The sequence below is a fragment of the Glandiceps talaboti genome, chromosome 15, assembly GCF_964340395.1.
Source record: "Glandiceps talaboti chromosome 15, keGlaTala1.1, whole genome shotgun sequence".
Lineage (NCBI taxonomy): Eukaryota > Metazoa > Hemichordata > Enteropneusta > Spengelidae > Glandiceps > Glandiceps talaboti.
In genome coordinates this window covers 11,838,987-11,972,150 of record NC_135563.1, presented here as the reverse complement: position 1 = coordinate 11,972,150, position 133,164 = coordinate 11,838,987, and the positions used below count along the sequence as shown (strand labels likewise).

The following is a 133,164-nucleotide window of genomic DNA, read 5'->3' as shown; positions in this document are numbered from 1 at the left end:
TATATAATATATATATAATATGTTGCCAAATTGTATATAAAATATATAAACATATAATCATAATATGTATAGTTTGACCTAATTTTGGTCAACATTGTAAAAGACAACACCAGGCCATCTGTGCATAACGAATGTGTAATCCGCATTCGCTGTAATACTTTAAACTCAATATTGTTGCACTTTCAATAAGTTTCAGTCCCTCTAATCAAAGTGCATGCGTGTCATTTCTATTACCCAAATCATTTTAGTGCATTTGCTCTACATCTTCAAACTCGATCACTATTCGGAAATATTCATACTGGTTGGCGTAATATTCGTCTCATATTTGAGGATGTTTTTTAAGTTCTTATTTATAATAGAAAACATATATGATGAAAGTACAAACCTAATGTGTAATCGGGTTGAAAAATTCGAATTTTGAAAATAATTTATTCTAGTTACGGGTCTAGGCATTCGCATTCACCTAAACAAACAACACAATTGTTCGACTGCAGGTTCGTGAAGTAACATATGGTTCAAACATTCTTTTTAACATAAATGTCACTGTTTGTTATACCTGAAACAATGTTGTGCACTAGGTAACGTAACATAATTGTGAAATTATAACAGTTGTCCGATAGTACAGTGTACGAGAGCTACAGTAAAACTCATTAAATCAAGAAAGTGAACAAGTTAGAATAACCTTCGTTTCCTTGAAATCGAGATTGCTATAGATTTATTGTAGTTAAGTGATGAAACTCATAATTTGAAAATACATGAATCACAGCTTTAAACCTACTCTAGCTGTAACTAGAGTATGATTTTTTCGACCGGGTAATCAACAATACATTCAATGAAAATTGTTAAAATACCTATAATTATATATTGTACATGTCAATTAGAGTCTATTTTATCTATAACCTGTATAGTGATAATTGGAAATCATGACTAATTTGGGAGCAGATTTTTCGATGCGGACCTGAAAATCGTTTTGATTAGTTATATTGATTCAAATATGTTCACCCACGTTGAGATTCAATACTTTGCATGGTGTAAGATTATATTGCAATGAAATCATTTTATCTATAAAAAAATATGTCGAGTAGCAGCTAATGCAGCTTTAAGATGTAACCTAAAAATTAACTTATTTTAAAATGCAACTAAACTGGCTTTTAGGACATTTAGACAGTTATTGTAAAGGTAAGCCAAGGACACTACTATTTGCATCTCGAAAATCAGTTTTAAAAAATGTAATTTTGACAATCTATCTCATACACTTAATTCACAATGAAGCCTGACAAAATAACCACTTTGATACGTAATTTGCTTGAAATCTACATTCCTGTGGTATTGACATATTGTATAAACAAGATGCAGCCAAATAACATTCTAATTTTCATCAAATTGAAAATAAATGATTGTTCAGTCGAGCATGATTAGTTCATGCAACTAAATCACTACAATCGTTCCGTGAGTTGCCTTTTCTTAATAAAGTTGAGGTAAAACGTAATGACTTTTTATTAAACGACCTCTAAGTCAAGTTCTTTCCTAAATTTGGGGTTTGTACTGACTCCATGTAAATTAAAAGCCACATATTCAAAGGTGATTATTCTTGATAACTGTACACATTTATCTCTATAAAAGTCTTCGATTCACCTAGCAACAAACTGAACAAGTCGACTATCCATTAATAAGAGGTTGATATCGTGAAGGCAGAAAGATATATAGAGCTAATACTTCAAGTCTGAAGAATCAATTTTAATCTCACTGTTCCATTAAATACCGCTTTACACATTTCACAAACTGATTTACGCAACACAAACTCATTTCTCCACGGCAAGTAGGTAAATCAGGCAGACTCACTTGATGTCGATCTCTGATTGTAATTTTCAAACTCTTTACACGTAAGCTAAGTAATGAAAATGTAACTTCGGTGGCTTCGCGCGAGCCAAATATCGTATATATGTTTGATGAATATATTTTAGTGAGGTTTTAATGCTTGTGTTACAACCCAACGTCCATTCACTTAATGTATTGTTTGGTATGATGATTTCACTTATGGCGAAGCCGATACAACCCTTATTGTTGTTATTGTTGTACTATTGGGCAGGAAAATTTGTTTCAATACAACAGTTTAGTATAACATCATCACGTTAAAGTAAAGATTTCAGATAGGGAACTGACTTTCATTATTGAAATTGAAATTAAAATGTATTTCCCACAACTGAGATATACATACAAATAACAAGTAAACATGCACATCCAAAAAAGAAAGTTGATTTAAAATTGTAGGTGAGAGACTAGATAATAGTTTAGAGAAAACTAATCGAGCCTAGCCTCGATTCAAGAGTTACGTTAAATGTTAAATGGTATTAAATAGTTACACTTTTCTTGCACAACTGCGATAACATTGAACAGTGAAATAATATCACACATTGGAACTCACGTTCAAAGTCATTGAGAGATGTATACCTGATACCACATGGGCAGTACTGCTGCGATAATAATTCTATGTAGTAAACATATTGTAAGTAGCTTATAATAACAGTATATTCTATGCATTTTATAATTTGCTTATATAGTTACCCTAGAAATGACGTATTTGTAGGCATGCGGAATTAGAGATTTACACCAAGTCAGATAGTGTTTCATGAATGGCAGAAAATCGGCGACTTATCTTTATCATTAATGTCAAGAAAATTGTATGTAAGTGTTATATTAGAAAGATATTTGGTCTATGCTTAAGTGAGAAACAAGTGTGGACAAATTCATGAAGTGACGCGTATGAAGGGAGCAGATGATTATCCTGGCATCGCTGGTCATAAAGATGGCAGTCTTCAATCAGTTTCCATAAAAAGGCATACAATGTAGTCAATTTGTGATATTCCATCACAGTGACTATAAAATCACTCTCCTGCCATATATCTGCTGAAAATCAACCATTATCATATTAACGATTTTTCCGTCGTGAATAACGGAAATCATAAGAGGAATGGGAGATGAAAACGGACAAGTCATTATCGTGCAAGCACTGGCATTAAAACTGACATTAACACTAGTCCAACTCACTGTGTAAATTTGCCAGGCTCTCAGAAAACATTTTGTTTTATTGATGTAGTGTAGACTAAATCAATTTGTTCTGCGATTTGTATTAGAATGGGTCTGTACTCAACCATCATTTAACAACTTTACAAATACCTTGATAAGACACGTACAAGTTGATTACACGTACACGAACTTTTTCTCTTATCATCCGTGTGACGATCATCTCAGCAATCCGCCAATTTTCGACTTGCAGAGAACAAAGACAATTCCGTTTATTGCGAATATTCACTCGATTAATTGAATAGGTGAAATGATCATTTATTTTTATTTCGAAAGTTTAAGGTCCTTTGGATATCCATTGTTCTGTAACCCATTGTTTTGTTAGACATTCACATTGTCTTTTTCTGTCTTGATCTTAACATAGGATATTTAAGAATGAAGTGTAGTAGAATGCATAGTTTTGTACTTGGGTGTACTCCCATATGGATCACATGCACATCATCAAATTACTGATTATTCTTCTGTCACTAGTATCATTATATTTTCCTTCGAATTGACCCATGTCAAATTATTGGCAATACTTCTTATATTTTTTTAAATATTAAATGGACATAACACACGCCACAAAAGTAAACAAACGAACTGTTCATTTGTGTGTAAAACTAGTAGAATGCAAGCAAGACTGATAACAACCTTAGAAAAACTAGAGTAACGGTAGTAGGCTTTCGTTTTTATTCAACATTTGGCGATTCTTTGCAGAAGATGGTAACTTTTTATACTACACGCGTTAGCAGTTGGAATGCTCCACGTCGTAGGTTCGCCCTCACTGACAAGTTTTTTGACATAACAGTCACTACTCTACATGTAAATGAATTTGTGTTCCGTGTTTTGTTGTTACATCCTTTTACCAGCATGTTACACCATGTAAATATGCATATATATCGTTTTAATTTATATAACATAACTATTGGGATTTTTGTTAAAAATACCATGTCCATTCGTCTGCCGGACTCATACCTAACAGCAGACGATTCAATGTTTATACGGTGTAATAATCCCCCAGGAGTTATGATGCACGGCAACGTGTCACTGTAACCATGGCAATCTTAAGGTTAGCGGTGTTTTCATTTAGATCCATTTAGATAAGGGGATATAGTGTCTTTATTCTGTCAATAAAGGGCGACTCTGCACTCGGAAGATAAGACAAGCCACAGAAAGAAAAACAATAGAAATAGGTTTTATTCCACCACAAAAATTAAATCATCGATCACATGCTCACCCTCTGTCGTTAATCAGACTATGTGACCTTGCTGACGTAAAGATTGACCAGTAGGTTCTCCAGTTTGACCCGATTGTTTGCTCCACTGTGATGTGTTAACGTTTATCTGAGTATTTCTAACTTGTACTTACTCAATGAAGTTCAGCTCATCTCTGTAGTATTGCATAACCTTTGAACTTAGATTCTTTCTTTCGTGTCTCGGTAGATCATATGATTTTACTCTGGTTGTTATTTTTCATAAATATTGACTTTTATATATGAGATAGTTCATCAGTCAAACCAACGGATATCTAGATAACACTCATACATATCAAACCAATCACACCCACCTGACGCCATGACCTAGAAGGTATTACCAACAGACTGTGATGTTGTTATCGTGAAGGTAGCCATCTCTTTGTATATCCTCGTCATAATGCGTACTGTGTGCAGCTTTGTAGCTGTTCGAATGATTCAGTAATGTATGAGTTACGAGTACAGGTCATTGTCAGTAGCCGAGATTCATTGATTTAAAACCTTTTCGCTATTTCCCGCCGGATTGCTCACGTTTTTGACATCACAATTTATTGTTCGATAATTACATCAGAACGAATGAATAGTGTTAGTTTGTGAAAATAAGTTAATTATGCACAAGGCAATCACTATCTGTTACGCATTTCCTTTACTTTGCTACCTTCCCTTAGAGCTGCATCCCCATCAACACGTTTGCCGTTCACATCCTGTTCAGAAAATTATGGAGTTTGTGTTCTCGTTATCTGCACATTAACTAAATATTGAATTTCTCAACATGGATCACTGATTGCCACCTAAGTCCACATATTTACCCCAGAGTTGAGAACTAGTGCTATAGGTATAATATGTTGTGCGGGATAGGTTTGTCTATCCCTCATCAATCAGCCAACCAATCGGTGCGTGTGTCAGAATGTCTGCCTACCATAACAGATTATAGCTGCTGTGCACAAAATGACACACTTGGTCAAATCGATGATACATAATATGATGAATGTGCGACATCTCATACCTTTCACGACATATTCCAAAAACAGATATGACACGGTCTCGATTTGTGAAAATTTGCACGCACAAAAACGCCTAGATAGAACAAATTGATAAATGTAGCTGAATCAATCATTGATGTGAAATTCTGTCGTTTTGGGAATACATATTACACAGAATGAGCGTTTGCATTTTAAATTTCAAGGGTATGTAATTTAGTCTTTATGTCCATTTGGTAATCACGCCACTATGCTAGATATCCGAATATCACAACTTATTCAGAGTTTCATGACGACACGTATTTGTAGGTGGTGTACCTAAACGTGAAATCTGTCGGTTTATTTATTTGGACTCTAGTTTTGTAAGACATGTCAGATGAAATTCCTACTTAAGGGTTATATATCATTCAATAGGCGTGTTGTGAGCAAGAGAAACAGATAATATATTGTGGGAGCGTTCAAATAGTAATGCAACACCTCTATTCATACAGTGGTGGCACAGCCGTCAGGTATCAGTAATGCCAAAGCTACAGTCCCAGTGACAACATCCTCTTTTGAATGATTACATATGTTCAGTTAAGCTTTACCTAATTTACCACATTATGGTACATTGGTAGAATGTCTATATCTACAAAGATAACCTGGCCTATTGATGGTTCCTAAACTGTAACATAATTTTAGTATATTTTGTTTTACTAATATAGCTGAATGTGTACCAGTTGGCAATTATTTAACGTTAGTACATATATCAGAAATGAGTGATATGTTTATGACAACTTGAACAAGATCAAGATGTACTAGTCAAGAAATGCTGTTGAAAACATTTCTCCTGGGATTGGAAAGGGCGACTTGGAACTTGGATATATATATATATATATATATATATATATATATATATATATATATATATATATATATATATATATATATATATATATATATATATATATATATATATATATATATATATATATATATATATAAGAGAGAGAGAGAAATATGGAGTTGTAATGTTTTTCTTGTTTTGTAAATCGCACAAACATATTAAATATTGCTGCCAGTGTAACAACGCATTATTCATATTTTGTGTGCTTAGGCATACCTAACCGTATCCTCATATAACGAGGGTATTGTAAGTGAAAGGAAATATGTTTTATGACCAATTTGTGCTTCCTAGATGAAGTCTTTAAACAGACATATACTGTCTTTCCTAATGGTCCTATAAAACGTTATGGAGTATGAAAATCACCCCGACAACATTTTCAAGTATGTGGGCTAGAATCAGATGAGTCAATCTCTCCTTACGTTAATTTACTGTCAGTGAAATAGATAGTATAAATCACCGCCATAAAACTCACATAAGAAATAAAGTGATCACCTGAAAGAGAAATTTTATAATAATCGTACAAATTTAATCAAATGTTCGTAGTCACTGCGGCGTTGTCTCGTCATAAACGTTGCTGTCATTTTCAGAATGCCTATTATTCTCGTCTCGTTAGTCCATTTATTTATAAGAGTCTTTCAACATGCTGTACTAAAATGTAACAATGGATCGCTGCAGACAGTATATAATTTAATCTTACACTATATTCGTATCTCCTTTCAGTTACTTGAGTATATTATTGACCATTGTATTCAATTCTATATTATACAATTCATTTTGCGATTTCTGAAAGTTTAGACATTGAAATGTTGGGCAATGTACACATTATAAGGATATTTTATATAAGTAACGTAACGTTAGAAACTTAATTGGCATCAGTTTGCAATTTCATACATCCTAGAGTTTATATTCGAACTCCGTGTCATAGAATTTTAATACTCATGTTGCATGCTAAATGATTCTTACCTCCACGTTATATTCAAAATATCGTTGCGTGTTTATGCTTGCCTATGTATTGAATTACAGGATATGTTTCTTACGCTGTCTTTTCTTAATGGAATCTTTAAAACTTTGATGTTTTAGTTTGGCATCTTTTAAGTCACAAACTCTGATCTTTAATGATACGGATCATCTTTTATTTGACCTCAACTTCTAAAGGCCATTCAACTTTATCAAAGATAGCTCAACTTGCAGTCGCTTCCTTCAATGAACATATGGACAAAACAATTCGCAGCATCTGTTTTATCATTTCACTGGCCACTCAGGACTGTATGTCATGGAAATTGTCTTTCAATAGCGCTAAGTAATGTAATAACGTGGCATTTGATACAGATTGCTGCTCTTTGTACTGAAGACATAAGGTATAAGGATGGCATCTACTTGAGCCTCCTTGTTCATTTATCGAGTTAGTATCCTTTGTTGAGCAGCAGTATGTGGCATTGTGGCTCATGAGTGTCTGAAGAGGACAACCGTTCATCATTTAGGAAAGGGGAATAAAATTACATTCTACATTAACCCTACAATTACTGAATCTAGTTAGTATCGATCGTTTGTCTACTTTTAGCGTAACTGACGTCTTCTAGTGCTCACAATCGCCGAGTAATTGCTGAGAAGTTTGAGATTAGCATAGATAAGAGTTCTTCTAGACGAACTTTGACGTATAGGAAACTTATGTCGGGCACACTATCTAAGGTGTAGGGGTTATTTAAGTAGCACCTTTTACATCCTTATTGTTTGATAATGATTAAGGTTACAAATTGCGAAGTAGAATGCACATACGAAGGGACCTTGTTTCAAAAACGTAATGATATTAGGTGTCATGTGAATGACCTCTGCTTACAAGTAGTGATATGCCAGGTCTGAGCCAACGCTTTAGACCACCGCAGTGTTATCAGTGGCATTGAACAATTTTACACAACCCATACAGGTAACATGTTTACTTTGCATTTTAAGAACTGTCATCCTCACCCAATCATGCATCAACTCCTCCAATCGTAAACTGTCATACACAGATAATGTGTCAACCATGAGCATGTCTTCATATGATACACCATACAATCATTCTAAACATTTCTTGTGAGAGTCTATAATGATGATTCATTATACTCTAACGAAGAAGAATACTGTAAGGCCTAAAAAAATAATTGTTTGGTTCCGATTACCCGACCACACCTAGTTTTTAACTGCCAACCCTACACTTCTTTTTATGTATTAGAGAAAAAAAATAAAATCGCAAACATTGTGAAGTCTCACGAGAATTAGTGATTGCGGAAACTGACATCAACGTAAAAAGACAATATAAAACTGTTCTTCCAATCTGTAATGGATGTACAGCTGATAGGAAGAAATAAATAACACAGAGACCATCTCATCTGGAAAACAATGGAAAACCTGAACTAGGCACTCACACATGAAAAAAATACATATAACCAAATGAAATAAAAAATCTACCCACCCCAGCTATTCAAAAATTGAGCTTAATCGGAACCACACACATTTGTATTAGTACATAAAAAGAAAATTAAAAAGCTTTCGGCTATATTCAATTTAAATAAGCTAAGATACTTAAAACTTTTAGTTCATCAATAACAACCTCAAGGCCCCTAAATCAAATGTTTTGCCGTAAGATCTTTTTAACGTGTGATTGGCAATTAATAGCATATTTTGATTCAAACCTCTAGCAACCTTCATCAAACCACGAACTGTATAAATTGTACAAAGTAAACGTGGGTACAGAATGACTATATTACCGCTAGTAGCGAAACCAATACCAATCAAAATGTTGTTTCATTGTTACTTCAAAGAACAAAAAAAATGTGTCACTTATTCTGTATAATCATAATATTGTAATCAGGTTAATCCGTTATAGTGAGTGCTTCAGTCAATATAAAATTCACAAAATTTACATGATGTTAAATAGTCAGAATGACATGTATGACCTTTTTCTTTAGAAACGTTTGAACAATAGTGAAGTGCTCGTGTGTATCGCATTGTACGTGAGTTAATTAAACGCCACTCCTAAACTAAAATGTGTCAGCAGAGAAGAAAGCCGTTCATCTTCATAGCAGAGATGTTTAAACAACACTGACATGGTTGTATTAATATACTAATGAAAACGTTTGAAGAAATAGGTCGAATATATTCATTTATGTTATATGACCTTTGATGGGATTACCCAAAAGTGATGTTATTTGTATCTTCGCCAGAAACGTTGTATTTATTAACATGTAGACAATAATTAGTCACATGCTGTGTTTACAGTATTCTGCAAATGGAAATACTTATCATGTGCTATCATTTAAAGCTGGTGTGACCGACACTGAAACGTGTGGGCCTACATTATAAGCTGTTTTAACCACTTCGCATTAGTGCGATGCCATAGCCTTTACACCTCGTCTGCTATAAAACAACTTCAAATGCAGATCGCTGAGTCGATTATTTACGTTATCTTGTGAAATGAAGTGAAGGGTCATAAAACATAACACCGATATTTCTGTATCTAATTGAGTGCATACCATTAGTCCACAGTGTCTCGATTATGTGCTGGGCTTTCTGACATAATGGAATATTCCCGGAAAGTAAAAGTTTGAGATAAAACCATGGAACGAGTACGGCAGTACTTGATCGATCATCGTTGGGGCAGTAGGTTCATGCTTTCACCGGTAAACTCTAGGTGTGGTGTATAAATACTGCGCAATGTTTATGACAGTTAACATATGAGTGAGAGGCAAATATACGTGGTTATTCAACTCTACGCGGTATCTTTAGTTTTGTGATTATATTATCAACAACAATTTTATCGGTTCTGTTTTGATATTCCTTTCCAGAAATACGTCATCTTTTGAGACCCGTGGTCGCTTTTGTAGTGGTATACGGAACAAGAGGATGAAAGATAAGGTAGGCTTAAATTTCCATCTCTATATCATGGGTATTTAATTTCCAACCAAGCGTGCCACGATGAACTATAAGTGAAAAGTGCATTACTTTGATACCAGGGACTCGTCCTTCATCCTTTCAGATTTGCCACGCAAACGGTAGGTGTCTACAATATGGGAAGATTCAGATGTTAAGAAAATTTATAAAATGATTTTTTGATTTACACCCTTTTATGAATTAAATATTCAAAGTTTGTAGGATAATATAATACATGAGATGTCATATTGAGCCTTTATGAGTTAAAAAAAATACAAAATGGTCGATTGAATTCAATTTCGACTCTTCTCATGATACGGCTTTTCCTTTGGACTAGCGACAACAGACTGAACAGTACGCTGCACATCCGTCGACAACTTAATGAATACAGGCCACTCCCTATTTTATCAATCATAGCAGAGATATGTATTTGTTAGATACATTGCTTGAATATAATTCATCGTTTATATCTTTGACTCTGTAACTTAAGTGATATATTGTGTATTAGTGCGGACATTACGATAAACGTGATATTCCTTCCCAACGTATTTTGTTCTATGAATACATCTCTCCGTCGATAAAACACGCCACCTGTGGTGAGAGCAGCCACAAATTACGATTGATTGCCTCCCACTTACATTAGCTGTCTAATGGTATGAGAAAAATACAGTTCTGTACAGGACGCGTGACTAGTAGAAATTTCCTATAACCGCTCATTTAGAGCCTAGCATGGCATTGTTACGATTTTGCGGAAATTTGCTTATTTCTTCGATAAGCATGAAATAAAGCGTTGGTATTGTTATAGCACATGTGTAATCATTCTTCATAGAAATGTCGATGAAGTAATCGGTATAGACAGCTTCCCATTGAGTTTGCTATTGTAATTATAATTGACTGCTATATACAGTATAAGATAATGACTTGATGAATTTCCCCTTTTGCCTGGATGGTTAGTATGTGACTTAAGAGTTAACGGCTATTCGGCGTTGTCATGGTAGGCTAAAACGTAAGAATACCAATAAGAAACGACTATGTATCCATGATAACCATTTCGCTCTATAAGGCGAGGGAGTACGTTAGCTACTCATCAGTCAGCATGTTACTCGTTATGGTTGGAGAGTGTTAATACACGGGGAATCCTGGTAACGCTACCCTCTCGATGGGATACTAAACCAAACTGCTTTTTATACATTGTTATGCTGTACTCATATAGAATGAGCGAAACCTACTAAGTTCAGAAGACTAATTGCAGGTCGTTGATGACGTTAAGGAATCTATCGGATATGCGATGACTCGGGTAATGTTCAATTCACGGCTTCCTACCGTGTTGAATTGGTTTAAGCATACTTGCATTTCAAAACAGCCATGATAACCTAGTAAGATGAAATTTATGACCGTTCCTCACGCTTTGCTGATCACTCTAAAATATAATCCGGAATTTAATTTTGCCGCCTCGGGTCAAATGCCATGGGCAAAATGTTTATCCGTTAACATGTTCATATTATATTATGTCGTCGGCTTACAAATTACCAGTATATATATAGTCAACCTGTCTGTAACACGATTCTCACACAGCGCCTCGCACAGGATACTGATGTGCGTGAATGAACATCTTGTATGGAATCTTTTTTGGTATTGATATGATTTAAGAATCGTTTTTCAAACACACTGTAATGGTTAGATTGTTGGATCGCTTGGCAGAATTTTATTGTCATTAATGCGCTATTTTCTCCACAGCTCTAACACAGGAGAAGAACCGAGCTTCTTTGGATGTTACTGTTCAGAGACATATACTTCGTCTATTTTGGAGTTCGCAGACAATGTCATCCCCAAGGCAAACAACAATTATACCGTGTATCTTAGTGTTTCTATCCTGGTTAGGAGGTAAGTCATGTCTAGATTCATCTAAGATGTATATTTCATCCATTCACGTGTGTCAAAACAATATGTATGGATGTGCACCATTGCGGTTGTTGGGTTAATTTTTGAACTTAAAAGAAAATGCGTACAGTGTTAGTGCAACACCTCCAATTAAGGGGAAACGGATTATCAGTTTTATCACGTTTCTGTGAAGTCAATTTCTATTCGATTATTGTGTTGTTAGTCTTTCAGTTATAATGAAAGTGATTTCATTATTGTCAGTTACATAAAATTCAATAGCTTGAAGCTGACAATAACAGTAAAGTCGACAAAATGTCTTAGAAGACTAAATTGAATGTTGACAAAGCTACATTGGCGTCGATATCGAGGAAACCTGCATCGAATCATTAACAGTATATGGGGCTAAGAAACCTCAATCAAGGGCATGTTTCTTTTTGCTGATGTATCACCATATTCGACCGTTCCTTGTTGATTGAAACAGGGGAGTCACGCAACGTGAAAACAAATTGCTATAACACTGTACATAGGATTGTTTTAATAACAGCCCTAACATATATACAAATCTCAGTGGTACGAGAGGTATGACATTACGATTGTAGTTATTCATTTCAAGCATATAAATCCAATTTGAGTACACTTCGTTTCCTAAAGCGCTGTTTTCAAAGTATCTCCCCGCAGTATATGTAAACTAAATCTCTCCTTAGTAATACGTCTTGTCGACGCCATAGAAAACTAAACCGTCTTGGTATCCTACGGAACAGTCTTGAGGAGTGTATGATTTCACATTGACACATTGTGTACATGTAAACGAAACGTATAAAATCAACTTACAGAAAGAGTAAATTATTCATAGGGAATACAATATCAAATTGTATTGTGCGGGGGGGGGGATCAAAATTTGTCAGAAATGTGTTCGAGAACTCGGGATATTACATGCATAAGAATATTAATTGCAGTGATACAGGGAGAATGTATCATCTAGTTTAATGAAACTGATATCAATGTAACTTTAAACTACTGCAAGCCTTATATTATGTGCAGTATATTATTTCAATCACAATAAAACTACTTTGCTAATTATAAATATAACTAATTTACTAGCTGTTAAGCAATGTAATGATGTACACCTACAGATTCCAATTGAATGCATCCATAATCCGTGGCCTAAAGTAACAGATGTACAAAATTGTAGTTGGGGGTCAACAAATATCAGCCAATGAATTCCAATTTGCGGCTATAGTTTTCAAACTCATTTTTAATTGATACAGTAATCGACTTTGCGGCTCCAAATGAATTAAGCGAGAATTTCTTCTCAACCGTTCGTGAATATTTTGAACATTCCCAGTGAGTCCATCCGTGTTGTACACGATAACGCCTCACGTTGGTTAGAATATATCGTTTGATTTGAGTAGCATACGTACTGAAAATGTAATTATGTGAAACGGTGTGTATTTTAACCATTCTGTAATCTGTAAATTCCGTACTGTTGTTACTAATGTTTAGTTTTGGTAACTAAGTAGTGTAGTTGTAGGTAGATCGGCTGGTTTTTAGCATACATGAACTGAGGTTCAGTTGTGCTATAGGGATCACCCGGCGTCTGTCTGTCTGTCTGTCTGTCTGTCTGTCTCTCTCTCTCTCTCTCTCTCTCTCTCTCTCTCTCTCTCTGTGTGTATGTGTGTATGTGAACAACTTAAAGTCAAAAACTGCTGAATCGATTGCCATGATATTTGGTGGGTCCATTACCTTGGGTGTCTAGTTGGGAAATTGTTCAAATCAAAATGATCGCATCACAGGTGTGATTTGGGTTAAACAATGTGATTTTTGGTCAAAAAACTTAAACTCAGAAACTACTGGGCAGATTAGTGCGAAATTTGGTGGGAAGATTCTTATGGGGTGTAAAGTAAGATTTGTTCATGACATGATGATTCCATCAGTGATACGCAAATTAGGGCTACAAATGTGTCTTTTTGGTTAAAAAATCTATAATTCCAAAACTACTGAGCAGATTGAGATGAAATTTAATGGGAATGCATCTAGGGATGTATGGACGAAGATATATTATTATTAAGCATACAATGATTCCATGAGTGATATGCAAATAAGGTGTAAGAATGTCCATTATTGGTCAAAAAATTATATCTCAAAAAGTGCTTGGTCAATGAGTCTGAAACTTGGCGAGATGTTTCTGAAAGTGTTATTCTGCAGATTTTCTTCAAACATTTTGACAAAATTGGCCCTAGCGACCATGACCACGCCCTTTAGCAACAATTAAATGGCAGTATATTTTGGTCAAATAACAACACCTGGTAGGCAAGTGAGTAAACATTCAAAAAATGTATGCGAATACCCTAGCAACCATGACCACGCCCATAGCAACAGCCAAAACGGTGGTGTCATTCACAAAGATAACAGCGGAGTTTAATAGACAATTGAATAAACATTCAAAAAATGTATGCAAATACCCTAGTAACCATGACCACGCCCATAGCAACAGCCAAACGGTGGTGTATTTCACAAAGATAACAACGGGGTTTAATAGACAATTGAATAAACATTCAAAAAATGTATGTAAATTTGCCTAGCAACAAGACCACACCCATAGCAACAGCCAAATGATCACGTATATTGCAATGACAATATCAGGAATTCATACACAAGTGAACAAAAACATACACAAATGTATGCAAATATATCTAACAACATGACCACGCCCATAGCAACAGCCAAATGATAGCATTTATCGTAAAGATAGCAACATGGTTAGATAGGCAACTGGATAGTTATTCAGCAAATGAACACCTATTGTTAGCATGGACTAGCATATGGATAAACATTTTTAAAAACTGCACAGTTGTGCTACAACGCCATTGGTAGTATTTTTTATTTATCTACTAGTATCTAAACCAAGCATGTGTGTATTTCCATGTACAACTTCGATATATATATAGTATACATCTACTGCGCCAGGCGTAGGTATCGTACTTCAATTGCATTCATCAATCCTTACTTTTCGGTGCGTATTAAGTTATAATTTCTCCTTCAATGTTCCAATGTAAGCTTATCTTTCTTCAAAATTTGTTTATGCTCGTCTGATTTCGAACATGTTTTGAGAAACGATAAAGAACACCTGACAATTCTCATAAGTCTCAGACTTGTAATATATCAGACTACATCTTTGACATACTATTATGTCATAAAAATGAAGCAATGAAATGAAACAAACACGACTCTTATGTATATTTCCGTGGACTCAAATAGTAAATTTCACAAATAGTGCTATAAATATACAGTGTGATGATCACTAGTCATAAGGAATCTGTATGGTTTTTTTTTTAAGTAACGGTATTCGGTACATCCTCCAAATTCGAATGCTGTCGCTGCATGATGTCGCATATATTACGGGTATGTTGGAGATCAAGTGATGGTGCTGAAAGAATAGATACTTTAACAATAAACAGTGATAAGTGCAGATGTTGCAAACGATGGTATCAGTGCGGGGAACAATGTGAACTGTCATTGCTAATCTTAACTGCTGGCTGAACAATGAAAACTATTGAAATTAACAATATTGTGTTGCGTTTTAATAAAAAATACTTGACCCGTCCAACCTAATGTCACAGCAGCCGGCATGCGGATAAGTTGATGACTCTGTATATGGCCACATATAACCCTATGTTTAGCGCTGTGTCGATCTGTTCACCAATAGATACATTTAGATATCCATCGTTCATGCGAGGAAAATAAGATTGATTTTTCTCCTCCCAAATTAGTTTATTTAACTTGCACGAACATACGTTATTTGGTCATTTTCATTTATTTTACTACATACGCAGTTATATTTAAAGCAGTGAATTCAAACGTTTACAGAGAAATCACATATTTAGTACTTAAGGTTGTCTAAGAGAATTTAATTGTCGAAAATTACCTTAATTATCGGGCTTGAAAATCGCTCAAACTGTCAATAATGGATATTCACAGTGACTAACAGCACTTTGTTCACACTGGAACATATTCATTTATACATGGGATATCAACATAACATTAATCCAAGATTTGTTATGTTGCCCTTTCGCGTTTAAAGGTTAAGCCATAGAGTTAAAATTCGAAAATTGATTATTTTTCACCATTTTGTAAGGTCGTCTATATGACTTACTAGAACAAAGATGAATCAACTGCGTGATACCCCGAGGAATAAAGCAATTAAGCTGCTTATGAAAATATGATCGCAAAATAATATCAATGGTCACCCATTGATATGCAATTACATATACATTGACTGTGATAAGCAAAAACTATGTATGACATTCACAGGACTTATCTACCCAGCGGTTTTATAACGAAAAGATGAATTTTCGATTAGTATGTTGACCCAATTACTTTAAACCAGAATATTTTTTCTTACCGAACTCGCAAAATGAAGTGTGTATTATCAGTATAAAACAGATTAGGGTGAGTTTACATGAAAATGCTTTTTATCCATCATAGATAAATGATTTGTGAAATAGCAATCCAACGACCACATCAAGGTTATGTTCAGCGTTGTTATATTTATAAGGTTGTTTACTGATCTGATATAAACGCTGGCTAAAAATATGTCTCATGTTGACTAATTGTTCTCCTGGGCAGTATGTCATAATTGTTAAACCGCCTGTGGGTGTTCTGAATGTCCGCCATCTTGGAATGATAAGAAGTCTTCGACTATCAGTTAAGTGCATTTCTGCACATATTTGGTTGTCCCAAGACACCTGAAGTACCTTGAGGCATCGCGGTAATTCTCTATTTTCCGCTGTTCAATTTCCTGGTGAGTAATTAGAAAATTGGGCCGTACTCGGTTTCTAATAACGGAAACATAATCGACGTGATCATCACTTGACCTACTCCAGCGAATATTATGATACGTTATAATAATTCTTGTTCAAATCGTCTCCTAAAGTCGTATCCTTACCAAAGTCGTGGTATAAGTTGTGTGAATGCCAGTTTCATGATATTTTGCTTGTAATATCACAGTGGGTTGGAACTGAGCAGATCGTATTATACAACTAACTTCGTGTTGGCAATGTGATGGCATATTTAGCAGAATGTCAATCACAATTTTATTTTCGTGATCTGCGCCGCCTCATTGTTTGTATTTCAACCGGTGTCTCTATAGTATGTTGAAATAACTCTTTCTATATACATCACGCACGCGTGATCTGTAGCCATTCGAATATTGCTAACATGTATGTCAGATTTGATGTATTCGAATGGAATGTTCTTCGGTTACTTACTATAACCTTTTAACGTACTGTGCTACGTACGGACTTTGACACTGTTTAAGTCAATTGAATGACATCACCATTTTTTGCATGCGCATACGACGCATGAACCTGTTGGTTCTATTGGTTAGGCACAGCAGTGTCAAAAACAACACCATACTATAATATGTTTGTACTCGAATTTTTCAACGAGTTGGGTTTATCGTTTATTCTTTCATCACATTATATGTCCCCATGCTGAGAATCCAAATATTCGTATTAGACCTTTGACCTTTGTTTATATATGGTATTCTTAGAGTTAGTTTAACAATGAGTCCTCCCATACTTTAAAAGGGCCCGTAGAACTTCCCATGTGATCTAGACATACCATTTTCAATGGAGAAATTTTGAATACGTGCGGCTTTGACTAATATTAATGAACAATTACCACTTTACGGTAATTTCAAATTTTGACATTCACATTCTTAAAATTGTACTAAACTTGGTTAAGGCCATGTATGTCTCTCTTTCACATTACCTATTCGAGTGAGGCATGATGACACTTGCATTTTCAATAAAATAGTGCAGACGGCCTGATTTATGTAGGATGTAATCTCCTATAAAAAATGCTCGGGGCTTTAGTTGCAGATTGCGTGTCTTGATGTATCATGACATGTCTGTAACACATAATTCAAATGTAGTTTTTACAACGTTTTGTCTTCCTCAATCCGTTTGTCATACAATTTATCAATTGACTGTAGGGTCGGCGGTCCATTCTATGTAGGCTGAGTAAAAATTTAAAACAAGAATTTGTTACAGGGAACTTAAATCTAGGCTCACTGTGCTCAACACATGTAACTTCTATTATATTAAACTCGACATAATATAGTAGTTACCATTTAAATGACATTACAATGGTCACAATATTCAGTGTTTTATCCATTATACTGTGTATGAGCATAAAGTAAAGCTCTAGCGCGTTTATAAATGGTCGACACACCATTGTTGACAAATAACTATCGGATGATTTAAACCTTTCTATAAAACAGCTTCTTCTTATTTCAGATATTATTCACAAACTTGTAATGACTTTGTTTCTAGAACTCATAATAATTACAACCTAAAATAGGGTGACAGGCTTTAAAGGGTTAAGTCGTTTGTGTACTGCCAGTGTAGCTACGATGACGTACTATAGTTGTTATTCATCTCATATTTCTCAGGCGATATGTTGAAAATTAGAATACAGGGCTGATTCGTTCAACGGTCCGTTTGATGGAGAATGAATCACCTGGGAACTATGATGATCGTTTATTTGCACGTTTCTGATTTATACTGTCACTGCCTGATCCCTACTCGGTAAAGTAGACGTTTCAAGCCTACAGCTGATAAAACAAAACATATGAGTGGTTTTGATCACAGTTGCAATATTCACTTGCTGTTACGCACACATTGGGATCAATATACAGGGTCCCATGTTAATGTATAAAGTGCATTTGCAGTGTTCAGAGACTATCATATCCCTGCGTACAAAATAAGACTTACAAAAGGTTGCCATAATCATGAAATATGTACTATACTTGTTCACGGATAGTCCTTGAGGACTTGAGATTACTGGTTTTGTTCAGTCTTATCCCAAGCGTAGAAGGGGTTTCACACACAAGATAGTAACACGTTTTCGGGGTCAATGATTATTTTGCAAGTTTGGCAGTATCAAGTTGGGAGTCAGTGCATAGAGAGCACATCTGTGCCTTTAGACGTGGCTATGTGAGAAATGATATTGCCAGAATACATAGAAAACTCTTCCTCTGCAAATATTATCAACTGGATCATGATAGAAACGAGTAAATTAAGCGTACTTACTGTTCTCAATGTTTATGTCGTTACCAACAAATTTACTGGTTTAAGAAGCTATGTGCGCCGCATGTACTGAGTGATACGAAAACATATATAGTCTGGTGTCTTCATTGTTCAAGCATAGTCTTTTTTCCCAAAAAGACTGTACTCAAATAATCTTTCGTCGAAGTAGTCGTGGTCGTAAATACGGATAACTTAGTTGTCTTTGTTAGTTTCAAATGGAAAGTTTATTTGTCAAATTAATTATACTCAGCTCAAAGTCATATCAAGAGACGAGATCAAGCTATACTAATAGGCATGACGATTTAGTTGCCATAGAATGATGCCTTTTAAGAAAATTTCATTTTTACCTATTCCTGTTCCCATGTATTATGCGTTTACCTTACTTTCCATCATAAGATATTAGGACAAGGGATGGGATATATATCATTCAAATTTTGTTCGAAGAGATTGCAAATATTTCTATCAAGTCGCGACATCAAATCTACAGTAATACTAAAATTCATGTATTTCTAATTTGGCCCATTGTCTTCGAAATCTTTTTACTATTTTAGATGTGCATGTCATATGATTTCATCTTTAGAATTCTTCAAATGTTCTGACGTAAACAAATGAAAGAGGAAACTAATTATTTTACCATGTAAATAGTGAATATTTATATGATTATCTAAAAAGCAAAAAAATGTCAAATTTAACAGCTTTCCTAGTATGTGTTTCACAATATAACGTAAAAAATGTGTTATTCTGTCATCGATATAGATAAGTAGATTAATAAAACTCCTTTTTCTCAACTTTATGATATTAAGCTATCCCTTGAATATTGCCTGACCTTTTCCAACATGTCAAAATCAACCTGAAGATATTCTTAAAGTTGATTGTTACCGTAGGTCTTCTTTTCATCAGAATTTTACATCGTAATGATAGCGTGAGGCTATCTATTGCGTGCTGGATGGTTCAGGCAGGCGTGTTCAGATTTTGATTCAATAACAGGCTCGGGCTGCCGAATGGCGGTATATATGTATGGCATTAAAGTTGATCATACAATTATGTGCAATCTTGTTTTACTGAGTTTGAAATTAGGATCATTGTTCGTTTTGAATGAGTTAATATTAACGTAACATTCGTGACATGTTATTTAAAAGTATCCATGAATGCACTATAATGTTCAAAATAGTTCCACTTTTAAATTAACTTTGCACACACTAGCTGTGTTAGAAAAATAGCTAAATAGTGACCTCACAATGTGTATTCCAATTTCGTCCAATAGATTTCAAATCAACTGGCGAATTCTTACTAGTAACTAATAAGAGCCCTGGGTCGTGGTACAAGGGCGTATTATTACTGTTATCACAATTTCATCGATATATTACACTTGCATGGAAAAACAGATAATAAAAGAAACATTTTTTCTAACATCTTAACAATTGAGTATTCGATCATGAATATACATAGTCCCCTTAAGATACACTTTCATGGATAATACAATTAAATTCACGAAACCTGAAACAACTTGGCTCGACAAAAATCTTATTAACAGTGTTACATTTTATCCTCTGGCTCAACACAAATCTTACTCAAACTGGTTCAGCAACTAACGTACTAACATTGCTCCATTTTATCGTGTTGGTTGACAAATATATCTGTTGGCAAGGTTTTAGTTGAACTATAAAATATATTGTAGCACTGTTGGTAAGATATTTGTCGAGCCAGACTTCGTCTTGTATTAATTGTATTTGACCGTATGGTTGAGCTTTGCTCGTTTTTTAAATACTATATTGAATTGACAGAGTAAATGTTTACATCATAAGCACCAAATTAAGAGGTCCATCATTTTACTTAAAACGTTCATGTCTCCAGGATATGTTTCTGCATTGATTTTTAGCTTGAAAGGTCAAAGTTGATATCATTAAACAATGTCTTTAGGCAGTTGGCATAGTTAAGGTCTTTATGCGAGGACACTAATAAACTTGTCAATGAATAAATAAGTTCTCTCTACGACATTCCTGTTTCATTTTGTCCTAAATGTAAAATTCAAATTATTCATTCACTCACTCATTCGTTCATTCCATACATACATACATACATACATACATACATACATACATACATACATACATACATACATACATACATACATAGATTCACTTATTCATCCGTGTCCGTTAACTCATTCATTCATTCATCGATTTATTCGTTCATTCGTTTATCTATTCAACCAACCAAATAATCAATTAATCAATCGATTAATCACTAATCAATCAATCAACCATTCAATCATCCATCATGCATTATATCTATTCCTTCCCTTCTTGATAAAAAAAAATCGCCAATGTATTAGAGATATAGTTGCTTCAAGGTTCGCCTTTGCTTTTGTTTGCTATTACTTCTAGTCGTTCGTTCTTTGTTTTCCATATACCTTAGGACGGCCAAATGTTGTCCTGCATATACACCAATCCAATTAATTCATGCTCACCATCACTTGCCCTATAAGCCGACAACTTTCCGTTACGTATAACAACTTTGTTTAGCGGGATTACTCTGCGATCATTACTTCAGCAAATACATGCTGTTGAAATAGGAAAAGTAATCTAGTGTGTAAATGTTGACTTGTCATTGATGAAGTATGTAACTGGTTTGTCTACGTATTAAGAGTTGCATTAGAAGATTAAAGGAAGCCCATATAAGATATCGATCCATCTCAATTTCATTAACACTGACTCCGGTGACAGCATTCTTTTCTTCGCCAAATTTCACTCTTATTTTCTCATGAAATACAGACAGGTTAATGTAAGACCCTAAGCCAAAACCATTCACAGGTTTGCTTTTTAATCAATTAGTGAACCAGTTCAATATATGCAACCCTCGTCATCAGTCTGTTGTTTTCGTTGCGCTAACGTCAATAGACAACGTCAGGTATGATGTTGGAAGGAAGGAAAATGGCGTATAATGCACATAAGCGTACCACTTTTAACTTCCTGTGTTTCTCCAGCTCTATTCCCAAGAGTGTCCGATACATTGTAAACATGGCGAATGTACCAATAAAGTCCTTGGAATGATAAAGTACGATGGAATGCGTCATTCATTTGAATTTTATGAAGCGTATAAAATGACACGATGCCGTAAAAAATACAAAACGGTGGTATTAATTATTTCTATACAATAAAGTTAACTATAAAAATGTAATTTCCAGTGGAATTTGCATTTACCTATACCATTCGACATAATTATGTGAATATTGCGAGTAAATGGGATTTTTGATCAGAAGTGCTGACGTATAGTTATTCTCATCTTTACTATTTCGCTCATGATGCATAGATGACTTCCTTTGCCATTCACGACTTATGTACTCTACAGTAGTACTGTGTTCCAAAATAATAATGAAACTAATATAAGAGAGAGGGGCTTATTTACATTCTACGGTGTACGAATTATGCTAAGTTCCTGAACAGAAATTTGTTAATGTTCAGTACAAGAAAGAGTGACTTCTTATGTTTCTTCACAAACACCATTATTCGAGTAAAGTCTGCTCCGCCAAGCTGTAAATCGTTATGTTTCGCTAAGTAGCCCCCAACATAACAAGTATAGACGTTTAAATAAGTAATTAGCAAACAGAAAAGAAATTAACGATGTTATCGTCCGTTTTCTGGTATTAAAAGAAAGCATTTCGTTCTTGCTGTATAAATGCCACGTGTATTCAAATCGATCGACGGAGCTAATCAAAGGATCGTTGTTTCGATGAATTCTGCAATTTACTTTGCAACTCGTGGGAAGTAGAATGAGCAAAGCAACTGACACTTATCCCCCAGGATTCAGTGGTTTGACGTTATAATGGATTTCTTGTATATTGAAAATAAACGACGGCCTTATATGCTAACCCTTCCACTTACTCTACGGGTAGACAGTTTTTGCATGTGCTTAGCTTCTTAAGGTGTCTAATCTAAGTACAATAAAATCATCATGGCGGATAATCAACTCACAACAAAGTGAAGGCTTTGATTCCCGCGGTTTCTTTCGACTCAATCCGATGTACTTCCACTTGTTCTTGAATAACGCAATTATAACAATTTGGTACAAAGGTGATCAACTTCGCAAGGCAGCATCATAAACTGTGCTTTCCTTCATCACTTTCTGAGTTGAGACATCAATAGTAAGAGACATATTTTGATAAAAACACCATCAATCAAAGTACCAAAGTGGTTGTCTCTAGTCAATAGTTATCGATCACTCAATCACACATTTTCGATTACAACAGTGACTAAGTCATGAGTAGCTATGCGTTAACCTATCTATCGACTTGGTGAGTCAGATAACGTTTTCCCTCCTGGCACGGCACGTCTCTTATCATAAGAGCTAAGCTGACGTAATATTTCAAGACAAAATTGAATCACAATTTATCGACCAAAGAGTTTCCCGTTTATCAAGCACATACAATAAGTATATCAAACAAGCGCTGGAACTATGGAAACAGTTACATAATTTACAATAACCGTACTATTGCCCTTAAATATCATCACTCGTCTTCGCGCAATGAGATTACCTAATGAAGATATTCAGTTAATTTGTCAACTCCTTTGAAAATTTAACATCATAACGTCATTATTTTACAATCCTATCTATTCAATACAAAGCCATTCTCATTTTTACATAATCTATGCTGTGTTATCGTCTAAATAATGTTATTAGACAAGTAACAACACTCGTATTTCGTCTTCAAAAGTCCACAATGCAATGCAAGAAACATAATACCTTCATGTGATTTACCAAATATAGAACCAAAATAGCAAATGTAAGAAAGTTGCAGTATCGCAAATCCGCCATTAGGAGTTCAAAGCTAATACTTTGCTTATTATCACCTAACATTAAAGCCTGCAAACCGAATGGGTTTATTATTATTTATAAAAGTATACCAAGTGTAACACTACTGTCTAAGTGCCTTCAGAACTATCGGAATTAACCTAATCCATGGCTTGCACAGCTTAACAGCAAAAACAATTACTCTTCAGGTGCTTTCACAGTATGTTAAAACGCCTTGGGCAGGATAGATATGTCCGCTTTGAGCAAGACTATGTTATAACACATTGTTGTGTTATCAGGAGGGACGTTTTGCCCTACGTTCGTACGATTTCAGTAAAATCCTTTGAGTGAAGTCCATTCAATGGGTAATGAACGGTTTCTGGTTTATTTACAGTTTCAATTTTCTTCCTCACCGTTCAAGAGCTCGATAACGGACTCCTTAACGTATATTCACCCCTTCAATTCCATCACATAATAATCCATTAGCATAAAAAGATACTCAGCTGGAATTTGTTCTCCTACATTGACCCGTATTGTTTTTTCGATGAAACTCCATGTTCCCCTTGCAAACGGCGCAATCATCGATCAAATGCAATTACAGCGTCAAACATTTCTTTTTGTTGGAAATGCCACCGTTTGAAATAGTTAGTTCTTGATTAGAAAACCAATTCCTCCTTTCTTTCTTTCTTTCGTTTTCCAATGTCAAAAATCGCAATACAGTGTTCAAAATTAATCACAGTCTAATCACGCGATGCTATCTTGGAACTATACGAAATGATTTTGCAGCACATAACTGAATGTATAATTTAGGTGACTTGTTTGTGAAGTCATTCCCCTGCATATTATAGGCTAATCGCTTCGTCTAAGAACTTTCCAAAAGCATTGTAACCCCTTTTCGGCGACGGGTCTTCCTTTATTCCTCACCCTTTAAAATGCTGCAACTATGCAGATTACCGAGTAATTGCTATTATTGATATACTCCAGTTCAGTTGGTTTTGCCTGAACAACACCCATGATAAAGCTTATATTGATCAACGTTCCTTTCGGTCGAGGAAATTCGAGTCAAGAAGTCTAGGTAACGTCCCTCCCACTGTGAACAATGGCTTTAGGCTTTTCCTAAAGAATGCGAATATAGAGTTCCTTCGTGGGAAGTGAATTAGGAAATCCATAAAACTGATGGATCTTACCTACTTTTGTATTTCATTACGTTCATTGGAAATTGGTTGTCAAGTTTTTGTGCTCCTATCTGCCCTCTGGCTAAACTATGTGATTGACATCTCCTTTGTAGCCTTGCTAGACTTGTTTGCTGAACGGAAACTTTCAATGCCCCGATCACAAATGAATTAAAGGTTTCCTTCATTTGAAAGCCGAGATTCGTATTAATTGATTGTACAAATTGATGGATTAAAAAAGCAATCGTGGATAAATCTCAAGTAGACTTTATCCCTAGTCGTTCAATAAGCAAGAAAAATAAATAGCCCAATTACACAGATGACATTGGGAGGTTCTTACTGTGAAATAAATCGGCTATCAATCGGCATTTCCAGTTCCATACATACGCATTGAAAATTTAATATTCTTAGATTAGATCACGAACCCCTCTACGTGCATTTATGAAGATTTTTCCTTAATATGAATGAATATTGTCGATCTCTGCGATCTCTTACGTGACACTTCGAACGTTCATACCACTCGAAGGTGTAATAATTACAATAAAATTCGTAAATGTCTATTATAGCATCAATTATTAATGTTTTGTGTAAGTAGATATGACGGCCTAGGCTTGCGTTTACGCACATGTTTAGGATAAATGATACAGTAATGTGCTGTTACAGTATTATAACCCTGGGTTTTTATTTATAATATCCTGTGGCTTCAGAATCATTGGAAGTTTGTTTCATCATTTCCGAGTGTTTGGGACTTTGCCGTTTTAGACGGGAAATACAAGATGTTGTTTTGGATAGTAATTATGCTTTCCTGTTTTACAGGGATTGAGTGCAACAGTGACTTACGCCGATTGCTTGAAGACAAGCTTACAAATTACAGTAACCTTGTTCGTCCTGTTTTAGACCTATCAACGCCAACTGAGGTCGACGTAGCTTTATTCTTGAATCTAGTTCTGGATATGGTAAGCTCTTCTGTTGGTATATACAGGAACATACATACATACATACATACATACATACATACATACATACATACATACACACACACACACACGTACGTACGTACGTACGTACATACATACGTACATACACACACAATATGGTGTAACTACTGCAATATTAACACATTACATTTAGACACCATCGATAATGAATAGTTGAAAAACAGGGCTTTCTTAATAAAGGCAGTTTAACTGTCTCAAAACTTTGAAGTATGTTATCAAAATACTTCAGTATCTTTTGAATAATTCATATTCCGTTCACCAGCGCATTGGCATGTTATGACAACTGTAGAATATGGCAGACTTTGGCTGATCTATGACACAGTGAAACGGTAATAAAAATGTATCTACGTGTTTTACCTGCATGTGACGAGGTGTTCACGTTTAACAAAACCCAATTCCATACGGTACAGCTGAATTCAAAATGACGTTAAGAAATGTATTTATTTGGCAATTTATTTTTATAATGTGCGGCATGTGGCAAATGCACTCTTCCTGCTCATGGCCTATAACTCATTTTCCGGTTATTTGATGTAGACACATCAAAGTCTTTGAAGGGTGACGAAATGTAACTTTAATTTCTGATCATCGTAACTGTCTATAAATTGTAAGGAAATTGACAAATAGTAAACGACATTTTCATAGGTTCCTTAACTATTTCTTGCGGCAAATCTGTGAACTCTGTCACCTCCATTTACTATTAAGACTTTCCTGACGATTCTATTGACAAAGTGGTTATGTTTTACTTACTGTGCCTAAAAAAATAGATCATGATTTTTTTACCACAGTGACAAATTTGTTTGCGTTTGGGCACACAATGTACTTGGTGTGAAATCTCCAAAGACTTGGAATGAGTGCGTTCAACATCTGTTTACAATATCATTGCTTAAAGTTTGAAATATAGCTTATTCATTATAATACTAAACGGAGCTTGTTAGGTTTTCAAGCACTGCAGTCGTCCAAGTCACACACACTTGCTCCATGGTCCCCGGCCACGCTACGAAAACCTAGCCAGGAACCAGGGACACTCTGACAAAATTTGGTTTCTGAGCAGAAATTTCCAAGATTTACGAAAGATTTTCCCTTCAACGTAAACCCTGACTGGCATCATACAGAGAAGCCAATAAACTCAACGTTGTTGGTTTAAAGTATCGGTAAGAGTTTACACAGTAATCAAAGTACAACAAAGAGTGTTACTGAGCAGATAAAACCTGACATTCGCTTCGAAAAACCTCAGAACTTAAAATCAAGAAATCTAGCAGAAGTTCTTCCCTCTTTCATTTAGTCAAATGCAACCCTGTGAGCGCCATATTTCCTATATAGGAAAACTGTATATTGCTGTTCATATTTTGCCGTAGGAGGATTACGCATAGCTTTACCTACATTTTGTACGCTGTTAGAGTAGAAAGCGTGCCCGGAACCTTTGCAGTAATCTATGACATATTCATCTCGCTAAGTTTAAGAATGTGACGAAGTAGGTTTGAAAAAGTGTTTAAGTTTGACATTCAATCTGTTTGATCTTAACGGTTGTAGCAGATATGGTTTTCTTGAATTTGATTAATATAATTGTTAAATTAAGAATGTTGGTTGACGACAAAAATGATATTTAGCGACGAAACCCACTGTCACAGTGTTGTGCCATTTCAACATTTAGTGACGTGTGTGTAACATGGTTTGTCCGAGTCCCAGTGGATAACTTTTAGTTCGTTAGAAAATGTATACCCATGAATTAAATGCATCTAGTCATCCACACATTCATAAAACCGTGTTACACATTATCTTTAAGTCTTAGTGGTAATGAGGATGATGAAGGTTTACAGAAAATAGATATCCCTCACTGCATGCGACGTTTCAATTCCTATATGTTAAAGAAAGCAATTGTTACTGGATCTTCATCAACTCGGGATAGGTTTCAGTTATCTGAGATCGACCGAGAATAAGAATTATACTTTTACAAAACATGGCCTGATTTCGCCATCGTGATTGTCAGTAGTAACATATATCTCAGATTAACCGCATTTCAAAGTTTAATATTAATGGGTTAAATACTGAATATAGAGTACTGTCAGTTCGATAATACTGACTTCTAAATGTTTGCGTCTCAACCAGCTGTGCACAGATCAACTCAAAATCCTCTTACGAGTTACAAGTAAAAATTATCTCTTTCTTCATCTAAAATCGTATTTACATTTATACGTTCTGACAACCTTCAGAGGTTACCATGATGACAGTTTCTCATTTTGTCCTATCCTATCAAAGTCCCATAAAGAAGGCGTGGAGAAAACCGGCCATGTGTGGCCCTGGTTAAAATCAAAATATTTGTTTGAGTGTACGTATTACATTTCGCTGTGTCCTTGACTAGTCACCGAATAAATTCGGACCTATCGTAAATATTGTGCAAGCTTAAAGTGGTCATATGGATGAGAATTTGGTATCTATTTTGGATTTTTATTTGATAAAACAGCTTCACTATGTTTTTCTACTTGAAAAAATAATGTAAAATAACATATACCAAGTCCATGTTCATTACTCAATACATTGCAAAGAGATGCAAAAAGTGTAAAATGTTTGTTATTGTACGTACAATAACAAACATTTTATACATTGTTTAATGTTTTGCAGTTTATTGAGATGTGAACATGGACTTGGTATATGTTATTTCACATTATTTTGTCAAGTAGAAAAACATAGTGAAGCTGTTTTATCAAATAAAAATCCAAAATAGATACCAAATTCTCATCCATATGGCCACTTTAATATTGAAATGAGTCGCAGTATCGTATCATCGATGTGGTGGTCTCACATAAAACGACTACTGTAACTCATGAAAAGGATCGCTGAGTAGTCAAATAGTTTTATTCAAGAACCTATAGGGTAATAATGGGGCAGACTGGATTCTGCAAAACACAAGTCGGTTGATATACAGTAAGTTCATTGGGAAATGGTTCCTTTAAATAGTCATCAGAAATCGATTACTTGCCAAAGTTAATTTGGCAGCAGGAATTGTATTAATTCCTGTCTTCAGATAGGCGAGACCCATAACGAATTGTATAACTTCATTTTGACGAAGTCCGAATATTTCCCATGATCTCCACTTCACAGCAATAATTCGTCTTCTTCCTCCATCTTTGTTTGTAAGCTTATGCACGCTATAGTCTTCCATGTTTAAACAAGTCAAACTTTAAACAACACGGTCACGTTTTACGTGTATGAGTAACAGCATTTTTTCAATTCCGTATATGATGTGTTATCAACATTGAACAAAATAAAACACAATAAAGCACTTTGACTAGTTGATTATATTTATCAGAGTAAATGTGCCGATGGTATAAATGTTTATGTCTGCTGATATGATCGACCACGTGACCTGCGTAACAAACACATCAAACGTGACAATTTTGTCGAAATATACCCAAGGGTGTGATTGTAAAGCTTCTTTTTCTACTTTAAAGTCCTACATTTGTCATTTTGATCTCACTTTACAAATAGTATGTTCGGGTGATAGTTGCATTTGTCATGTAGTAAGACAATAATTCATTTTCTCTTTTGAACCCACTTTTCACTTTTCTTCCCTTCAATATAATTGCTAAATTCATTTAGATTTTGATAATAAGAACAAACTTCTACTTCATCTAACTTCTATTTCCTGTATGGATCTATCATTTAATATAGTTAAAGCTAGTTCAAGTTTAAGACAATCTAGTTCTTCCGGGTGTACTGAGTATAAAGTATGATGTATTTGTCAAGAGAAAACATTCATAATTTGATAAATACCAGTCGACAATGTAGTCTCGGATTGGTATTTCCTTTGGTGGTCGAGGTTACCTGTAATGATTTTATTTATTCGATACAACGTCCGTGAACTGTTAAGTTCAAACTAGTTCAGTATATCTAATGTTCCAACGGTTTGACGAGTCTGTATTGGTTGTAATTTTGTAATGACACCTGAGCCGTTCCAATCGCATGCGCAATATTCGCCGGGACAAGTTGTTGCTCGACTCCCAGTGTATATTATATCTAATACAGTAACTGCGTACCGTTCCCCTAACACGTAATTTAAATTAAAAGTCTAGCAAATAAAACTTTACGTCTCCGAGACACAGTTCTGTACTTAAAAATCAAATTTATGGCATTTGATATAGCACTTCCTGCTTTATTCTGTGATCACGAACTACCGGTCCTTCGTTTATCAATTTCATAATCTAGAATCACTGGAAAAAAGAAAGACAGCTGTATGGTTTCCTAGAATTTCTATTTTGATCATCCAAGGATTTCTTGCCAGGCATATGCGACAATCATGGTTGTCACTAGACGGTCGTCTGAGCAAAAAAAAAATCCACCGGAATAGTTAATGACAGAGGCTCCAATAAAGCGAATTCAGCTCTTGTGATATATTGTGGGATATATTTTCGACAAGGTAGTTTTACGACAACTGTTCAATATACAAGCATTCAATATTATGATCGGCTTTTAAATCATGGGTCAAAATTATTCCCCCGTGAGATTTTAATTCTCTAGGAGAAAAAGACATACGCTTAGTTGCGCTGGAAAATATGTTGCTTAATTGCAGATTTAGGAATTTATTCTTGGTATTTTTGAATACATAGAAAGTCAAGCCGACATAACATAAATCAGCAAGCAAGTGCTCGTTCAATAGAAGCGAAAGATGAAATGGTATGTAATATTAATCACCGCCTACGAGTAAAGCGGTAACTCGCCAAAAGGATGAAATGGTGTACTTTTTTCCTGACCCCTATTCATTACATGTTGATATTATTTCAAAACCTTTTTTTGTAAAACCAGGGCACGTCTTACCCATAAAGCATCGCTTGTTCTTATTTAAAGAATATGATAATAAGATGCAAGAGCACGCTCATTGAAAGAAGAAATTGTATTAATATCATGAAAAAGTACTGTAAAAAGTACCGACTAATTACTGTATTGAAACACCCAGGCAAAATAACGAAATAGATTGCGCATGGCAATGTTAATTACTAGTATTAGTTATTAAAGAACAGTGTTAATGCATTTCATTGTTCAGTGAAATCCAGTCTGTCTATTAAAATTTATTTCAAACCATTTCATTAATTTGTTCACTTCCTTCACATAATTGCATTTTAAAGTCTGCATTGTTAATTATTGTGTGTTTTGACAATACCTCCCGTTTTCTACTAAAAGCTTTTTTATGTTTGGAGCAAAAAGGTGTAATTGGGTGCAAGAAAGAATGACTAAACAAAGTACATTCTGAGATTTTGCATTAATTTCTTGCCTGAGAAATTTCTGATAATTAGTTCGATATGTTATGCTCAATCTATCTTGAGTGATAAACACGCCTAGGGTAATTAAGCTTTCAATTTAAATAAGAATTGATTTGAAGAGCGAAAACGTCATCTCAATTTTAGTCTCTTATTCTTAAAGTAGATGTACAAATTGAATGTGACAAAGACGCCAATATTGGAAAACTTGTTTTCTGAGCTATTGATACAGAAAATTGAAACAAGAAACACACCATTATTGCAATCCGAAATCACTAAATTCAGAGGAGTGTCTCGACCACATCTACCACCTGAAAAATCTTTCCGGTATATGATTGCTACATTTTATCGTCTGGTTCGACAAAAACAATCTTACATTGCTACATTTTAACGTCTGGGTCACCAAAAAATCTACATTTTACAGTCTGGTTTGACAAAAATCTGCTCACATTGCTATATTTTATTGTCTGTCTGGTTCAACAAAAAAAGCTGCTCACATTGCTACATTGTATCGTCTCGTTTGACAAAAGTCTGCCTACATTGCTACATTTTATCGTCTGTGTCAAAAATAACATAAATAAATCGTCCTTAATTTATGGTTCATTTCCAACATGTGCTATGACAAAAAACTTACAAATATAGCCATATTTTCTTGGAGTAGTTGACCATTTTTCTTATTAGATCATTTTTCAGGCACGTGGATGGATTTAAATGTACCAATTGTACTTCAATGTTTGTCATGCCAGACGATAAGATGCGGCAATGTTGTTAGATTTTGGTGATTTTCGTGCCAGATTTAGCAATATTAGACAGATTTTTGTCGTGTCAGACAATGAAATATAGCAAATTGAATGATAGGAAAATCTATCGGGACGATAATTTGGTTCAACTTAACTTGCTTCAATTGTTGTTGCTAGTACAACCAACGTCATTATATATAGACAGGGAACATCGCACATCCTTGCAATAGGATGTACATATCCTAGTGCTATTCTAAGCTGTTGCTATATCTTAGTGCTAGGAATAAGAGCACCGTCATGTACCAACTATGTGTCTCACAGCCCCGTTACAGGGTGTATTTTCAACACATCTGCTTCATGGTTGTGAAAAGTATTACGGTTACATGGATGTGGATACCATCTCTGTGCCAAGACCGTTCTGCACATCCCTGTAATATACACAGTTGACTTGTTGTTAACATCCATGTACCAGCTATGTTGAAATCATACCCTGTAGCAGCCCTTCCGTTCAATTCAATCAGCTTTGCCAACACAACTGATACTTGACTGTATAAAATACCCCTGTTACAGCAGTGCTCACATAGCTTGTAGTAAATGGTTGTGAGAAATACCCATGTTACAGCTATGCTCACATAGTTGGTATATGGCTGTGGGGAAAAGTTCTTTTACCAAGAATGTTGTAAAAACTTACGCTATGCTAATTCTCACATCCACGTTACAATGTTGGCATATGAGTTTCACATTCTGTCTATATGTGACTGCAACTCAGGTATGAGAGTTTCCCAGTGTACCTCACTCATTAGATATTGAGTTTACCGATTCAATCGAAAATCAATTTGTGTTTATTTATCACTTAATTATAAACCGATAATTAAAACCTTTCCTGATTAGAATTTTAATTTAAAACGCACATGCCTTTGTAATTATATTCATAAATAGTGCCCATAAATTGAAATTCCAGCTAGATTGTATATTTCGGACGACATCAGAAGCATAGGGTTTCGAAGATAATATGTTCATTTCATGTGTCAATTTACATAGAAAATATTATTGAAACTCCAATAAACGATATTCAATATTCAACAATCCCAATTTACGTATTTAGACACTTTCATCAAATCTTTCCATTATATCCCGGATTATGCTACACTATCAAAATATATGACTGATCTTATAAGTTGGTATATTAGTAGTAATTTAAGTATAGGCACATTAAGTCAGTTGAGCTTATTACGGATTCTGTACCACATTTTACATGATGGACAGAAGACTATTAATGTTAGTCTGAACTTTAATAAAAGCAATATGCATCCAAACGTTAGCAATTTATTAGCTGGAATTGCCAATCACTGATAATAGAAGAAACATAAAAACTCCATTTCGGCTTGGCAGGGGTTTGTATAAAATCTTACCAGTGTGCAATGCCCGTTTGATTTCTATTGCACCAGTTGTTTTTGTTCGTTTCATACCTCTACTGTCTTCCGTACATCAAATTAATTTTCGTAATAACTGGTGAACAAAACCGACCTCAAAAAAAGTTATCACCATTAAATCAGTATAAGGTGACCCTCGACCCTATCAAAACATTGAAAAGATTGCCTGTCGAAATGGTCTTAGATGTAAGCTTATTGCCTAACCTTACAGAGCTTAAAACCCGCTTTACTCTATTGAGCGCGATTTTCATTTCTATACATCAGAGTATTGATTCTTTAATAACGTCATACGTTGACTTTGACGGCTGTAAACATTCACTCATTAACGTAAATCGGTTCGACTATGGACTGTTGTCAATTTAAGGTGAAAACTATTAATTCTGTGTTTTATTTATCAATCAAGCACAATTTGCATATATGTGTATTGCTCATCTGTCACCTTTTATAATGGTGTTAATATTTATAAATTAGCCTCTAAAACTTCTCTTTTTTTCATTTTTCTTTTACCCAGGACGAAAAAAGTCAAACGTTGACGAGTAATACATGGTTAACATTGGTAAGTTAGCTTCATTTGTATTACCTATACCAATTCACGGACGTTCGTTAAAACGGACCCGTAGGCTACAATGATTGAATCTTCCGTCGTTGAAAGTCAAAGCCTACGTAAACGTCTGTGTGAGTTCTACCTCGAAGATATTTCAGCACAGTAGCGACCAATCAATCGTCAAAAGTGGTGTTATCCTAGATAATACTGGAGGCGTCTCCATAAAAGCGGTCTATTGAAATACCATTTCGTGTTTTGTCTTGTCAACACACATACAGTGCTGCTGTTTCTCTACTCTGATTTACAATAGATCTCTTGGATTAATTAAAGCACATTGCTTTAAATAACTACATTTTCCTGTGTATAGAAAAAAAGGTTACTAATACCAAAAACATGTGCTCGTTGTGGTTAGATATGTGATGCATAATGAGATATGAACAAGACTACTGACATCACACACCCACAATTCCCCCACCAGTACATGCATATTTTTTTAACTAATAGTATATTGTAATCTCTGTCCTCACATATTACTGTAGACTTGGTATGACGAATATCTTTGGTGGAATGAGTCAGAATACGGCGATATCCACAACATCAAAGTACCCTCAGACCAACTTTGGCTTCCAGATGTATATTTCTACCAAAAGTAGGTACCGTTATGAATAATATTGCAAGCAAAATATAAACACATACACCTGTGCATTTACATAATTAGCGCTAATATTTGTTGATATTCTGTGCACATTTACTAACTTGAGCTAGTAATACCAGTGTTTTAAATGAAAATAAACAATGCCTGTATGAGTAAACTGTAATATCCCTTCTCAATAATGTGTGTCACTGAATGTTCGGTGAATGATCGGATAGCACCATATGCCGGTCCTATACAGCTACAATATTCAAGATAAGCCAACTTTGTATACTTAGATACCATCCATTGATAATACACCGCGTTTGGTAATCGTATCGGCAGATCTCTACCTGTAACCAGTGAACCTATCTGTATATGCTGTGTGGCGTACAATCTCAATTCATCTGCAACTAGCAGTGGAAACTGCGAACGTATTGAAAAGTGTATTATTATGAAATTTATCTGATGTAAATCTTTAGAGAAAGTGCCCACATTGTTATTTAAACATTTTGAACAGAAAATTTGATATGGTATGTACAAAACAACATCTCGTAAATGTGTTCATACATTTTGATCGTGTTACAACAAAATATTGAGAAATATAGTATGCACAAGCCAAGTTATTGTCTTTGAACACAAAATCTGGATTACAAACCTTTGTTGTTCTACGTCATGACAACCCATGTCCGCGGGGCCGTGTTACTACGGGTCGTTAGATGAAAAGTAAAAGACCTTTAGGTGATGAGTATTTGCTGACTGAATGAAGAACAACATTGAGAGTGATATACTTAGTTATACCTCCTCTAGCATTACGAGGAATTATAAAAGGGGAAAATAGTCGCGTTTTGAAACGATTTGACTTATGTTCCGAGCATAGTGCCAGCAGAACCTCAGCTCACTCGTATTTTCCTTGGCCGAGCGAATAAGATATTAGGGAATAATAAAAAAATATTTGCTAAAAAAGCAGTTGGTGTACAAACTGGAACGGTCTTGTTCGTTATTTTTGTTCATGTTTTAGACTTAATTAAGAATGTGTACTCGCTGAAACGCGTTCAATCGCCAAATCATCACACCCTATTGATATCCCATAAATGTACGACGGATATAAATCATATTTGTGTCTGATTCAAGACTATATACATACAAATATATCGAGCAATATGTCATTCTTTAAAATGTTATAAATTGTGTATCCATTATTTGCAGTGCTGCCAATAAGTATGAAAGTTTCCTGAAAGGCCATTTAGCCGTCGTCTACAGTAGTGGTGAAGTTTTCTGGACAGCCCCGGTCATATTCTGTGGACATTGTAGAATTAATCCAACTTATTTCCCCTTCGATGAACAAAAGTGTACTATGAAATTCGGTACCTGGCAATATGACGGCTTCGAAGTCAGTCTCAACGGCACAGGTGTGTTTTGATGCTGTGAAATTTAACATCTCTAATATGTTGGTATATAGTTGTGTTATAATTAATTTTATTTTTATTACACCTAATGTTTTTCTCTTTGGAAGAAACCCATTATCTTTGACAACTTGCGACCCATGCCTACGAGTATGACCAACTAGTATATGTAAAATTTGTCGGAGGCTACGGAATCGCGTTTTTCCATCTCTCACCGTGATGGGGATATGGTATTCAAATACCAGAACAGCTGATTTATTCTCACTACACGAACATTTCAAATTCATTTCTTAATAATAATTTTCTTTATACAAAGCTTTCATATCGTTCATCCGATAACATACATCATCAAATTATTAGTATAATCTCTCAGTCTCGATACAATATCATTTATCCTTTCTACACAATTTAATATGAACTATTCATAGACTGTTGCACTGATTTGAGGGAATTTTCATTCACTCAGCCCGACAAAATAAAATGATTTGGAGAGATTGAAAGATCTTTTGAAATCTTTGCATGAATATACAATAAAATAACACAGAAAGGCAGTAAGCTGATTCTGTGTATTACTAATTTCAATCGTTGCGTGTAGCGGCTGTACATAACTATTGTAAGACTTGATGCTAATAATAATGATAATAAAATACCAGAATTGGCAAGTTAAATCATATTATCAATTAACTACTTCAGATCGTAAATAACTGTTAGTCAATGTGTGTTGAATTTATGTTAGAGAAAGTTATACAATATGTATAGGACAGTGTGTATGTGTTGGGGGAGTAAATTCATACTTTCGAGGCGGGCTGATTAGTAAGGACAAAACTAGAGAGATGCGTTGATGAGCTCTTTCACAAATGAATAGAGTGGGTGAACCACCTTAAATGTATGCATCACGCCCTGTTTAAACCTCTCAACGCAACGGTTTATCAGCCAATTAAAGCATCTAATCAATCCATCCATCCATCCATTGAGCACTTAATGCGGATCCAATTCCCTGAAAAGATTCTTTTAATCTTGCAAATAAACATCCAATGTCACCTTTTTCACGCTTTCTTAAACAAGGCAATTTACAGCATTAGTCCGAGTCGTTATGAATCTTAAAACTTTCATCTTGTCTTTTTGCAGGGGATACATCGGCCTTTGTGAGTGACGGCGAGTGGGATTTAACAGGTTTATCAGCGGAGAGCCATCGCCAATATTACCCAGATTCACCTGGTATTCCATACACAGATGTTACATATAATATATTCTTCCGACGTCGTTGTTTGTTCTACGTTTTCTACCTTATTATGCCATGCACATTAATTTCTTTGATGACTATTCTGACATTTTTCCTGCCGGCTGAATCGCAGGGGAAAATCAGCCTTGGTGTTACAGTTTTACTCTCACTCACGGTGTTCCTACTACTTGTGGCCGAAGTTATGCCAGCGTCAAACGAAGTACCAGTTATTGGTAAGTCTGTTTCCCTCCGCAACTCCCACTTCTCATGGTCGCAACACTGAACCCAACAGGGATGGCTGTCACTGGACTTCTTGAGAGACAAGGGTTTACAACTTAAAGAACTATCCTGCATAAAAATAAAGATTATTATATACAATCCTGTCCACAGCACCACTGCCATATGAAGCATCAGCAGTTTACAATAATTAAGCAGTCAACCGTATCATACGCTTAAATCCTGACAAGTCTCGAACAATTATAGAATTATGGATACCACATCGATAACAGGGGAAAGTTTCATTTAAATGCAAATGTGTCGAGATCCCTAACGATATTTTTACCATGAAAAAGGGGATTTTCTTCGAATAGATAGCTTTTTTGTACAGAAATGCGAATTGGTAATTCTTATATTAGAATATTAGTGACTCCAGATTACAGAGTAATAAAATGATAACATTCTTGAGTCTGGAGATCCCTACAGACTCTAACATACAAGACAATTGAAATAACTGTGTGATAACTTGCGCACCATTTGCTCTAAAACATTCAGTTTGACAACATACCCACATTAATTCGATATGAATTTGGGGTATAAACGCCATGAAAACATTCAATGCCTTGCTCGAAATATCAATTAGGCGGAATAAATAATCATGTGTTTTCGATAACATGCCCTCGGAAGTAGGGTAGTTAGGTCTTGATTTTGTTTTATTTTATTCATTTAAATGTTTGTATTTTGTCAAACTATTGATTGGCCCCAAAGACAAACGAATTGCTTGTCAGCGTACGATAATTTGATGAATTATGTACAAGTATCACTAGGGAAATAAAAGGGACTTACATGAAGGTCAAGAACCAAGAAGTATTCATCGTTCTAGTCCTCGAAGAGAACTATTAGAACGGGTGCCGTCCGTCCGTAATACGTAAATTCTCAGACATACAATTCCCAATTTCATTCAAAGCTGAAATAATGATAACACATCTCATGCAACATATGTTTGTCACTTTGTTTTGTGACTTATGCAAACTTGTCTGAATCGCGACCATATATATAGTTAAATAGCAATTTTAACTGCATAACTGAAACGTTATCTAACATAGAGACTCCAACCACTCAAGTGTCTACCCCAATATTGTATGGGCTTTCTGATAAAAACTTAAACGTTGACCTTGACTTTGATCTTCAAGGTCAGTTACCAAAATTAAGCCATTTCTTGCATATCACAGACACTTTTTAGTATTTAAATGATGCCAAAACACTATCATTACTGTTAGTGTCCAGTTCAAAGGAATATGGTTGAAATATGCTTGAGGTATCAAATAGTCAATGTCGCATTCTGGCAAAAACCGTTGTGAAGTTGACCTGACCCGGCCATAGTGGCTTTACATGTACAGACACACTGAAGAAGCCAATTATTTTCCTGGATTTAAGTCGTAACTGTCCAAATCTGGCTTATCTATAAGCAAATGAGAAGTACTTCCTGAGGTGCTCTGTGACTGGACTAGACTGGCTATTTTTTCACACAAGTTATTTTAGACTATCACAAAACCCAATTTCCTATGGCAAAATAAACATAATTACGAAAAAAAGTATCATCCTTTGCACGTACACGTTGACCTGGAGCTGTCTTACTGAATCAATTATCAAATTCAAGTTAAGTCTTGCATATTGCAGGTATTTAAATGTGAGCAATATTTTATAAGACCTTGGGCACAGGAAAGTGAGAACAAGGGAGACACACACACATGAATTAATTGTGGGGATCACTTTTTTGACTAATTACAGAGACATTGCATGTAAAAATCATCAATTTCTATAACAACTCTGGAACCATAAGATATAGAAATTTCATTCAAGTGTCTACTCCTATAGCATAAGGTATTACCCTTCTGCTTATATGACCCCTCTGTTGGTATCCTTACATTTAAACTTGGACTTTACCTTAATTACAACAATTTAACAAAACAAATTACGACTAACATAGACGTAGAGTACCTGGGGGGGGGGGACTGTGTCATCTAGAAAGACCAGCTTGCAATGTTTAAACACCGTATTGCTTTGGCCTTTGTAGAGGGGCTGTTTTGAGTGTTTTTGCAACAAATACTTGACAAGTGCTTAAATACTGTAGGTCAGAAGAAGTTAGCTGTAAACATTTCTCTTATTTATTTTCAAATTGTCAATCTGCTGATGGAGTTGTCTTACTCCTTTGACGTATAGTAAACAGATGTGTAATACAAACGCTAAACTCATATCCCCAATGCACCTTAATGAGTACTCACTTCATTGTTACCATACAAATATACATTCACTTTCTTACAGTTCTTACTGTTCAATATTAACTATTTTTTATCTTTCAATTCGTACACAATTTGTAGAATAAACACGGCACCGTGGTCGAGAAAAGATACTGTTTAATACAATATATGTGATCACTTAATGATAACAATTTTAAATAAACATGACGTACATGCACGTATGAAAGTTATCAATCTTACTAGCAAAAAATATAAAAGTCTAAGATTCTACTCCAGAACAATTACAGTTGTCGTCAGAGGCACGTGTGTTGTCAAGTCGATGTCGATATTTCTAAATAACGTTTTTTACAAAGACTTTTAATCCTGAAATAGTACAGTCCCTAGTCGCGTTTAGGTTAAAAAATAAGTACAACACTAAATCTGATCTCAGAAATTTAACAATTATTTTCAAAAATTTACAGCATTGATTGCCATTCTTTGGGTGTTTATTATGAATTCACTAAATATAGCCTGTTCTAATAATGTACACAAGTTTTGCTTGTCCTATTAATATAATGTTCTAGTTCATTCATGAAGATACACTACACTATTTGAGTCTATTCTGAAACACGATATGTTTCCTTTAACGATAGTGGTAGTACATGTACTTATAGCACAACGGAAGATGTTTTTAAATTATATTCATCTTTTCTCCTTTTTTCAGGTCAGTACTATGCAGCAACAATGATACTTATTTCAGTGTCACTCGCAATGAACGTATTGGTTGTGAATCTATATTACCGGGGACCTGATAAAGACAGTCTCCCAGTCCCTAACTGGGCTAAAAGGTACATCGTAGGCTATGTTGGATGGTTTCTGAATGTTAACATTAACCAGGACAGGCCGAAAATGAGCCAGAGTCATCATGACCTCGAGGCTAAAAGAAATGCTGAACTTATACCGTTAACTGCAATGAACGGGATGGATAGTGACTCTTTACAATGTCCAGAATCTCCAATACCAATGTTAAGGCTCAGCTCAGCCTTTCGGAGCAACATGAACAGTAGTCCGAGGATTAACCATACAAATAGGACAAAATATACCTCCAACATATCTTCAAATCCGGAGGACAGAGAAAGCATTACACTCTTGACACAAATTTTACGAGAACTTAGACTCTTGAACAAGCATAGTGAAAAGCAAGTCGAAAAGTTCAAATACCAAAAAGAATGGAAAAGGATTGCAAAGGTTATCGACCGGGTATGTTTACTGCTGTATCTCTGTGGAACAGTTTGTACCGTGCTTGTAATTGTTTGCCAGATACCATGGTAACATGTGTTGCGAAAGGCAACGTGAGGCAGAGTTAAACGGATACGCAATTTATCGTAGGCGGCCTTGCTGAACTGAAACTTATGAATAAACCTATTACAACACAGACAATAGAGTGTATGTTTTCCAAGCAAACAGGATGGTCGTTATATCTGCCACACATTACCTGAACATTCTTTTAGCCTGCCTCCGGAAACTAAACTATGCTTTGGAATGTTGCAATTGTAGAACCATCACAGTAGACTGACTAACAATTGGCGTTTTAAATTCACATTTTCTTCAAATATATTTAGTAAATAATTCTACATCCGTAGAAGAAATGACCAAATTTTCCATCATGTTCCATACTGTTTTACACAATAAAGTACACTTGCCAGCTCCATCAACGTACGTACCAGCCATCAATATTTGATGATGCCCTAAAGAAGTGTGTACACAGAGGGGTCAGCCTTCAAGTTGATTCCTTCAATCCATTGAAAGGAATCGATCGTGCCCTGACGTCAAGAGTAGCACAGAGGAACATAGCTTCGCCTGCACCGAACAGAGTTTTGTATATATGTTCATTACCAAACAGTTGACGACACTGAAATAGAAATAGGGTCGACATGATAAAGCACTTCATTCGTGTTTTCTTAAAGTTTGAATTTGGAAATCGAACACCTAACGATATTCGGTAAGAAACTTCATATCATAACAATAATTGGATTTATTAGATTTCAATAATTAGAGTTTAGGAGAATTAGTGTGACAGGTGCCAAGCATTTCTTCGTACACCATGCACGTGATTTCACATACATTGTTGTGTTAGCATACTGTTATGTCACAATCAGACATCATCTTAAGACTGCACAATTTCTAGCATTTACCTACAACTTAGTCATGTAGTGTTAACAAACAGTACTGAACTTGAAATGTCTTTCCAAGCTAAATTTTGTGTAATATTTTGACGACGGTCAGTGATGTCTTGTCACATTCTTGTCATGTCACCACTGATTTAGCATTTCTCCGACTATAGTATCACCGGCATAACAAAATCGCCATGGGAGTAGTCTCCTTGTCAGTGGCATCTTTACGACACTCGCTTCGAGGGTTTCGAGATATTTAGCGCTCTGTCACATCTGAGAATGTTCTTATAGAGGGTCTTTTACAACCGTTTTAGTGACAAGTGCATTGTAATTTTTTTATGGCTAAGCATGGTTAACACCGTACAACACCTAATTATGCGTGCAGTGTTCAGTTATTTCCATGTGTTGCAGTGTTGTAGTTGCAATATTAAGACAAAAATGATATTTCTATTTTGCTGCAGTGTTGTGTTGTGTTACATTGTCTTCATTTTTGCAAGCTTTGTGCCAAACACCCAGTCACCCATTTCACAAAGCTTATCGAGGCATAATTACAGTAAGCGTGATATTGTATATATTTAATTAATAAATAGACTTGTTCTCATCGTTTATTCAGAATGAAGGTATGCAAATGTAAACGGCTAAAGATAATATGAATATTTAATGAAGTTTGCTTGAGTTGTAAACGATTTTACGTGCGACAGCATGACGACGCACCGAATTTACAAATTCAAAGTAAGAATGATATATTTGAAGGCCAAGATATGAATACACAGTGCATTTATAAAATGACGATTCGGGACCATTTGATTTCATTGTTTAATATATTATAATGATGCGAACTCCAACGAGGGATTCTCCAAAATGGCATGATGTCAAATTTATATACATGAATAATGATTAAAGGGAAGACGTAGGAATACTGAAATGAATATAATTACTGTTACACTGTCATATAAATCTCAATTGTGCATTGCATTAAGATGTAGGGTGAGGTGAGATTTCACAACGTTTAGATGTCCTTGGATGACGAAACAGATGTAGAAATATTCGATTCCACAAATAAAAAATAATCTTGCGCACAATCACTGTTAGAAGTAAATATGGCTATGATACCTCAAAGTTGGTGAAAATTAATGCTTACGTGACATGCATGGCAGGTTTACAAATGGACTATTATCTCGCGATTTCGAGTGGCATTTGTGTGATTTGATGTAATCGGTTCACATTTGTACCGAACATGTGAATGACCAATGTGAGAATGTGATATAAATCAGACCGTACCCTTCTGTCGAATTTATGCAATATTTCTGGTCATGCTGATTACAAACAATATGATGAGTAAACAATCTTTGTATAAAACGAGTGAAAATAGCATTCATGTTTTCAAATCTTTGTATATGGGGAATACTTTATCTCATATACAGATAGAACATCTAAAATACTCAGGGCACTTTGACACTGCAGAGTGCAGTTCACAATTTCCGCCGATTTAAGAATTTCTGTCGCCATTTTCTGCTGTCGAGAGCTGTCTCAATAGGTTTGTATTTTGTGGTAAATGGACGTATTACTATTATATACGTGATTGTCATTTTGTTGAATTCATACGTATGGCCATCGTTGTTGGAGTAAAGATTTAGATCTGTAATATAGCCTTTATTGTTCATACTATGATATGGTAATTTACCATTTATGATTATTACTCTTGTTTGATACCCTGTAGAGACAAAAACTACTTCAGGTGATCCCCTAATTACCACGTATGGCTCATGATTTAAATTTTAAATGCAATCCACAGATACAAAATTGTTTTCTTTAAAGGTATATATTTTCACATTTTGGTGTTAATTATCATTTTGATGGCTTGACAGATTCAGAACTTTTTTTCAGAAAACTAAGAAGAGACACTTCCATACATTAATCGTAAATTTAACTTAGTTATATGACGTCATAACTTACCTGGCTGTACATACGATATAATTATTTGTTGTCATTACGTCATTCTGAGAATAGTTTGTATGGCGCCATTACGCGATATAGAGCAATGAGTTCGTGACCTCCGTGATATGAAATGGGATCGGCACTACGTCTGCGGCCGGATTCATTTAAAAGCTTATGATATACATTTCACTGCGTATTGGCTTGTCTCGTGAGTCAGAAGACATGTTCATATTGAAAATGTTTTGATATACCATGTATTACTATGTACTTATAGGAATATACATTGCTGTCAACCTGTAATCACTTCTTTAAATGTCAGACTTACTCAGTTTACACATTTTGAAAATACACAAGATCTACGCAATAACATGAAATTGTCTTAAAATGATTTGACTTAGAATCTGACATACTACTGCCCATATCAAAATATAGATTACCTAAATATATATGCAGTAAAGCTAAAACTTGGAGTTAGGACATTTTTATTTATCCAAAGCTAATAGCCAGAAGTGTTTTCACTGTGCCTTCTTCACCAGCATATATTTTAGAATGGCTACTAATGATTTTGTTTCGAATAGATAAATCTCCATTACGCTGCATACAGTGGTTAACTCTGAAGTCAGTTTTTATCAGTTCATGTTCTATTTACTTTGACCTTTGACCTGTGAAATATCGTGAAAGTGTAAAGAGTATTAATCACTAAGAAAATAAATTGACAAAATGGTGATAACAGGAAAAATTGCATCATATGGCTTGTGTAATATTTATTGAACTTCGGGTGTGTGTGTGTGTGTGTGGGTTTATTGTTGTTGTTGATTTTTTTGTTCTACATACAAAGAGTATATCGTTGCGTCAGCTACTACGAGAGTGACGTTTTGCGTAATTTATTTGCATACTTTGGTGATCAGAGGAAGTCATGTTGACCCATGTTTTGAATGGTACAACTTATGATTTGTTAAGTTACTTGAGAATTGATCGCACCAAACTTTTTATCAGACACTTTTATCAAATTATCGCACCGATAGCAAGAATTGGGTGACTTTGAGAACATTAAATAGTGTCGACTGTTTTCCATGCAAATGTATATTAATAACTTGTAGCATCACAAAATTTGTTTCACATTGTTTTCAGCTGACGTATACACAATAGTGCCAGATGCATATCATATGCGACACTGGGAAGCAGTAAGCAACGTTACTAATAGCGCAAAATTTCCTTGTTATTGCGAGCATTATGTTGGCGTTGTTTCAGGACCAACAAGTGATATGTATATGTATACATGTAAAATAACTATTTGTTACGCCCTTGTATTACAAAACATTTCATTTATACATACACAAGTTAGTTCTCTTCTTTTACATTTCATATTCGAACAAATCATTTGTACTTCATCTTAACAGTGTGTAACTGCATCTGACAGAACGACTATTTCAATTATACTCAATACGTTCGCCTTAAATACAATGTTCCAATTACAATGCTATTTCATTCATTCTTCTTCATTTTTAGACGTTATGTCACACATTATGCTTGGTGCCATACTTCTTAGATACTACTAGTGCGGACAAGTGTAATAATGGCGCAACTAACACAGATTGGAACCTGTCGAAAATGCCTAATTCCTCAGTCTGTTTATTCAATCACATTACTTAAAATTGCGTTTATACATATCTGTATCTGTATAGTTACGGTGTAGGTCCTGGGTAAGGAATAACACACCGGGGGAGAGTATTTAGTCAGAATGGTTTTTGACACTGACTGCCATTTTAAAGGCGTCACAAGATTTAGCGCACACAGCACTATTGTCCAGATGGTTCCAGTCTACTAGTGTTTTTTACAAAGAATGACTGTTTGTATTGAGCAGTTTTACAATTGTCAATTTCAAAGCACTTTGAGTTGTTAGTAACGCTTTGTTCAACAATGTTAGATGAGATACAGTTCGCAAATTTCCTAGCTTTTATAGATCTTTTAGGTCTTACAGGTTTACATAGTTTCCCTTTAATCTAGGAAGAATAGACAAGCGTTGCGATTACCAGTATTATGCTGTGCTCTGGGATTAGTACAGTGTACAATTATTATTGAGTACTTTAATATAATATAAAAGCCTATAATACTGAAAATAAGTTTTATCGCTTTGCGCCATTGAGGGCGTTCCGAATAGTCGTTGTAATCATGGAGTTTTCAACCTGTGAAGCGCTAATACACTGCACTGTAGTTTGCAAGAGGAACGTCTGTGCTGTTACAGTATTGTACATTGAGGATAAACAACACTACATTCAAAAGTAAAAGCTGTGCTTTGTCTCGCATTCTAATACCCTTAAATGATTCATTTATAAAACACCTTCTTTCGTTAAAGTGTGTGTAGTTTTTTTTATTGATGTGAATCATTTACCAATGGTGAGGAAATTGGTCTTACCCGATATAGGTTTTGTTAATGAATCGTTATCGGACGATACACTTGTCGAATTTCAAGTTGCAAAGTTGTGCGCGCGCAAGTTGATGTAAATACCCGTTACTACTTCCTGTCAAGTTTTTCAAGTAGGAACCATATTGGACTTATCAGAATACCTTAGCGTTCAAACACAAACGATAACAATTGTGTTTAGGACCAGATTGTTTCATAAATGCTACGATTTGGAATAACAATTTCTACCTGTTTGGTGGCAATGTCTGTAGGGGACGCTGGTCGGATGGTTGACATGCAAATTCTAGATTTGTATGCGCTGCACTAGGTTTTGGTTGAATTGTATATAATCATAATTTAATGCAATATATTTAAATTCTGAATCGGTGTATTCTACTGATAAGTCAATTATTATCAACACCTCGAACATCGTGCCTCACAAAAATGCACTTCAAAAACAATTGCGACTATGTGACATAAATGTTGTGATAGGGCACAAATAGCCGATGAGGGCAGCCATGGATAACAAGAAAATGTAGGAGCGTGAGGTTCCGGTTGTGAGGGTTATATACATTCTCGCAAACCATACCATATTTTTCTAATGACGCATAGAAGAAACAATGGTGCATCTTGGCCGGTGTCGTAAAAGACAATGTAGTTTGAGACGATGTGTACGTGTAGGTAGTATTATATTGTTCAAGGTTTGAGCGATTAATATTTTTTAGAAAAGAGAGATTTGACTACAAATCATGACAGACAGTGAGGAAATCGGTCATACACTAAATGCAGAAGGGCACTTCCGCTCTAGAATTTCATGTGCAACTAGATACATATAACGAGACATATCAGCCATCTTTTTGGTAAATTAAAACGTCAATATTCATTGTCCATTTTCCAAATTACAACCCATGAATAACTTGGTGATTCTACAGTTCTTCAATTATTTCGTTAATGAAAGTCTTTGATATTGAAACTGTTGTAAATGTAACATCGGTGAGGATGGGGTTTCTTTTGTACGACCTATTTAAAAGGTTTGGAAACAAAACATTCATCCATACAAAAATTGCGTCTGACTCCTCAAGTGATCTCCATGTTAACCGTTCCTATTCTATTAATTTTTCCCATAGGCTACTCCACACATGCTTGTATGAGGGATGGAATTTATATATAATGTATGCTTGCCACTCTAATACTTCCTTTATTGATTTGTATGTCGAGACCTGGTCGATAAGGTTTTTATGTAATACCTACAATATTCAGTTGAAATAGTCACACGAACGATCAAGTTGTAGTCTGGTAGAAAAAAATTAACGACGCCTTTGATAAACATGACGACTAGGAGACAGATTTGCAACTAATAGTTGGCGTCCGTCAACCAAAGATTTGACAGTGTTTCACGTCCAAACTCTTTACACACACACGCGTGCGCACAAACACCTTAATTTAAATTCCAATCACATAGACAGACGGACGGACGGACGGACGGTCGGACGGACGGACGGACGGACGGACAGACAGACAGACAGACAGACAGACAGACAGACAGACAGACAGACAGACAGACAGACAGACAGACAGACAGACAGACAGACAGACAGACAGACAGACAGACAGACAGACAGACAGACAGACAGACAGACAGACAGACAGAGTGAGTGAGTGAGTGAGTGAGTGAGTGAGTGAGTGAGTGAGTGAGTGAGTGAGTGAGTGAGTGAGTGAGTGAGTGAGTGAGTGAGTGAGTGAGTGAGTGAGTGAGTGAGTGAGTGAGTGAGTGAGTGAGTGAGTGAGTGAGTGAGTGAGTGAGTGAGTGAGTGAGTGAGTGAGTGAGTGAGTCAGTGAGTCAGTGAGTCAGTGAGTCAGTGAGTGAGTGAGTGAGTGAGTGAGTCAGTGAGTGAGTGAGTGAGTCAGTGAGTCAGTCAGTCAGTCAGTCAGTCAGTCAGTGAGTGAGTCAGTGAGTGAGTGAGTCAGTCAGTGAGTGAGTGAGTGAGTCAGTGAGTGAGTGAGTGACAGCGACTGTTTGAACGAACGATTGATTGATTGATTGATTGATTGATTGATTGATTGATTGATTTAATAAATGCATACATGACTGACTGAATTAATGAATGGATGAATGGATGTATCAATCAATCAATCAATTGATTGATCAATCAATCAATCAATCAATCAATTGATTGCTCAATCGGTCGGTCGGTCGGTCGGTCGGTCAGTCAGCCAGCCAATCAATCAATCAATCAATCAATCAATCGTTCACATTTATACCTATGTGTCTGTCAATGAAATGTGTATTGTATAAAAAGCACACCTAGAAATATTTACATTTTCTTAAAAAGTCAAATCTTTACAAGTCATAGAGAAATACTCACACTCGTTGTCATTATACATAATACGAGAGACATTCATTATTTTACTAAGCTTATCGTTTATTGCTTACGAATATATCTGTTATTATTATATGTCATTGTTAGCGTCACTTCTTTGTCGCTTTTGTCGCTGGTCTTTGCAATCACAACAGAAAAAATATAAAACTGATTTGCTACCTGACTGATGCCCGTGTTATAGTACACATTATCAGGGGCATACTGAGAAAAAATATCTTGAATGTCCATTAAGAAGCTATGATTAAATAACGTAAATGCATTTTAATCCCAGACAAGGTTTAGCTGTCAATAAATTGCTTTCTTTTATCATCATGCTTTCTTATAGCAGCGTCTCTAAAAATTCAGAAGACAAACCTATACACGTATGATTTGAATTCGATTTTAAAATCACTACGGAGCAGACCCGAGTGCGCCCTCCACGCTGAGATACCCAATATTAAAGTTTTCGTTATATTAAAAGGTTACATTCAAATAGTATGATACAGAACGTAAAGTGACTATATACAAAGCATAATTCAAAAATGTCTTAATCAGTTTCAACATTTACAATGGTGAGTTGTGTGTTTCGAATACTGAATGGTTTGTTTTTTTTAAGGTGGTTTACCTCTTTATATTAATTCAAAGGCAAGTTGACCTCATTCATCACTGATCCTGTGGGTGAATGAGTCTTGAGTGAAGAATCCACAGAGAATGCTATAAACCGAATGGCGGGAAAATGTTGTCTTATCCGCAAGCAGGTTCAAATGGCTTAGCAGCCAATTAGGAGTAGGAACGCCAGGTGTGACAGGTGTATGGTTGTTGTATTAAAGTCGTTGCATGCACGGTTTGTCGGCAGTCTAGCGGTCTCTAGATCTCTTAGTGTCTGTGCACGTTTATTCAGTTTAACTATTTCTGTTGAAACGCACTCTGAAATCCATCGTGCACAGACAGGTCCAAGACGCCATCGGAAAAAGCAGTGAAACACTAATTTTGGATCTTGAAAAGCTGATGACCGCCACTTTCCTAGGCTTACAGCAAAGCATTGAAAGCAGCCAACGTGAGTTCTCTCAGAGTCAGATATAGTATCCGCTTTGAAAGAACAACGAACCACCAGTATTCACGGAGCTATCAGCACACAGGCATAAATGTATTCATATGGCCGACAAATCCGACCTAGACTGGGTTGGTAGAACAGTACGAAACTCACGAGCTTGTAGATGGTTCTGACGATGAAAGGAAAATTACTCATAAAGACGAAGCCAGAGCAACTAGACGGAAAAAAGAACAGGTGAAAAACGTAACAAAGGAAACTATCATTAGAATCGATAGAGAGAAAAGTGATACCACAGGGACAACGTGTGTTGAGACGACCAAATAAATACAGGGGCTTGGTTCGTCTGTGGCAAATGGAGAAGGAATTGTCCGTCGGAAAACAGTGCCAGTAACCCAGGCAATGGTAACTTCGCCAGTGATAAGCTAAGTAGACATTCCGTCATTGAATCTTTTGAAGTTGCTCGCTTTAGTTCTGTTGCTGCCCTTAGTGTTTGTAGTGTATTCGCATTCGGATGTGACGAGACATTTGCTTTCATTTACTTTAGAACAAACTATACACGCGTGACGTAGTTTCGTATGTCTCGCTTGATCTCTCACTTTCTCACGTAAGTAAATGACGTCACCACACATTTACATATGTCCACATTGTACATGTAAGTGTACTAATGTCAGGCGAGAATTTTTGTATGCCTAAAACAGGTGAATGACATAAATTCAACGACCAGAATATTGAGCATAACGTAAAAGCAAGGAAAACAACATTTCTTAGTTCTACAGTAAGAAACTATATAAAAGGAAGAGAGAAGAAGTATGTGTTAAATTCCTTGTCGATCATGAGTACTCAATCTTACCAAACTAAGCGTTAACTATAGACTCCGAAGTAAACTTCTGTACACTCCAAAATCTATCAGTGACCAATATGTGACCGAATTGCCATGTTAGACAAATCCGTCATCTTCAAATCGAGCATATTGTCTGAACAAAAGTATCAAAACCCTATCGGGTTTCGGGAAAAAAATATTCAAAGCTCCTGATCATCAATGTAAGGACAAGCTTTGCAATAAATGAGGAATGGCAACTTGAACTACATGGACGATACAAGAGTGTAATGCTAAAATAAATATCCTAAAATAAATATCCTTCAAAAAGCCCCCTTAATTAGGTGCAAGATTGGTCGCAAAGTCAAGCTGGTGTTTCACCCTATAATACCGTATATAATTAATGGACATGATATGACACAAGTCGCGTCCTACACATTAACAACTTAGCATTCTGTCAGAATACATAATTTTTAAAATCAAATTAAAGCAAATATTATAGCATGCTTATTATACTAAATTATAAAATCGTATAGCAAACTATAATCGTTAGTATGAAAAAAGAATTCAATATACGATTATGGAATACAGCTTAGTTTAAAAAATATAGATATAAATATCCAAAATTCCATATTGAAAAAGAATCCCTGGAAAATGTTTCATTTTAAAGCAGTCAACCTCGTATTAAACATTATTATTCATTCACTCCTCAAACTGTTATCGGTAACACAACGACGTCAACGTTGTCTTGCAGTTTCACGAGGATTTCTCTTCTTGCAACAGGGAATGTTGTAGACGTGCTCCTCAAACTGTTATCGGTAACACAACGATGTCAACGTTGTCTTGCAGTTTCACGAGGATTTCTCTTCTTGCAACAGGGAATGTTGTAGACGTGCTCCAGATATGTCATCGTATGAATGTCACAGACGCTTGTGTATAGTGTTCTTCGACAAACTCACGTCTTGTGCATATCGTCCAACGAATTATTTTTGTCCAAGGCTACACCGTCTACCGGATGGCGAACGTCAAACTTGAATTCGAGTATTTCCTGAATGCACAACATTCATTTATAAGACTGTTTGGTGTGGTACACCTCTGCATGACAACGAATATACGAACTATTTCCGATAATTTCCGAAGTAGTTGGCGTCATTTTCCACGTTGTTTCTGGCTATGGACGACTCGTCCATCCCCCCCCCCCCGCCATATTTGAGGTACGGTACTCTATAGTTGAAGATACGTTACTCTTACTATCGACTGCTTCTGAATATATGAATTCTCACTCATTATATTGTATTCCCTAATGACATTTTCCGAATATTTTGTACTCTCACCGACAATTTCTAAATGTCACCGACAGTTCCCGAATATATTGTACTCGCATTAATATAAAAAAAAATACCAGTGAGGTGCTGTAACCGATAATTTCCGAATACATGGTATTCTCATCGATATTTTCCGGGGTCTTGTGAATTGTTCAGTGTTTAATAACAAAGTCTGGCAATTTCGTAATAAAGTGATGTTGATATGAATACATACAAGTAGTGAGTTGTTGCCATCAAACCTCTCACAAGTTTATTTGAAAATTCGATTCCATGCATGTATATATATTATATAGTGACAACCCCAACAAGGCACATGACGTGTAATGTCTCTCTATTTCAGGGTCCAGTTCTCCTGGTATCGCTTCATTACGTATTATTCAGTTGAACACAAATTATGAGAATTGTTGAAATACTTCCAAAAAAGTAAATGACAAGAAATAGTCTGTCTAACAATATGGCACACAATCTCCAATCATTCTGCACATGCTCCGTTCGATTCTTTCTTTCATAGTACGATGACACTGTCTTAAATTCGGTCAACAAGTGATGCATGATGGGACACTCTTCATGCGTTTGTATCATACTTTGTGGCGGTTTCTGTTTTCCCGGTCTTAAAGATCCATTTTGTTGTTGACGACCAAAAATGGGGCTACTGTTATTACCCATGCGTCGAACAACGTTACAGATATTTCCGTCAACTTGAACATCAAGAAGTCTTGTCATCTCCACAGTGTTTGCTCTCTCACCCCTTTTCTTTTCCTTCTTTGTAACTCCAAAAAGACGTCCGACGGTTCCGTACACTAGTGAATGTAACCATTTGGGTAAGGGTGTTCCTTCGGGGCTTCGGTAGTGTACATTTAACACAGCTACGGACATCGCCAGCGATAACGTGACTGTGACCATGGTACATGCATAATATTGCCCTGGTGAATAAGATCATACAGTGTGATAAGTACCGTATTACATGATTGAAATGACACTGTGTAAACACCATAGTTTGGTTTATGAGCCATAAAAGATTGCAAAACATAATAACGTTAGCAAATGGACACGACACTGTGGTTATGGAGACCATGGGCGTCTGTCATCACATTTGTTTGTTGTCATTGTTACTATAAAGGTAGATGAAGTGTCTGGTTTGACGTCTGTTTCCTGCTAGTGGTCTTTGACAGTGAGCCTGGAAAACCACTCTCTATAAGCCCATTTTACAATAAAATGATCCGATCGCGAGACATTTATATGCTCTATAGGCTGCCTAAATTTTCACGTGTTCACTTATTGTTATGACGGACGCACACAATTTAAATATGCGATATTAGAAAAAAAATATCAAAGCTATAAATATTAAAATACCAGCATTATTATTAATTATCAATTAGAAGTGATAATGTATCAAAACAGTCCCAAAAGCAATATTTCAAACGGACGTATCTGCAATGTTATAAGGTTACATCAACATTTGCAATTTAATACTAAAGTTAAAAACGAAGGTACATACCTATAACGGGTACAACACTAGCGGGCGGCATTGTTTCCGCAACAAGTAACAAAAACACCGTTAATGACAGAAGCACAGTTATTGCTAGACTTATTTTTTCTCCTGATTCAGGTGGCAAGAAGAAGGTCAGTAAGGTCACACCGGATATCAAACCACACGGCATTATTAGATTAAATACGTAATATAGTGATCTCCTTTTCAAGTGAATGTAAAATGAAACGTCCGTGTATGGTATTCCAGGGGCGTCTGGATAGAATTGAACGTTATTTTCTGCGGTAACACCAGTCATATCCCATTCACCGTCGCTTTTGAATACCGACTGGTCACCTGTTAAAAAGAGAGTAAATCAGTACAATATTGTTTGCTTAAATATCACAATGACTGTGTGAAAATAGGTGGTGGTGGTGGTGGTGGTGGTGGTGGTGGTGGTGGTGGTGGTGGTGGTGGTGGTGGTTGTGGTGGTGGTGGTGGTGGTGGTGGTGGTGGTGGTGGTGGTGGTTTTATACTGATGATGATGATGATGATGATGATGATGATGATGATGATGATGATGATGATGATGAAGATGATGATGATGATGATGAGGATGAGGACGAGGAGGATGATGAGGATGAGGATGAGGATGAGGGAAATGATTATTAATTTTCTACGATATATAGCTTTAGTGTCGTTGACTAAAACCATCACTCTTTAAATCTCTAAAGAAGGACAGGACACTTTAAAGCCCACATTATATAGGTGGACCCCTCTGTAGTTGTATCAAGGGTAAATTGACATTAGAAGAAAAAGAACAAAATGAGAAAGCCAGCTGAGATAAACGATAGGTTTTAGATCGTCGGTTTTCTTTTGATATAGATGACCTGATCGCATCGCACCATGTACCACAGATGCTCTCACCCTCGGTTTTGTTCAACAACCTTCCGAGTGCAGATCACACTCTTACGACAAGACTAGCCGAGTTGTAAACTCTAGTCGTAAATCAAGCCATCGTTAACTCATAACAAAAAACGTATAATATTTAGCATATGAAATGCAATTCATTGTCCTACATACAGAAAAAAAACTTACCGAATACGAAAATAAAGAACTGAAAGACTGATTCTATCGAAAAGCAATAATACGAATTTCGAATACAAAAATACGGTTCCACAACAGATCAAAGTTCGTCAGGTATTCACAATTTAATGAAACCAAATACATTCGTACAATACCTACCTCCCCCAGTTAGATTCACTTCCGTTCCTTCATGTTGCCAAGGACCGAACTTGAGACGACATTCCTGGCTATCAAATGGGAAATAAGTCACATCTATTTGACAGTGGCTTCGCAGAATTATCGGAGAGGCCCACATTACTTCACCACTATTATATATAACTGCAATTTTGTCTTTTAAAAAGTTGAAATAGTGGTCATCAGCACTGGAAAAGAAAATGAATTAAGATCAGAAATGCGATGCTATGTTTGTGAAAAAACGTGCCTATAACATTTGATTGCAATAAGGAGAATCTGGTTATTGGATGCTCAAATTTGCAATTTGATTGTCGCGGAGAAAAATCTGGCCAACTAAAATACTTTTAAACCGAATACATTGCGCCAATGCATCAATCCTCGTCAACTGTACATGTCATGTACTTCAAGAATGATTATCAAAGAACTTTGAAAAAAAGCATTTACTTTTATTTGTAGAACCATATAATGATCGAACTTGGTTTATATTGTATTGTAGGAAAATGTATTCCTAACAAGTGCAACGAATTGGTCTGTAGTGTTACGAGTCTCAGAACTAAATTCATTCCATTCAGGATATTTGGTAATTTTCATTATGAACTCTGATATGATGTCAAAATGCATTTAAACTTTGTGCAATACAGTGACATTCTGTTACGTATATATATAAACAACATAAGTCTTCGACATCTCAACATCGCGTGTTTCGAAAGTGTTTGTACCAGGTACGATTGAAGCGTCAGCAAGTTTAATATGACGTGATGTGTTAATTTTAGAACTTCATCGTATGATTTGATTGTTCTGTAAAAAGTAGGAATATAACATTGCACAACTATTTTATGGTCTTTGAGATATCTAGACAAGGTGATTGGATATTGAATCTCAGGTGATAAGACCTAATACATGTAATACGTCATACTCTAAGAAGAGGGATTTGTGTTTGCTTGAAAAATATTTATAAGTTGGGTTTGTAGCCCATCTAATAGGAAGAACGGAGACGGAGATTGGTCGTGTAATAAAATCAACCACGTCGTTAGCTTGGCTTTCTTTGAAACTAGATATGAATGTTTCGTTGTGAGTTCTATTCTACACACAGTCCAAGGTGGTACCGGTACCACGTAAAATAGATGGATTGGGAAGAAACTAGTTGGTCGGCTAATTCAACGTTATAGTCACGTAACACGAGTCTTATCCATTAATCTTGCTAACACTTCAATCGTACCTGGTTCAAACAATTTCGAAACACGCGAGGTCAGAGATGTCGAATTCGAAGGCTTATGTTGTTACGTAACAGAATGTCACTGTATTGCACAAAGTTTAAATGCATTTTGACTTCATATCAGAGTTCATAATGAAAATTACCAAATATCCTGAATGAAATGAATTTAGCTCTGACACCCGTAACAGCAGTGGGACGACTCAAACAAGAATCGTCAGCGACATCTGTTGAGAGGCGATTTAAAAGAGCGCCAGCAACAGTTGAGAAATAAAAATGTCTAATTCGGGTAATGACAATGTACAACATATCGCGACTGCTCTTTTTGATTTTGGCGAATTTGTGTATTCATCAAACTGAAAGGTATTTCGAGTAAAAAAAAGATAACAACTTTAAAATCTGCTTTCAGAGAACATTATAGATTGAACAGATGCATGAAGATCTAAACTACGGATTAGATCGGCCGAGAGATAATGTTTCCCAGACTTACCGTACGTCGTGATTCGATGCGATACTTTGAACTTAAACTAAGAAATTCATTTTTTTCTTCTGTTTGTACATATTACAACTATTTAACGAATGAGACAAAATATGAACCTTGACACCATTAGCATACTCATTCACCAAGTAGCGTCATCTCCTAGGTGATGATATCTATTGATAATGGTTTTCTTGTCAGATTTGATAAATTATCTCCGGAAGTGATGACAATTACGTCAGAATAGACATCAATAATTTCTCCAAATGGAACACAAGTAAAAACGGTAATATATGTTAGAAAAAGTAGGATTTACTTACTTATCATACAGAACAACGTCTGGCATCCAAATCATATGAGACGGCAGTTTGATGTTATCAATGTCTCCGTAGCTCGACTTATTCCACGTTAAATATTCATCAATCCATCTCTGTTGGAACATAAAAAGGACAGTCTAATTTACGACCGAATTTAGACATCAAAATATACAATATCATGATATGAATTATTCAAAGTATCATTATCATGTATTATTTAGTGCCTTAAATACTCTTTGGATAAGTTGCAATTAAAAGTTGAATTATTCATAACTGATATACCACCAAAATAGTGAGATGTAATTTTCCACAGTTGTGACCTTTGCACGCGTCTTGAATTAGGTAGTAGAAATACTTTATTTTCCTCCGATTATACTATCTTCAAAGCACATCCTAGATCGTTCATTTTTATTTGTACAACCAGGATTTCATTATCCCAAATTTTAATTTATATTAGTATTATTGCACGTTATCATCCTTGTTGGTAATCACACATTGACGTCATCGATGATGACGTCATCAATCATTATCGATTAAGTAGTGTGAGGATTCTTTAAATTATAATGCATACATTTTATAATTAACCCGTCAATCAGTACAGTGTCAATGGATCACTCTTTCTGACATGTTTGTAAGTGCTTAAAAGGCCCGGGTTTTGTCCGCTCAGCGGCTCATCATATTAGCTTAAAGACTAATTCATAATATATTAGCCCCTAGTGTGATGTACACTTGCATCAACTGAATCAGTTATTTCATATAGTTTCAGTTAACGTTAAATCAATTTATTTTTTTGGCTGATGAGGTGTGAAACTAGATTTATATTTAAGCAATATTGCTGTACTGAATATACTGCAGATACTTTGTTCCGAATTCACGATTCTCAGTCATGAACAGTAAGCACAGTTTAATTTCAAGCGTTGTTCCATACACTAGCTATTTTTTTTCTGGAAAAAAACATTATTACACTGTATATTTTGTACTAGTTTACCTTGCAGACACACATGTGAATGTAACGTTTGATATTATAATTTTAGTCAAATTATGCATGACAGTGTGAAAATGGATTTCACCATTAAAAGAGGATTACAGAGAGAACGAAGTTATGTTTTTGTCACAGCTCATCACCTCTTAGAACGTCAGAAATCATGCCATTTGGTACATTCTTAAAAACTGAGCGATGTGTTGTCTGTCTGTCTGTCTGCCTGCCTGCCTGCCTGCCTGCCTGCCTGTCTGTCTGTCTGTCTGTCTGTCTGTCTGTCTGTCTGTCTGTCTGTCTGTCTGTCTGTCTGTCTGTCTGTCTGTCCGTCCGTCCGTCTGTACTGGACGTACGTACGTACGTATGTATGTATGTATGTATGTATGTATGTATGTATGTATGTATGTATGTATGTACAGACGGGATATACATAAATCGTGTAATAAGGAGATGCTATTGCTTCTGGCTTATGCAGTATTGAAGCTGCAGAAGTGTTGGCCGTAATTTGTCACGGATTGGAAATGAACCCTTGCTATCAGTAGCGTTAATTTATCACCTTGAAAAAGCCAACTCAACTTGTCAGTGTGACATTGTACATGTACATAGTCCCTAGTGTCAATTGGCTATATTTAGGTTAAACACCTCTGTCGTTTACTGGTTATGAATAGAAAGAATTCAACCATGGGGTTATAAAGTTATTTGCAGAAATAAATCATTCTCACACGAAATGTGACGATTTAGCCAAGCAAGAGTTGATATTCTAGCCTAAATTGGAGCATAACATCAAATTTCACGTCGAATTGCTTGACTAATTGAGATTGGGAAGTCGAGAATCTGTTGCTATCTGCAAAGCATTAGACAACTATGAATACGTGTTTTTGTTATCAATAGAGCAGAATAATGCTTATTGATTTGGGCTGATTACCCAATTGACATTTATATCTCAGTTTCACGAACAAGTCTGCAGAGAGTTTTAATTTATACCGTTTACCTGTAGGCTTGAAGGACGACCTCTACTACACCATTCCAGCCATTCTAACTGCCATTTTGATTTTTTTATCGAGACAGGTAAACATTTTTAAAAAATGAAATGACATTTAGGATAGCTGCAATAGTGTGGTAGCGTTAGTCCTTCAAGATAACACGTACGGTATAATTTGAATGAAACGGAACAGAAATAACACGGATGGCCTGGACCAGTGCCAAGGGCAAGATTATTACGTGACTTCTGCATGCTGTACGTTAAGTAATGAACAATTAACGATGTAGAGAAGGGATACGGTGTACTAAAACAAAGGCCCTCTAATAGGGATGATCGCACAATCACAATATCACACAAGTTCAATAAACGAACTTCGCTCGTTTAGACCAAGACCCCTAAACGAACGTTCTAAAGTGTGACGTCGTCATGTTCTTCTTGTTTTGATGAAAATTGTAGCTGTTTTATCTCTACGATTAATGCAATGTAAAAACATAGTAAATGCATTAAAATATTACCGGAAATCCGGCACAGTTACTGTATAACATCACATTAGTGGTAAATTTTCATCAATTTATCATCATCTCAATGATAAATGCAGAATATCACCACTGAAAGTGTAAACGCTATCTAATAAAGTTAGTTAGAAGTGCGAAAATGAAGTTCAGGATTCGCAATGACACCCCCCCCCCCCCCCCAACGAACGAAGTATTATTGTATACGCGATACGTTGCCAAGATTATTGTGTAATTGCCATTACACAGCATGGCAAAATAAAGAATGTACGTTATCATGCCATCAAAATTGTCAAGAAAGTTTGATCTACTTCTACTCAATTGTCATTTCTACATCATCTCCTTTTGTTTGTTTGTTTGTTTGTCTGTCTGTCTGTTTGTTTGTTTGTTTGTTTGTTTGTTTGTTTGTTTGCGACAGGTAGCAGTAAAATGATATGCCCAAGATTTGCCAAGCATTCACGAAGAGTGCAAATCGAATGTAAAATTAAATCAAGCGCCGCAAGCACACTTCTCCAACTAGAGAAATATCCTCGCACCAACATATTTCGCGAGGGAAACTGTATGATAAGATAGTTGAAAGGGTTGTCTTTACTCTAAGTTTGGTATTCTCCTCAGGATTAGCAGTGAAAGTGCATGTTCAGGTCTATCGAGCACCGTTACACACCAGTGAACCTTTCAAAGCCCCGTGGCAGTTGTTTCTACACGTGTTGGTTTTTACTAACCCTCAAACAGCTGTAGATAAATGTTGATACACCTGAGATGACATTAGTATTGAAGTATTAATTCTCAGTCACTCCATCGTGGTTCACTAACAAGTATATTTCGTATTCTAATGGCACCAGAACGACTGTTTACATTGTTTTTACAGGTTCACAAGAGAGTTCAAATTTAATAAATTATTTGCACGTATTTTAGATCTCCAGCTAGCACTAAAATGTGTCATCATATTCAACCATGCCTGTGTAGTAATATGGAGATTTCAGATTGCATACAGAAGTCAAGTTTGTATAACGCTCTGGAAAATGTAGCCAATACGCAACATAGTCCATTCAACCACCCCGCCACCCCTATCAGCCCCCCCCCCCCTCACCCCACATAAACACTACAGCCCAGCTTCAGTTTTACTCCAATGCAGTCCTATCAGATTTGTAATTCCAGCATTATCCAAGTCGTAGCGCCCAGGCACAATTCCAAACTGGGCACGTAATTTATCCCCCCCCCCCTCAGACTGGCATCATTATCAGTACCGTAGCCTGAGGGGGCAAGGGGGGCAGCTGCCCCCCCCCCCCTGAGATTTTGGAAAAAAGAAAGAAAAGCGATGTTTTTAAAATTGTTATTTATTTACGATTCCTAGCATGCGCGATTTAAATTGATGGTTCACCATTGACTGTACACTGACTCCTCGCTAATATGTATCTTATATCTCTATTGTACGCTGGCTTAACTTTGACTACTAAAAATTGTAACTTTTTACAGCAAATTAAAAGAAGTGTGCACATGCACTGTGTATTTTCCTCGAGTAACAGTACAGTCTTGAAAGTCTCTTTCATTTGAAGATAGCAAGTCGCAATTATAATGTCAGCGAGTGAACTAAAAAAACGGAAAAAAGTCGTTCAACGTGAGGTTGCCTGCTATGCTGCATGCAGTGACCCCGAAGATGCGCTCGATCTTACATTAAAATATTCCATACTGATAAAACGGCAGATCTCTTTTTGGAATATTTGGTGGCCCCGAAAAACTATTAAACTAGGTACTCAGTTTAAGATCCACTCTTTGAAGATCCAGTTTCAATAATTGTGTTCAACGTTGTATTTGGTTAAAATGTTTGATATAATTATCTCATTGCACACTGACACTACTGTTATTCCGTAATCCATTTTGAAGCGTTGCTATGGAAAGAATGGCCCTGGTTTTGTAAACAGAGCTGTACTTTCGACATCAAAATCCAAACTTCCATTTCCATTATAATGATGATGACAAGCTGTGAATCCACTGAGTTCACCTTAGGTTCCAACATAAACGCGGCCATAAAAGTTTTAGGAGTCCGGTAAAGAAAATGATTATTTTGTTCAGTTGTGTTACTTTTGAGAAAGCACCATCCATTTTTTCGGCAACTACTTTGAAGGATACGACATTAGGCCAGAAAAAAAAGAAAAAGCTGTTCAACCTGGTGATGGGCAATATATCCTTATGCGGGCTTTGCATTTTTTTCAAAATTAAGGATATTTCAATAGTTCATGTAACAACACACATTTGAGTCTATTCCAAATTATATAATATCTTATACAGTGGTTTACTTGGCTCTGATGATGCATACAAGCATGAATTGAGATTAAATTAAGCTGTTGCATATCCAATGTGCACTAAAACGAATTGAACAAAAGTTTACGACCGTTATAGTGGGCTGATCAGTCATTGGGCCATCAAAAGTTTGAAACTTTTGAAATGTTTCGCTTTTGAATTTTTTGCAAGAGATATAGTATCAAGATGACTGAATAAGTTCTATCTAAACTCGACCTGAAATATTTTGCTAACGTTATGGTTTGTATTATCCTTGTCAAACATTGTGAAAAAATGAAATCAACCAACCTACCCAATGTATGGGTTAGGTTACCCGTTGACCAGCATTTTTTTTCTGGCCTTACATATGATATTTAATTGCGTCAGTTAAAATAGATATTATGTAAATGACATGCAAATTTATGTAAATTAGCACTTTACTAAATTCTAAATGTATGATTGCACCAAGACGTAGTGCTGCCCCCCTCCCCCTTGGCAATTTGGTCAGGCTACGGCACTGCTTATCATGCACCAGGACAAAGACCACTCTTCAAGTATAGTATTGATAATCGTTAATGCCAGTATCAAATGCAATTGCAATTTGAATGCCTTATTCAAAATTGACGATCATTATGCATGCAGACAATATTCTTCTGCGCGGATCATTATATAAAACACTCAGCCATGAAGTGCAACGGATGGACTATTTATCACGTGTGAATCACGAGTGCGTGACGAAACAACCAACATCTTATCTGTAATGACCATAAAACATCTATATAACCATAGATCTCTCCCCTCTCTATGATATAAGAGATTTCGACATTATGTTGTCATTATGGACCTTGCTGCACGTAAAATAGTGAACGAACCAACCCATGCGAACCGTCATTAGAGGGAATGTGATGCGATTTCTTGTCAAGCATTATATAGTTAAGACTTCGTTCGAATTCATGATCCAAGAAACAGCTTTTGATATTCTCCATTAAGATTGAAAGTTAAGTATTGACCTCTTTGTATGTAAAGAGGCGAATGATCCGACAAACAACAAACATATGGCGAAGGATATAAACAAAAGAAGCTATAATATTAAAAGTAAGGAACAGTCCAATACAATTTTACAATTTAATTTATACTCTGGGTTGGGTCATTCTGATTGCAGCTCGGAAAATGTAGATCAATAAACACATTTGAATACCCATAGCGATAGAATTTCTTCTGAATACTTTAACGCTATGATCATCAGCCACCAAGGGTAGTGGTGAAATTTGTTACATTATCATACAAGTTTATTTCTGAGAGTACTGCTGCAGTAGGTCTTAGGTTTCAGAGTTGACATACACTATATTTCATGAACGATACACTAATATATGTCATAACTTATCTCCAGAAAGAAATACATTGGTCATATTTCAAACCGATATGAAAATGCCATTACATTATAATGAAAGCAGATTGTTGTTGTTGTTGTTGGTGGTGGTGGTGGTGGTGGTGGTTGTGGCGTCGGCGGCGGCGGCGGCGGCGGCGGCGGCGGTGATGTGGGTGTGGTGGCATTAAGAAGGTGATGGTGGTCATGGTAACAGTGTGGCAACGATTTAAAACATTTCAGTGGAAAAGTGGTTTACTTACCAAGGTTAACCAAGCATTTACTTTTAGTATCTGCCGCTTTTCATCCTGGAAAGAAGTAAACACAAAAACATCGTTCTTTACGATACGAGCGTTTGAAAATAGAAAATACGATTGTAATGAAAAAAGTCATCCAAACTATAAATCTAATACTTATATCTAGGCTTTGCACTATACACAATTATATTATATTATATTATATATATATATATATATATATATATATATATATATATATATATATATATATATATATATATATATATATATATATATATATATATATATATATATATATATATATATATTACTCGGTGAGTATCAATCTGCTAAGACAGTGCTCTATACCGCAGTGGCAGAGCGTAATAGTTGTGGTAGTACTGGAACTCTGGTTTCTACTAGTAGTTGTCTGAGTTGTCTGATGATCGCACAATGCGTGAAACTCCGAGTTACAACCAAGAAAGAGTTCCAGTACTACCAAAACTATATATATATATATATATATATATATATATATATATATATATATATATATATATATATATATATATATATATATATATATATATATATATATATATATATATATCCATATGAATGTAAGCGTCTCGCTGGAGAGTAGAGTGCTCGCGCTCGATGCAAATATTAGTAGCAGAGCATTACATACTTAATTCAAAAGAATAAGGATGCACTTTGAATTAAGTATATGTATATGGTACTGTTACCCCCCCCCCCCTTCCCTCTGTGTTACAATGCTTCACACCTGTTTCCAAAATTCACGATTATAAAACACGCTTTAGTAAAGCCAGCAGTGTATATATCAAACCAGCTCACAATAAATATGATGCTCTTCGCAAATGCATTCACAAGGTTGGAAATCGTTAGCTGAACATGTAAAGCAGGCTAAAACTTTTGAAATACTTCAAAGACAATTACAGACACATTTCTCCTGCCTAGCAGTTATTTTATTGATCTGGGGCTATAATGTTTACGTCCGAATGGTATGGACAGTCTGGAAAAATGTAAATGAAACATTAAATCGAACAATCATCCATTATCCGGGTTGTATACATTGACAGTCCTAGGACTGGGTGTTTGCAAATATACATAATGAAGGTCACATGATTTCGTGACAGCGCTAATAAAAAAAAATTTTTAAAGACTTTACAGAAATTAAAGAACGTTTCAATTTCGATGCTTCGATGTGACTTGGTGTTAGATAACAATTGGTATGGGAATACTCTAATCGTTTCTAGTCTCTTCTAGTTCTTACAGTTCTTGATTGAATTACATATCACTTATGTCGGCAAAACGACTTGTCTGACGTCGTTCAAACATGTATATATATATATATATATATATATATATATATATATATATATATATATATATATATATATGTGTGTGTGTGTGTGTGTGTGTGTGTGTGTGTGTGTGTGTGTGTGTGTGTGTGTGTTTATGAATATCCTTGAAACATTTAGAATTTATGGTACTAAAAAGGGCGCCTTTCAAAGAACCAATGTCGATAATACTTTGTGAATGGAGAGTTCCCGGCCTTCTTTTGCATTATTGACAAGAAACACGTTTAACCTCTAGTCTGTTTTTGGCAAGCTTATCAACTCACTAAAACCTCAACTAAAAGATAAATATTATACGGCAGATTTTTCTTTAAAAAAATCTTCGTCCCATCTGTTAATATACATAATACGTCTTTCCAACTTTCTGTACGGAAGATATAAATCCACAATAAGACACACTCCCCCTATTTTAATGAAATGCAATTTCGTGATATCCATTATGACAATCAGTATCTGAAAGTTCCCGAGATCATAAACTCGATTCCGTGAGTTTTGAGGCATGAGTTCAACTCCAATCCTTGAAAGGAGACGCATTGGTAATAGACCTGTTCATATTTTGACTCTTATGGTGCAGGAGTCGTCTGATTCAATCACGTACGGCGTCTCGTGGTCCAACGCACCTTAAACTTAGTAATCAACAAGGGACTTCTTAACCGAAAACTTTCTCTTAGTGAGAGAATGAATTCTCTTGTGAACGAATTCGAACTTAGGCTCCATGCAAATAAAGCTATTTTCAAATTGGCGGGCGGAAAATGGAATGAGAACATAAGCGCTTGCAAAGTGATCAAGCAGTGTTTGTCAACAAACAAAAGACCTGCACATGCGTATCAGGCGATCGTTGAACTTTTAATGTACAACATACATGCAGCTCTGTATTCCCAGGGGAATCGGAGTCCAAAATATAGAATAATATGAGTCATTTGCACACACTGGATAGGAAATACAGGGAAGGAACACTTCAATATGTGGGTTTTAGAACTGTGTTTTTATACCCATCATAGGATAAGTCTTTGCGCTTTATCATAGTCACTTAAAACACAAAGTAGACATCTGCGCAATATTATATCAGCAGAGTTCACCTTTTCAGTCATAGAAAAAGCGAATATCCAAGGGGAAGGGGGCTTGTAAACAGATACACGACACGTGCTATACATCATGGCAGATGATTATTTGCGTGAATTATGTGACTGTCCCGTGCTCCAAGCTCTTGACCCAAACAACCCCCATGTATTAATTATAGTGTCATCCTAAAGCGTTCTACTCGGAGCAAATCCGCTAAACCAAAACACAGAATGGGATGAACCATATCAACCCTTCACTGCTGGACACATGCATCGATATTGATAATTTACATTTTTATCTGCGAGGAAGAAGTACATTTTCTTTCAATTATTTTTCCACATAATATTGAGTTGATATTGAAAACGTACAGCATGTGATAGTGTGCATTCGATACCTGATATATAATTGGCGTTTTGGGGATTAAGATGCTGCTTGCGTACTTAATCTGTTCGTAGCTATTCGGTCACACGGGTTAGTAAGGGTAAGAATGCTGAATTCTAGTGTATGATTTAATTATTAGTCATCAAACTCTCCGTTGTGTGGAAGGTGCTGGGTTCAGTGTTCGTGTTTTACAGGACACGGGGTAAATTGACGGAAGAAACTACGACTGGATAGAAGCTTCGAAATTATGTGTTGCTCAGTCAATTAATCGAGCCAAGGCGTGTCATATTAAGCAATTGGGGAAAAAGAAATATTACCAAATTAAACGCGTTAACTATATTCCAAATATTTGTCGCAGTTGGACCGCAGCGAATGAAGATGTACGCTTGTTTGACCCCGTGGTATTTTGTTCAATCTATAGAGATCTAATGGGAAGTAGACAAAAACGGAAATTAGTGTCGGCTATACCGGGTCCACTGTGATCTTTTGTTAGTGATATGTAGATCGATGGCATTTCAAACACGTTCTTCCCGCAAGGTGTCAGCATCTGTTAATTAATGAGACTGTGTACGGAAATGCAGTATTTATTTAAAATTAGCCTCTGTCCATCACGACCGTACATAGTAGAAACACTAATTATAGCAGTGTACTAAATTCTATGTCAGCTGTACTTTCTTCATAATCGCATCCGATCGCAAACTTCTTTTCTAGCTGTTGTCATTCCACTGCCATCTATCAAAACAAACCCCATTAAATCAAGCATTCAGACTAATGTAAAAACTGTTGTTCGTCATAGATTGCAAAAAATGATTCAAGTTTCGTCTCATCAAACACCGTTATAAGACGCCGTGTGCCTCAATAGACTAATGTAGTATTTGTTAATGACTGACTTCAGTTACAGGGCTAGGTTTTACGTAGCATGGTACCCCAAGCAGGCGCGCGCGCGCGTGGGAATCAGACGACTGTTGCATGCGCAGAAAATCTGTTCGTAAATGTTTGGATTAGCTATATTAACAACAGACTAGAAACACTTCAGAGAAAAAGTTATGAATATATAACTTTTGAAGAAAACAAAAACCCAAGACATGAAATCGACTTTATTACCTCGTAACTAGGCTGGCAGTTGCAAAATATAAATCACAGAATTGAGAAAAACGACGTGACAGAAAAGTGATATACGTCGATATATGAAACTGGTCGGTAAGTTTTATGCGTGTGCACTCCGACTACGATGAATACATACATTATAAGTGTATATGTGTGATATATATACATTGTTATGAATTTGGCTTAGTCATAACTCACATAAAATACGTCATACACATATTTTATTTACGACAAATATTATTACTGTAGGTTTTACGAGTCTCATGTCATTTTAATGTACATACCAGGGACTCTCATATCAAGTTTTTTTTTGTTTACATAGTAATGATAACATTACATTCCATAACATTTAGGGAGTAAAAAAGGTCACCTGCTGGAAAACTAGATTTGTTCTTCTGTTTTATTCAAAATAAACATATTCATCAGCACAATTGCTACTGCGGAATACTGGTTTTCGGCTTACTAACATAGTCATAGACAAAAACTTACTTCTATATCGTTGTTCAATTTGGTGGATCACAGAAGACCGTTTTTGTGGTGTCTCTGTCGTACTGGTATTTAAACGTCACTCTGTAAGCAATATTGTGTAAACATAGGAAGTCCTCAAACTGTAACCTATACTATTATGGAAGTCAACAGAAACGCCACCACATTATAATCACAATTTAACCAACGTCCATTCAATACCTTATATCAACATATTCCAAGCATAATTTTGGTTTGCATATCTCTATATATAGTTAGCTGAAAGCTTGGGTTGAACTGTCTCAATTTTTGTTTTAAAAGCTGCATATGTAATATGGATATCAAATTACCTCGCACATCTCAAGTTTATATATATATATATATATATATATATATATATATATATATATATATATATATATATATATATATATATATATATATATATATATATATATATATATATATATATTGATTGCAAAGTGTATATAGCCAATATCTTAGTCAATAGTTACATTTCAAGTTTTTCACATGGGCAAACTTTTCTGTCCTTAAAAAATAAGTAACATTACAATTAGTCTTGCCAAAGTATACCACGTCCATAAAATTGACAATTTGGTTTACATTTCAGAGAGAGGAATAGAATAACCTTCATTGACAATTGAATCCATTGCTATTCATTTTAAGTGGATTCCAGCTAAATTCTCCAAGGCATCGAGTAATCGTCCCGACGCCTCCATCTGCTTAATGTTTGCTTTTTGCCCTGATTGATTGCTGACTTTGGTCAATTCGTACGTCTCTGAGGGCCATGCTAAAAGAACGACTACCATTTCAGAAACGCTATTATACTTCCGACTTCTAAGATGTGCCATGAGATCAACGAAAGGAAACATTTCTAAAGTTCATAGAATTATCTTTATAGATCTTCCGTCGTTATTTCGGTCAAAGATTATATCTGATTTATAGTAAGGACAAGTTATAGTAAATCAAAAAGAACAACTTAGACGAGATATAGGATCTGAACGTAAAATGTTTCGTTTCAATTCTTTTTTGGTGCACACAATTCCATGTGAAGTACTATATTTTACATTGGGCGATTTTTTTTATGTTAGAGCAGAAACAGACGAATAGCAATGTTACTGACACACACACACATCTTGTATAGACTTTGGCACCTGCTTTAATACTGGTATGCTGTTATTTTCCGATGGCATAGTTTAAATGGTGATACAGAGCTACGCGTCGTACATGTAATGATATGACACCTATGTATTTAGCAACATCAGCTTGAGTACTAACAATTTACATTGACAATATCAACGGTAGATTCAATTATTGTCACGACATATTAATTAGTTGTTGCGCAAGTATACCACTTCATTGAACGTGACTCTACCATGAAACAAATAGCTTCAATAGCAATACCAATTAGAAGTTTTTAAATTGTCATCCCCCAGCAATTAATTGTCTATTAATTGGTCATTCGTTTGAAGTTTCATCGCTCGACAGTTGGACGCGTGTGCTTACATACTCAACTGTGGGTATGCGTAAGTTCAACGATATCGGTTACACATGTTTATTTTACATTACAAGTCTTGTCAAAGTGCTCGTTTTAATACAAAAACATACAACCGTTGTCTTTAGTAACATGGATTGGAGGGGGGGGGGTGGAATCATGATTTTTTTCGCAACAATGGGCATATCGTTCCAAAGATTTTTGAAGCAAAATAAAAGTTAGTTGAAAGACAATATTCTTAGATAAAGCACTGGTTGAGCGCATTCCCCCCCCCCCCAATGAATCACAATTTTAAGTTATTACTATACTACTAATAGATAAAATAGACATCTAATTACCGCGTTATGATACTAGCGAGTTGCAGGTGTGACGCATACATATATGACATGTGACCAACGCTTCAGTCATTGAAGTCGTGTTATCACGCTTTCGACTTTAAAATTGGTACTAGTATTTGTTTTCTAGCTCTGGCATTATACAAATATTCAAAATAGCTGCTATAGGATATATAAGATTAATTTCAACCTCAGCAATGTGGCATTAAACTGTCATTACCATGCAACGTAAACTGTATTGTCCGATGGTATATTTTGTTACTGCATTTCTGTTCAGCACTAGGATAATTTCAGCTCAGAGACTTGTTTCTTGAAATAAACTTACGTAATTACGTATTCCAATTCATTTAGTTTTACATGTATTACAACGTTATCACCCAACAACAACTTTTCCACCACTAGACGGTGCAATGATTGCTGATTATCTGTGTTATACTGCAAAGCCTTACTCTGTACACCTTCACTAACAACAAAAAGAAAATACCAAAGAATATACCACAAAATAAACACATGTAACATAAAATACTAACACTGCACTAAACAAAGACAACAGGGTGACGTCATAACTAATGTGACGTCACCCACATATCATTAGTTTCTATTAGAATTCGTATGAGTCGATTGACTATGCCTTCAAGATGTCGTTCGCCAGAACAGCCCAGACAATTGAACTTAAGCTTTTAGCACAGAAAGTTGTGCTAAATCCAATTGGTGCATATACACAAATCTATATGTTATCCCCGCCTACCCTGTGTGACGTGTATGAGCTTTATTAGTAGCAAGTAAGCATAATTTACATTAAAATACCAGACATGTATAAAAAGTAAACATTTGAACAAAATAGCAAATTACAATAATGTAAGTCAATATGTGATCAACACGATTTCATGTTGTAAACATTACTACAACTATTTCAAATATTTGCAAACCAATAGACTGTGCTGCCGAGTATATATCTGAGAATGGATAGTAAAGTCGCTGCACTAGGGACATTTCTGGCTTCCCTCTTTCAATCTACTTCTGTCACTTATTCTATATAATTTCCATAGACTTTCTAGTGCAGTGCACTTACATTTGACAGTTAATGACTATTCAAACTCAAAGTAGCAATTATGAACACACTGGACATGTCTCATGGCTGCAAGTGTAATCAATGCACGCGTGCCATTCACGATATTTAGTTGAGTTTTAGCAATATTCATAATTATGCTTATGTACTTCACGCAATTGATCTATTTCTAGTACCAAGCAAATAGACGTAAAATATCGCAATGAAAATAAGTTATAACCATATTATCAATGCATTTCTGCTTCTAGTCCATAATTGTTGTTAATTGTTTGAAAGCATTTATGAAATCTGAATACATGCTTGGTAAGTTGAAAATTGCAATTTACCATTTTTGTCTGTAAGAAATCTGGTTTAAAGAAGTTTGGTAATGTCTTATTTTGCTATGTGACGGGCTAAAGGTTTCACTATAATTATTGCTTGAGAAAGCCCTGCTTATTTATCCCTAAAATAGATATGTGATATGTTAAGACATAGGTTGCCCATTAAATAATGTTGCCTTAGGACGATTGACTCTTTTGAAATTATAGCTTATGCATTCTATGTCATTTATAAGTAATATGGTCGATTCATTTTCCTATTCAGATCTGTGAACTTAAAGTCATTAGTGTGGCTCTTAGGGATTACAGTTATAATTTCTCTTTTCAAGGATATACAATTATATTATAATAATTGTATATATGATTAATTCTTACCTCATTTACACTTAACCAAAATGTATACGAACTTACGTTTCATGCTTACAAATTGTAAACTTCCAGCCAAAGTATTATTTGATTGCTACAGCCAAGGTCATTGTTTCTAGGCATTGTGTCTTGTTCAGCCTCGCTCCCTTGGCTAATCGAGATACAGAGATCGTAAGCTGGACATACACTGGATGAACTCACACACGGTTAGGATTTGAAGTTGCTTGGCTCGTGGTTTAATACTTCGAGTTTAGCTAAATTATGACTGACTTCTTCAGGTGTGTTCTCACCTGGAAAACTTTGGCTTTTTCCATGATACTATAGAAAACAAATACTGCTGCAGAAATGACGCCACGAAGATACCAGTGGAATGGAAAAGATAGTTGTATGATAGAATGATATTTTTTTCTCCATCTAATTAAACAATTACTATGGTTGTAGTTATGGTTGTTAGGGATTCGATGCTTATTTTCCAAGTATTTCCTTTTTTCGTTTATCTGACAATTAGAAAGCTCTGACGTCCTATGACGTTTTTAAAGGCAAGACATATATCATATTTACTTTTAACTCGCAGCAATCTTGTCGAATGTCAAAATGTATAAGCCCTTGGGAGGTTTTGAGTCTGGTCTTTATAATTATCGACACAGTAATTTTATCATAGATTTTTAAAAGCAAATATGATTTATTTGTTCAACTGTACGAAACTCGGTAGGCGTCAAAGCTCTCTCGTTCATTGTTATCCATGCAACCGTTTTACAAGCTGGGAGTTTAGTTCCACTCGCCAATTTTGAAATGGGTTATTATCTCAAAACTATAGAGTATTTCCTTGCTCATATGATTGGACCATTACAAAATAAGAGAAATGGAAACGTTTAAAATACAATTATTAGGTTTCTTTTATGGAGCATTGCACGACTTTGTCGATTTGATTTTACCACGGGGTAAATATTCTATCCCCTGTTATATTGCCTCAGCATGAAAACATGTTTCATATCGACATCAATAATAAGGTACAGAGTGTGCTTTCACTCACTAAACTTGTCTATTTGCTGTTTATCAGCAAGTAATCTAGTTCACTGTCAAAGTACTTACCATTTCGACAACCTGAGCGAGAAAGAAATCGACGTGAACGTTGGTAACAGTGTTCGAGTTTTTAACTGGTCTCACCAAAGCACTATATTCTTTTAACACATCATCTATTAATCGATAGTGGTGGCTACTGCATAAAACATCTGAAATTAAAAGAAATGGGATTTATTTTTAAAAAAATATAGCAAGAAATATGAATAAATAACTCGAACATTTCATCATTAACCTCTGATATTTTGTCGATGCGGTGCAGAGTTTTATTATACTAACGTGAATTTATTACTCATTGACAATACTAACATTACTGTTACATTCAAAATCTACATCTAGTCTGGCTCGCACGTGTGACCTGTTGAATGACTTCAACTTGTTTCATGTGAACACTGATGAAACAATCTGCTTCAAGTACGTCAAGACATGTTGGGAAGATTCAATTATTCGTGCTAAGCTGCTAAGTATGCGTAGTACAGACCACAGAATGATGTCGATTTAATATAAATATATGATGCCACGTGGTATGTTATTGGTGATGACTGTACCATTATTAGTGTCTGAAAGGGTGATCTTAGCACAATGAGATGATTACCGGTCACAAAACAAATACGTGCCTTGGAGGGAAAGTAGTCAAATCCCCTTGTAAGGCTTCGAGGAATTATGTTCTGCCTTCAGAATAGTTCTGTATTAAATTGGTATAACCCGAGGCTACACCTAATTTGGTCGACTTATGCGTATATATTGGTTACAGGGCAATATTATATGCTCATTACCACGTAATGGTGGTACTGTCTGAGCGTGTACATTTTGATTGTCAATTTATACGGAGGAATAAAAGGAGTTAAAACAAAACCTCCTCAATTCTATGGCTGATTGATTGATTTAGTTTTTCTACCTTTGTATTTTGTCAAATTTCATTTTTGTTCAATAGGTATTCCAGTTGTAAGTGCTGTACTGGTTTTTTTTGGGGGGGTTTTTATTGGTTTTTTGTTTTTGTTTTTTTAAACTCTTCCCCATTCCTAGATTATTGTTTTCTTTGTTGCTTTGTTTTCCTATCAAATTGTATTTTTTGGAGTTATTTCTTAATGTATGAGGTATTAGAGTATGCACCTATTTTGTTCTACACGTATAACATTTTTGCAACTCTACATATCTTCATTGTATAAAATGGTTTATTTATTTTCATATAATTTGTTTGGGCCATGGAGGAAGATTAGTTCTGCTGAACTATATTTCATGGTCCCCACCAATTATACTTAGTTAGATTTATGAAATGTAAATACTTATTATTATGGTGAAAATAAATTATTATTATTATTATTATTATTATTATTATTATTATTATTATTATACAGAGAACCATGTAATCATAGATTTATGGAGAACCATCCAAAACAACCACTTTGAATTTATTAAAATATCATCCTGTGGCAGATGACGATGGAACGTACAAATCCGCCATCCTGACCATCCGGAATTATGCATTATGGGAAACACGATGATGAACATGAAGCTATCACCGTTACAAGTAATCTTGTCAAAATTTTCGCTTTCATAAATAATATAGTCTTGGTTTACTCTGACCCTCGCATCATTGTTACTCTGTCGAACACCACAGATTGGGATAATCTCAAGGTCCTTTGCCCCTTCGCATGCACACTTCGGATTGCAAGTGACCCAGCCTCGTTCTTGTATTATGTAAATAACATCCTGAAAGAATAGAAAATCGACTGTTCCGCAAAAAATAATACACACGTTGAATTTTAAGCTTTACAGTTTTGCTCACTGTTTATCCATTTCCTCACATTTTGTCAAATATTAAACTGTGTGAACTGTTAGGTTACATTCGACTTTTCTGAAGAGCTTGTGAATTAGAGGACGTCAATTTTTTTTTCTCAAAATTTCACGATTAGAGATAAAACTGTTCGAGTTAGGGTTATATTTAAATAATCCACATTTTGAACTTTAAAGTAACGTAGGGATATGTCTAAATCGATTTCACCATATCAAGCCATCTCTTCACAAAACAGGCTTTGGCGTCGTGACCGAAACTTGTAATATGATCCCTACAATTCTAAAATTGAATTTATGCAAACACATAAGGAATCACTTTGTGTTGCCGACAGCAATCAGATATATGGTAAATCTGGAATGAAATATTTCTGAAGCAGGTATCGTTTGCACAATTACTGTGTACTCGATATAATAGTAGTTTGTTTTAATGATATATATTATTAGGATGACAAATGTCCATGCTATATACAGAAAAAAATGTGTAGATAAACTGAACAAGTGACAACATAAATGAGTCTGACAACGGTTGACTTGGTACGACTTGCTGATCTAGTTAGTCAGGCAATACAGTTTAATATTACTCTGTTTTGCTGCTGTTGTTTTGTTAGTGGTAGATTTCATGAAATAGTTTTTATCTCGGCATGTTTTATTCCGTTTACCTCAGTTGCAATGAGTAATCTTAGGAACATTGTTGAGAAGCGAACAATTCAGCCCGACATCAAAAAAAACAAGCGACAATATACGAAGGTAATTTAAAAGAAATCATATCGAACCTATTCCACCATCAGACTACTTGAAGTCACTTTAGACCTTTAAGGTTTCTTGTAGCGTTCCACTTGTTCTGCATTACTCGGATTCAAAGGGAAAGTCAGATTGAACAAATACTAATTACTGACGTAGTAATCACTCAATCAACGCCATTTATCACCAAATGACGAAATACAGTGAGCTTGAAGGTCAATTAGCTAAGTGATTACGAAGAAATCCTCAAATAGAGTACCTATTAAAGATGTTCTCTTTCCTAAAGTTCATTGTTTTTTGATGATGTAAGTGTAGTGAATCATTAGTGTAGTCAAGTAAGAAGGTCAACAAGATCTTTGACCTTTACTTTTTCTATCTCACGTGATTTCATTGATATTATTGCCATGTATGTATGTATGTATGTATGTATGTATGTATGTATGTATGTATGTATGCATATAAGCATATGCATATATGTATCTCAGACGAATACTAATCAATGAAATATTGCAATGTGCCTATAAAGTTGATTTACAAATAAATCCCCGAATTTCGGTTCTAACAAGTGACTCTAGTTCGTCGTTTAGGTTAAAAGTAAACATGCCCCTCTGAGATTCTGTTGCTATATTCGTACCCTAATTTTGAGTTATACACAATTGTATTCACGATGTTCTATTAAAATAGACACAGGTGTGTATTGTCATATGCGTAAATAAAACAAACTCTAGAAACATCCTCCCGTAATGTAAACTTGAACGTTGATTTTACGAGCATCAATATTGGCCTATTGTCTTGTATATACTTTGTGTGGTCCTTCATCAGACAACTAGAAAACTTCTAGTCGTCTGAGATATCACATAGATGTGTCAACTATTGTCGAAAGACAATTGTGTAAACAGTAGGCTATCACATCAACTCCTGCCTGTAATAACTCTTTCCTTGATGACATGACTTTTTGTTTCCAAAACACCCTTCATATCATTCCAGGCATATCGGTCATACCGAATACAAGTATCACAGAACGCCAAGCATGCAGTGTATGATAAGTACTCAGACATCCTTGCATTGTTCTAATTTTTTTTGAGATTTACAAGCCAGTCTAGCCTTATGCTGTTTTAGCAATGGAATCCAACAAAGATTTACGACTTTAACAAACGCAAATGTATAATTTGGTTCACATAACGACCATTATTAAGCAGTCTTAAAAGCTCGGACAAAAGCTCGGTAAAAATACACATTGGCATTTGCATGACAATGCGCGCTGCAGCACACGCAGAGAAAAGAACAAATAATTGTCACCTTACTGAATAAAATGACAATTGTCCAATTGTTTATTGACAGAGATAATGAACGACAACTTTATAAATTCCCTGGGGATCTTGTACAACCCTTCCATGTTAGTGCTCACTGGCTCTGTTTGATCATGGTTTGATAAAACCATGCAGAAACTACAATAAGAAAACTACACATGTTACAATGTATACGTAGGAAAGCAAGATTGTATAATTGAAATGAAATAACATGCCAACATGCATACATCAAACGCAGACGTAAAAACATTGGCACCCGTGTGTCTGAGGCTAGCTGCAATTTAGACAAAGTGTAGCAACAAAATTGCGATCTTGTTATCTTAAAGTGTAGAGTGTATTGTTGCTTATGGATTTCTGCGCTTGCTTGCATGAGACAGGGCCAGATAACACATACGTGAAATGGGCTGTAACATTTGCAATTTACGGTATACTGGAAAGTTAAAAAAGGCCTTGACACAATCAACTTGTTGAAGTTTAGTAGTTTGTGTGTAAAAGAAGTCATTGATTACACATAAAGTAAATATATGTGGTAAAGAGCTTTGATAGACATTATTACTCAACATAGGCATAAATAATTTTGTATGAAAAACAGGTGATATCAACAGCTTGAGACTTATGCATCATCTGGGTTCGGCAACAGCGAGACACATTGGGGATTGCTGTAACTATATTTAGAAAGACGAGTTTTTGTATCAGTGATTATATAATGCCCTTGTGCATGTTTTGAAAGTCACAGCGGTTATTCATTTATTTAGTTCTTTTAAACATGCTAGTCCATACATTGTCTATATTATATTCGTTGTCCAATAGATATCAAAATCTTTGTATTTAATGTTCAATGTGCAAGTCGTATAATCTTTCGAAATGTGTTAATGTAGTATGTATTATGTCTTTTCTTGTTTTTTGTGATGTTGTACGTTTGGTCATTTCTGCATTTCAACTTGAAGAGATTTGCCTTCAGGAATTGATCACCATTACGGCTGTCAACGCCAACAACATACGCGACTTGTCAAAGGAGAGGGAGGGGCTGATGACCAGGCTTCCAAAGGCTAATTATCCTGTCGGTTAACTATTATCATCTAAATAAAAAAAATGAGAAAATGGCGTCCTTTTGCGTTTCTTTGAATTTCATATTAATAGGTTACGATGATTAAGAATAATATACCATCGTATGCACACAGGTTTATCAAAAAAATAAAGAACCTTTCACCAAGATATATGTTACTTCTGTTGTCATAACCTCCCACTTGGTTGCTTGTGTATCCCTGCTAGGTACACGAAACTGAAGTAAGTCAAAAGCATGTCAATGCCATTAAGTACAGTCACCACTAGGCTTCCGCAGCTGACTAGACAGAATTTAGGCTTCCTACTAGCCTCTGACATATTTTGTTTTCATTTACAAATATTTTCATCTTACTTTGTCATATTCATCGAGTTTAACATCTGGAACAGTTTCGTTCATTACATACAATGTTGAAGTTCAGACCCCAGAGACTCATAAATTAAAAACAGGAAACATTCAACGTCTAAACATCTGCACATTTTTAGCTAGGGCTTGGTTTTCAGACAGAGAGTGAAAAACCAGACCTGTTCGTTCCATTTATGGTAAACTGAACATTTAATAACGTCACCGCCATCGTTGTTGTGTTGATGTTATTATTTTTGCTGTTGGTTATCTTTTGTATCATATTTTCGTACAGTTATGAAGACATGTATTAATCTTTGCCATATGAAAGTTTTTCCTGGTCCTTTCCAAATAGTGAAAGACGGTTGGGGTTCACGCTCTTGTTTTCGAGAAAATCAACAATCTTCAGTATTCTGCGACTACATTTGATTCTAGACGAAATTAGATATCATTTTGACCTCTATTTAATAAGTGTGTTTCTTGACCTCTGATCTTTCTTCTTCATTTTAACTTAGAATAGGTTGGGGTTTTCATGAACAGAGTAACATCACACGTTTAAAGAGGTTTTTCCCGAGATGCATTCTAGGTTAACCCCTTCAACTGAAAAACAATATATCAGTGACTGCAAATAGTGATGATATGATCGTAACATGAAAGAATCGTTCCAGGTTAATTTAGCACTACTGCCCTAGAACTAGGTAAAGACTTCAGTCCAACATAACACGATTAATACGCCAAGAAAGCATAAGCCCAGCAAAACCCTCCATTTGTGATTCTGTTTCATTCCTTCTCAGACTTAAATCTGACCTTCAAGTATCAAGGTTTGCAATTAAAGCTATTCATACGATATACCCATAAGGGTAGAGATCTTGGATTGGACATCCTAATGGAGTGTACGAGAGATTTCATTTGTGTTTCGAGGGCAAGTTTTGATTACATTCCCATGGTAGGATAAATAAGGAAATTATTTAAGCATACAAACTCCGATCAGCTTCAGTGAAAACTTTGTCCAGTTTGACGACGACAAGCATTTATGCAATGATTATTTAGGGGTGTGATAGTTTTGCAATTTAATTAATTGTGCATAATAAGATGAGAATTACAAATTGTGAGCTCTTACTGTAAATGCACTATGAGGCCAAAATATACGATATAACTTTTTGTATAAAGAAAGGAATACATTGAAGGGATATCCTAGTAACTAGTATTAAGGTACTCGTGTTGAACACTTGAAGCAATACGTGGGGTAAAATGTCCGCAAATTTGTTGACACAGCTTCAGTATTCAAGCGAGGTATAGCCGGCCGGCCCGATTACAGATAATGTGTGTCAGCGAAATGATGGCAGATAGCTTCACAGCCGTTCTGTCATAACATGCCCGTCTTGTAAAGAAAACATTTACGTAAGTTTAGGGAAACTAATTGAAGTATAACTTATTAACTAGAAACGAAATAAATTGCAATTACTGTATGTCTGAATCGAAATTTTCAGCACTGCTTGACCTCATTTCTAGCGTACGGTGATAAGCGTGCCAAATATAAGATTCAGTGTTTCGTTCAAACCACTAAATTAAAGTCAGCCATACAAGAGACTCGCTTAGCGCTAGTTCAAGGATTTTTAAAGATATAAAAAGTTTAAAATTAGTAAAATTTGACATAAACAGCATTTTCGTTGATACATCGTTTAGTAGAATGAATGTACATAATATACCGACTCCCTGTTGTGTACTGGTTAGAGTTCGGGATCGGTAGTCGGAAGTCATGGTCATACTGGAGACAAAAATCGGGGTATTGAAGACAATTTTCAAGTACTCTATGGCTTTCGATAATGTGTATGGTTTGAAATTTTATGCCATTAAATGGCCTCCTATATGTCTTTATTTCTGAAAAAGTGCTTACTCTGGGAGGGGACACCCCTTCCCACACCCTCCCCAATAGCTATGTCATCGGGATGCTGTTTCTGCCCAGAATCAAGATGGAAAGAAAAAATACTGCTTGCTAAGTATCTCCAAGTATAGGTTATAGCCCAGTGTAAGACCCTTTTTTCGCAATGCCTACATATATCGTTGTAAAAAAATCTCTCATTGTTATGTATGGACGCTGAAGTTGATTTCCACTGTTAGTACCATACTGTGCATCTCTGAAGCGGAGCGGGGGGGGGGGGGTGCGCATTAAAATATGTGTAGCCGGGAGGGGGCTACGAAAATGCTTGGGTTCATTTCGGGGAAATGAATTTGTTGAGCTCACGAGGGGGGGGGGGCTACAGTTATTGACCAAAATAATTTCTCACCAGCCCCCCCCCCCCCCCCCGCCGTAAACTCTGACCCCAGCTTTAATTAGTTGAACACGTTTAGACAATACAATAATTAGCTTTGCCAGGTTGATGAACTAAGCTTACCAGTAGGCATGTGAATTACTGTATCTTTTCAGCTAACATTTATTAATAGCATTGCAATAGCAACTGTGGTAGTATTAACCGTCTGGTCATAATCGGATTACCAGTATTAAAATGTATGTACATTGCAATATACTGCTACACATATGAATATTAAAGACAATGTAAAGAAGCGGGCAGTAATATTTTTATCTTGGTATGGAAAATTATGTTTGCTTTTATAATCCCATGTTACTGCTCAAGGTTACAAAGCTAGTGTTACGTAGCACACTGCACTTTCCTCCATACACCAGCATATACCCCATAGCTTAGTTTTAGTAGACTTGAATCTACAGAATTCCCTACGGCGTAAATGAAATCGTTACATGGAATTAAGTAAAATAATCCGATATGGTTAATTCAAATCAGTGACTAAGGTAGTAAGGAGTCCATTGAGAACTTGAAGGAGACCTCGTTAGAGAGATTTTGGAACAAAAGCGGAAATGACGCAGACGGCAAAAACATAAAAGCTCTTGGCGTGCACCTTTGATAATCCTATGTGCATGTATGTGAATACATTATAGATTTGAATTTTTCAGTGAAATATCGAATGGCAGTGCTTGAAAAGGTAAAACACTGATGCTATACTCGTTGCACTGTATTCTTTTCTCATGAAATGCTACCAAAGACATAATGGTTATAGATATTAAGAACATTTAATAGACGCCATCAAAATAACAACTGCACTTAGTTTGCTGCGCTTGATTTGTAATCGTTTTTCAATGGTTTGGCCTTGTTTAGTTTGGTTTGGTTTGGTTTCGTTTGGTTTGAACCAGTATCGCTTAGCTTAAAGTAGCCATATGGAAGAAAGAGGAGTGGGTATTTACTTTGTATTTTTAATATATAAAGCAATTTTATTATGGCGTTTTACTTGAAAAGTCAATGTAATTAACACAGAGCAAGTAAGTGTTTGTAACTCAATACTTTGCAAAAAGCTTTTTAAAAATGTGTAAAATGTTTATTATACGTACAATAAGAACCCTTTTCACACAATTATATACATATATATATATATATATATATATATATATATATATATATATATATATCATACGGATTTATATACTAACAACACTTATTTGGTATTCATGAATACAGCAGCGACATTTGCCAGTGTGTCCAGTATATTGTCTGGCCACTGAAGTGGTCAATATGTTTGCTCTGTCATATGGTGCCAATCACAATGACTTTGTCTACATGGTGACCTCATATGTGACACACTTGTTGAGCTAATATTTGTACTGATCAGTGTCTCAATGAAATGCAAAGTCTTGTACAAAAATGAGTGGTGTCGCCAACTCTACAGCACCCCTGTATTTAACACAAGCGATGAGTCAGACATGGATTCCATTGTTACATTGTACAATATGAGTTATATTTTATCAACTCACGATATCATTTCAAAATATTGAACTTGTAAACGAGTACATTTACTGTAACAGTACATTCGCACCTTTGGTAATCTTACCATTTTTTTTCATGTGATTTGATTCACTTGAACTCACAAAAATGGTCTATAGATAGTTGGGGGAGCATATGTAGTAGAATTTATCGCAAGTGAGTCACAATCAGTAGATGGGTATCTTCGAATTATTTGCCATCAGTGCATGGATGGGTAGTCATGACATCTGCAATATCTACAAATCTAAGTGAAAACCAACAATATTTTTTACACGGTGTGAAAAATGACCCAACCTCTGTTATTATGTTTTAGTACACGTGTATGATTTATACTCCAGTTTGTTGAATCCGTTACCTGCAGGGAAAACGTCTGTTCCAAAATCGAAAGCTAGACATCCTCCTGTTCACAAGCATACAAAGACAGCGTGACTTCAATACATAACGTTTCGGCCGATTTATGTCCAGTTATGTATATTTAAGCTACTGCAGATTTCCCAGATGGGGGGAAATTATTTTTTTTCTACTCAAACAATGTATACATATACATGAGGTAAAGTAATTGAGTGCGGACGGTCGATGTAGCAATTTACGGTCTTTCAAAATGTCGTCAAAAGTAGATAGCTTTCAAATATCAATATATGACTAATTTAATATATGACGAGGTGATAAGAGGATGATGATGAGGGAAACGACGTCGATGGCAACCAACTCTTTTCTCTATTCTTAGAGGAGACATAACGAAGGCATTGTGGCTAATTTTCGATACGTATAATTATTTTTTCACGATATGGAATAATTGTTAAATTTACCAAACTCCATTTATTAGTAGTCATGTTTGGTGTTTCTGTTTTTACCTTGCCCAGAGTCGTTCTTCACGTATGTATGTATGTATGTATGTATGTATGTATGTATGTATGTATGTCTCCCTTTGTCACTATCTTAGTTACTCTGTCAATTTCTGTAGGTCGGTCGTTATGTCTGGAATTTTCTGGAGTATCGGCACAGTCAATATGTAATTATAATTGTAATAGTTCTATGTATACAAACATCAGATGACATATTATCAGAAACACAGCTATCATTCATAACATGTTAAGTATATTTGAACAAATAATTGTTTTGTCAGATACTATAGACAGAAATTGCAACCTGTCAAACATACCTGGTTCTAATTATTATTCTTAGTATTATACCTCTCTCTCTCTCTCTCTCTCTCTCTCTCTCTCTCTCTCTCTCTCTCTCTCTCTCTCTCTCTCTCGCTCGCTCGCTGTCTCAGTTTGCCGATTCATTATTTTTAACGACAGTGTTACAAATACTTGTCAATGAGTACAATCACATTTGTTAATAAATCAAAAACTTTAATAAATCAAACATTTACCTCTCATTTTAACGTCACCGTGTCACGATATATATATATATACTGGGATGGAAAAGACAAAATCAGAGCAAAATATAATCTGTTGTTGGTAGTACTTTTGTTCTTGTACTATAGTTTTGTAGCTAATATACAATCTACAGAGTACAAATGCGAGAAATATATATTTTTTAATGTATGATCTGAATGACTAGTGCATTAAGTCGGTATTTATACTATCTGACATGGCGACCCCTTCTATTTCAATTTAGAGTCAATATATACACCGAAGTAGCTCGTGTGTTCATTCAATTCAATTACCAAGATTGGAAGAATTAGCATAAGACTATTCACACATATCATCTTTCCTCGTGGAAATTGTTCTCGAAGTTATTCATTAGCCAACTTACTGTTCCCAGGGAAAAGAGGAGCCTTTACGCATGATCATACTCTTTTAATTGTCAATCCCAACAATGTGTAATTACTGAATAATTAAACATGCCAATGAGGTAATAATATTCGAATTCCAGTGTTGAACCTGCAGAACGAAACTAGGTTGCGCCCTTCACTACGCCCAATTGAAATAGGGTCCAGAAAATCTCTAATTTCTTGTTATGCTCCTGTTTTGCTTGCAAGGGTAGAACTTACTCTACTGGGGAATATTACAAAATGGACTCGATACTTCGATTCAAAATGTGCGAGTTCGATGCCCTGTACGATTGAATAGAGTTGACTGATTGGGGCAGGAGTCACTTCATATCTCTTTATCGTCTTTGGCAAACAGGAAATAAGAGATGACAAGTGAAGTCTTAACTCACGATCATGTACCTAATCACCAAAGAATGGCTATCAACGACACACTCAATGTTCTTCTGTTCATTAGCACATGATGAGGTTCTTTTATTCATAGCTACGAACTTCTGAATTTAGTTAATTGAAAGTTTTCTTTCTGTATTTACATTTAAATATATGACTTTATTAAATATATTTCTAGTTATGTATGTATGTATGTATGTGTGCGTGCGTGCGTGCGTGCATACATGCATGCGCATGCATGTATGCATGCATGTATGCATGTATGCATGTATGTATGTATGTATGTATGTATGTATGTATGTATGTACGTACACGTACGTACGTACGTACGTACGTACGTACGTACGTACGTACGCTTAAAATTGTCATTACTTTCCTCGATTTTTAAAAAGAATACCCTGGCGATAGTATAATTGTGTTATTTCCCAATATTTTCTTCATTCAGCTGAAACATACTCGACCTAAGGGTTGCCGCTAATCGTCTAGCGACTCGTAGTGACAAGGACCCCTTGGGTCACTCGTATTTTCCTTGGCTGAATGAAGAAAAATATTAGGGAATAATATCTAATTATCGTTATCCAGTGATAACATCGAACATACTGCACCACAGTGCAATTCACCTTAAAGAGTTGCACAATCCTTGACTAAATAAGACCGGGACATGTATGTACACTAATTCTCGCCGAATATTGTAATCGACTAGTTAGCTGTATAGTAATAAAGCGTACAGACAATGTCCTGTAAGTATTTTGACTATAGCTACTGAAGGTGACAAACCTGGTTGGTGAAGCCTTCGATAGGGTTTGGCACATAGAGTAGTTTCAGGCTTATGTAATCATTGAAAGTACAACATAAGTTTGTACAATTAAGTATCTTACAGGTACGTCTTCTGAACCCATAGCTAGTAATTGCGTCCTATGAAAATAATGACAATTTAACAAAGCTAGCCTACTGCACTTATTAATAGTGGGCCTAGCACGACTTTCATTTTCATATCCACTACAAACTATTTGGTATCCCAAATCTACTAAGCAGTGAATGATAAATGATCATACATCGACAAGAAGTGACGTTTACCAATCTGTTACGACTGATCTATGGGACTTTCATATAACCATTTGATGTACAGAGATGTCAAACCAAATATTTGATATTTGTTTTGTTGTGAGTCAACATATTTGGTTACCTCAATGGTGTCACAATCCCAAATATGTTATCAAAGAGGGCGTCAGTTTTGTTTTTTCAAATCTTGTTACTAGTATGTAATTCACCAACAAGCCAGTCAGCATTCCGTTTATAGATAGATATCCATCATTTGCATGAATTGTCAGTTAATGTATGTTTTATTTAACATAATTGACAGTTGAAGGTCAACAGGATCCGACATGTAACCTAGTTAGTACATACCGTAGCTATTGTTTACCGTCTAAAGTGATATTGTCTAAACCCGTCATTGTTCAACTCATGTCACGTGGTACCTCTTTGAGAGATGCACTGCGTATGTAGGCCTCGCCTAACACCCGGGTTACTTGCCTAATTAATGTTGCAACCCACCCACCCACCCCCCCCCCCCCACCCCCACACACACACCTTTAAAGTTTTTTTTTTTTTTTTTAATTAATAAACTTAATGGATGAATTGCGAATTAGTCTGTTAAATTTGCTTGTCTTATTACTACCAAGAACACGTAATTGTTGTAATTATAATCATGTTTAATATAACAATAGTGATGTGGGTGGCGACTTTTCAAATTGTGCTTTTTCTTATGGTAGCAAGGTATTTACTCCCTTGATACAATTTGAGGATGGAATCTCCGATTTAGACTTCCATACAATGAAGTACAATGTCATAGAACAATGCAATGTGTGAGCTCAGGATCCGTACGAACACGAATTTTGCCGTTACCAAACAAGGTAAACCATCAACGATTCCTGGCTTCACCAACGGGAATCGCGTTCAAATTACTGTTATATTCGAATTCCATTCATCGTTGAGACAACGACTGTTACAAGTACACTGACACACACGTCAAGATACATTAAACTTTGATAGAAAAGTGGAGTGATAGTGCTAAAATAGTTTAAACTTACCAACTCGATAGAATGACATTAGCGCACAGAGGATGGAGACGCACTTTAACAAGTCCATCGTAGAACGCACACATTTACAACAGTAGCTAGGTTATTTTTACGCAATCAGATAGTTGTAGCACAGTCCAACAGTGTACACCTAAGACCCTGGGACGAATACACCACAGATTTAACTTCGAATGGCACAGACGGCTGTAGAGAAACAAGATCGAAATAAACTCTTAGATACTAATGACGAGAAATAGGTAGCTCCAACTTCATCCCACTTAAAAAGTTGAAATATTGGCCATGTTAATATAAACAGGCCTACTAACGAAGAGATGTGGCGATGCAGTACCTTCAATATCGTTTGTAACTGTTTCAATTCCATCTGTGACCGATTGGACAATGACAACTGATCTACGCTTCTTTGCATCTTAACTAGAAACGCGTGGAGCATACCACTCGCTCTGGGGGTAAAATGGCCCTTTGTCACCACCAGTGCATACAATGCATGTGTTAAACGAATAACGAAAGTCACGTCGAATTAACATCCTGAGGGAACATGATACGGTGTGCATACTTCGGGCCTTTCAAATAAAGGCGTATTTTGGGGCAATGCTCGGAAATACCACACTTTGAATAAAAATTTTTACACCATTTTGTTGGTAGTTTTGAATTCGCTTGAAAGTGAACAATAACGGAAGTCGGTCATACGTTATGACGAATTACTACTAGAAAGGAGAACGAACGACCTTTAGTAGGGAGACATTGCAATTGATTCCGACATACTTGTCAATTGAATTGCTTGCAAGGTACCTTAGATACAAACAATGTGTTTAGCATTTAGCGGCCCCCAATAGCATTTCTGACATGACAGAAAAAGCATAATCGACATAACAACGACATGACATTAACACTGTCAAAGAATATTACAAGTGGTATTATTGTATCCTTCTTGGCGCCGTTTAACAGCAATTCGATACTCTAAAGTACGATGAGAAATACGACGGAAATAGATTGTTTGCGATACTGAAATAAATAATTAGCAATGCTAATTTTAAAAATAAATAATATGACATTTTACCCGGTTATGTAATGTCTACATACTATTAGGTCTGTTGATCTTGGCACGTTGATACATTGAAAAAATTAATCGGATATAGGAATCAACTATATTTTTCATTTTTACTTAGTTTTGGATGTCGGTTTGTAATTCGTTAGACGGTCTTTATTACCTGAAAATCAGGCTTATATGCCTACATGTGTATCTAATAAATGAAAACATTTGGCTTTAACTAGGAATTGAAAGCGATCTTCGACAGCGTGTCGCGTTCAATTGATGATTCAGAATTGTGCAGTCGGCCTTGGCGTACTCAGGAAGCCCTCTCATGATAGTCTGACTCTGTGGTTACAACTCAGTTCACATTCCCAGCATGGCGTAAATTAGTCTTGTGTCTATGGGACTTTTCCTGTTTCCAAGAGACCGGAAGTTTATTGCACTTGGTATTGATTCCAGATAAAGTGTAAATGCAGACGAGAAAAATTTCCCTTTTTGTACAAGGAGTAAATTTTTTCCGCGGTAAATAAACATTGTATTACTACCTTATTCTATACTTTAATATTTGTTATATTATATACATGTATATTCTAATTCTGCCATATACTTCGTGGAATACCAACAACACTGTCGCTATGGATGTATGTATATATGGATACGGTGTGACGTATTTTGTTGTGCATACCGCTGACGGTTCACTACAGTGCATTAGTTCATTGACACACACTGTAACATACGACAGCGTATGCTTACATATATCAAACTCCCCTACAGTCCCTATAATTCACATTTCACATCTTCCAGAATTAACATCAGGACCCGTTAGGGAAAATTGCTTAAAAACCTTTCACCCACTATGTTAAAACCAAACAAATCATTACTTCTGTAAAAACGACCTTTAAAGTTAGAAAGTACGTCGAGCTTTGGTTATTCTAGTGACTTCGTACCTGACTCTAACAAATCGACGAAATAATAACAATCAACTACGAGATATGTTGACCAATTGTCAAAATTCTCGTACAAATAGTGAAATTCTCTTGCATTAAAAATAGTGTCTGTCAAACAAACTTTTACAAGGCCGTTCACATAACCTTATTATATAATTATGGACTTAATGAATACCTCATTGTTCACCTGTTCACAGTGTATATCAAATTAAACACGGGCAAGTGTTTCACTATTGTTTCTACCCGTTCACAGTTTTCATAGAGGGACTGACCATGTCGACTCGTACGTGGACAACTGACAAAGTCAGTGTAAGCCATAATGCATTTGATATCGGGAAATTATAGACCTGGTCAACCAACTTGTTTGAATTTTATATAAGACATCCGAATGCAATCCCTTTTCAGTATCTGATCACAGTGACTACAAAGAGGAGTTTTGGCTAATTATTAAACAAAGCTATGAGAAACTTTACAAGCTATAAGACGAGTAAAGTGTCTGAACTCGCTTGTAATTTGGGGCATGCGATTACTGTATTATTATTCAAATCACCGACTGTGAAAGAATGGAGCCATTATTGTCCATAAAGAATATGTTAGATGAATGAAAGATCTGGAGATATCCATTGTTTGTCGCTAATATGTCATTTTGTTAGCCCCCAAGACCATGGTTTACAGGACCAAATACGATTACAAGCTCTTAGACTGGTGCTTGTCAGATTCCCCCTAATACATCCATGGTCAGGTTAAGTAAAGTACGTCCTTTTGTGTAGCTATCTCGCTGATTTTTTTCTATTCAAATCATTGCTTATCAATGCGGTGATATCGATGGATTCCGAAAGAGTCCAGAGGACGACCCGATGGTGATAAAGCGAACACTGTCAGGAAAACATCGTAACCGTTACGTTGAAGAACTCAGCAGTCTCATTATAAACCTGATTGGCACACGACAGTGCAGCGAAGCTGTTCCAATATTTTCTTTCTTTCCAGGGTACTGTCAAACAAAATGAACAAGCAATTTTCAGCGTTTCCTTTTATTTCTGACGAATTGATGCAATGATTTGTGCAATTGTGCCAGCACTAATACACCGACAAACAAATCTATTAGTAGGCTAATTCGATATATATTCTCTTCTGAAACGTTTTCCTGACACAGTCATGCAATTATACGATGAAAAACGTATAACAAATCCTGCAGAGATTGGCCATCATTAAATTTCATGACAGCGTAGAATCGGAAACAATTTGACAATATATACACAGTAAGAAATCCGGGGCAGACCACATCAACAATATGAAGACCTTGTAACACAATGCACGTGATATCAAGCCCTATAATTACTGGCCTCGTATAGCCTCAAATGAAATTTAGTAAGATTTCAAAGTCGTATATACAAACTTGAGATCTCTGACTATATTTACAATCAGTAGAAAATTGAGGTGTAAATACACAGCTGCCTCCAAGGTTATATCGTTGCCGTTCGTTTCACGATATGATATGATATGATATGATATGATATGATATGATATGATATGATATGATATGATATGATATATGATATGATATGACATGATATGATATATGATATATGATATGATATGATATGATATGATATGATATGATATGATATGATATGATGTGATGTGATATATATGATGCGATATATGAAATGCTAAATGATAATACTAAATTCTAATATATATATATAGAATAACAGTAAAGTGTTTCTGGCCAAGACATTTTTAGTAGTGTTTCCAAATTTAAATAAGCCAAAATGATTTCCCAACAAGAGCAACTATTGAATTTTCTCATAACAGGAGACATACATTATAAATATAGCTTATTTCAAAAGTAAGGGGTAACAATGAATGTAGCTTTAATAGCTCACACCCTGGAAACATTTTGTTTTCTGTCTTGAGTTCGTCAGCATATTTATGTTCCTATTTTTGACAGGCAAAATTTTTTCCTCGAAAATCCTCCCGCTTTCCACCCCCTTCCCCCCCCCCCAAATCAAATGGTGTACCCCTAAATTAAGCAAGAAACATTTCATTAGTTTTGAAAACCAGGAACGGTACAGAAGTAGCTCCTGCCTGGACAGGGCGTGTACAGAGCGAACAATACAAAATTACATATGACACTTCAACACAGAATAATATTAATTCGTGACCAGACATGTCTAGATAAGAATTTGGAGAGTTTGAATACCATATACTTGTATGCCACAGTACGTATGTATTCGATCTTTCGTTTACGCTCTGGCATAGTTTAATTTCTGTCTAAGGAATCTCCGATGTCAAATTCTTTCGAGGTAAATATTTACTACAGCGATGTATCCCATTCTTGCGTCTTGTTTAGTTAGAGCGATGTAATGTCAAAATAATGTGTATGAGTCGTTGAAAAGAGTCCTCTTCCCTGTTAGAAGTATAACATGTGATCGGCTTTACATTTATTTCATCAATAACCATTATACTTTGTATTTGTATTCTGAAATCCCACAACCTCTTTCGAGACTGACATGACAAAATGTATCAAGTACATGGTGCAAAAATCGAATGACACGAGTCGGACATGTGATTAGGTATGATGAGATGAGTAGAAACGAGTAGGTTGACCCTCGGGAATTAAGTTATGTTCGACCTTGTAATTTTTCGTCAAATTAAATTAGCAGTGATTTTTAGTGTCGCGGGTCATACACATCAGACAGATACCATGACTCTCCCAAGTCACGCAAGCGCATTAATGATGATTCAATGCCATTCACTCAATAGTCATAAATATGACTGTACTAACTACTATAAATAAGGAAGTCCGCTTTCAATAACCTGAATCTAATTGACCCCCATGCAATATTTGTACAGCTGTTTGTTACATTTACTTTTAATTACCGAAGGAAATTAAGAAAGGTCAAGAAAATGCAGGAACTTCACGCAGGGTAAACACCAATATTTGTGTTAGTGTTGATAAATGGAAGACATGGTTAGGTCTGCGTGCAGACGGTCACGAACTTAACATTTAATGACACAAATATGATTTTAAAAAAGATATATTTTACCTCAATAGAAACACCTATTAAATGATTTTTTGGGTAAAAGTGGGTTTATTATGTATCGATTTTCAAGTTCCTACTTCTAATAGCAAACCATTAGTCCAATACGAGTATTCGGAGAATCCAACAATAAGCCTTATATGGCAGAATACCAACCGTGCGAATAGTTAGACAAGCTGTTCATTATATACTGTGAATTAATGTTTTCTTTATTGTTTAACGGAAGGTCGTCTTGAATGGTAAGCATTTCATGTCAGTCCTCTGAGCTATGGCAGCTATTCAAACTGAAAAGAAAGATGGTCAATTACCATGATGATATAATACTGCATAAGTTTGTACCATTGTGTAACGTGTCAACTTTAGATTATGGCAGTAATTTTCTCGCAAATAATGAACAAATTCAGTTCGTGATGATGTCTTGCCTTATCAGAAAGCAAGACACAGACCCCCGCCCCCACCCACCCCCACCCCACCCAAATACTTTCTTTCTATGTGAGTGAATGGAGACATGATTAAAAAGAAATGGATGTCAACAAATCAATATAAAGTGGATGTGATAATGCAGGAAATGGCCGGGTTTCGATAGTTGAACCTGAATATCATAGTGAAAGCCAAAGGTTAATGTCTCAAAAGAACGGTTAAACATGGCAATATGGGAATAGACACCTGAATGGACTTTCTATGTATTTATGTTGAGTTATGTGGTAAATCATGATTGTCCACTACAATTATGGCTGCCATTGAGCAAAGAGCGAAATGAACACCAAAGTAATGTATGTGTATTTGTTTACCTTGTCCTGTATTACTTATAGAATGATCTAAAAGAAATTAACTACAAAAAATTGATACAGAGTTACTGGAATACGCAAGTAATGGCTTAATGTTGTATGGTCTCTCCTAAAGGTCAAGGACAAAGGTCAGTGTCTTACAAGAAAGTATGCATGCGATTATATGGGGTTAGACACTTCAATGAAGTCTCTATGTATTCAGGTTTTTTGTGATTTTTTAGGACAAATATGGGTGCAATTCAGTAAAAGTGATATGAACACCAACAAATAGTGCTTTTGTACAGTGCTTTACTTGTGTATTACTTGTAAATATGATTTGAAAGAAATTGGCAATCTATAAAAACTACAAATTGTCTGTGATAGGCAAGACTTGGCTTGATTTTTATCATTGACCCTGGAGGTCAAGGGCTCAAAAGAAAGCTTGCATCTTATAATATAGGGGTAGACACTTAAATGGAGTCTCTATACATTATAGTTTGTTGGGTATGCAGTAAAGAGTTAATTTTTAATATAAATATGGCCATCATTCGGTTCATGTATATGTCCCATATGACATGTCACCTTTGAACCAGGTTTGAAAGAAGTCCGATGCATACTGCGAAGTGACATTTTATGGTTGGGTGAACGGACAGACGGAGCCCATTGACTGGGTGCTAAAATATAAAATGGGTTTATACAACATTGTCTGTGAGACTAAACCGCCATTTTATTAAAGTTGAGTGAAAAAAACAAGCAAGCAGTACACACGTACATACAGACATACTGGCACGGGCAGGCAGGCAGGTAGGCTGGCATGCAGGGAGACCTATAGGGACCCAGTGTAAGTGGATCTAAGTGAATTCAGCTATTAATTCACGATGTTGACAGATCTATTCGTTCTTATGTAATGCATCCTAGGCGCCCGTTGATAGATCATTAAACGTGTGTAAGATTGTATCAATTTCTACAGCATCGATTTCAACATCTGTTTGTGAAATGTCAAGCATCAGTCACACAGTGATCAATTGTTGGAGACAAGTTCCCCTTGGCTAGCTAACATAGTCTATCTGTTACATATAACCTTCGTGCTGAATGTACGTTTTGAAGGAATTTTCGAGTCCTAGAAAGAATGTATGTATATTCGAGTATTCATTATAGAAGTAACAAGAGTAGGAAGGGACACTACCCAATGAAGGCAGATGTTTGGGGATATTCAAAATAGGTCCTACATCAGTGTAACCATGGAAACAGCTCATAAAGAGTCTCTCTTGTGCAACATTCATTGTAGATGTCAATTCAGATGCATGTGGGGGATATAGTTCTCTCTATTACATGTAGCAACGTAATTGTACTCTTTTCTGGAAGGAAAAACTATCCTCTGATCCACGAGTTCTTTGAAGTTCAAAATTCTCCAGATGTTCATTGAACTTAACTATAAGAAAGATTGCAACTAGTCCTTTTCAAAACAAACGATAAACTGGTGCGTAGCTTCCTACTTGTTTTCGAGTAAATGGGATATTTCGTGATCAATATTACAACTTTAGAGCAGTTATTTCAAATATCATAGTACGTCACTTGTCGTCGTATTCGTGTTCAGCCAAACTAGTGATCGATTTCAATCACTTGACAATTGTCACAACATTTGTGATATTAACACAAAGCAACATTCATCGGGATGGTTATTGATTCATTGGATTTTCAAGTTGTCAAAACTGACTCATCCTACATTTTGGCTAAAAATGTGATTTGTGCTGGGGTTACTAGTTTACTATATTTGAGATATCCGATCTGATTAAAATTTCGACTTAGTGCAAAGACGCCACAACACCTCAAACGATATGTGTCCTTTTCTGTATAATGTAGAGAAAGGGAGAAAACTGCACGCCGGTCTAGATCTGGCGATGTCATCATTACCATATGTTGAAAGGTATGAAGGTCAAAGTTCAGCTCCTTGTATACGTATAATGTGAACATAGTTGTAGACACTTAAACTACACTTCTGAACAACAATGTCTTGATATTACTACGTGATACCCAAAATCGCTTTTATTTGACTTTTCAAATTTGGCTATTTTTCACTGAAAGGCATCAATCGAACATAGGACAACGCCAAGCACTATTGCGAGATAAATATATGTTTTCACGTGGCAGGCAGCCTTATCATGTAGGGCAAAATCCCTCGTGATGATTTTTAAGTGTTCTGACCTTTATTCTATTCATCTTAGATACTTATCTTCAAGGTCAAATTGCAAAATGCAGGTGTTACTTGCCTTGAAAAAAAATGGAATATATAGGTCAGGTTCACCAACTGAATATCAGATCTTGACCTTAATAATCGATTTCAAATATCTCTATACGCCTGCATACTACAAAAAATATCAAACACAGACTATAATTCTAAATTTAGATGTTGCACTGTTTTCAAGAATGCGTTACCATTGGAAACATTGATTTTGTCATTCACTTCGATTTCGCATCAGATTGTCCTGTAGTTTAAATAAATGGTCCATGTATATGATAGACTATTCTGAAATGAGACGTACTAAATGTATCCAGCAATTCTTTCATGCAGTTTTTATACCATGCAAACCTCAAATTATTGCCCCATAACAGAAAATATGGCTTTAATACCATGGTCGTTCTACGTCACAACAACCCGTGTACACCTCACCTGTTCTGCGGTGTTCGAAATATGAGTCGAAACGTTCCAAAACGCCATTAATTTTTCCTGATTTTTCATATATTTTACTTCAGGAGATATGATTTTATTACTTCCCAATATTTTTCTTTATTCTATTGAGCCGAACAATACTCGTGACTTAAAGGTGTGTCACTAATTGTCTAGCGACTCGTAGTGACAAAGCCTCTTATGTCACATGATTTCGTTATCAGATCTTGATCATGATTTTGATGTGAATAACAGTTCAAATGAAAAGTCATCTAAGGTATACTTAATGCTTCCACGAATTGTCAGATATTCTTCTGAATCTACTATTTGTTACTGACAGGATTTGAAATATCGTTATCAATTCAGTTATTTTATTATCCAGATGTAAACTGATTAACTCCTGAAAGGATATAAACAACACCTTTGATTGACGTTCCGCCATACTGTTCCGATGCATGGAATTGCAAATGCATAGAAATAGTGCAGAGAAATTGTCAATGGAAAGCTTAAACGTTATCATAAAGGGTGCATTATTATCATACTGTGAAAGTATGATGCAATATCTTTCTACATTTGAATAATTCAGATCAAAGTATGAGAAAAGTGTACATGTTGATGCACCTTTCAATTCATAGTACCTAGTAATTACCTTATGACACTTAAAGTCAGAATGAGTAAGGTATCAGATTTTAGCGATTATTAGTGCTCTTGTGATGTCCTTCCATCTTACCATCAGTGGTCTTTCTTTGTTCAGATATGACCACAGATGGCGTTTTTATTTTGGTTGCCAGAATGAAAAACATAATATGTTAGGTAGGGGTGATGAGAAAATTATAAATAAATACTTCGATTTCAATTGAAATAACATCTTGAGGGGTTTTTAATTCCGTTTAATTTCCTTATTTCCTTCAAGACACTGGCGTGATATTACAGTAACTGTACTATACATTACAACCCATATGCATGGCCGATCTGATTGGTAGTAATCCAAAGCGTGTTGTTCAGTACACCTTTTAATCTGAAGGACTCCATGTAAAGATAGATGCGTCAATGTATATCGAGTATGTGAGGAACAGTATGACTATTGTTTTGGCTGTTTTAAAATGACTTTCAGTGAATTAAAGTTAGTGTCTACTTGAATGGCTTTGTTATGATCATTTAAGGCATACACGACATGTACACTTCTCCAAGTGCTTGGATGGAATCAGAATGGAATACTTTAATAATTCAAGAAGTTCAAACTGTTTAACTCTTTGACTTAATGTACTGTGATTGGTGACAAGGACAGGGTACGTTGTTGTAACCATTTACAATTTTGTAAACCCAAAGCTGCACTAGTTGTAACTTGAGTATTCGTTCTCGATCAGACAACCAACAAAATGAATATATTGACGGAAAATTGTTAAAGTATCAATAATTAGACATTGTACATGTTAATTATGTGTCAATTTATCCATAAGAGTATAGTAATAAGTTCAAATAATGATTCATTGGGACGTTGATTTTAGGGTGCGGACTTAAAACTACTTTTGGGTAGATTTATTGTACCATATCATGTGTATAACTACACATATATGTTTTACTCACAGGTGATTCGATACCTTTACTAGGTGTAGGGTATTACTATCTTAAGCCATTATAGCTAGCAATTCCGGTTATTGTTTTAAAACGTTCTAGTTGCAGCTTGTGTCTCTTTAAAGTATTACAGCGTCTGTCTTAATTTGTTGCTAAGCAATAGCCATCAGTCTCCGTAATATAGACGATGTAGTTGATATGGCATGACTTAACATGCTCTATATATCCACATCATCAACGTTTACTGTTAGCGTTTAAAGCATATCTTCGAGACTTGGCCAAAAAAACATCAAGTGAAGCCTCGATTGTCTGGATAATAGTTGGCTAAGAATCAGGAAAACTTGGCAGGGTCTTAGCAGCAGACGATTTAACGACAGTGATTTGAATCCGGGAAATTGTAATCCTGACTAAGTGCACTTTTATGTCTATAATCGATACACATGTGCCCGATCTTTATCCTGTGACAACATAAGTTATCTAAACTGTCCTGAAAACTTGTTTCCTTTCTGTAAAGGTGATGAATGTCAGAAACGTGAATAGAAGGGAACACCATGACTTGAAGGTGTCCAATTACATGTCGAATGGCTTAGACAGTATATCACATGGTTGCAAGACAGGCGAATGATACAAGAGTTCAATACAAATTGTTATTAAAACAAATCCCTGAGTGAGATACGGAAATCTCTCTATGTCATCTTTTTGGATGCCTTAATCTGGCGTTTGTCAAACTAGATAATTGGTAACACAGTTTCTGACACCAAAATATCCGTTTCAGTGTCATCCTTGATGTTTCAGCTCGTAATTTTTCTTGACAGAGTGTGCAAACTGCCCTTTTGTTGCTAGATGGTGGGTTATGTCAATAAAGCTATTTTAGAACACCTGTAAATATATATGTTATTTGCTTTATTCCTACCAAGATCACAGTGTGTCCAAAGTACAACATGTGAACAGAGGTGAACGTCATAACAATTGGAGAACCCATCAATTGTCTTTTTTCATTTTTGAAACACTACTCAACCTGCCATGGGTGCCTATACTAGTCTGTAGTGAGTGCGTAAAATGTAACTGCAACACTTCTACACTAAATTAAAGTGGTAATCAATCACAGTTACGCCAGACACAACACTTTCCAGATCACAACCCCTTGGCGTTATCTCTGACAGCCAGTAGAGCGCCCACGTCTGAGGCATTATCCCAAAACAGTGTCGTCACCAATTCAAATGAAGTAAGTATGTGAAGTTACATTGTAACTCTGTCTGCACCAAATATAATTATCGTTCATAAATGCTGCACATGTTTTCAATGATGCTTCCGCTGAGTGGCATAATGAAAGGAAGAAAATGGTGTTTTGTTCAATTGTTATATTGCCTCGTACTTTAGACAAAACTGTGACCTCGGTTGTATGATTGTTGTATAAGTGATAGCAATCGTGCGGAAGTGAGAAACAACAACACTGGAAGTATATGTGCTCTAGAATTTAAAAAAAAAACAATAAAAAAATAAGAAAGTAAAACCAAACTTTTTCACGAACCGCTATATATTATAATTTGTGGCAATCTGATACTAGCCAATTGATCAAATGGTGGAATACATAGTAGTAGAGAAGACTCAGAAAAAAATAGAAAAGATGTCAAAAGTTAAAGTCAAGAGATATAGCTAGACTTCTATACAAAGTGGCTCATTTGTATATGATACAGTATATGTAATGTCATTGGGAAATGACTATATTTTAGACGTTCGCATTTATCCCACTGGAAACAGTGGGTTTTTGTTACTAACTCGATGGGTAGGTAAGCACTCACTCTCGTCTCTCTCAAAAGATGCTGGCGAGGTTGGGGGAACTCCGGAGTAATGACCAGGACAGTCGGGCATTATTACTCTAAGGGCCCGTTAGGTACTATATTGCTAGGCCTGGATGACTACGGGATAGCCTGTGGACTGACTGGGAAAGCCTTGAGGGGCATCATTGCTTTCATATCATTTTCTGTAAAATGAGCTGGTAATTTCTCTAAAATAAGGTGGCCGTGTTTATGCTTTCATTCGTGTGCATGAAAAGGAAATCGCTGATTCATTCCAATACACAAACTATCAATAGATCAGAACCCAATTTAAGTTGAACCCAACCTGACATGAAAAGGAATACATTCACAACATTAACCTCATCGAACTCATAATCGCACTTGACGAGAAAGCTATTATCGCACAAATCTGTTTTTGTGTATGTTTACTTTCAAGCTGCTTGCACTCGTCTTCCCACGGTGGAAACTTTCTGTTGGATTATTAAATATTTCTCCGACAGAACTTTTCTTTAAAACATCTTTGCTATAGATTCTTCGTAATTGAACGATTACGTTATGCTCAAAGATGATGTGTTTTGCAGTTTAGTAACATACAACGACATCAGACAGATCATGCGAAAGAAATAAACATCTAGAATAAAATTCAACGTATAATAAACTTATAGACTAAAATTTAGAAAACACATTAAAATTAGTTGTTTCTATAAACGAACCATACTCATCAGCCATTTGGAATTTATATCGACTGCTTAAACTAAGTGGACCTTTTATAATGTGCTCTATTTCTATCTAATTACTCTGTAAACAGGTTTAATTTCCACTTTAAAGAAAGCGATCAAATTTAATTCACCCCATTAATTTTCATTAAGAACTAATTCATAAACGCAAAGGAGAGAAAATTTACTCGTTTTCTCACGTTCCTTTATATAATAACATATGGTAGTCCATTAATGGCTAAGGGTCAAAGAGAGAGAGGGTGAAATCACTTAAATGTGACACAAAGATCGGAATTCCATACGGACATCTCAAAAGAAAAGTCAGCGTTACTGTAAAATTGACAGATGAAGTTCAAATTGAAGGAAAAATTAACTTCAAACAACATAGTAAATTTGTCTCATAATAAAAGTATCTGACAAACGCAGCTGTACAAATTATACCATATTTTAAATCGCAGTATTTATGTGATTTTGCTGATTTATAAATGAAATACCTTCATTTTGATACAATAACAATAATAATAATGTTGGTTTTTATATTGCGCTTTCCCACTGTGCACACCGTGCTTTACAATTATTACCCCTGGCACGGATCTAAAGTAGCACATCGGCTTTTTTCACTTCCTTAACTCCCTGGAGAGCATACAATTCATATTCAACACTTAGTCTGTTACTGTAACAACAACGTAGCACTTCGAAATTCAACGCGAACCAGACCTGATATAAAGAAAAACAACATTGTACGACAGTTTTTGCGCTTCATTGTATTCGCTTACCTTTAACAAGTATTTCGTAGCAGACAGTATATCAACGATCTCCTTAAGTAGCTTCTTTTACGTGATCTCTTTCAACTCCCAATTAGTCTTGATAAAGTGCAAATGTTTCACCGGGAGCTATATCAGTTATGACGACAGTTCAACCTATAGAATTGTAAATGAATACTACTTCACAAGCTTTAAAAGATTGTGGCCTTTGGCTACAAGAGAAAGCAGGCAGAGACACAGTAACAATTTTCATGTAAAAGAAAAAATGTAAAGCGAAAAAGTAGACCCAACTAATCGTGTTATCAAAAGATCAATAAAAAAAAACTGTGGATATTTGATCGAAAATTAAAAAAACTTTAAGACCTCACATAATTTAGTCTATATTTGCCAATGGTGCTGTGAACAGATTCAATTTCGGCTTTCATTTAATATAAGCAATAACATTTTATTCAACCCGTCAATTTCCATCAACAAGTAATTCATCACCTTCCCATTGACAAACTAAATTATGGTGATCCGTGATTCTCAATAAAAATACAATTTAAAGAGTGGGTGTTGTTATTTTAATCCCGGGCTACTTTATGTCTGTGGTTTACCCCAAAGCCATGTTCTCGTTAATTAGGTAAACCACAATCTGGAAGTAATCAAGTTAAATGGCGGAAATAATGGTATTGAATTTGGTACAGAAGACAAGCTCTGTCTAAACACTTGACTAACATGAAAAGAGACGCGAACATTGAAACAGGTGCTATACTTGTAAATACATATAAAGAAGCAGGTGTTCTTTCAGTCAAACAATCTTGAAATGCGTGCGACAGGTTAGTGCCAATCGTGGATTCCTCTGCATGGTGGATGTTAATTAGCTATATAATTTGGTCTCTGAGATTAAATGTAGGAAGCAAGCTTGTAATTAAAAGTATGTCAAGTATTGACCTGTACTTTACGTCAATGCTGAAATATGGTTATCTGATCTATATGACCTTCAAAAATGTATTGAAGCCCGATGGGTTATTTTTTCTTAAAATACAATTTATAGTTCGCATCTTAGTGTGATAAAAATCACTCCTCTATCAAATGTAAGTATGCGACAGCACGGGGATGTGAGCATTTTGACGTAAATTCTTCTCAGTAGTAAATGATCTTTTTAGGAGATTGTGAAGTATTTTAACTCTATAAATAACATTTTAGAAGCCCATTAACATCTGAAATATACAAATAATACAAGATGTGAAATACCTTAATTCAACAATACTACTGCGTCAAGCGATTCCAGGAGCATACAATTTTGTTCGACGCTGTTTACGGTCAAAAATTGGAAAGAAGGACGCCTACTTTCATTATTTAATGGTTATTGCGAAAGCTTCGCTAAAAGTGTAGAGTCATTTAACAAATGCAGAATCAATTCCCATGTGATATTCAAACTCTTGGGAGCACTTAGAAATTGGACCTGTCTCACATTGTGTACATGTAATTTGCTTGAAGAAATCTAAAATTACATAATGGTAAACAGAAAAAAATTTGAAGAATTGAAAAAGGTAATTAAGGAAATGGACTGTTGTTACACTAACCAAGTTTTAATATTTATAAATCGTGTAAATTACAGGTATGCTACTTAAGCAATATAGACATTATTAACAATCTTCAATCGTTGTAAAATTCGCCAGCTTCGTTGATTGCCAAATAGTGGTCGAATGGGTTAGAGCTTGTAATCTGCAAGTTGCTGATTTGCGCCTGCATTGCAGTAATTTGTAGTAAGAAGTTATTCGTAATACGAGTAAATTTTTAATCGATATGCAAGAAATCCTTCGGCAAGATTGGAAAAATGATTGTGTACCAGTCGACCAAGCTGTATAATTGGGAACCAGAAAAGACTAGTATGTGAATGCTTTAAACCTAGGCGCTCACAGAGAGGCTGATATGGACTGTATCCTTCCCAAGAAAGTTGAGGAAGCTACATAGGGCCGTTGTGCCTATAGGTCTGTGTACCAGGGGAATGTATTGTAGAGTGCCATGATCAGAGCAATTGTGTAGGAGGCGCTTTATAAATATGTAATATACCATTATCATTATTTCCCAACAATCGTTATCTCATTCCTAATCATAATCACACTTATGGCTGATAACGTGTGTCCAAAACCTACCTATCTGTTAACAAATTATCACCTTTTCCTGGTAGTGTCATTGGCACATATGTAATTGATTAAAATGACTACAGGAAAAATACCCACGACTATTCACGTCAAAGGCTATATATAGTCTGCATGTTAACATAGGTATTTATAAACAGTAACTATTGAATTCAGCCAGAGTATATGTTGTTTCATTCATGTATATATATGTATGTATGTATGTATGTATGTATGTATGTATGTATGTATGAGAGAGAGATATTTGAATTAATTCATCATCATGTACATCTTATAATTTCCCTGTCATAAATCTACTTCTCCCCATTCTGTAAGGTGCTGTAGTGTAATGTTTATAATCAAAGCTTCAGTATACCTCTAGTATAGCAGTTAGAAAATTTCATATTAAATATATCTTTTGTACTTTTATTTTCGATGTATTATATTTGGTATTGTGATAGCTCGATCCTTTTTCCTGTAGACTGTTCCCTTTTTGTACATTTAATCACGTGAATAAAATTAATCGACGTTTTTCCACTGTGATGGCGCTTGATCTTGCCTTTCGTAAGTATTGATATTGAACTCTGGAAGATTAATGTATCACTATCAGCGGGAGCTGTCGGGGTCTGAAAAATTAATTTTGTATGTGATCCCCTCATTGCCATTATAAGTTATGCAGTATGTGACGATTATCGATAGGCTAACATATTTTGTACTCGATACAAATATGGCAGAACTGCAAGACAAATTATGAACGTGAAGCATGTGCACTACCAAGTCTGAAAAAAAAAGATGTTTGTTTGATATGACCCTCCTTGTCAATTTATGTAACGATTGTAGATAAGCCAGCAGACTTGTACCAGATAAAAATGTCAAAACGACAAAAGAAATGATTAATGTGAAGTTTTCAGTTTGAATTGATAGGTTCTGAAAAACATATGTTGTTTTTGACCCCGTCATTGCCAGCCTTTATGTAAGATTTATTCATTAACCAGCAGATTTTGTACCCGATAACACAAAAAAAATCAAAACTGCAAGGCCCATTTCAATGATTAAACGTGGAGAAATATGATTGATATGGAGATAGTTTTCTAGGTCAGCATTCCGCCTCTGGATTCCATCGTTCCCGTGGGTTGCAGCTATACCGTTAACAAATATGTACTGGACGACATCACTATTGTATACTGCATCATCGGTTTGCTATATAATTGGGCCTTGCCCTTTTGACATCTTGTAAAAGAAAAACTACCTGCTAGACACAAGTGGTCAGTCGCAATGAGAAACAATTTTGTTATTTTTATCTCGATATTAGCCTATCTTGTTCTTTAATGTTAAATTAGCTTTCCTGGATATTACAAATTTGATATTAATCTATCAATATTACACGTTTGAGGTTTTTCATACCACAATATTCAATAATGTACGCAAAATTGATTTAATATGAATTGTCTTCAGACACTAGTATTTAAGACTGTGATTTTGCAATTTATTGTCTACAGTAGATGAACCATGCATAATCCATAAATTCACCATAAAGCTAAACAAATACTGAATCGCTTTCATCACCCCATCTACCAACACACATATGAACGAACGCGCTCGCGCACACACACAAACACACAAACAAACACACACACACACACACACACACACACACACACACAATACACAAGATAGTTTTGGTTGATTGAATACAACAAGCAGTGAATACAAATAAGAAATATAATGTATTGATCTGAAATCAACTGTTATGTATAGAAAGATCGACAACTGACACACAAAAGAACATCATGCCGTGGGGTATATCAAACAACAAACACTTTTAACTCATCGTTCTATTTAATACATTCTGACCTAGAAATAGAAATAGAATATTGATGTGAACTGATTCCACGTATGCATACTTAATGAATGTGTGATCACAGATAATAAATCTAGAAGTGTAATTTGTAATTAGGTAATAATTTCAAAACATGAGATATTCAATCATCATTTCATAACACAGCAGATATAAATGATTTCTGTATTCTGTGAGTAATCCAAACCATTACCGACCAACCGTGTAGACCTTAGTATCATGCCTAAATTTCCATACATTTTTTTAATACATCAATATTAAAACCATAATTATATACACATATGACATGACTAGGATAGATACAGACTCAATACGGCGTTTGACATACTAGTATACATGGATGATTAATCATCGCATATACGAACAGTAAGAACGCTAGAGCTATTTAATTGACTTATACTAGTATGTCAGTATTATTTTCAAATACCTTTGTATTCTTAGAATAGAATAGAATAGAATAGTGTAATGAAACATGTCTGTTCGAAAAATAATATTTTCGAGTTTATGAATTTTTTGTGATCACAGTTTGAGGTACTTGTATAGGTATAATATACATCAAGATGCATTATTACTTTATATTGAACCGTTCAATGCATATCGCATTCAATTTTGTACCCCCTGTGTTTATGTACATTTAAGCAATATTTCTGGTAGCCGTTTGTTCAGAATAGTTTAATTTTATCGTGATAGTATTTTTCATATTACTTATTACACAAAAGGACTTTTCAGACAACTTTCTAAACATTGATTTAGCTATTCTTATGACTAATGTCATCACCTGCTGCTTACGTGAATAGTGCCTCAAGTATTATGTCACCACACTTTCTAATTATTATTCAACACCGCTTCTTACAAAATTGGAGTCGCCAGGTTGCAGTTCTTAATGAAATGGTATATCTAAATGTTAACCTTTTTGGACTTGCATATCAAAAGTGATTTTGTGCTGACAGGTCATACGTGTAGTGTCTCTCGACAACTGCATGCAGCGCATACGATTTTGTTTAACTTAATAACATAATCTTTCTTTTCCCCTACACGATGATTCGGTACGTAATTTAAGCAATGAAGCAACAAATTTGCCAAAAGCCAAAAACGTTGAATAGATATGTAAATAATTTTCGGTATTAATCAGAGTTGTATATTCATAACACGTCATTAAATAATAACGAAACTGTCGTGTAAAGGAATTTGATATAGCTGTTCTCAGCATGAGAGGAAAATGCAGTTCCAAGGTCACATCGACCTTCCAGTAGCTTGCGAATTCCACCTATCAATCAGTCAATCGAACAGATCACAAACGTCCGCGCTCATGATGACGTGTATTGAGTAATCATTAATCATATTAAAGACTTCGACAAGGACAAGATAGTTTCTTTACATTCTACTAGTAGCATCAGGTAACCGATATTTGATAATGTATTGATTTGATTTTAGTAGAATCAACTTACTCTTAATAACTGTTTATGATATTTTTTTATCAAAATTAAAGATAATTTTACGAGCTTCGAATAATATATTTGCCCCTTGTTTAATGGGATTTCTAATTTTGTCTTCCGATTTCTTTTCTAATGTAGTGGTTTTCATCACGCAATTGGTATTAAGTGCCGATATTTGAAAATTTAATGAAAGCCCTTAACATATAGTATGTCAGTTTATTGTATGCGATCTCTTTGTCGATACCTCACCGATTTGGACCACCATTGCATGCAATTATTTTATTGAGAATGCATACACGCATGCTCACTTAAGATGTGCCCGTCTGAGTATTGTAGTAGCCTACTGATAAAAAAGAGAATGTGAAAAAATGTCCGACTCGAATACGATTTATCTTAATTGAGAAACACTTTCTTGAAATCCTGCACCGTCATTGTAATAAAAGACGAGCTGCATACTGAGGTCTTCTTCTGTCACGGAATACCACCAACATGCTAACCGTTTTAAAAAACATCACTTGAGCAATTGTATTCATATGCTATCCATCTTTCAACGGTTGTTAATTTTGGATTGCTGAACAGAAAATATGCCTATCCGATCTGTCAATGAACCCAGCGGTATTCACAGTTAGGGCATATATTTAATAACTTTAACAATGTAAAGACTAGTTCCAGACGATATTAATCTAGAACAATCTTGTTTCATTATGAATATTTTGGACTCGGCCTTTATTTTCGGGAAATTGTTTACTTGTGTTTGTTCAATGTATACCCATACCAACCAATCAAACTCTTTCTTGGGTGTTCTTAAGAAGCACAAACAGATATCTAATATCTAGATATTCAACGGGCATATCAGAAGCCATAGATTGTTTATTTTAAAATAAAATACTGAACGTAAAATGCTTTCATGTGTTACGCGATAACTATTGCTAGGAGGGAGTTCTTATAGCGAAATACATAAATATGATGAAAATGAAGCAGTTCATTATTTATTGTGATTTTCTTCGACAGGCGACATGTTACTCTCCTAAAGGACATATTTTATGCATTTCATTTTTAAAATGACTACCCTCCTCTAAAGTACATTTCTGTTATTTTAACCCTGTGGTAGATACATTGTATAAAATGAATGCTGTTTTACTGATAGTGATAACTTTTAAACAAAACTGTATATGTTAGAACGAATATACAAATTATACGTAGTTATGGGCGGAAAAAATAGGCCACAAAGGGTCGTTATAATCAGGTTTGTCATACCAGACTCTGCATTGAAAGTCAAGTAAGCATAAAAAGTGATATTACGACTGCTACCTTGCATTAAAACTACTTTTTTCCCTGGATCAATGTCCATAAATGAAGACTTAAAGTTAGGGGTCTGATTTATACGCACGTCTAAACAACATGAATCGGATACCATAGATGGATGTTGCTGCTGCTTTAAAAAAAAAAAAAGGTTATTAGGGGATATAGCTAATGTATGTATTGTTATTGAAAAAGCTGAATAGTATAAATAGTGAGATTTTGTCTGGCTCTGTGTCAATGAACGAAAAGAATATGCGTTATTTAAAGCGGTCCTGGATGCCTCGGAATGACAAAACGAATCTAGCCTTCTGTTAGAGATATATACAAGAAAAAATAAATGTTTTTGTTAAAGTTATAAAAAGGTAATCAAACTTTATATGATACATCGAAGCGGGAAGGATAAAGGAAACAAGTGATCCCCTCTCTCCAAGACTGTAAAGGCAGGAAATAAAATCATTAATTATTTGACATACTCGTAGTCTTTAGGTCTGATGAATAAAAATGTTGCACAAATTTGTTACTTTTTAGTTCATGTTAGTACGTGATAAATTCTTATTAACTCACTTATATACAATATGACATGCGAACTTTTCGAACATAGTCGGTCTGGTTTCAACACTAAAATAACGCTTTCTAATGAATAATGGGGCTTTTAATACAACTAAAATACGAGATACAACAGTAGAAATAAGTGTCATGTTGAAAACATCCTGACGTTTTCACTTATAACCCGAAAACAAAAAATCATATATCACAACGATAGTTTCCGCCATATTTATAGGTTACTCCCTGATGACATACGTATGTGAAAAGAAATTGAGATAACTACATGGTGCCTGGGAGGAAGAAATCACTTAAAGTACTCATATATCTAGGCAAAGCTTAAAGCGACTAAAGTACACGTAAAATTACAAAACTGGTAGGAATTACATGACGTACAAGATGGCGCCTCAACAAATATTTATGTGCAATGATGGTTCATCTTGTATTGTTGTCAAGTCTAACCCATAGTAATTAATCTTGCAGATCAAGGAACTTTTACATACATTGAACGACATTCCTGTAATTCGTAATCGTGCGCTCATATAAAGATGGTTGAATTAATCACAAGTACACTTACCCGCAAAATAACACACAAGGATCTACGGAAATAAGCTCAGAAAGTAACTCAGGCTACGTTCACCGCTAGTTTTAATGGTAATGAAGTAAAATAGGACCGTATTCTGAAATTAATTGACGGGAGGACTGGTAACACGATCATAAATCACGCCATTTCCTTCCAAGTTCGAGCATCTGTGACAAATATTACTGTGATATATTTTAATTTGTGGCAACGTTTCATGATATGCCCCCGCCAGTGATTCTATTTTATGTATCGGTACCCCATTAATTTGATTAAGATGTGTGGACTCTATAAAACGTGATGTTGACGCCTGTAGTGTTAATAGTTCGCACTGAGCATCACGGCGTTTGCTAACAGCGAATTCTACTCCTAACTATTTTGTGTTACGGACACCGTCTATCTATAATCATTTTTTAAAAATGGCGTCGAGTGTTTGTTTTTTTTGTATTGGCATATTTCATCTGATTTCTGATTTAAACCAACAAAATGGCCCTGGAAAGTGTTAGTTTTATTTGCTAAAGTTTAATTTTATAAACGTTCCAAACGTGAATAAAAGTATGGCTCTAAATTGACTTTCCTAATTACAAAAAAAAATCCTACAATAGCCAGCGATTGTTAAGACACAAATAATCAATTTTGATAAAATTTGTCGCTGCATTCGATAAACTGACAAGGATTTCGGTACCCCAAGCTTAATCACTTAGTCAGTTTTAGATGATAATACTGATTTATCAACGACATGTTCACCTTTCACCTTTGAACTATTTTGAATGTGAACTTGCCAACATATAAATATCATGTGATATGCTGATTTATTGGATTTCCTCATTCTTTAATAACCCTTGTAATTATACGCATTGCAGTTTTTTCATTATATAAGTTACTTTGCCATTTGGCATTAACACTAACTTGAACTTAATCTTCTTAATTACCATGGGAGGTATCAAATTCTAGAGCACCAAGTTAATATTCTCAATAAAATTATATGAGCAGTTATATACCTAAATTTAATGAAAAAGACCTCACGGTGAAAGTAATAAAACCGATGGTGCGCACGAATTTAAACTTTTTTTCTCAATGTGAACACAAACCAACATCACTGCCGGGTGGAACAAGGACGATTCAAACAAGGAAACTGCCTAATGTTGACAGTCAGATAAAATGTGTTATTTAACGTACATGCACGCTGTGTAATTCGTAACAAAGAAATTTGTGAGATATAAATTTTATGCAGAAACATACTGGCGCCTAATTGAAACTCTAAAGTTACTTAATATTTGTAGTAAAGCCTGAATGAAACACATACTACACAGAGATATGTCATCATATTCCTCACTATACATATAATAGTTGTTCCAGGCATGTGCGTTACATTTCCAGCTCCAGGCAAACGTGAATATGCGAAATGTCATCCTATTAATGAAAAGTCAGAATTCGTAGTTAAGCATGTAGGGTCAAAACTTTCGGTTTGTAGACGCACTAAATACTATACTATGACAAAATGTAAGGATCCGAAATATGTTTTTTGCCATTAAAATGTCAATTAATACGAAAACATTACTGGAAAATGTGAGCGCTTTTGAACGAAAATTAATATCAGAGGCAATAACAGACAAAGTTATTTTTGACAAGCCGGTTAAAATTACACTTTTCTTGCACAGTCATGTAAGTCATCTATGTACAGGGAGTGAATCATTTCAGAGAAGATCAAACTAAGCAAAGAGAATCACTAGTAAATCTTGTGTAGGGGAAAGGTTAGTCCGCATGGGACTAAACAGGGAAGATAGTGCACCTGAGTTCACCGAGCAAGTACTTGAAACATGTAATACACAGATTATATTTTAAGAGGAAACGGGCAGGTGATCTAGACTCTAGAAATGCATGTCACGTTTTTTTCTTTCGCCAATCATGTAGAGCACTCACCTTTGATAACACTAATGGGGCGGATTACATCGCACAGATTACACTGATGTTGACAACCAACTCACATTGGAGGTTTTGTCGGTGTATACTGTACATATTATTCTATAACAGTAATCAGCGTCCTTGATTTTGAACAGGAACAAGCTGTCGGCATAAACACCAATGCTAAGTCTTTCAAATAGCGGTAAACTTTATACTTTTCTCTCGTTGCCAATTACACTTATTTGATATCCTTAAAGTAAATAGTTCAAAACATATATATCACTCCGCACGTTAATTGGGTATCGTATCACCAATTTCGGAAATCGCATGATATTAGTGCTAATTTAAAGCTGCAAATGGAACGGGTTTTTTTCAAAACAGTGAAATTTGTGAGATAAAATAACTTACTCTTAACAACATACATCCTGAACAGTATTAAATCACCTGTAGATAATTGTATTTGTGAAGCTGAATAATTGATATAGTACAATAAATCCAACCACATTGATTTTCGGGTCCGCACTCTAAAATCAGCGCACTCGTCGCTATCACGATTTTTAACCTTTAACGGATAATACCGACCTCGTCAAATCAACATACACAATGTCTAATTATTGGCATTGTAACCATTTTTAGTGAACATATTGTTCGTTGTCCGATCACAAAATTGTTCGCCATATGACAGCTAGTGCAGGTTTAAAACGTCAATCAATCTGTAGATGTAACTTTGTATGTAATAGATACACATTATTTGAAATCTGTCATAGTAGAGTTTAAAATTTTTTATCATGGCTACCTAATTGAAAAATCAAGTCCTTGTTTGTAACTCAATAAATGGGAAACGATTAATACATTTGTAAAATGCGTCTTTTTGTTATTGTACGTACAATAACACACTGTTTACACATTTTGTTTTTAGCTTTCTGCAACGTACGGTATTGAGTGACGAACACAGACTTGGTATATCTTGTTTCACATTGACATGATAACAATTATTATAAAAATTAAAAATCCAAAATAATATCATATCCTCATCCATATTGTCACTTTTAAATTTATAAAAATCAAAATAAATCGACATTGCTATTATACGTAATATCACTATCATAACATTGAATGCGAAATAACTATAATTTCTAAATGTGCGTAGAGATAAAAATTGTAGTTTTACGTTTCTGGTTAAGATCATAAAAATTAATATCCACAGATACTGAGAAGCTGTTATATCTTAATTATGACATAATTTGAAGTTATGTGTGTTATAAAATGTTATGCATTCATATTAAGTTATTGTTCTTACACATCAAACTATAAAACTAGTAATATTTTCAAGGAGTGATATCTACGTTGAGGCTAAACTCTGGCGATATCATATGCCTTAATCTTTTCACTTTAGGTGTAGTCTAGCAGTGGAAGTAGTCTCGTTGTAAACAACCCTTAGATGTGACATGATCACTCCCGTGCTACAATTGAAGATTTTCAACGTCGGAAAAAATGTTGTTTAATATATACAATATCACGATTGCTCTATCGTAAGTGGTAAACTTACCCCAGTTCCAGCTAGAGATATTTTGGGCAGCTTCTGTACCGAAACAAGTCACAAGTAACGAAAACAGTAGAGACTTAACAACATTATAGATGGTGACATTTCAATAAATATCAAAACAATAAATAAGGCGCGTAAAAATCCTTTCAAGGATGACTGAAAAATGTCAGAAGGTAAACCTCCGAAATAGTGTGACTGGAAATCAACGTGATTGAATATTCCCTTCAGACCCATGCACGATCCGTCAAATAAATATAAAATCGTCACCATGGCAACACAGCAGGCATTCAACATAAATGACTCTGTCGTCTTTTCATTTTTCTCGAAAATAAATAAATGATGATGTGTTATCCTACACCTGAATAAACAACTTCTGAAAATTAGTACCCTAACCTTGAATTGCACAAAGTTAGTCACCCGATGTCTAAACATTTCCATGGTAACCATTTCGCCCCACACAGTTGATATAATGATTTCTCGCTTTTCAGTTACGACAATATTTTTTGAGATAGGGTCAGGAATTCTCTATAAATATAACTTTGAATCGGTTCGTCTTCATGTGAAAGAATATGGATCTAAAGACACATGAAATACAGTACAGGTCAATATGGGTTTCTAGTGTTGAAACTGGTAATATAATGCATAGCCACTGAAATCTGAAGAAAGCGCGATATATAAAGAGTTAGATTTAAGGCCATCTTGAAGTGAGTAAGGGCACTACACTTTATTTAAATTTTTGTATTTAATGATTATTTTCGGTATTTTTAAATATTATTCTAAAAATTACGGAGCAGTTATTATTAATATGCATTCTTTACCACGCTTTACCGCACATCCTTGGTCCACAAAACCCATATCTAGGCCATAAAAATATCATTACACCATTTATACGTATGTTTAGGCAATAGGAATATATCATTTAGCTGTGGGAAACGTTTACCGTAGTGGGGAAAGTTGAGGTCATAACAGTAGTAAAGAAGCTTTGAATATTGTTCATGAAAACATGTGATTGCAAAGTAAATGAACGATATATCTAAGGGCTAAAGGGAGAAACTGTGTAACTTAACAAATCACTTCTCAAGTGATTCTACATTCGCACACAATAATAACAATTTCTATACAACGGGAATCTCGAGAGGGGCGTATTCCTTGACATTGGGCGTATATGATAGTTACACAATGTTCCGGTAGGTTTTCTGTAATCGCCAAGAAATACTCATAATCGTTGTATTATGGCTCATATATCGTCCCAAGATATTTGGTTGCTATGGTTATCTGAGCTTATACATTGTGGAATGGTTTTGGGTCATTAGAATTGTTGTACCTTTCCTTCGATGGTCTTTAAAGATGAAATAAACATTAGATGATGAGGATAAGTGATTTAGAGATAATTATCTCTATTTCTTCCTTGTCTGTGGCTCATGACTTTAATAAAATTACAATCGGCACCATCATTACCCAAGGATTACATAAATGTAAGAATGTATTTCTGAAATGATATTAAAGAATTCCTAAACCACGTAATTGACTGATTTATCAAATTTAAACTGCAGTCACAGTAGAGAATTACTTGGTCTTACATGGTTAGCATGGATGTAGAATTTCTGCTGGACTATAGTCAGGAAGATGATTCAAACATGAACAATGGACTCATGTACGCATGCGCAGCCATGTGGATGTTGAAGACATACATCTCTCATATGCACCCGTCCTGTACGATCATCTGAACTCAACACACACCTGTTTAGACAATTTACATTGAAACGAGGCAAAATAGCAACAAACCGAGGCTATATCCATGGATGTGGCACTACGTAATTAGTATTCATAAGACGTACTTAACATATTGACAAGTGGTGTAATGACAATGACCGCAAAATATTGAGTAGATAACCAGTGAAGATAACGTCATAATGGATATAACCCCCCCCCCCACACACACACACACACACACACACACACACACACACACACAAAGGAAAAAAAGAAAAAAAAGTATTATCGGCAGGATGTCCAATAACATTGCTATCTCTTAACAATACTTCGTATTTAGCAAGTTGATACGATATTTGTAAAACATTGTTACAGCACAAGATACTGTGCACGCTAAAGGCAGTTACTTGTCAGAAAATCTGTTATTTATATCATTAAATCATTATCTAGTTGTGACCGCTGTATGTAGAAAAGATAAGTAAAACAATCAGAAGAATTTGATGTGCTGAATTGGGTACACTGCGAAATGCCGTATATTAGTCTTGTCTCATTTTGGGAGAGACTACACTTCAAACTGATAAATACTTTTTTTTTTCTATTGACATAATTCCAATTGAAGGTAAGATAAGATGTTCCATGTAATCCTAAAATAAGTACTATGTAATGAAGGCGCAACCCTCCTGACCTGTCAACACAAAACACGCGTTTCTGATGAGAAGGAATGTACCGCAGTCGTGAAAAGTAGATAACCCTTGACCTTTTACTTCGTAGAATACACGAGAGTAACGTGTAACTGCTTTACATTGTATACAGCCTTTAAGATCAAACGTTTAACATAATTTAACTTTAATAGGATTATCTTATTTGTTGCCTGTCTAAAATCAGACTGACATACAAAAATTGTTATAGGAAGAAATGTGTTCAAATATTTGAGGTAATAAGAACGACCAGAATTTACGGCAGGGGCAGAAGAGAAAACATTTTGATCAAAAGTGTTTCGCAGTCCAACCCCCAACCCCCCATTTCGCAGTCCAACCCCCCCCCCATCTCCAAGCGCTCTCAAAACAATTTAAGGTCCCATCCAGAAATAATCAATACCACCCCGTAGCTAAATACTGTCACTGAACACTTCACATAGAATCAATTTGTAATACGTACAATTGTATGGCCGTCGCCCCCCCCCTCCACCACACACACACACACACACACACACACACACACACACACACACACACACACACACACACACATACACACACACACACCGTTACGCACATTGAGTGGTCAACGCTAATACTTAAAATGCCAGTCTGACAATATTTGAATGCAATATTAATGATAACCATTTTATCACACAGCCTGTCCGGAGTTGCAAGGACAGACGATTGTCTATATCACAATGGAAATAATTAGCCATGCATCAATACATTAATAAGGTCGACTCAACTAGTCAAATTATGAAAAATATTTCACTGTTATGTACAAGATAAATAATAGCATTATACCTCGTAACATTAATGGTTGACCCCTGCACCTGGTGACAGAGTTCAGTGACATTGGTAAGGCGTTTCATCGTAGTCGTACCAATAACTAATAAATTGCATTGTAAAATTTTGAGTTCTTTCTAAGTATCAATTTCTCGTATGACGGTGTTCCGTTTTGTCGCAGGATAATATGCATACGTGAATTTAACTTTGTTTCGAATTGATTTTCTACTAAACGTAATCAATTAAAAAATTTATTATCATTAAAGGGGACGTCAGCCACCCTTTTCACGTAACTTATCAATAGGTTAAGTCTGCTTAGTTGCTACTTGCTTATCTATTCATATATTGCTCAATATAGTGTCCTATGTGGGATGACATGTTATCCCTTCTACTTCTAATAACACTTGAAATATCACAGACTGCCTTATCTCTCTTCACAATTTTGAGAAGTTTGAACAGAAGGCGTTTTATCAGGCAATTGGAGTGACTGCTGGGAGATTTCAAGAAGTAACAGCTTCTATATCTTTGCGCCTGACCTAATAAAGATTACACTTTTGTTAGGTAAGGAGTAAGTTTAACTGTTTATAGTGAAGGAATGCATCAATTTATAAATGCGTATGTCATTACAAGGTAAATATTCTGTAGATCCAAAGCACGTATCTAAGACATGTCTGTGTTCCTAATCAAAATGTCAGTGTTTCATCTTCCGCTACTAATGAATTTAAGCGAGAATTGACGAAAAATTGATTTTTCAATCGATCTCAAAAGCTTGTCGTTGATTTGGGATTATGTTACCTTTTAACACTTGGTCGGTTCTTTGTTCATGAGTGTTCTTGCAACACAAATCACGTACATGTATTTGTCGGACGCGTCTATCCATAGTTTGAGTGATATACGGCGCTAGGGTGATCTTAGGACACAGACACTTTGGATTTACTCAAAGTTTTAACTTAAAGGAATTCAAAACGTCTTTATTGTCATAGTATGCAGGACTCGACAAATATCAATACATCCTATCAATCTATGCAGATATAGACAAAGAATTAGCATTTTATACATGCTTTATTTAATGTCCGAAAGACAATTCATGACCAAGTACCCCTAACATGTCTGTCATTACAGGGCTCTTTAAAGAGTAATATCTCAGAGAACATTTGAAAAAGAGAAGAAAGATCACTATTGGTCATATACACCACATGGAAATCAAACAAGTTGTTTCGTTCTATTATATGAACAAATTGAGAACCAACCATTATAACACAGCCTGCAGTGATTAGCTTAGATCGTGTGATGTGGTATATAAACTAGTGATGCATAATAACCTCAACTTGCATAGAGCATTCACTAGTCGTATTATATTTTTCTTAGGGCACTATTCATGTACCTCATTAGTCCTACCAGTATTTGTTTTGGTTATGGACACAATATGTGCCTGAGAATGTGTTGTGTTGTAAGAGAATGTGATTTATTAGGAAACACTTATTGCCTGGCCATATTCCAGATACTAGTCATTGACGTCATAATACCCTTAGTGTTGTTATGCAGCAAATATTTCCCTCAGCTTTCAGCCTCGGGAAAAAGTTACTGAATAAGAAACGTTTGGGTAATAGACACCTATTAGTGACGTCATAGCCAAACAATAACTGTATAATATTTCATTGATTAACTTGTATTACATATACTTTCAACGAAATATCTTTGAAATCAAGTCACCTTTACCACATGCACAATATTGTCAAAACATAGCGTTTGTGTTAAATGTAATGTCAATTTCCTGATAAGGATTTGCCACAAACACTTGAATTACAGGAATCCCCAAAATGATATAACACAATTGCATTAGTCTCCCTTACAAGATTTCAATGTTGTGTCAGTTACCAAGGTACTGTTTCCTCGCCCAAAGTCGTATAAGTTGATAGCAATGCTGGTGATCAATACAAGTGTACTAAAGTCTTAAGTAAGCCTGGTTAGGAGAGATTAATACTTGTTTTGTGTATGTGCATTGATGACATATGAATTATTAAAGAGCCCTAAAGAGATTATTAATGAACATGACAAATCCTGACACATACATGATTTATTGTATAAATAACCTTGATTAATATTTGACACGTACATATATATAATTGATTAGCTTAGGTACTGAGGCAGCTTTATGCCTGAATTTCAAATACAGTAGAGAGATGAAAATGCTAAAGCTAAGACTAGTGTTATATACATCAATGGTGGTGATATATCTAATATCTAATTAGGTAGATCAAGTGTCTAGTTTTTTAACTGTAATGTTTTATCCTTTTGGTCGAAATATGTGTATGTATTAGTTTAATTTGTTCAATATTTTAACCTAATATTGTTTTGTTTGTTTGTTTTTTACATTATAACGTTTGTCGGTTTTGTACTTTTCAAAGCAGACATTTCAGTTTCTCACTGTGAGAGTAATCAAATATATAGCATTGTGTTGTGTTGTGTTATATTGTATTGTATTGTATTGTATTGTATTGTATTGTATTGTATTGTATTGTATTGTATTGTATTGCATTGCATTGCATCGCATTGTATTGTATTGTATTGTATTGTATTGCATTGCTTTCATTCTACACACATATCATATGGTTTTCATCGGCCTATGGCGATTATAATATGTTGAAATCTGATAATGTAAAGATTCAGTTATAAACATTAACTTTATCAAGGAATAATTCAATTGTATATCAGTCAACTTCAAGTCCTTTTGAAAATATATTTAAAAGATAGGCTCATGCTATAATTGTGTTGATGGGAAATCGTTAATTTCACAAGCATGAGAAATCACTCTCATTGTATTGTATTGCATTGTATTGTATTGCATTGTATTGTATTGTATTTTGCTGTATTGCATTGTACTGTATTGTTTTGTATCGTATTGTATTGTACTGTATTGTGTTGTGTTGTGTTGTGTTGTGTTGTGTTGTGTTGTAATGTATTGCATTGCATTGTATTGTATTGTATTGCATTGCATTCATTCTACACACATATTAGATAGTGGTTTTCATCGGCCTATGGCGATTATCTATGTTGAGATCTGATAATGTAAAGATTCAGTTATAAACTTTAACTTTATCAAGGAATAATTCAATTGTATATCAGTCAACTTCACGTCCTTTTGAAAATATATTTAAAAGATAGGTTCATGCTATAATTGTGTTGATGGGAAATCGTTAATTTCACAAGCATGAGAAATCACTCTCATTGTATTGTATTGTATTGTATTGTATTGTATTGTATTGTATTGTATTGTATTGTATTGTATTGTATTGTATTGCATAGCATTGCATTGCATTGCATTGCAGTGCAGTGCAGTGTGTTATGTTGTGTTGTGTTGTGTTGTGTTGTATTGTATTGTATTGTATTGTATTGTATTGTATTGCATTGCATTGCATTGCATTGTATTGTATTGTATTGTATTGTATTGTATTGTATTGCATTGTATTGTTTACAGCACATGTTCTTGCTTGTAAACTCTGGGACAATTCAAATCGATCGCTGTAGGGCGGCCAGCCTTCCAGACATCCCAGATTACGTATGATTACAGCAATCTCAACAGTCCTTAGCATCCAAGCCCGCTGAAAACTGGTCTTTCCACAATTTACAATAGTGGCGATCTACCTACTGTCTGTGTGTACCTTGGGGTATACATGGTATAGGTCACTATGTTAATCATAGAGCACTGTTCCTTTCTTCGATATCTGAACAATACGTAAATCATCCCTGATTTACACATCTAGAGAATACCAAGGGACAAAGCTCGATACTATGAGGTGATGATACCCCCAATTAGAAATCGGGCGCTGTATTCCCAATTCACTGTTTGTAGTCTGGAATGGCCTATTCGTTATTTGTTGTTGAACACAACATAATATTCTAATTTGTTCTAGATTGGTTATTGATTGTTGACGCTGACGAACAATATTCAGACTTTGTAATGTAATTTATATAGACTATGTGGCACAACTAAACGTGGATCTCAAAAGCATTTGTGTTTTATGTAAATTATAGAGGGTACTGCGTTCATAGTCAACGTAATTACCATCATCACCTTTCCATTTACAGTAGAATTTGTTCAGTAAAGATAACTTAATGGCTAACAATACATATGGGACCCAATGACCTTTATGTTCTTCAGCATTTAGCAACAGATACCCTTCCTATCCTCGTGACTTATTTCGCCAAACTTTGTTCCTTCTGGATACATTAAGAATGTCGTCTCTATCGTTATATGTTACTGTTCCTCATAACGTATGTAGCTACTAATATATAAAACAATAACGCATTTGGCAATGCTTATAATGTCACCCACAATCATTTATACTAAATAATATATGTACAAACTGAACAACGTTATGACAAATACTGATGACAAATGCTGATGTTGAAAAAAATCATATAATTGTGTGCGTAGACTCATGGTATGAGTGATTGTTTATCCTAGCAAGAATATCATTGGGCGATCTAACATTAAATATTTGGTATCCTTTACTCATGTGAATAAACAACACACATAGTAGAAACATATTGTTTGATTACTGTCATTTCCCAAACCTTTCTGCTTAAATTACGTATATATTTGAGTATTTATCCTTGCAAGAATATCCATGGGTGTTCTAACATTAAATCTTTAGTTTCCTTGACATGTAAAGGAAAACCACACAGAGTAGAAATATATTATTTGATTACTGTCATTTTCTAGGCTTTTCCGCTTAAATTGTTTGATGCATTTCCCCCGATTACAGACGACATGACCTGTAAAATCATAGACATGCCTGAACAGTTAGAGTGTGGCGAATCATTGCAAAAATGCACAATACGTCTGGGAATCGTGGTGTTTATAAATGTATATGAATATGCTTGATAAGGCGTCTCAAATACGCGAGTTCTACATAAAATATTCATAAAAATGAATCCCATAACGCTAATGCGAGTCAAAGGTCAAAAGTGCAATCCATATCTCTCTGAAGATAAACATGTCATTCTGTAGATATGAAAAGATTAATATACCAATGGTACCTAGTAGAATCAACTTTGCCAAGACTTCGTTAATTCTATGTAAAATACACTTAACAAATCGTGCCAAGTACATCAATTATGCCAGCTATTTTTAATTAAGGGTTTGGTTGGTGTAAAGCCAGTCTCCGCTGATTAATTATTCTTTTGCATATTCAAGATTAATGTACAGAATTCAGTTGCGTTTATACCTAAGGTGTCAGGTTTTTATTTGAACTTTTTTTTACAAAGTTGACGGTATCTATTTATCAATAACCTTAATGAACATTCCTTGTGATAAATAATACTGCCCGTTTTATGTTAGTATTCACTAGCTGTGTTTGCACAACGAAGCAGACACGAATAACAAACTGTACATGCTACACTTTAAGAATGTATGAATACAGGGTTTGCGAAATTTTGTGAAAATGATATGAACTAATGTGCCACGACGCAGACATCAATACAAATATCGAAACATTGGCGCCCGCCTGTCTACGTCTAGCAGCAGTATGTTTTATTTCATTTAAATAAAATGAAGCAAGAAATTGCGATCTGTTATTTTAATGTGCATAATGTGCAGTTTTTCTTAGTGGTGTCTGCGTGGTTATGTCAAACAATCAGAGACAGTGAACACCAACATGAAACGGGCTGTAATAGTTGGATACAACCATACGTCATTAAGATAAACTAAGAATAGAAATACGTTTGACATACCAATCCAAAAACACTTTTCTCGTAGATTCACTGAACTGAAAATTGTTAATTCTGTGAAATATGGGTATGACGTACACTGCATTTTGAGAAATAGGAAAATAGCACGCCTCTTTATCATGCAGCTTGGGTGGACTACATGGGGATAAGCCAGCTAGTAAATAACCAGGCAGTTCTGTTGTGAAAACGAGTATATTTGTTAGTTCAGCACCATTAAATGATCTCCCGGTCAACTCACCTATTTCGTATATAGCTATGCTATTTATAGTGTTCGAGTGAATTGATAGTAGGTTTGCCTTGACTATTATATTTAGCGTATGGTCGTGAAGCAACATGCCACTGATTGCAGAAGTGGACTAAGGTTGATTTCGTGCGCTTTCCATTCCAATCATCGGAACGACAAATATAGACAGCTGATCTTCTCTTCTGTGTATCGAGTCTGACCCACAGTGGTAAAGGAGCACCCTACCGTAGAGTAATCGGCTAATGAGATCTATGTGAATGTAGTTGAATGTTGACCCAACTAATCGAATATTTCAGCGGAATATTATCATAGCTGGCATGTGATGATCGATCCCTGGATAAAGACATTTACTCTAATAAATTTCTAAAGTTAAGGATAACGTGAAACAGGTATATTTTAGATCACAGTAGGTAGTGTGCCTTTTTGGAAGATCTCCTATCGTTTGTTCTGGTTCTTCGCATTGTAAGTGTACTATGTATTTGTATATATATATACTTTCGCGCTTTCCATCTTAGAAAGTTAGTGCCGTTACAACAATCGAGAATACGAATCTATGACATTCTCATTAAGAATACTTACTTTAACTTTTACATTGTTGTAAATACACAACCTATTTTACGGCGTCGTCAAGTGGTTGTATTTTTCGATGTATCACAGAAGACAAATAAGGTCTGAACCGTGAGAATGAAATTGTTATTGATACGTGATACACATTTGGTTTGGCATTTTCTTTTGTAAACCACGCAAGCGTACTTGTATAGTGGGAGTCCTTTGTCATGAAAGTTCTAAAATTAATGTTTTGAAAATAGTTTATTGATTGGAAACGTGCCAGGTACCAACGACATTATTTTCCAATTGTATGGTTGATCTATGCATGTCATTGGTACGTTGACACTAGATTTATCAAATATATGAGACTGAAGAATCGATGGGGCTAACTACCTTAAAAATTATTTTAGTCTAATGGTCAATACTATTTCCCAAAAATGTTTTTAAAAAATGACTTTCTGTCGAAAATCCCCAACCTCAAGAAATACTTAATATGAAATAACAATACATCAGCTTACAGACTATTGTCTGCTTATAAGTCGCATCATATCAAGGTATACAGCACATAAGCATATAGCCTCCAGAGGCATCGAAAAAAGCTACCTCTAATATTAAGGTGATAATGTGTTTTCTACATCACATACATATTTACTTGGACACATGTATCTTAACTCGAAGTGAATCGTGCGAAAGTTTGACAAACATCTTCTCGTTCGCAACTTGAAAGTACAAAAAGCAGTAACTATGAGTGATTCATTGAATTGATAAAACAGTTAGCAACTTCAACTGTGAAATCGTAGTAGAAAACTCTGTATCTTGTGTGTTTAATGACACCGCATAAATTTTCATTTTAAGTAACCGGGTATTACTAAGTGTAATGCAGAGGCAACCAACATTTTCCGATTTATATACATAATGAAGATTCTCATGATTAATTAGATATAAAATACGTACTTCGAAGCTGCGACGCTCGCAAGTTTCCAAAAAAATGTAATCTTCATAGATAAGACGGTGCTACCCGATGAAGAAAATATTACTTTCCAATCTCAGTCTGTTACTTTTAAAAACCGAAAGGGCACAGTGTCGTTTTCCATTTCCATTAGCGTTATTATTTCAATGATTTCAGTCCAATCATACGATATCTTACCACGTCAGTTTTTGTCATTGCCATTCGTCAACGTCAAACGTAAATATTATGCAGTGTTCGTTTATAGTGGGACAAATCACAAGAGAACTTACCAGAATATCTTCTTCTATGTGTCCGTTAAACACACTTATATGACTAACACATTCACTAGTGTTAGTAGTGATCCGATAATGCTTGATGTCGTAGATATAAAATTCCTGTTTGCGATGTAACACAAGTAGTGATTGCTATCTCAAATATTCATAGATCCACGTCTGCTGATAAATCAGGAGGGAAATTAGCTCTAAGTCCTCAAACTTTGATGTAACCTTTAGAAACAAAACGGGATTGTATTTAGCAACGTTACAAAGTCGGAGATCTTACTATACCACCGCCATTAATTAGGACTATTTCACCGCAGGTGAATTGAAATCCCAATGCATGCCGGGAGACTGAAATAATACCACTATCCGGGTCGTATTACATTCACAATGGAGAATGTAACGCCAGGCTTTAATACCACTGTAATCTTCAAAGTACGTACTAGGGAATCATTGCCGCAAGATTTACATGAAAAAAAAACGTGATATTACGAGACATAATCCAGCATAGCTGTCGTATTATGCTGTGAGAAAGGAAGAAAATGGCATAACATACCCGTTTTATTAATCTTTCTTGGTATCGGGGTCCCCAATGCCCATACCACCATGATAACAACAATTTGACTATTAATTTTTCGTTATCTTTATTGATAATATTGTCAATAGAAAGAATATTTTGTATTGAACTTTTGATCGTGATCGTTATAATTTGGTGGGATCACTTTTAAAGAGAGAATGATATGTACGCCGTACACATAATTAATGTAATATTATTGCACTTTTAGACGTAATTTTGTAATCAAATACTAGAGAAAATATCAAAATATCAAAATAGAAGACTATATATATGCATGATGACGTGTGCACTTTGTAAATTAATATGCTGTGATGTATTACATATAGGAAGAATGAAGCACGTATATTTATGACAAAGTGAAATGTCAAGGTATCTTATTTGTGTATATAACACGCACACACAAAAAACTTTGACGGTTTTAAACGTTTCTCGTGGTGAACTACAGCCAGGTGAAATACTGACAACATTCAATACAGATTCATAATAGACCGTAGATTGGTCATGCATTGCTATAGTAAGTTGATATCATATCCTGTCCAACTAGATTGGACATGTTTTCATTAGCTTATTATGCAAATTTACATATCTGGGTCAGCTTCTTTGTTATTAGTTCACACTGCATGCATGCATCATACCTGACAGACAGACATACAGACAGACAGCCACATACACACAGACGCAAATACATGTATATGTGTGTATGTATGTATGTATTTATGTATGTATGTATGGATGGATGGATGGATGGATGGATGTATACGTATGTAGAACATTCACCTATATAACCCAATCAAAGCTCACCAGCAGAGTTAACGGGTCAAATGGACGATTCCGTGCGCCGTCCTGATGTATACCTCTCCTCTGCCATGACCTCATGGCAGATGACGCCATCTCATTAACCTTTATCCTTTAAATTCAAGAATCAAAATAAATTCACAAGATACCTGCCTAAGGTTTTGCAACCGAGGAGTTTGTTTCTATGAAAAACAATAAGGACAATACAATGATACAGAGGCTATTGTTCTACAACACTGAAGGAAACTCATACATACATACATACATACATACATACATACATACATACATACATACATACATACATACATACATACATACATACATACATACATATATGCGTACATATTCACATGTACAGTTGACTTTTTCCATATCCCAGGTAGATTTTAAAAAGTCAATGACCCAACTTGGTCTGTATCGCCATATCTCTACCATGCACAAGGCAACTTTAACCTAAAGCATAACACAAACTTCAGGTTCCTGACAGTTGCCCGTTATATAATTGCAACTTGCTCAAAGACAGCTAATGGATACACCAGTTGGCATACAAAAGTCACATTCTACCTTATACCTCGATGTTTCCAAAATAATATTCAATTCATATGTCCCTGTCCATATTGTCATAGGAAAGGTTTAATTCTAGAATTTGACATTTGACCTTGAGCTTCATCTTCAAAGTCAAACAGACAAACTTGGTGTGTGTAGCCATATATTATATTGGTTACTGCAATTTACAGAATACTGCTTATCAAATTAGTAAATTGTCATGAGAGGTATGTTTATGCACTTGATTATTTTATCATCTTGGCAGCACAAAAGCAAGATATAAGAGGTATTCCAACCTTGTCTTGACAGCAACATGATTGTGTATGCAAACTGATCTCCTGTTGGATTCCATAGGGATCGAGATCGAAATCCTTGTTGTGTTGACTTAAATGACATGTGAAACCTTATGCATTGATCTTTTGGTTTATTGAATGTGAAAATATGTTAAACTTGTGCATGGAAAGTATGTCTCTTGGTTTAAAGAACGTGCCGGATCAATCTGTACCTATGAACGTACAGCTCAATATCATCCAACTAATTGGTACATCAAATGTTAAATGTATTATATCTAGTAATTCACTTCTGTTTAATGGTTATATGCAAAACATAATTACTTCAACAAGATGTCACAAGAAAGGTTATACAGTGTCTATGTTGCATTAGTTACCAGCCTTCACATTTGAGATCATTAGTCAGTAAACCAGAATTTATTGATTGATATACAAATAAATGTTCTTTTGCCGCTGCACGTATAATCCCTTTTCATATATAAGCAATTTACCAAGGGGTCTGCCGGTTTGACATAGTTCGAAGATCATACTGTATTTGTAATTCACTCATATGCTGAAATGAATGGAAACTGAAAGATTCCCACAAGGTACTGACTGCATGACAAATTTCAATATAGTGCGTTATCAAGATAATTCCATAGTTATCAACATTCACATTTCAGACCATTAATCTGCTTACAAGAATACTGGTTCTGAAAATCATTACCACCGCATGTATATCATGTACACAATTCACCAAATGAAGGGGTCTACAAGTTTGTAATTGTGTGTCCACCAGGTATATGTACTATATATATATATATATATATATATATATATATATATATATATATATATATATATATATATATATATATATATATATATATATATATATATATATATATATATATATATATAGGAAGTCAGTGATAAGATTTGTCCGTAGTACAGTGCTCGATACGTCTGCACGCAGAGCGGAGTATATGTTGAGGGTAGAAGAAAATCAAGTCGGGTTTTTCGTCTCTACAAGCCTGTTTCGTGAGTAAATCACTCGTCAGGAGATGTTGATGTACTGAATATATATATATATATATATATATATATATATATATATATATATATATATATATATATATATATATATATATATATATATATATATATATATATTGCTCTCAAAGCTGATTGTGCACTACACTTAGCGAAAGAAGAATGAAATTTTATATATGTATTTATATATAATGCATTTTTAAAGATTCTCTGTCAAAATGCTCCTTTCCGTGTACGGCAGTCAGCGTTTACTGCACTGATTGAATAACAATAAATTATTTACGGATCAAAACATCGCACATCTGCTTTATCACATTCCCGAAATATCTAACATTGCAAGTGCACTGGACTAAGAAGTAAGATGTGCATTGCACTCGACATCCTTCATAGGAGGTTAAGGTAATGGCGTTGAACCTGGCAATGTAACACCTGCTTATATAAACTCGCTTTTAAGACAGTTGATAGAAAGTTCATACTGGCTGTTAGATTCGTCACATATATGATGTTTGACACGGCTCATGACCTGAATTGCCATGTCGTCGGCACAGTTTAGAGAATGTCAAGTATGACACGAGGATTGAATGACAAGCAGGACACTTTCTAGAAATGCATGCATTGAGCTGAGTGTTCTACATGACAAGACGTAATTAACCTTTTACCGTGTCACAAATTCAGCATGGCACATCTATAACCCGAATATTTAGCATGACACAAATACTTAATATCAAACACGGTGCATAAACTGAATGTCTTGCATTGCGCGTAAACTGGGTATCCAACATGCCAGATTGACGAAATATCCAGCAAGGTACGTAGACTAAATATGAAGCATGGTGAATAATCTAAACATTCAGCACGGTGCATAACATACTGGATGAATTGCATTGTACATAAAGTGGATATTCAGCATAGCAGGTAAACTAGATATGCAAAATGGAACGTAAACTGGTTATTCAGTGTAGTGCATATACTCACAAACAAGGAACCTTGTCTGTGATAGACTGAATATCGATCTTGGCAGGTAAACCATGTCAGACATGATACATTATCCACATATCCAGCAAGGCACATTAACTGAATGTATAGCGTGGCACATAAGTTAAATAACCAGTACATTAATGTCTTGCATTGAGTTTGAACTGGATATCAAACATGGCATATATTAACAGCATGCATTTTATTACACACAAGAACTCAATATTCATCATGGGCTTTGAAATGATCATCACATTTGTATGAACTGAATGTTCAATTTTACACACAGTAGAAGGCATAGACTACAGTTATTTTGTGTGTTTTGTGTGAATTGAGTACCCCGTATGGCACACGAATTGAATCCCTAACATAACCCATGAATTATATCTGCCGTATGGAACATGGGCCAAATGCGAAGTATGACACATTAAACAGTACATGAATTGGTTGTCTCACGTGGTATGTATTCTAAGAACTTAATGCTAAGAGTAGCACACTGACTTAATGGCAAGCTTGGTATCTTATTTATCACACGTAGTTTGAACAACCTGTGTGACTATGAATATGGCACCTGAAATGACAATAGATTTATGAAAACCGAATGTTCTCACAATCACTGTAATAACACATGGCTGACTAAAGTGCATTGTGTGTGGCACATAAACGAGCTAGTATATATTCCTGATGACCCTGAACACGGAATGACTCTGGTTTAATACAGCATCCACTACTGTCTCATTGAACAGCATACGTTGAATTACTTGTTTAACATAGACACTTATCTGACTTTAAGTGGGCTCTATATGATCTGATTGTCTACTATATCAGGTCTTTGATTGCCTCTGTGTAAAATATGAACATATAGGATTGATTTAGCGTTGACACGAAACCGATTTTGCCTCATTTAACGTGTTCTGAATGTCTAACCTGCCATGTAAACTACCCTCCTATATGCCACAGCTAACGGTATTGTACATACAGTGGGTGAATGTTGTGCGGTTCAACTGGCAATTTCACATGTCACGTTGACTACATGCTCAGTTTACTGCGTGATCTGAATGTTTATCGCTGGTACGTGAACTGGTTTTCCAGTATTCCGTAATTGAATATCTGCCATGAAGACTCTTGAACTGCCGATATTGAGTTCGCAATGCGTTTATTGTTGATTAAACTTTACAGTATTTATACACAATCAATACCTTGGATTTTCCTGATGAGTTCTATCTCTGCTCTATTCATACTATTTAAAGTTTTTTCTCCATACTCTCTTTTATTTGACCAACAACAATGTCATTTTACGTCGTCATGCCCAATGATCTAAATGGAATCTCACTTAATATCTGACGCTAATACATAAATTAATTAAAAACCTTTCATTACTGTGGACGTTAAGGGATGTTGATACATTTAGGTAAATTTGCAATTGTCGACACTGTTTGTTATTTTGTATAATGTATTTTCGAGAGACCGTACGTGACCAACCTTCCGTTGTTCTTTCAATTACTATTAGTATCATTATAAGAGGGTCACTCTTATAGTGTTTTATATTAAAATAGTCTCAGTCTCAGAGTTGAAAAATGGGGGGGGGGGGGGGTTACACTTCGAAAATAGTATTGAAAGTCTCTCGTCTTATATTGTATAAATTTTGAACTTAAGGTGTTCTTTCAGTGTACGTTTCGTGACAAATTTCGTCTTTCATTGTCACCCATGTTTCCAAAGGATTTTATCCAAAAGAGACCCTAGGTTATACGTACCAATTAAATACGGAAGCCTAAACATGGTTCCCGTTGCCAAGTTACGGCAGTAGCACTCCTTTAGATTTGTAGTCGTCTTGCAAGGGCCTTCAGCATTCAACAAAACTCACCTTTCGAAGTATGCCAGGTCAGGTAAATTGTCCTGACGTTACCGACAACACATTAATTGAAACTGCCCATCAAAAGTCACAACGGATAAAGAAAGATAGTTGACTAATTAGCCGACTATTTAAAATCACAATTGGTGCTATCTCCAACGGATATGCAGATGGATAGGAAAGCAGATTACAGAGAACGTCCACCGGAATTGTGTGTTCTTGTATCCTCGCAGTACAGACGTCTGTTAAAATGCGACTCGCGTGTATGGAATGAAATTCTCACGACGTCAGATCGTTTTAATGTAAGCGAATAGGAAGAGTCTCCTTTTGATGATTGTTATACGAACATTAACGCTGTGCAGTTATTGAATGGGTTTTTACACAGCTGATAGACTAGTGTATGAACAGACACTGTAGTTACTGCGGATATCCGATGGGAGTTGATGTGACACGTGATGACGTCGGACACTGCACCTGGTGACATTTGGAATTCGGAGACCAATCATTTGCAGATCTAGATTGCATCTATGTACGGGGTTTTTTCTGTAGAAATACGTGGTAACATTCGGTAATGGTTCCATATTACAGTGCACGGTGCAGCTGTGCAGATATGGACCATTGAGCAACTAGCTGATGCGGATTCACCTCTGAAATTGACATCGTAAAAGGTTTTCACTCAAGCGACTCATTTTAAGTGCGTGGTCGACAGAATTCAAAATTTACTCCCAATATATTTGGCGAAATCAAAGTTATCTAGTACATTTCTTCCCCATGGCTCTATTGCTGAAATGTGAAGTTGTCAAATCAATCAGCAATACAGTTTCATACAGCATAGATTAATATACATCTACGGCTGTTTTGACGACACATGTTCTTCTCACTTTTCTCCTCGTTTTCCTGCCATGCATTGTTATCTGTAAGATTGATTACTATTTCAATTGTTTTAACTTATTTTAGTATTGGTGTATGTATTATTTGTGTGTTGTGACCCGTCTATATCTATATGCCTGAATATATGAGGTTCTGTCTGTCTGTCTGTCTGTCTGTCTGTCTGTCTGTCTGTCGTCTGTCAGTCTGCCTGCCTGCCTGCCTGTGTATGTATGTATGTATGTATGTATGTATGTATGTATGAATGTATGTATGTATGTATGTATGTATGTATGTATTTATGTATGTATGTATGTATGTATGTATGTATGTATGTATGTGTGTATGTATGTATGTATGTATGTATGTGTGTATGTATGTATGTATGTATGTATCCATCCGTCTGTCATATCTATCTATCTATATATCTATCTATCTATCTATCTATCTATCTATCTATCTATCTATCTATCTATCTATCTATCTATCTATCTATCTATCTATCTATCTATCTATCTATCTATCTATCTATCTATCTATCTATCTATCTATCTATCTATCTATCTATCTATCTATCTATCTATCTATCTATCTATCTATCTATCTATCTATCTATCTATCTATCTATCTATCTATCTATCTATCTATCGATCGATCTATCAGTCGAGTTACCTGCCTATATACCAAATATCACATTTTAGTGAAAAGTAACGTGTCAAAGTTATTGGTGAACTCGCAAGTATATGCCATCTCATTTGGCATTTTAAAAAAGAAAATGCAATGAAAACAAACGAGACTTGCAAAGTCTGTGATAGAGGGCATTTGTGATATCACAAGATCAGCTCACACTTCCTTGTTTAAAAGATGGAGTTTGTGCAAAGTTGTTTATTATGCACCAGAAGAAAGGGTTGGTGATGAATGAATGAATGAATGAATGAATGAATGAATGAATGAATGAATGAATGAATGAATGAATGAATGAATGAATGAATGAATGAATGAATGACAAAACATTAACAATTATAATAGTAACGGATGTATTCTACCGTCAGAGACAAAACAAGATCTTCCAAATAATCCGTACAGCTATACAAGGTAAATTAGTACTTAAGAAATTTGACGAGTAAGGCTTTAAACAGTCTACAGTCGCTACTGATACCAATTCATCGATCGAAAAGAAAAGGCGTGCACAGGCCTAGAGCGTGAACGCTTGATCAAATAATTTCCGGTAGCCATGTCCCCTGTTGATGTCATAATGTGGTATCTACGGCCCTTTCAGTGAACTCTGTAATTTAAGACTGAATGAAGTATATCTCAATAGATGATGAAACATCACGTGGTATCGCATGTAGTTGATACAGCTCCATCTTATCAGGAATTGCAGAGTAGCCGGTCATTGGCCGACGTAGTACCAATTACACGAAGATGGTCATAACGATCGCTTTGCTTCAACTCCAGAAGTTTGTACAAATACTAGCCAGAAATGTTGGAATGTGGACACTGAGATTCCATGATTTAAATATGTAAACATTCATTTTGTGAGCTATTAATCGGGATTTTGAGTATGAATACAGTATTGGTAAATGAATGACGCCATCTACGGTTAACCAGACCAAACGTTTCGATATTATCATCACGCCCTTGTGAATCGTTCTAGTATAAATGTATTGGGGTTTCACCATAGGATAAGATAATGACACTTCATGGAAATTGATGAAGGAAATCGATATAAACTACACATTTTGCTAAAGTTTATGTTTACGAATGTACAAATTTAGCAGTAAATTACAACGTATATACGTACGCTTCGACTTCGGTACATTTCTACATCACCACAAACTAGTCGCGCGTCCATCAACACGCTTATATTCACAGTTGCAATGGTCTTCACTAGTGATTTCGTTACAAAAAGAATTCGCCATATTGTATGGCCTCCAAATCCCTTTTCCTCGATCCCCTGGCAACCTGCTCATATGTGTGTTGTCATGGTTGGAAAGGTTTTTTTTATGTTTTACTTTTGTAGGTTTTGTGTCAGCTTTTAAATGCCCTAATTCACTTCTGAACATACACCCTTTGGAACATGTCCAATAAAAATCGCCGTGCTATCTGCATTTTGGAGGCTAACAACCATATTATTAAACCAACGCCGCACACCATCTCGAAATCACACCAAATATAAACCAATCAATCTTGATTTTAATTCCTTTGAGCAAAATCACATTTATATCCCCACGTTCATATCGCTCATCACATAACAAAACAATCATCCAGGCTCGCTCGCAAGCTTGTGACTGCACAACTTGCCAATTTTAAGAAACAGGAAAGGGTAACATATTAAAGTGACGTATACGTACAAAACAGGAATGGGGTAAAGTTATTTTCATTTGACATAACCAAAGACACTACACGTACGTTTGTGACATAACGAAGGAAAACACGATTATCATATCAAATTATTATCTTCAGTATTAATATGAGGGACTAGTGGTATCCCAGAAGTAAAGTGCATATCAAATTATTCAGGACACAGCACGATAGTGTTTATGTACAACACACACACATTAAACAACATTCAAAATACAGCCTGTGAGGGCGCACTTCCAATGGGGCTAAAGTATTTCTAATTGTCTCTTTATTTACAGCTTTCCTTGTCTTGTATTACAATTATGTACTCTCAAGTTTATTGCTTGCACTTCCTGCAAGAAAGGGTCACAATCAGTCAACAATAACAACAACAACAACAAAACTATGTACAACTTGTAAAAAAACATCAAACTCTGATTTACATTGCATGAATGATGATACTGAATCTATGTGGGAATAATCCCGATCGTTCCTAGAAAATACATTTGAACAAAATGCTACATCACAAGGAAAATAATATCAAATCATAGGTCCACCGTAAGTGTAAGTTACACGGCTATGATGCAAGCATTCAAAATTGTCATATAAAGTATAACAGAAAACAGTCTATAAGCATAGCGTTAGTTACTTTGCACTGCATAGTTATGCACAACGTTTAATATCATTTCACGAAATTGGTATCTACACATACATATTCTCAGCTTAACCATCCATCCAAACAACTGACCCCCCCCCCCCCGCCCCAAACTCGTAGCTTCGTAGCGGAGCTTTCTTACATATATGTTAACATTTGGTTCGCCATCGTATTTTACAAGTCAAGCGCCATCATCGTTTGTTACTGAAATGTACGTCCAAAAAAAGTATGATGGCCATACCAACACACGACAAATGCAATGGATTAAATAGAAGCCATCTCTATCACATTTTGACAAAATACATGTAGGAGCTCTAACTCTTACACTTCCAAATGTTACCTCGATCACAATATATATATATAGACAATGCCAAGCTTGTCAACTTGGACTCCGATCTTTGCATATGTACCAACAACGCCATAATTTAGTGTGTACACGCCTCGACTATAAAGAGTCATATACGTATGCTGTTAATGTGTTCAAATAAAATCTCCAACCTGTTCTCTATTAAATTCAAGAAAGAAACTCAAGGATCACCATGCTTGTTTCTTAACTATAGGTCAAAACAATTTTTTAATTAAGCCATTTGAGAATCAAAAATGGCCGCCGAATCACAATGTTTTAAAACTCAACAGGAAAATAATGGATCTTAGAAATGTCTTGGAAATAAAAGATGAGGAACAACCATATTGGTTTCTTTTTTATATCAAAAGGATACAGGATATATATATATATATATATATATATATATATATATATATATATATATATATATATGGCAAAGTTTGAAGATGTTTCAATAACTTTGGTTGCCAGGGAAATTGATGCTGATGCGCATTCAACATTAATCGGGATATAAACGAATTGTTTCTCACACTATTTTATGACTACGACCGCGATATGTGCCCTCGTAAAGTACTGAATGTTCATTTCCATCATAAGTTAGGTATCTTACACATTGAGGTCTCCGTGAACTTTTATTTTTCTTTCTTTATTTTTTTCTTTCTTTCAAGTTCATCACAGAAATAAAGTTTTTTTGGTGACATAGTAGAATATATAATTCGATAACTTAGGGAGACTTGTTACGTCACTACCTTTACATCTATTCACGTCAACGTATGGAAAATACATGGCCGCAACAACATGACTAATATCGCTTTTATTTTATATCATATATCATATTTAAGAACATGTGCCTTTATTATTGATATATTACGGTTTAGAATATCTGGATATTATTTATGTTTGTAGTAAGAATATCTGCTATTAGCCCTAAACTCTATCATGGATATCTGACTTGATTCTCAGCTTTGTATAAGTTGATAAACAACAACTTTTTTCGTTTTCATCGATTTATTTGAGAAAGGCTGACATTGTAGAAAGATCTCATCGCATAAAACTAAGTCAAGTGGGACATCCCGCTACATGTTATGTCCCCTATCAATATAGTTCAATGGTATGAGGAAGCTACAGTCGAACATGGAAGCACGTAGTGACTTCTGGGTAAATAGGACACTGGTATTCCTGACAACTAAAACGGGTTCATTGAGACCAGTCATCAACAGCCCTCTGCGTCCAACCGTTGAGTTTTCTTTCAACGATTCTGCATGTCGAACCTATAAACGATATCTACCAGTAATGAAGCACGGCAGAGTACTTTCAAAGTATGTTTTATATTACATTTAAGATGTTTGTTTCCCGATGATTTAGGTTAAATCCGTCCTTAGTTACAGTGATTTCGGCCTCGCAGAGGCATTTCGACGACGGGCACCAACGTGAAAAACTTAGTTATATACACATGTAACAACAATGACATACAAACAACGCAATATACAATAATTAATATCACTTTACATCGTCCTAGGAAATTAATATCACTTTACATCGTCCCAGGAAAGTTGAATTGACCTAGACAAGTACGCTAGGGCTGCCTACACCCCTTCTGTTATCGTTTATTTCATATACAAGGCGTCTACTTTAGGAAGAGACACGTTTCTACTGTATTAAGTTCGTTCTAAACAATCAGCCTGTTCCTAAAAATCAACAACTTCTATAAGTGTGTTGAGTATACCCAGGAGAACGCAGACGTTACACTGCGACCTCGTGTTACAGTATGTAGCTCTTTCATTTTGCCCAAGTGAGGAATATCTACACTTGTAATTATAATACGTTGTGTATCTGTACATTAAAGCCGAACACATGAAGTCATTTCCATGGTGATTCTGTAACGCCAAAAGTTCGAGACATCGACCAAAGTGGTTAGCTTGGTATTACGTTGAAGTACAAATTTGATATTTAATTATTAACGACTGCCGCAAATAAAATTTAAAAAAAAATACTTGAAAACATTACTTCTATTCTCTC

At 35.4% G+C, this 133,164-nt stretch overlaps 3 protein-coding genes across 4 annotated transcripts in view; 1 reads left to right on the top strand and 2 right to left on the bottom strand.

Annotated features, from left to right (window-relative positions):
* The first annotated feature begins 11,892 nt into the window (after positions 1 to 11,892).
* Positions 11,893 to 44,451, top strand: LOC144446490 (neuronal acetylcholine receptor subunit alpha-10-like). The gene is made up of 7 exons (XM_078136259.1): positions 11,893 to 11,977; positions 25,845 to 25,984; positions 33,963 to 34,007; positions 34,535 to 34,644; positions 35,836 to 36,038; positions 37,161 to 37,487; positions 40,435 to 44,451. The coding sequence occupies exons 1-7, from the start codon at positions 11,914 to 11,916 to the stop codon at positions 41,040 to 41,042; spliced, it is 1,497 nt and encodes a 498-aa protein (XP_077992385.1). The 5' UTR covers positions 11,893 to 11,913; the 3' UTR covers positions 41,043 to 44,451.
* Positions 44,452 to 51,504: 7,053 nt separating this feature from the next.
* On the bottom strand, positions 51,505 to 72,106 carry LOC144446804 (neuronal acetylcholine receptor subunit alpha-10-like; the record flags this gene model as incomplete). Its single annotated transcript, XM_078136644.1, has 6 exons — positions 51,505 to 52,705; positions 53,281 to 53,607; positions 54,496 to 54,698; positions 56,522 to 56,631; positions 62,898 to 62,942; positions 71,963 to 72,106. Coding segments are annotated over 6 exons (1,386 nt in total), but the record flags the coding sequence as incomplete, so codon positions are not given.
* A 59,510-nt stretch (positions 72,107 to 131,616) lies between these two features.
* LOC144446661 (neuronal acetylcholine receptor subunit alpha-10-like) overlaps positions 131,617 to 133,164 on the bottom strand; it is an 86,247-nt gene continuing 84,699 nt past the window's right edge. For both annotated transcript variants that reach the window (XM_078136477.1, XM_078136476.1), the window contains exon 8: positions 131,617 to 133,164. This exon is cut by the window's right edge and continues 704 nt beyond it. The gene's annotated coding sequence lies outside the window, so the exon portion shown is untranslated.

Bases quoted from the DNA above. Each gene is read 5' to 3' on its own strand.
- LOC144446490 (XM_078136259.1), top strand. From the start codon at position 11,914: ATGTCATCCCCAAGGCAAACAACAATTATACCGTGTATCTTAGTGTTT. The intron at 36,039-37,160 runs GTGTGTTTTGAT...GTCTTTTTGCAG, and splicing joins AGTCAGTCTCAACGGCACAG to GGGATACATCGGCCTTTGTG. The intron at 37,488-40,434 runs GTAAGTCTGTTT...TCCTTTTTTCAG, and splicing joins AAACGAAGTACCAGTTATTG to GTCAGTACTATGCAGCAACA.